Genomic DNA, 144,179 nt, shown 5'->3' on the forward strand with positions numbered 1-144,179 from the left:
GTATTAAGATGCCCATAAAAGGCAATGAATTATTGTACTCGACTTTGATGTATGCTATTGATCTTTCAAGCAATAATTTGTCTGGAACAGTGCCTTCAGAGATTTTCATGCTGACTAGATTGCAATCAATGAATTTGTCCCATAATCAATTAGTAGGGACGATACCAGATGAAATTGGAAACTTGAAACAGTTGGAGTCCATTGATCTCTCAAGCAATCGTCTCTCTGGACAAATTCCACAGTCCATGTCTGGTTTGTCTTTTCTTGGTGTCTTGAACCTGTCCTTCAACAATTTCATGGGCAAAATCCCATCGGGGACCCAACTTGAAGGTTTCACAAATCTTAGTTATATGGGTAATACTGAACTTTGTGGACCTCCACTTACCCAGATCTGCCCACAAGATGAAAAACCTCATAATACAAATCCGATGGGAAAAAATGATGATGATGATGATGATAAATCTGAAATATATTCATGGTTCTATATGGGCTTGGGAATCGGATTTGCATCGGGATTTTGGGGAATTTTTGGCCCCATATTATTCAACAGGAGATGGAGGCATGCTTATTTCAGATTTCTTCACCGTCTGTATACCATGGTGATTCAAAAGATGAATTCCCTTTATTAAAAATATAAGAGATTGCAATTGTGGTAAGTAAAGAAGCTATTTTTTTAAGCTCTAAACTGACTCTGATTTTACTGCATAGGTATTTATATTGTTTAAATCAAATATACTATATCTACTATCCAGAAATTGAGTGCCTTTTACTCTCCTTAGATTAAAAGTATATCGTCTTCCATTTACTTGCCTATATATTCCATTGTATGTGTGCGCGTTGTTTTGTAGGTATCTTTCATGCATACTCTTTTAGCATGCCAAAACTCCATGTTTTTGAGTCATCAATTATAGTGTAATGACTTAAATGAAGGCACAAATAACATTTCTTTTCGCATGCTCTAATTCCTGAAATCGACATTAGTATTGCACTTTTGATAGTAATATCTGAATTATTTTCAAACTAGAAATCATGTAACTTGTTATTTATCCTTGCAAATTCTGTACAAATTTTGCAGGTCCTTGATGTCCATGCTTCAACAAGTTACTTCACCCAGAGGTTTTGCAAGAGGCCACAAGGTTGCTTTTGTTATTGAAGATATACAAATAAGAAAAGTGGCTTGTGAGTTCTTGTTTTTATTAAGTTAGCTCACTGGAAACACCTCTATTTCCTCTGTAGAATTTGTGTTCTGTGTTAAGTCTACAATGTTTGTTTATACTAAATAATGATAATGAAGATGCTTTTATACTAGTTCAATTATTTAGCATATCATGTTGTACCTATGAATTTGTAATTACATCTAAAACATAAAAAATAAAACTTAAGCAAGAGAAGGAATTTAAAAAAATAAAATAAAATTTTGAAGGATATGAGTACCATTGAAGATCTCTCTAAAGAAGTTTCTGACAGTGAGATACAAATACAAGGACTGATATCACTCCTTGGATAGTTGGATTCTTCATATATATATATATATATATATATATATATATATATATATATATATAGAGAGAGAGAGAGAGAGAGAGAGAGAGAATCCAATGCTAAACTGATATACGATTTAAGATTAGATCCTTCCGTGTATACTTATTTGGGGTGCAAACAGCATAAAACTTGCTTCAATTTCTGCCGAGGTCAACAGTGTTAGAGAATGTTGTTTGAGTCCTTGGACCTCATTATGTCAAACTCCATAGCCACAATTATTTAACTAAGAAGTTTGTACCATTATCTTTCATTTATATGTAGTTCTCACACCTCAGCTTTTGATGTTTGCTTGCTATCACACTCTCTTTCTCTCACTTGAACATTTATAACTTTCTTCCCACTATTAACGTTACCTGAAATAATTTAGTGAAACTAAGGAATGCTAGTCTTTCTACCTACTCATCTTCATTCTCAACAACCTAATTGCAGTCTGAATTGGATATCATATGGCTTATCTTCTCATTATACTTGTGAATCCCCTGATTGGACTTTGGGGTGTCATAGCATTTAATTCAGAACCAGAGGCACATGATTTAAGAGTGTAATCTTTTCTGTATTGTGGAAACTTTTCTGTATCATCCAATCTTTTGTTAATCTCCATGCTCGCCAAATATAATGACCCTATATGATAAATCTTAATTAGAGATTTAATATAAGGATTTAAATGCCATAATTAGATTCAATGAGTGATTCCGAGTATTTTGATTGTAATCATGACTATGTTATGAACAGTGCGTTCTGCCGGAGAATTTACAGTTTGTGAATTAACCGGTAGAGCTTAAAAGAGCAAAATAATTTTAGAGACGTAATTTGATAATTCTGACGACAAATATGAGTTCAGAACGAAAAATTGTATAGTCTGCACTTTCCGTAAAAATCTCGTGAATAGTGTTTCTACCGGGTATTTTGTACTGCTGTTTAAGCAACCGGTAGAGTCCAGAAATAAATAATTGATAAAATAAGAATAAGAAAGTCCAATATATGCCAAGCAAGTCAATATAGGCCCAAGAAAATGATAAGTTTATAAGTTTTAAGTTTCATAAGTAAATGAAGTACAATTAGTGATTCACAGTGCATTTCGTCAAAAACGGTGCAAAAACCATACTGTGAATTATGAATATTGTTCCTTAGGAAATAAAAATTAATGTAAATGATATTAGAAAAAATAAAAATATATTTGTAGCCTTGAGTTAGTTCCGGGTTAGTTTAAGTGAAAATACGCGAAAGAAAAATACCCGGGTAAAAGCCACATGTGCTATAAAACATAAGTGACTTATGTGATCACTATTCACTCAAAGAAAAACACTTTTTTCTCTCTCCTTGGGGCCGATCAGCAGCTATGGAAGGGGGGTTAGGGTTTTGGTTTTTGCTTCTTTGATTTCTCCTCCAATATTCCACCAAATCTTTCACCCAATATACCAATCTCATAGGAAATCATCCAAGGAAGCTATTCCACCCCTCCATTTGAGCTGATTTCGTTTGTGGAGGGAGATATTCATCACTCCATTTTCGGATTACTATTCATCCAAGGTGAAAAAGGGAGTTTTTGGTGGAGTCTTGCTTGTTGGTCACCTTCTAGACCTTGTATAAGCTTTTGGAGGTAATGAACCTCTATTTTCATGCTATTATTTTGATGATTTGAGTTATAAAAGTTATGAGTATGTTTTGGTAGGAAAGCATTGTATATTAAACTTTGATTTAATGATGAATCTTTGATGTCGTGGATTTAAGAAATGAAAATAAGCATTTGTATGTATGTAAAAAAATTAGAAAAAAATCCTATGCTTTCCTCTACATGTTCGGCCATCATAGGTGAAGAGTAGGTTGTTGTGCAAAATTTTTATCTTAAGTATTAGGAAGGTTTAATGTGTAGGAATTAAGTGGAAATTTGATAAATTAGTGAGAATGCCAAAGTGGGAAAAATTATATGAAATATGCCCTTAGGTTTAGGCCTTGTGGGGCTTTGGAGGGACTTTATGCTCCAAAAATTAAGTTGGAACCTTATGAAAACATGTATTTGTATGTGTAAGTTACATGTAAGTGAAGAAAAAGAACCTTTGTCTATGTCCTTGTAGTGTTCGACCTAGAGGGCGGTATAGGGGTATATTTTGTTACATTTTATTGTAAATAAAATGTGTTGTAATTCATTGTATAAAATTGATGAGTTAAGAAGTGAAATGATTTGAAAAATGGTTGAAAAATACTTTGATTTCCTAAGGGTATGTCCGCGGCTTTTGAAGTAAAATGGCATGAATGATGTTGAAAATTCTCAAGTGAATACTTGATTAAAATTAAAGAATGCTAACGAGTATAAGGTGGTCTAGACTTGTGTATTGGCATAACATTGACAAAAGTATAAAGAAAGGAAGATAAGCGATAAAATGTATGCCTTATGGAAAGTCTAGGCATGATAGCATTTTATTGATTTGTATTTGTGGATTCTTGCTCTAGGTGTACCTAGGGACTAAAAAGGATCGGAATCTCTTGAAGACATATAAGTAACTTGTGCAACAAGTAAGCGTATTGGTAAAGCTTCAAGAGGTAAGCTCTATGTTTAAGGAGACTTTTCCTGCTTGAGTGCTCCACCATGGTTAGTGAACTATGGTTGGACTGTATGACTGTTATTTAGATGCTTTGTATAGATGCATTCATATAGAGTTATTCGATAACATGATATGTTTTGCTCTGATATGACTTCTGTAATATGATTTCTGTAACAATCTCTGGCCATTGATTGTATAGTACCCGGATGTCCGCTTTGGGGTCCTCCCTCGGGACTGATGGTGTACGCCTCTGATATGTCTGGTTCCGCTTTGGGGTCTCCCTCGGGAACACGTGCGTTGATTTCCGCTTGGGGTCCTCCCTTGGGAATGACGGCGCACACCTCTGATATGATATGGATAAATGCTCTGTTCTGTTATGATATTTGTTATATGTTGTATTCGTATACTCTGTATCTGACTTTCGTGCAGGAGTGAGCCAGGAGTATGGAGAATTCTCTATAAACTTGGAGCTTATTGAGATTTGTAATCTCGCCCCTTGTTGGGGACATATTTTCAAGTGCCCAGATTCCCGGTGAGTCCTCACTAGGCAGGGACGCGACACGTGGCTGAGGCAGTTGACGGATCGGATTTTGAGTGGCTATAGGCTACTACTTTTTGGAAGTATATTCATGTCATTTTGTATTTCCACCTTTGATGGATCATGACATTGATCCTTTATTTTGTATATGGCATGTATATGTTTTGTACATGTCTGTCAGTTTGATGCATGTACATTTGAGTATTCAGGCACGGTATATGATGATGTAATATTCAGATATGTTTACGTGTTGGATTGCATGCTGTTAGATATAGTGGCACTGAGCCAAGTTATGCATGCGCCCATGGATGGGCATTTGATTATATTTGTATAAACTGTTTATCAGGAAATGCTTCTGAGTGGGATTGAAAAATCCCCAATTGTCCGATTTATAGAGGAAACTCTGTCCGATTTTCGTTTACGACGAATGAGAATTTAAAAAGAAAAAGAAAAAGTTAGCTCGTATTTTCATAAGTTAAGTCTTCCGCTGTTTTCTGTTTTATCATATGTATGTTAATTGAACCGGCTCGAGACGAGGATGTTACACCACTCATAGTGATGATGCAGATGATGGTTCTCTAAAGATTGGATGAATCAAACTCGTTTCACACCAAGGAAAAGGAACTCTTACATAGATTTGTTGGCGAATGAAGCAATTATCTTAGGAGACAAGGTTATTATTTATCGCATAATGCTCACAGAATCGCTTCATCTGTTTACTTTAGATTCATCTCGTATTTTGTTTGTTTTTATTTAGCATTTTTATTTTAATTGGGCTACGCCCTCCTCTGTAAAAAAAATGTTGATTCACTTTTTGTGAATTTTAATTACTACCCTTTTTCCGGCGGCCGAATATATTAGTCTTTATTAGATTGATATAGCAATCAATATATGATCAGGTAACCATTGATTGTATACATGGAAATATAAAATGAAAAACTAACATGTGTCAGGGAGTGTTATCATCAACCGAAAAAGGCAAAAGATGCGGGTGAGGTGTCTCAAACCAAACTAAGGCGGACATCATCATCACGTGTAGGGTGCGAAGCTTGTCTCAAGGCTTTTAAAAATAAATAAAAAAATACCATGTGGAGAATTACATACTTCACTGACAAACATAACCATGAGATGGTCTCCAAAAAGTGTTTCATATTTGAGAACACATAAGAAGTTGTCCCATATCTACCGTGAGCACGCGTCATTTAAGAAGCTTTTCGATGAGCAAGGAAGCACGGACACTCCAAAAAATAGAGAGTGTCGTGTCCAACACGCTCCGACACGGTGTCCGACACGCGGTTAACATTCCCGACACGTTGACTATTTCGACACGCGAATTTGACTGTGTCCAACACGTTCCAACACGATCAAATGGCATTTTTGTAAAAAAAAAAAATTTAAAAAAAATATATTAATAAAGCTTCCACCTGATCATATCAATTTTATTTTTTTGTCTTTTTTTCCTTTAAGTAGATAAGAGATCATCTCAGCATCACTGTTGTCAATTCCTATTACGCTCTTGTTGTATCTCCTTCTCTCTAATCTGATTTGATCTCTCTATCTGATATTATATCTCTCTCATCCCAGTTCCTATTTTTTTTATTAAAGCTTCCACATTTATAACGTGTTGATGGGTATTATTAGTTTAGTTTCATTTTTTTGTTAAATTATTGAATATTAAATGAAATATACGCTATATAAATTAAAAATATTATTTAATATTAAAACGTGTCCCAACGTGTCGAAATCCATATTTTTTTAGGATTGACGTGTCGAAGTATCGTGTCGTGTCGTGTCACGTGTCGCATGTTGTATCGGTGTTACATAGTCGATGAGTGTATTTGGAGGTCCAAGAGCACTCAAGAGTTTGAAGACAAGTGGAAACATCTTCTTGTTCAATATGGTCTTGATGGAAATGAGTGGTTGCATGTACTTTATTCAAATAGATCATCTTGGATACCAATATTTAATAGTTCGACTTTCTTTGTTGGTAGGAACTCTACTCAGTGCAGCGAAAGTATAAGGTCATTCTTTGATAGTTTTGTTACATCTAGCGCAACCTTAAAGGAATTTGTGGAGAAATATAACCAAGCAGTAGATGTTCGCTATGAATCATTCAAAAAAGAAGAATTTGAATCTAAGCACAAAGAAAGGCTTTTGCTGTTTTATATGCCATTGGAGGAGCATGCAGCTAAAGTGTATACCCATGCAATATTTTGAAATTTAGTAGTGAGCTTTCTCTTGGTTTACAATTCTCTAAGGAGAAACTTGACAATAGTGGTGAATGGGTTACGTATAGAGTTTTTAATAAGAAAGACAAAAAAGATTCTGCAATAGCTGACATGAAATTGGAAAGTATAGAAGTTAGGTGTTCTTGTCATTATTTTGAATTCATGGGAATCCTATGTCGACATATTCTTGCTATATTTTTTTATCGAAAATGCTAAGCAGATCCCTGGACACTTTATCTTTCGTCAATGGAGCAAAGAAGGAGATGTTATACAAAGTACAAACAGGGACATATGTACCACTGATGGAGATAGACTACTTCAGAGCTTTCCCCTACACTATACATTCCAAGCTTAATGAGCTTGCATATAAGTCAGACGATGCATTTAGATTCATTTGTGTTTGTATTGTGTAACATCCCGAGCGCTGACGAGGGCGGGGAGTGATCGCCGATGCAAAGAGGCACGGACAAGGAGCGGCTCCTGACAGGCTTCCAGCGGGGGGTTACATGCATGAATAAATCGAATCGACACCCGAAAGAGAGGGATTCCAAAGACTGTGCAGGAATGTGACTGCACAGTTTGGGATAGCTTATAAGGATTAATTGGTACTACCTATACTAACAAGATGCATCCCTCCTGGGAAGTTTTCCCGGGAAGTGTGCGAGTGAAGAAAAAGCACACTGAAAAGTCTCGTGTTAGTATGTGGGGATAGTCGTTGATTCTTGAAGCGGCCGGGCGTTACAAGTGGTATCAGAGCAGGGCCTCTCTTCCAGTACGGTGTGGTTCGAGGACGAACCAAGCGGAAGCTGGTGGGCATCTAACATCCTGAGCGCTGACGAGGGCGGGGAGTGATCGCCGGTGCAAAGAGGCACGGACAAGGAGCGGCTCCTGACAGGTTTCCAGCGGGGGGTTACATGCATGAATAAATCGAATCGACACCCGAAAGAGAGAGATTCCAAAGACTGTGCAGGAATGTGACTGCACAGTTTGTGATAGCTTATAAGAATTAATTGGTACTACCTATACTAACAAGATGCATCTGCTTTTCGGTAGCCCGGATCGGAAGAACTCTACAGTTAAGCGTAAGCACTTGGAGCAATTCTAGGATGGGTGACCTCCTGGGAAGTTTTTCCGGGAAGTGTGCGAGTGAGGAAAAAGCACACTGAAAAGTCTCGTGTTAGTATGTTGGGATAGTCGTTGATTCTTGAAGCGGTCGGGCGTTACATATTGATTCTCTTTCTAAAGCTGCAGAAAAGTTTTCAACATCTAATGAGAGTATTGGTCTATGATGAACTTGAAGGATCCTAACATTATGCAAACGAAAAGGCGAAAAAGAGATTCCCAAAACACTTCACATGGACGCAGGATTCGTAGTGGGATTGAAGAAGCATCAAAGCATACTAATATTTGTGAAAATTGCAAGGAATGTGGACATAATAAGCGTACATGCAAAGAAATGAATCTATATTCACTTTAGTTTCGATCATGTTATTTATTTCAGAAATTAGGATGTTTATAGAATTGATTTTGTTAGCTTTAATCATGTTGGTTTCAATTTGGACAATAAGTATTTATTCATTATTTTAATGTCATTCTACACTTTTATATTGAGTTTTAGAATACTCTTCAACTGTGTTGTAGAGGAGAACATACTTCTCTACGCATATCTTGTGTTATTTTGTAAATCAGTTTTGCATTTTCATGTGTAGTTATAACTGGCTCCGTATCAATTTGATGCTTTCTATGATTAACACATTCCTCAGGTTGCCATGAATGCTGGGGCTTTTAAATCTTTGAATTGTTCCTCAATATAACATCTAAAGAATTGTTGGCTTCCTTGTAAAGTGAATGCTTTCTCTTTATTTTTCACATTGCTTCTTAATAGGAGGACAGGATGTATGTGTATAGGACAGGGTGCACTTTATAAAGTGAAATACAGAGTGCAGACTTTTACAAAGTACAAATGATCTTACAGCTATCTATGAATTTGTAAAAGTCAACTCCCGTGTTTTACTCATCAATAGTTAACCACTTGCACTTTACTTTAACATGCACCTTGCACATTAGAGGATCCAGTCCGTTGAAGTATGCTTAATTTGTTGTTTAACTTTGGATCTACTCTGAGTGCTCAACTTTAGTTTCTGGTATGTTGTGCCCAGTTTTTCTTTATTAACAACAAGTATGGTGTCTTCATCCAAGTGTTAATAAAATTAACTTTTCTACTACTCATTTATGTGCAATTGTTTTTACCAGGAAGCTTCTTTAAATGCCTTGAATGATGAGACTCCACGAACAACAAATAAATTCTAAACAGTGATGTATTAGCCAAGTTTCTATCAGAATCTGGTATACAACAGTATAATCCTAAGGTATAGCCGTATAATAATTTAATGTGCAAATTCTGGGAACTTGTATAATGGTGTGTTACTATACTATAATGCTCATTATTCTTAGCACCCGTGACTATTACTATTTTCTTTTTCCAATTTGTGATATTATGTACTCCTTTGTACACCGTTTTCGTTGACAATAAGTGATAATCAGTACAAGTTCTTATGCTCTGATTCCTTTTTTTCTTCCCTGACCTCCACACAAAACAAATTATTATATATAATTCGGCTTCTTCAGGAAACAAAATGTGAGAACCAGCACTTTAAGATTCAAATATCAAAGCACAGTGCAAAAAATTAATATGCAGAGAAGGCAGGGAGCAAAGTAAATACGAAAAGCAATTTCATTGCACCATCATGCATGACTATTTACATTATATTTATAGTGTGAATAAATAAAAATTATTCATTTCTCTTCTAATTTTCTCTTTAATATGTTCTTCAATTTAAAAAAAAAAATCTGAATTTTATACAATCAGTGAATTACACTAGCTTCAGTCATTCTATATGATCAATGAATTCATGCAGTTATTCCAAATGATTGGTTTCTCTAACAGACAGGAGAATCACAATTTGGTTTGTCAGCTTCAAGAAATTCTAAGCCAGTCCAATGTCAAACAGCTGCACAATATTCCTAATCGACGCTCCCACAAATCCAACATATTATGCCTAAAAGTCACACTGTAAAGGAAGTTCTTGTGCTGAACCCAATTCATATAACTTTCTCATCAATATGAAACAGATAAACATTAACTATTTGCATGCAATGTCTTCGATTGCATTTCCTATTAGTATAATTTCTTATAGATAATGGCAAGAGAAAAAATTTTATGTATAGCATCAAATAGTGCATCAAAAGGAATATATAGAGGATAAGATTAAACCAAATATAAGAAGAAATGTACCAGTAACAAGTACGAAAGTATTTGAGCAAGCCCATGCTAATACTGAAAGACTTCCACTCCTGTTCATAGAAGAATCAACCAACTAGAAACTATTTATAAACAAAGTGGGGCTTCACTTGAAACCAGAAAACAAAGCATACATGTACAAAGGAAAAAAGGTTTATTGCATGTTAATTTGAAAAACCATGACCACAATGTCAAAGAATATAAAGTAATTGGGTTGAAGGCAGGCATTTAGGTGTCCTTGACTTCAAAAACTATACTTTCGTAAATCCAGGACTTTCCAAAATGTCCCCATGGATTTTCAATATGCGTTGAAAGTTAAAACCCTGGGACTACTTGGTTACCATGATCTGTGATTTATCTATATTATTATAAACACAATCTTGGCAAGATGTCACATTGAGTTCCTAAAAATGGCCTTAGAGTCAATGTGATAGCCTTTAGTTGTAAACGCAAGAGAAAGAGACTTTGATGTATCTGCAATGCAAGGCACAAACTTTTCGAATATATCAGTCATGTCAAAGTATGAAGCCAAATATTGCTAACAAAAAGCATGTCCACAACTCCACATATGACACTGTCAAAATCTTAAGAGATAATTATATACAGTTAAGATCTATAATATAGTTCAAAACAACCGAGGTTAAGAGGAACTTATGCATCATAATGAGAAGAATAAGACCAAAAAGGCTGATGGATCCCACAATTAGATAGAAGACCAAGCTAACTGTTATTCATTACTACTTACAGCTCTGTTCCATAGTAGAAAAGTGTCAACATGCATGCGTGCATGACATATATTCAAGAAATTGAATGAGAGATACCAAATTCTAGTACAGACCAGAAGAAAATAATCTTGATTTAATCAGATACTCGTTGATTAGAATCATAGACATTGACATTAAATAGTTATAGTTATTTCAGCTTAATCTCATTCCACATCAGATACATGACAAAGTACATAATCCACTGACTCAATCAAGGAACCTAGAGGAACGATTGATTCATTGTCAAGCAAAGAGATAGCAAAGCAACAGTAACATGATAAACAGAAGAGCACAAAAAAGACTTGGACCATTATCCGATATGTTAACCAGACCTGTATCGGAGGAGGGCGCGGAGAATCAATTTCCGATTAGAATTTAAACCAAAGACGTGGAGCGGTGAGAGAAGGTTTTTGAACCCTAAAATTCTTTTAATCCATAGTATTGCTTTTAAGGTTAAAGGACTGTCGAATGAAGGGTATTACTATTAACTATTCATTTATTAAGTCAGTTAATTAGTTATTAGTTAGATAGTTGGTTAGTCAGTTAAACTGTTACAGTTTCTTGGCGCCACTTTGTAATCTTTCTTTTTCTTTTTCTTTCTTTAGATATCTGTTTACACAGATACAGTACTTCATATATAAGTACTCCTTGTATCTGATACCAATTCAGTTAATGAGAAATGATGTATTCTTCATCTTCTTCGTGCCACTGCTCTCTGTCTTCCCTAAACACTTTGATGGTATCAGAGCTATAGGGCTCTGGTATTGTCCACCTTTTTCTTTTTTGCTTCCGCACTATAATCTTTGTTACAGATATGGTTCAATCATCTTCCCATGTAACAGATGATCAAATTAGCCAGTCAAGTCCGTATTTTCTGCATTCCAATGAAAATCCATCGTTGGTATTGGTATCTCCAGTGTTTGATGGCAAGAACTATCACACTTGGGCAAGATCCATGAAGATGGCACTGAAATCCAAAAACAAGTTGGGATTTGTAGATGGCACAATCTCATCTCCAACTCAAGAATCTGATCCGCTGTTCTTGGCGTGGGATCGTTGCAACACAATGGTTCTGTCTTGGTTGCATCGTGCAATTGCAGAATCCATAGTCCATTCAATTGTGTGGATGGAGCTAGCTTCTGATGTCTGGCAAGATTTAAAGGAGCGTTTTTCACAAACTGATGTGTTTCGAATTGCTGATATTCAAGAAGATATGTATCGATTGAATCAAGGTGATAATTCAGTAACTCAATTTTTTACTCAGCTTAAAACATATTGGGACGAACTTGATACCTTGCAGCCATTACCAAGATGCAAATGCATACCAAACTGCACTTGTGGAGTAACAATGCAGACTCATGCAAAACAAAGCAGAGAGAAGGATCATGTCATTCGATTCCTGCGTGGACTCAATGATCAGTTTGCCCATGTTCGTTCCCAAGTCATGTTAATGGATCCACTTCCAAACATTAACCGAGTATTTTCCCTGGTAAGTCAACAAGAAAGGCAAATCAATGTTGAAACTTCTACTGATGTGAAAGCCTTCTTGAATACCAATGATCAGTCCTTTGCACGTGGTCGAGGAATTTACAGAGGCAGAGGCCGTATCACCTATGGAAGAGGGAGATCCAATCCTAATAAAGTTTGTACACACTGTGGACGCACGAATCACACCATAGAAACATGCTTTGAGAAGCATGGCTTTCCCCCAGGATACAGAAACAATCTGAATCGAAAAGCAAATCTAGTTACACATGACAATACTGCTGATGCATTTCAATTTGAAGATTCAAGAATTCAATTGCCAACTAGCTCAGATGAACAACTCCATTTCACAAAAGATCAATACCAAAGTCTACTTGGGCTGATTCAGAATCCACTTGAAAATATGAATCATTCTTCCAACATGGTTCAAACCAATGTTGTATCATCTAACCAAGGTAATGTTCAATTTCAATGGATTCTTGATACTGGAGCTACTGACCACATAACATACTCTCTTGATTTTCTTTCTTCACCTAGACAAATCAATCCTATACCTATCAAATTACCTGATGGTACCCAAGTCTTTGCCACTCACTCTGGAAATGTGATTTTGTCACCACTTCTTGTATTGTATAATGTTCTTTTTGTTTCAAAGTTCCATGTTAATCTCATTTCCATAACTAAACTAACCCGTGATTCAGATTGTTATGTCATTTTTCGTCAATTAACCTGCTCCATTTTGCAGAATACCAATGGGAGGATGATTGGAATTGCTAATCAGCATCATGGTCTGTTCACACTAATAGCACAACCTGGAAATCTTGTTAAAAACACAGCATACCAGTCAAATAAGAGCTACTGCAATAGCATAATAGTCGATTCCAAAACATGGCATCACAGATTAGGCCATTGTTCTTCATCAGTGTTAAAATCCATGTCTAAAGTCTTTCCTTTCATTTCTTGTAACAATAATGTTGATGTATGTGATGCATGTCATTATGCAAAACAGAAAAGAATTACATTTCCTTCTAGCACTTCTGAATCTCTACATTCATTTGATCTTGTACACGCAGATATTTGGGGTCCTAATGCTATTACTTCAATCCATGATCATCGTTATTTTTTAACCATAGTTGATGATTACTCGAAATTCACTTGGGTAATGCCAATGAAAACAAAGGCTGAAAGCAGACCCCACTTGCGTAACTTCTTCAGTTTTGTTGAAACTCAATTTCATACAATTGTCAAAATCATTCGTACTGATAATGGACCAGAATTCAACTTGAAGGAGTTTTATAACTCCAAAGGTATAATCCATCAGACTTCATGTGTTGAGTGTCCACAACAAAATGGTGTTGTGGAACGCAAACATCAACACTTATTAAATACTGCTCGGGCACTATTTTTCCAATCCAATGTTCCTAACCTATATATATATATATATATGGGAAAATGATTTCTGCAGCTGCTGCTGTAACTGCAGCAAGCAAGGATCCGAGTTCGAATACTAGGATACGGCAACACGGATCCTAAGTTTTTTTTTTTTTTTTTTTAAAGTCGTGGGGCCCACTTTTCTGTGTCAGCTGTAGATAACACTATCTACGGCTGCTGCAGAAATGTTAAGCCATATAGGTAAAATCATTTCTGCAGCCGCTTTACATACAGTAACCGCAGGTGTATGGTTATGATTCTCCACATTTAATGCTTTCATCCTTTGTATAGTTATGATTTTACGCATTTAATGCTTTCAACATAAGAAAATTATTTCTCATATATATATATATATATATATATATATAAACTACACCCTTTATCCCGGGAATACATAATTGAATTTATAAATGGATTCGCTTTTTCTGCAGTTACTGTAAATAAGTTATCTGCAGTAAGTCCGATACGACGTCGATTTGAGGCGAAAATCATGATATTTTGATAATTTTAATTTATTTCAAGGTTATAATAAATTAATAATTTTTTAAGATTTCAATACCAAAATGACGTCGTTTTGAGAATAAATGCAGATAACTGCAGAAACATTTTTTCCTTTATAAATATAATCTTTCCATATATAAGATTTTTCATGTACAAAATTATTTTCTTTTTGGATAAATCACACGTATCATCCACGGAAGGCAATCTTGTTCGGGGCGAGACCAGAATTAAAGCTTTAAACTCCTCTTAAAAATGGTACTGGAGAAGATCAAACATATGCTCTCACCCCCACTTACTCAGCTTTAATGCACTAACTGAGCTACCATTATTTGGTTAAAATTATTTTTTATACACACATACATTATGGGCTATATAAGGAGAGAGAAAAAATATGAAGCCCACAGAAAAAGAAAGTCACTAGGTTTGGTCTAGTGGTGGGATTTTTCTAATGTGCTCCCGGAGCACAACACTATTTCATGGTCCTTTCTTAAAAAAAAATATTTTCTTTCATTTATACCCCTTCCTTCTTTTAAAATTCCCTCTCAATCCTTTTTCCCCCATTTTTGTAAAGGGTGCACAAGCTCCCAGGGCATGACAAGTGGTGAGGGATTTGAGTAGTTTATATTAGGTTGTGTGTTTAATTTTCACTTGTATCAAACAAAATATATGAAGCTTAGATACTATGTGTATATAAGCAGTGTTATTAAACCCAACTTGGACATCGACTCAGTCGGGGTACTTGGTCACTGGTTGAATCGGTGTATCATTGGTCGGACCGGTTGACCGGGATATATATAAAAATATGAAAATATAAATTTAATTATATTCTCCATATCTAAAATAAGTTAAACAAGGTTCACTAAATAAGATCAAAAATTACCCAATCACACTTTTATATGTTTATAAAGCACAAATAAATGAAAATGCATGCTATTAGTATTTTCAATTTAAATTGTAACTCAGAATCCCCATAAACATACTTCTTAATGACATTCAAAAGGTCAGATATTGTGAATTTATATTTTTCAAATTCATCTACATTGAAATGACACGTTACATTCTCTTAATTTATTATTCCGCAAATTATTTCAGTATTGAAAGTTGAAATTTGAGGTCATTATAGAAGAATATGTTACTAGCAAATAAAATTATAAAAAAATTTAAAATGAGTTTTACATTTTTTCAATTTTTCTGACAATATAAAATAATTTTGGTTTTTTTTATTTATTAAAATGCATAACCCGACCGGGTCACTTGATTTCGCCGAATTTTGACTTGTCTAGTACTAACCAGTCCAGTACTTGATTCAAACCGATCCATAACACTATATATATAGGGAAATCATTATCTCCTTCTAGTACTCCTACACAAATTCGTTTTCCGTGCCAATTAATTTTTCTTTTCTTTTTTAATTTAAAATTCAAACACAGTACTTATCATATCACTATATATATAAAAGACCCATATATATAGAATTATCTCTATAGGTTGACTTTTCATGGCCTATACTGTGACCATGTCTTTCTAAGGGAGGGGGTGATGTTCACAATTTTTCACTAAGTAACGGGTTCTTTTGAGTTAATTGGTATGTGCTTGAGTTTTAAGAATTAACTTTCTAATATATTTTTTAGACTGAATTCTAGTCATGTTTTAAGGTGGCTTAATCTGATCCAATACCAGATACTCTTTTTTTATTTTGGATAAACTTTGGGGCCAAGGGCCCAAAACAAAATAAAACGAATAAAGAACAGGCTTCAGTGAAGATCGAAACCCTTATCCCAATTCCCCAAAGAGGTTCCCGAACTCTCAATTTCCGAAGCATAGCCAAGAGCCCAAGACTCATACTTTCCATGATATTTAAATAAAAAAAATTCAAAGGCTTCACATGATATTTAAAATATATTTTTTGACAACTGATAATAAATAATAAATAATAAATAACAATATTTACTTAAATTAGTAATTTTTACATAATTTTTAGATAATATGAAATAATATTTATGCTAATATATTTTTTTGAAACATATATTATAAAATATCTCTTAATTTCATTTTCTTAATTTTAAATTTTTATGAATTAATTGTATGTATAAAGTATAATACCTGAATTTTTCATTTATTTTTAATATATTTTCTATCTAATTGAACGACAAATGTTCAATCAATAGAGATTGGTTAAACTCACATATAAAACTCTAGTCTTTTCTATCTCTTACAGTAACAATTCTTTTCTTCTCTGATTTATTTTTCATTTTTAAGAAAAAAAAAAATCATGATTTTCAGTATTTCCTTGATAGTTTTAGACTTTGAATGAATAGGAATGCAACCACATTATTTTCTACTATGTACATCTATTTTTTAATGAAAAAATATCATACAAAAATTTCTTAGCTACTGACAACTTCCGTAAAAATAACTATACATAATATAAGGTTTTAATATTTCTACAGTGAATATAGATGAGTTATTTACTTTCGTTTTCAAAACGATTTTGTTTTGAGTTAAAAAATTAAAAAATTATAATGAAAAAGGTTATTATAACCTTGAAATAAATTATAATTACAAAAATACATTTATTTTTGCCTCAAAATAATATTATTTTGGACTCAATGTAAATAAGTTATTTAGATTAACCATAAAAAACGAAGTCATGATATAAAAAAAACACTTTTATATACCCTATAACTATTTTTATTTCACTAGCATCCCGCTCAGTGTTCCCACAATAGTGTTTTGTCCAACACTACTTGTCTATAAATTTGTATTAATAATAATAATAATAATAAATATCCATGTAAAATATAATTATTATATAAGTGTTGGGACATAATTAAAACTGGAGAGTGAGGATTGAGATCGTTTTATAATTTTATCTTGTTTATGTTTATTTATCAATATTCAAAAAATAATTAGAAATGAAATATTTTGAATAAAAAAACAAAAATTAAAGACTAAAGAAGATAATCTTCTATATGTTTGTTTGGTAGAAATTTTAAATATTACTTTTCGCTTTCTGTCCCTATCAGTTTCATGTTTTTATATTTAAAAAATAAAACTGTCATTTTTCTTTCATCCCAAGTTATATTCGTTGGCTGCACGCCGACCAAGAAAATGATCATGAGGTCCTTTTCGTGATCATAATATTCTTGGGATATTCTTCTGCTGAAGCATGTCCTACTGCAATTTCCATGCAACTTAAAATTAAATTACGAATGTACACAAAGCCTAGATTTTTATTCTGTCTTCATGTTGATAACATGTATCATGAGTCCTCGCATAGTTTATCATTTTAATAAAATAAACAAAGTTCATTAAATTAAAGTCTTACATATGGTTGAGAATCATGAACTCAATGGATTGGCCAATGCAACGCCATCGTTACAGCCGCCAATGTATGCTATCACCATGATTGTTAATACCGATCTTAAACCTATTTATAAAGGGACAGGAACTTTATTATATAACAGTCCAACAGCAGAATAACTCATGCAAATTGAATATATATATATATATATATATATATATATATATAGAAATAGGATCTTTTAACACTTCATCTTATAGCCCACTGGGGAACCGATGTTGACGCACATGTCCGCAAGTGCGGACATGAAAAATGGGATTTTAAATTTTTTTTTTTTGTGTTGCTGGTTCTTAATTATCTCTTTGTTCAATATTTATATTAGCAGTAAATACCATTTTAAGTACTTAACAAAAATACGATCCCCACTTTAGTCCTTATAAAAAAAATAGTCTTGAGGTTCTTAAGAAATTCAAAGTGGATCAATTTAGTTAAAATCGTGATTCCTCACAAATTCAAAAAAGACCTACATTAGTCGCTCAAAAGGACTAAAATATGTCCACTTTGAATTTCATAGGGACCAGGCCACTAAATTTTTTTTTGTAAGGGACTAAAGTGGGGACCGAATTTTTTGTTATGGACCAAAAAAAGTATTTACTCTTATATTAGTTAGCAACGTAGCAACCTATGTAGATGATTAAAACAACATAGCAACTCAAATTGATTAGAGAGAAAACTTATTCTTCCTCTCCTGTCTCGTACTCATTCTCATGCTCTCTTCATCCTTTGTTTCCTTTTTCATTTTTCTAAAAAGAGAGGATTGATTGCAGATCTGACATTCTCAAATAAGTTAATATCTAGAGACGAGGTCATAACCTTGTACATAAAGCGTTAATCTAAATTGTTTTTACAACAACAAAAATTCAGGGGCACTGCCCCCGAACCCCCACCACTAAAATGTGCGGACATAAAGAATTTTTTCTGGGTCCGCCACTGTTATAGCCGTTAGATCAAAAAAGATCAACAACTCTGATTTGTAAGTATATGACTCCATTGATCTTTTTTGATCTAACGGTTATAAGATGAGGTGTCAAAAGATCCTACCTCATATATATAGGCTGTTCCTTTGATCAGTGTTTAAAAACTCGGTCCGGTCATCGACTCAACCGAGGTCAGGAGTTAGGGGGTCACGGGTTCAATCGGAGGTCACGGGGTCATTTCGCTGATATGATTTTATACATTAAAAAAATATAAATATATATTCTATATGAAAATTTTAAAAAATTCAAACCATCAATCATTAAAGATTCAAAATATACATAATATAATTCAACCAATTACATCCACAAGTCAATATTCACAAGCTAATCAAAGTATAAAACACATATTCCAATGGAGATAATGAAAAGTTATATCATCAAACTCAGGCTCTTCTTGTCCTTCTCATGCACCTATAACAGTATGTGAAAAGAAATCCCTTACCCAATAGAGAATAGCGGAGGAGAGGCAGCGACACGACAAATTAACGGTCACGAAAAATTAACGGTAGGGAGAGAATAATTAGCATGGTGGAGGAGATCACTAGAACAGGGAGATTGAGTTTGGGTCTGGGAGAGAAGATCAGAAGAGAAGAAGAAAAACGATTTAGATTTTAGATCTAGTTCTAAATCTAGATAGTAACGAGTTTGTTTTTTTTTTTTTACACATCAAACACGTCATTTGCTGTATAATTTTTTTTTAAAAAAAAGAAAGAAATGCAGTGATTCCTTTGACCTCTCTGACCCGGGAGTCACGGGTTCAATCGGGGGGTTAGAGGGGTCAACGTGCAAGTAGGGTCTAATTACTAACCCGAACCCTCAGAAAGAAGGGGTCAGTGACCTGAAGGAATCGACCCCGGGGTGGGGCGGGGTTTTAAAACACTGTCTTTGATATCGGTGCTAAATTTAAATATTTGATACTAAATTTTAACTATTAATTTCTATCAATTGATGGTTATAATTTTTTGGATAAAATTTATTAATTAATTAGTAATTTTCAATAAATTATTATAGTCGATTGGCGAAAATCAACAGTTTAGATTTGATGTTAAATTTTTTAATTTGACATCGGCGATAAGGGATCCTATCCCATATATATACGAGAAACATATTTCTCAAACAGTTTGAGATATATTTATCTTCGTCCACCCAAAAATTACGTCATTTTATTTATTTATTTATTTTATATTAATTGATTCACTTTAAATGGTTATGATTCCCTTTTTATCTCTCTTCTTTTAGCACCATTGATTTATCTTCGTACGGTTATGATTTAATAATCGGAGGTAACGTTATCTCAAGCAACTTCAGAAACGATAAGCCGTATATATATATATATATATATCTATCTATGTGGAAAAAGGGGCAGTATATTCTTACACCGGTGTAAGAGTTAGAAGTCTTACACTCAATTCTGATCATTGATGCACTTGTATCCAATGACTTATATTACTAAAAAATTAGAGCCCTTAGATATAAGTGGGATCAATGGACAAGATTGAGAGTGTAACTTACACTGGTGTAAAATGATCCTGACCCATGAAAAAATATTTATCCTTTTAAATTATATGACTTTATGTTATTTTAGATCATAACCATTGATTTTCGTCAATCATTGGTTATAATTTATCAAATCTATTATATAATAAATTAGTAATTCACAATAAATTATAACCGATAATTGACAGAAATCAACGGTTAGGATCTAAAATGATACAAAATTATATCCTTTAAAAAAATAAATATTTTTTTCATATATATATTAGATACATGACGAACATAGTAGTAATTTCAATGCATTATCGAATTTGATGTTAAATAATTAATTTATGTTTGGGAACAAGAACAATATTTCTAAAATAAATTTAAATTTTAAAATAATTAATTTTATTTAAATGATAAAATAAAACCACTTTTAATTAAGATGTACATATAGGTATATATTTTTAGAAAAGTTATGAGTATTACATTTATAGTTAATCTTAATGGGATAAAATCATCTTATATTGATGAGGTAGGTAAGTATAATAAATCTAACCCCAAATTTAAGAGTTGGTTTATTTATATTTAATAACTCTAATTTATTTTTTTTCCTGATACGTTAAATATATAAGTGGGTTCTAAATTCTAATCACTTAAATGAATGATCCTGTCCCAATTTTAATTATTTAAAAATTTTAAAAAAAAATACTTATCTAAAATATGGAATAGATTATTCTACCTACCACTCTTCAATATCGTTAGATCTGAATATAAAAAAGAGAGATAAAGATAAATGTTAATTAAGATTCTGATTTAACGATCTTTTATAGTGGTAAGCAAAAATAGACAGAAAAAATAATATGTAGAATAACTTATCCCTAAAATATAAAGCAAACATGAATGACTAATCAGCAATTCATATTTTGACACGGAAACATAATTTCGGTGCAAAACAATCAGGTTCTTAATTAGTCAACCAATTGTTGATAAAGTCACATATTTCGTTTTTGTTTTTCTCTTTATTTTGTGTTGGGTTAATAAACCGATAAAAATGTGTTTTTTTTTAGTACACAAAATGTGTTTTACTTGAAATGAAAAAATGCAGTAATCTCAATCATGCAGTTATTGCATCCATTCACTATCATATCCTTTAATTTATTTATTTTTAAAGCAGCCTTTTAATATGTGGGAAATTACATTAATATATACGTATTTTGATTGACTAGTTGTACAATTGAAATTAACCAAATTTTAACATCTTTACTAGTTTCATATTTAACACATTATTATATGCCATGTAATAAGTGTTATAAAAAGCGATTTGATCCAATCGGTTCGATCGGTTGACTCCTAACTTGAACCTTCAATTGATTCGATTTAGATATTAGATTCGTTATGCATTTGATTTGGTATGAGACCGATGAACCACTTTTGAATTAGGTTCAACCGATATTAAATCAGGATCCATTTTTAAAAACAAATTAATTTTGTGAAATTTTTGACAAAATACTTGATAATATAACTAACGAGATTCAACCCTAAATCATATGGATTATATCTTATAACATTTACCACTAAATCAACTATAACTATCAGTTAAAATGCTTCTAATTTTATGTCTATTATATTTAATTTATACAGTTAAATTAATATTCCACTATTTGAACCGATTATCTGTTAATTCAATATCTCAATCGAGTCGATGAATTATTCGAATTTGATAAGCTGCATGTATGAGAGTGACCGATAACCTCCTACCACTAGTCGAGTACTGGTGTCTGGTAGGTTTACAATAAATAGTTCTATTCCTTTTTCGCAATTAGTGGAGTCGTCAATTTTTATTTTTATTTTTCTTGCGTGCCGCCCGATTAGTTGAAGGAGGTTAATATGCCGGAACAAGAATCAAAGTGTTACACTTTTTGCACCAAAAAAATAAAATAAAAATCCAAATGTTACAGCGTGGAAAGAATTTCTTAAAATGTCATTAATGGGATTTATTCCCTCGATTTAAATTATACTTTTACACTCATATCGTCATCTTAAAGTATGTTGGTTTTAATGTTTCTAAAACGAATATAAATAAATTATTTATATTTGATTTTAAAATGATACTGTTTTAAATTAAAAGATTAAAAAATTATAATAATAAAAAATATTATAATTAGAGATGGCAAAATAGATGGCTTATCCCGCTCTGCCTCCATCATCAACCCGTTAAAAAAATGAGTCAGTCTGTGTCACTTCATTTTTGGAAGTGGGCTGAAAAACTCAGTTCGTCCATCCCCGTTTGGCTAATTGGACAGGTTGGTCCGTCAGCCCAAGCCTATTTTACACTGACATGTCTCAGCCCCACTATGCTTGTCATCAATTTGCCAAAAAATGAGTCTGCCCTGCCCCGTCCCGCTTTTGAGATGGGTTGAAAAACTCAGTCCGCCAAGCTCAGCCCCTTTTGTTAACTCTAATTATAATTATAAAAATACTTGAATTTTAATCCCAAAATACGTTATTTTGAACTCAATATAAATAATTATATTTACATTTAGTGCTGAAAAAATGAATCCTTTAATAAAAATTCATTTAGCCCCAGAAAATAACATTGATTTAGTCATTTAATTTTTTGTGTATAGAAAGATAATTTTAATATCACTTTTCATGATTAAATTGATATTACTTATATAATGCCAACTTAATTTTTTAGAGATCAAAATAAATGTTCAGTGTTTTAACATGTGATGTGTTTGAGTGACATATAGACGTTTTGTTTATAGTATTTCGGGTTCCACTAAAGGGACATTTTTTATTTTTTTTGAAGGATTTCCAATTTGCAATTCAATTTGAATTTAGCTCTCAGCTTAGCCAAGAGATGAAGAGATAAGTGGACGCTGGCACTAGGGGTGTAAATGGGCTACGTCAGTTGATAAGGGCTTACAACTTAGTTTATATTAGATCAGATTTGGCTTATTATAAATAGTAAAATAGAATAGGCTTAGTCTTTTAAAAAAATTTATTTAGAAAATAGGTCATAATTTTTTTTTATACCTTTCAGGCCTATAAGCCTACAGACTGGCTTATATCATATTATTTATTTTAAATAAAATAATAAAAATATTGTTTGAGTAATTTTGAATAATAAAGTAATATTATTTTAATTATTCTTTTAATTGTTAAATGTTTAATAGGCTTAAACAGGCTAATAGACCTAGATTTAGGCTTTTATTTTTTAAATATAGATCAGACTAAATTTGTAATTTGAGATCTACACAGACTAACAAGCTAAACCAGACCTAATATTTTTTACACAAACCTGATCTATTTAAACCAAAATCTAACATATTTATACCTCTAACTGAAAGATCAAGGTAAGGTTGAATTTCGTGCGTCGCATTAATTGTGATTGAAAGGTAAGATTGCAACCAATTATTAATTCAAGTGTTAAGTCAAACGTCTCGAGTTTTTCTTCTTCTTATTTTTCCAAAATATCTTGCCGCCCACGCTCAAAGATTAATTTTTTTGAGATAGAAAATCACATTAAATAAGTAATAGTTTTGAAAGGTAGGATATTCTTACTACTTTTTTTTACTACCACTTCACTACCATTCTAATCACCATTGAATTAGAGGAAAAGTTGAATGAAGAGAAAAAAAAAAAAAACTTTTGAATCTAATAATGATTAAAGTGGTAGTGAAGTGGTGTAGTAGAAAAAATTAGTAGTTAGAATATCCTACCTCTAGTTTTGGAAGGTCTCTAGTTTTAAAAATGAAGAAAATAGTTTTCGACTTTTGGAGAGACGCTCTTTATAATAGATTTGGTAATATTTTTATCCGACTAATCAAATAATTCATGAATATATTTAAAAAAAAAGTAAGATTATAATATAATGCGAATGAGTATATGGTACAATGATATATATAGTATATCTAGAAAGAAAAAAATTCTGATAAAAATGTAGAAAAAAATATTTGAGATTATACGGGTTATTTATCTTATAATTTCAAAAATAAAATCCATTCCTCTAAATTTGAAAGTAATAATATCCACTCATTATGAAAGGAATATATATTCTGGGGGATTATAAACTCTCTATTTTATTTTTTGCCTGAGAAAATTATTAACTCCTTTTCGTAGTTGCACCCCAGACATTCTTTCTTTTATTCTTGCGAACGTAATGTTTTGTTTGGGAGTTAATTTTATGAGGGAAAGGAAAGGGAGAGAAGAATTTTATTAATCTTTTCTTTGTTTGTAAGTTTAAGAAAAATAAAGGAAGGCAATTCGGAATTTTTGTAAAATTCTCCAAAATCGTTCTCATCCTTAAAATTAAAGTTTTTCCAATTTTAGAAGTTTAAATGGAAAAGATTAAAAATTACTTATCTACCCTTAGCATTAAGATGTGAAAATTACATAAATATAAATCATTTTTAAATGTGACATTATTACAAAAGTTTCAAATACCGACAGAATTTATCGAAGAAAAATATGTTATCTAAAATAGTGGCAATTTTTTTGACAAAAATCATATTACGTCGAAAATAGAGACGAAAAAAATATTTTCATCAAAACTAAAAACGAAATTAGAGACAGAACAAGATTTAGTCATATTTACTGACATAAAAAAATTTCAAAAAAAAAATTTAATCAAAATTCTTGATAGAAACTAAATTCCGGCGAAACTTTCAACGAAAATATTCCCGTTAAACTTTTCAAGGAAAAATGTTTCCTTCAAAAATTTCGACGAAACACATTTTCATCGAAAATTTTCGACAAAAAACAATTCCGTCAAAATTTTTTGTCGGAAACATTTTGGTCAAATTTTTTTACAGATAACATTTTCATCAAAATTTTCAGCGAAGATTTTCGACGACAATTATTTCCATAAAAATTGGTGACGAAAAACATTTTGTAAAAAATTCTAACGGAAAATTTATTTTATCAAAGTTCTTTGTGGAATCTAAATTCCGTCAAAATATTTCGCTCAGAATATTTGACAAAAGAACATATTCAACGAAATTTTTGACAAAGAATATTTTCGTCAAAATTTTCAACGGAACACATTTTCATTGAAATTTTTTTGTAAAAAGTTTTGACGAAAAACATTTATGTAAAAACTTTTGATGGAAAAAAATTGTCAAAATTCTTTACAAAATTTAGATTCCGTCAAAAAATTTTGATGGAAATATTTTCGTCATACTTTTTGACGAAAAAAATTTCTATCAAAATTTTCATTGGAAAATATTTCCGTAAAAAATTTTGACGAAAATATTTCTGTAAAAAATTTCAACGGAACAAATATTCCGTCAAAATTCTTTACGGAATCTAAATTCCGTTGAAAGTTTTGTCAAAAGCATTTCCCTCAAAAATTTTGACAAAAATTTTCATCGGCACACATTTTCATAGAAAATTTTGGATGAAAAATATCTTGTCAAAATTTTTGACATAATTCTTTTTTTGGTCAAAACTTTTGATGGAATTTTTTCTTTCAAAAATATTTAAGAAATCATTTTCGTCAAAACTTTGGATGGAAACTAAATTTTGACAAAAAATTTAGTTTTGTAAAAAACTTCATCTGATAAAAATTTTGTCGCCTTTCGACGAAAAGTATTCCGATGGAAAAATATTATTTTGATGGAATCTTCATCGTTTGCAATGTAGAAACTCCGTCAAAAATATGATTTTTTTTAGTAGTGTGAAAAATACATAAATAATTTTGTTTAAAATTTTTAAATTTAATTTTATTTGTAAAATGTTAATTTTTAAAAAAGTGTAAAATTGTAAAAACATCTCATAAACCTTTCAATTTATCTCTTACCATTTTTTTAACTCTCAAACAAGGGAACTTATGGAAGGGAATACCCTTTGATTTCCTTCCCTTCCCCTTGTATACCCTTTCTTTCCTTTTTTTCTAAACTCCCAAACAAAGCCTAATTTTTCGGAGGGTTCGAAGGAGTTTGGGGATCAATAAGCTAAGTTATTCCAATTGTAATAAGTGGGTCCGACATCATATCTCAACTCAAAATCTTAAGTATTAGGTTTATAAATTCTTTCACTTATATACATTTGACTTAACCAATTACCAATTAATGCAAGACTCATGACCCAATATTGATATGCTCCTTCTTAACTGAGTACCCAAGCCCAAAATACACAACTCACCTCTAACCAAATATCATATTAGTTTGAGCTCAACTCGACTCTACCATTGTCAGACGGGTTCAGAAGGAGCTCATAACGGATGGACCATCACCAATAGGTTAAGACTACATCATCATATCAAGTGGCTCAAAATCTTAAAATTTTAGATTCATAGATCCTTTCAGTTATATCCCTTCGCTTAATTAATTACCAACAAATATTGAAGTTTGTTTTAAATAGGTCCAAAGCCCTGTATGGCTATATCTATGCACGTAACAAAGTGACAAATTCCTGAAAAAGAGTTTTAATTTCCACATCAATTATATTTCATTTCCAGTCAGCATTATTTAATAAGGGGTTTTATTATTCTCCTTCAACATAAGATAAGTATCTTATGTTGTAGAGATAAAATGGATGAGTTCCACTATTACAAGAAAAAAGAAAAAAATGAAGTGCGGAAATCGAAGTGAGAGAGTAAGAGAAAAGTAATCTTATGTAAAAGGAGAGTAATATTTCCTTTTAATAAGACAACATTTTCGTTTTTTTCTTTTTAGCAATTTGAGTTTGTATTATCTCTTTTCACGTTACGTTTGACAGACACTGAAATTTACTAATTTAGGTTTAATTCGTAGGTCACTCGGAAGACATGCCAAATCCTAGTGTTGACAAACTTCAAAACTCTAATGTTTTTAGCGAAAACAACAAAGACAAGTAACAAAATGTCAAAGTCACAAAAAAAAAAGTCTTCGTGTGACCATGAATAGTAGAAACCGCGTCTTGAGAATAACATTACATGAAACCAATTACTTTTCATCTCCTCATCTTTTCTCCCCTTACTTTTCATAAAAAAAAAATGCATTTCACAATTTCGTACGAAAGATTTATTTCAACAAAAAATTACATGAAACCAAAGAATAACATTAGACCACGTCTAGGAAACAGTGATCAAAGTGCCACTGTTAGCCAAAAAAATTACCACACTGTCACGTTAAATTTTGTCAAAATGTCACGTGGCATATTTCGCTACACTGTGTAGCGAAATATGTGTGCAAATAATTCACTACACAGTGTAGCAAAATATGCCACGTCAGACTGTTCAGAACTAAAGATGTCATGTGTCAAAATTGAAGAAATTTGCTACATAGGGTAGCAAATTTCTACAATTTTGACACGTGACATTTTTGGTTCTGACGTGGCATATTTCGCTACACTGTGTAGCGAATTATTTACACACATATTTCGCTACACAGTGTAGTGAAATATGCCACGTGACATTTTGACAAAATTTATTATTGACGTGACAGTCTGATACTTTTTTTTGGCCAACACTGACAAAATAGTCAGTGTTCCCCACATCTACGGTTATGTGCAACTAATAGGGTTGCTCTATTACTTCGAAACTTCGCGTGAAGTAGGCAAAGGGGACAAGGAGAGAAAAGAAGAATTTGACGGAGCATACCACGTACCGGGGTTTGTTTGTATAATTTCCAAGATTTTTTGTTAAACGCCAAAACCGATCACCGACACAGTTGAAATATGTAGTCTCAATACCAGTGTTTTAAAACTCGAACCGGTCATCGAACCGGTCGAGGTACTGGGTCACTGGTTCAACCGGGTTCAACCGATTTTACTGTTCACATATTAAAAATATAAAAATATTACTTATATTAATAAAAATTCATATAAGAAAACTATCAATGAGCTTCAAGAAATAAATTGGTTTTCAATGATAGCAAATATTATATACTTCTAAGCTTCTAGCTCTAGACTGTATCCTAATATTGGATTAAACCATGCAATATAAGTTAAATGCACTTTTTGTGCTTGACATGATACGGATAAATTAAATCATGATAACAAATAGTACGCATGAAATATACACTATAAGAAAAAAGTGTCCACCGTTGAGATGAGATCATGAGACCATCAGTGTTTATCACCACTTAATTTCATGAGATATTATAAGATGCAACTAAATTACATAAACGAACTACACTAATCTAAAATACCTTATTATTTTCACCTTACTTTTAATCATATTCATCATAAAATATGAATATGATTTAATTCAAGAGTTCTTATCAACAAAAAAAAAAAATTACCAAAAAAAAAATAAAATAAAAGGAAAAACCGGTTTAACCCGAGTCAACCGGGTCGCCGAGTCGCCGGGTTTCGGCCAGGTCAACCGGTCCAATCCGGGTTGACTGCATAACCGGTCCAACTACCCGCTCGGACCGGGGAACCCAGCGGGTCACCGAGTCCCGGGTCGACCCGGCCGGTCCGAGCCGGGTTTTAAAACACTGCTCAATACAGGTTAGTGGATCACTAGTTAATTCGTATAATATGGATAAATATATATAAATTTATATTTTATGTTTAATTATATAATAAATGTTTTAAATGATGTAATTTAACCAATAATCCAAAATAATCTAGTGGTAAGTACTATGATATATTGGCTCTTTGATTCATTGGGTTTTTTTTTTTAGGTTTTAATGTACCAATTTGCTATTTGATTCATAATATTTTTTTAGGTCGTTGAGTGACGCGAGGGGGACCCAGCGACACTGAGATTGCCCGAGTCAAAAGTTATTGCTTTCTGAAATTTTACGAAAACAAAACTAACGAGATTGTGTCACGTGGCACAATCCATGAGTTCCCCAAGGGAGGGGAGCCGACACTCATGATAAAAAAAAACAAATGTGTGAGTGACGCGGGGTTGTTCGTGGCACTCAGTGCCGCTAAGTCCTCTTGCGTCACTCAACTACCCATATTGGTAAATATTGTGAATCGAATATCAAATTAAAAAATTAAATGGGTAAAAACTCCATGTGGGTTAAAGAGCCATGATATATTATCCCTAAGGATAGCTCTGGCAACTGAGTTGCCAAGAATTTTTTAGGTCAGGAGTTTAAATCCTGACTTAAGCAAATTCTTGAAAAATGAAAAATCTTTGAGGGCTAAAGGTGATCGTAGGGTTTTGAAAAAATAAAAAAAAATTACACAATAATAAAAAGATAAATAGAAAAAAAAATCTATCTAACGTAGAATAGTTTTTCCATTAATTAGTTTGTTGGGTACGGATTGTTCGTCATTTTTGTGCTTTAAATATGATGTTTCAACAGTATTACTATTTAATTTAAATGAACGAAAGTGACTTTTTGTAAGTTAGTGTGATGTCATTTACTTAATTAGTTTGTGTCCTTGTATTTGTATGCTGCAGTGAAATTAGCTTAAGACAAGGTCACTCTTTTCTATTCATATAAGAGACCTTTTTACATAAACCCCTGCACGAAAAGGCTTCTTCCTTTTTCTTTTGTCCTGTGAACCTTTTCCTGATAAGGGACATGTTTTATATTTGTTTCTGTTGGGTGAGTTAGAGAGAGAGAGAGAGATTTGAGGAACCTATGTTGGGGTTGTGCAAATTCTAGATAGTTGAAAAGTTGAATCTTTTGTTCTTTGTTTTTATTTTTCTTTTTGGTTGAATGAGAATTCTCTTTCAGCAGGGAGCGATTTCGGTTATCAATTCTCTGGGAGAATAGAGTAGATTGGAATTTTTTGAGTTCCAGAGAAAGAATTATTTTGTGGGTTTGAGAGGTTTTTTTTTAATTTTTAATTTTTGGGTAATTTAGTTTTGAGAGATTTTGATGATTAAGTTTCTGGGTTGTTTGAAATGGGGGCTGTAGTGGAGAGAGAATTCCCAATAGTTGAGAAAGAAAGTTGACTTTTTTGGCTTGAAGAGAGAGAAAGTTGAATTGGGTAGTCTTGAGTTTCGGTTCCATGTGATTTTCTCCATAGAAAGGAACACTGCTTTAGTAGAGGAAAGAAAGAGTCTTTTAAGAGAGAAGCTGTAAGGTTACTTTTTAATTATTCAACCATTCTGCATCTATTAGCATGGCTGTGGTGTGTCCTATGTTTGCAAGTCCACACAGCTTCAGTTCTGTGAACTCGTTTAGGGATATTGGGGTCCCTGAAGTCATGACCACAGTGAGAGAAATTGTAGAGGAGCCCAATCCAATTGGGGTCCCTGAAATCATGACCACAGTGAGAGAAATTGTAGAGGAGCCCAATCCAATTGTGGTTAATGACACAATATATGTTGCTGTGGCAAAAAATTTGAAAGATAGCAAATCAACTCTGTTATGGGCTATACAGAACACTGGAGGAAAGAAGATTTGCATTCTTCATGTTCATGTGCCAGCATCTATGATCCCCTTGTGTAAGTTTGCAACATGTGTGTGCTTATGTGCTTCTGTATGTGGATTTATAGTTTGCAACATATGTTTGGTATATATTGCCTTAATGACCACTATTTTAGAAAATTACCCAGTGATTTGAATTAATACCCAAAAGGGCGCTTAAGATTATCAAGCCTTTTTTTAGAAAGCCTAGTCATAAGTTTCCCATGTTGGATTTTGTTTAAATTCTAAAACGGGGTAAAAAGGGCTAAATACCGGTGCACAAGACTCCTCGACTTATCAGGGTAGGCACTATTGTCAAAAATGACACTAAAAACGTAAAAGCGTACATTTTAAGGTTTTTGTTGAAGTCATACCTGTCAAAACGTAAGTAAAAATGTTTCTCACTGGAAAAGGGCAAAACAATGTGTAAAAGCAAAAAAAATGATAGAAATATGAGTTTTTCCATTTTTACTTAGACTCGGGCCAACTTTTAACGCATGACCCGATTTTATTTATAAAATTAAAAAATCCTGTTTTGAATTTGAATCAATTGATATAATTTAGGAGTTGTTAAACTTTATTCTTTTGATGTTTTGGAACTTGGTTGTAGAGTTGTTAAACTCTTTTTTTTTTTTTGGACTTATGTTTATATAGTTACATGACTTGCATATTTTAAATATAAAGTTGTTCATTGAATTTTGAGTAGTAACTTATGTGATTTCTTTTTTTAAATATATATATGTATATACTTTTGTATCTTAACATTAAGAAGTAAAAACTTTACGTTTTGTGTCGTTTTTTACAATTTACGTTTCTACCATCTCCTTCCATTTCTATGTTGAAACTCAATTTTGACAACTTTCAGGGTAGGTGAGGGTTGTAGCTTCCAAGTTTGAATCGGAATAATCTTATCATTGCTTCCAGACTCGTCCTCTAGTTTAGTTTTGTTTAAATTCTAGTGATTGAATATTTATATGACTTACGGTTTATCATTAGAGCAATTTATTTTTAGTACCAAATTTAGCTGTAATTTGTAATAGTTATAGACAATGGTTACTATGCTGTGCTGTATTTCTCATTGATACAAATTTCATTTTCTTATAAGGGTCTTTAACCTGTTTAATTTGGTTGTTTATATAGTGGGTGCTAAATTTCCAGTAAGTGCACTGAAAGAGCAGGAAGTTCTAGCATACAGGGAAATTGAAAGACAAGACATGCACAAGACTCTGGATGACTATGTTCTTACCTGTCAAAAAATGGGGGTAATTGTTCTTAATTGTAACTCTGTCCATTTCCATTGTATGTGCACAGTATTAATTTCAAAACTTATTTAATTTTTGAGTAATGGTTTATCTGATACAGGTGGTGGCAGAGAAACTGCACATTGAAATGGATTGCATTGAAAAAGGAATTCTAGAACTCATCTCCCAATATAACATACAGAATCTTGTAATGGGAGCAGCCACTGATAGGTACTATTCTAGGTAAGAAATCAGCTTCAATCCACCAAAAGCTCTTCAAGTCATGATCACCGAACAAATTAAGTTAACCAAAAACTCTTGTTGTGACTAGTTTAGATTTCACAATAACATGAAAATAAAATTATAAAACGCATACTTTAAAATTTACCAAAATTTCGACATAGTTTCTAATATCATAAAAATGATAAACATATACAATGTATACTTATCGGTCACTAATAACAATAAAGAAAATATATCTTTCAAACATAAAAAACTTAAAGGGGGATATATTTCTCATGTTGCATGAGATAATTTTGTTTAATTATTTCATACAATACAAAAAAGTAGATGAGACCCACTAAGGAGAAAAGAGAGAAATAAAAAAAGCGAGTCCCATCAACATTTTGTGTGTGCATAAGACAAAATTGTTTCATATAAAAAAAATATATTTTCGATAAATACAAGTCAACATAATTTGAATAGTGATCTCTTATTGATGCATAATACTGAGTTCCAAAATTAAATCAAGAGGGTATCTATCTATCTATCCTATGTAACGACCCAACTAATGGTAACATTTACACCAAAAACTATATAATTGAACTGAAATATACATAAGTATATACATGGACATGTCCTTACAATTGAAGTTCATAGACCAAATTCTCCATACGAAACAACAGTTGTCTCAACCATAGACATTACAAGGCTAACACCAGAATTTAAACCAACTATTCTAATCATGCTGTCAAAAGATCAGTGTATATCAACAAGCAAAACATCATCCAGGGTGAGTATTATCAAGAGTCATGTGGTTTGGCACTATCTTTCTTCTGACCTGAAATGGGTCCCATAAAATGGGTGAGATATAAATCTCAATAAATCATAAAACCATCTATATTGATCTATCATGATTCAAAAGTATGTCTCAACTAGTATTGTGCCGTGTTATATATATAGATCCCTGAATGCAGAATTCAAATACACTAAAAACATTTTAAAAGAGGGGAACATGTATTATTGGTGGCCCTCTCCTTCAATTGGTGGCCTTTTTCTTGAGGCTACTCCATATAATGAATGATTCTATTATGCTCGAATAAAGTATCTGTATACATAATTAGGTGTGGCCACATACATCTTTATCCCTACTAAACGAAATTTTAATATAGATCCCCAAAAGTATATATAAATATTAACAAATCAATCTTGATTCATTTCCAGCATTAAAAATTCTCGAATATTGTACTTTCAAATTCAACATTTCATGATTAAATTCTTTACGACATTTTCAAATAATTAATAATATTTAAAATTATAAATATGATAATCTTACTATATAAGAATCTATAACACATGAAATTATAATTAATCAATTATAATATAAAATATTTTTCTCATACATATATTATTAATCGACAATGATACAATAAAATTCGTAAAATAATAGTAATACTAACAATAAAATATGTCATTATCATCATCATTCCCTTAAAGCTAAATTATTTCCCTTAACTCTCCATACCAAAAAATATTATGACAAGACTTTATAAAATCATTTAAACATAAATTAATAATAAATAATAAAGGCTCTTTCTACCGAATTTTTAATAATAAATAATAAATTAATAATATTTTCCAATCTGTATATGAGTTATGGTGAAGTCAGTAGTATAATGTTTTCAATGAGCTTCATTTGCATGACATTGCAGGAAAATGACAGACATCAGATCTAAGAAAGCCATCTATGTATGTAAACAAGCTCCACCTTCTTGTAATATACAATATATCTGCAAAGGGAACCTTATACACACCAGGTATGTTACTTTATGAATACTTATGTTATGTACAAGGGATATAGATATAGTGTCTGTCACATTATGATAAATGCAACTTTGGATGAAGCTTCCTAGTTGCCTAGCTAGGAATACTGAGTTCTATACTTAATAATTTCTCAAACCTTGTTTCTTGTTTTTTTTTTTTCTTTGAACTTTGCCAATAATAATGTTATTGCACTTGGTTATGTTATCTCTGGTTCTGATATAAATACCACATCAATTCAGGGATTGCAGTTTGTATAGTGGTAATGTTGAGGTCATGTCTCCTTTGGTGCATCAAATGCCAAATTCGGAATCTCAATCTATTACATCAACACCAACATCACCAGTATCCCAAACTAGTCGGGGTCGGCGGTCTCAATCTATTGCGGTTGGGCAAAATCATTGGGTATTACTAGCTAGTCCAGCTCAAATGTTATTGCGTAGAGTAAGGTCTATCAATGATAGATATGGAAGAAGGAGCAATGCAGCTGTTTCTCCGGAAGGGTTAGCAACTCCAGAGAACAGGTTGAGTTATGATGAGTCAGATGAGTTATCAAGATGGAGTTCTTCAGTTTTCTCAGTGTGCTCTGATAGTGCTTCAGTTGAACCAGTAATGACCCCAAATTTGATTAGTGAAGGCAGTGAGAATGTGTTAGACTTGAGTTTGAGTGGTCTTTCTATGATTAAAGAGGATCTTCATCATTCATCTTCATCACCTCCTAGTGTACTGGTACACATACTTTTTCCTCTTTCATAATGTTTGTGTCTGATGTGGGGCATGTGTGCTTGTTTCTTGTTGAGTTTTTGCAATTGATGGAGAGGCTTTTTTACTTTCTAAATTTGCAATTTTATGATAATGTTCTGAACATTGTGATTGAACACTAGCAGGATGGGGGAATGGATGATACTCTCTATGATCAACTTGAACAGGCTATGGCTGAGGCTGAGATTGCTAGGCTGGACGCATATCAAGAAACTGTTAGGAGGGGGATAGCTCAAAAAGATGCCATTGATGCTATACGCAGGGTAACTGTTCTTTTGTTGAGTTCTTCTTGTTAATTCACATCACGTTTATGATGTGAATTGTTAATTCTAATTGTATTATCCAGTTTTCTAGCTTTTAAATTATTTTAAGTGGTAAAGCATTTGTTAAATAAGAAAGCGGAGGCTGTATGAGTTAACCTTAACCATGATGCAAATTTTAGTTGTCTTATAATGTGCTGAAATTGCAACTTTTGATGCAAATTCTAATCATGATGTTTGAACCACCTAATTGACAGGCTAAGGCCAGTGAAGTCTTGTATAAAGAAGAGCTGAAACTAAGGAAAGAGTTGGAGGAAGAATTAGAGAAAGCAAAAGAACAAATTGATAATATGAAGAGCATAAGAGACAAAGTTATTGAGGAACACCAACTTGCACTAGATCAGAAGTCATCACTAGAAAATCAAATTGCATCAACTGAACTTATGATAAAGGACTTGGAGGAGAAAATGACATCTGATGCAGACCTATTACAAAACTACAAGAATGAACTAGATGATTTGAAAATGCAGCGAGATAATGCTTTGAGAGAGGCTGAGGAGTTAAAGAGAAAACAAGGAGAGGCCTCGAGCACACATTTTCTTCAACTCTTCTCAGAATTCTCTTTTCCAGAGATCAAAGAAGCAACAAGTAACTTCGATCCATCCCTAAAGATTGGAGAAGGTGGATATGGAAGTATATTTAAAGGTATCCTGCGTCACACTGAGGTGGCTATAAAAGCGTTGAACCCCAAGAGCAAGCAAGGACCCTCGGAGTTTCAGCAGGAGGTAGGATGGTTTGAGCTTTGTTTAATATTTTCGACATCATTCAATTTTTGTTAGCAATAGTCAATTTTAGCTGGTAGCGTTTATAATCAGAAATATGGGGGCAATTATATTTACCACCATTTTAGGCTTATCATTCTTACTACCCATTTGGTTATCGTTGGATGACAACCAAACAGGTAATAAGAGTGGTAAGACTAAAATAGTGATAAGTAGAACATTCCCCTTGAAATATCTTAAGTTGGTTGTAGTGCGTAAGTTGTTATGCGTGCAGCTATGAAATGAATTTGACCTTAACTTATCCAGATTGTAGTGAAACAAGTATATATTTTGACCCAAATTTATGGTTTTATATCAGGTTGAGATATTGAGTAAGTTAAGGCATCCCAATATTATCACACTTATAGGAGCCTGCCCAGAATCATGGACTCTTGTCTACGAGTATCTACCCAATGGAAACCTTGAAGATCGTCTCAGCTGCAAGGATAATACACCTCCATTATCATGGCAAACTCGTATTCGCATTGCTGCAGAACTATGTTCTGCTCTCATTTTTCTCCATGCCAGTAAACCTCACAGCATAGTGCATGGTGACTTAAAACCCTCCAACATCCTCCTTGATGCAAACCTTGTTAGTAAGCTTAGCGATTTTGGAATCTGTCGTGTATTATCTTGTCAAGAGAGTGCTGCTAACAATACTACACAGTTTTGGATAACTGATCCAAAGGGATCTTTTGTCTACATGGATCCTGAATTCCTTTCTACATGTGAACTTACTCCAAAGTCAGATGTTTACTCTTTTGGAATCATACTATTAGAATTGTTGACTGGGAAACCAGGCTTGGGATTAAAAAAGGAAGTGCAGTGTGCATTCGATGCCGGAAAGTTGAAATCTCTCTTGGATCCTTTGGCTGGAGACTGGCCATTTGAGCAAGCTGAGCAGTTGACTCGCTTGGCTTTGAGGTGTTGTGAGATTGATAGAAAGAGCAGGCCAGAACTTCATTCAGATGTTTGGAGGATACTTGAACCAATAAGGGCTTCTTCTGGAGGCACAAACACCTTTGGACTAGGTTCTCAAGGGGTCTGCCAAATTCCTCCATATTTTATTTGTCCAATCTTACAGGTATATATCCTCATGATCTTTTATGATCTCTTGGAACAATGAACACTTCAAAAACTATGATCTTTTAGCATCCCAATGGTCAATTTTCATTGAAAATTTAATCAAAGTTTTGTTACATAGTTTTTGCTTCTTGTTATGTAATGTTAACACTGCATTTATGTGATACCCTTTCTGGTTTTGTTCATACTTACCTTATATTTTTTATATATCTTTTTTAGCTACATTTGTACAAAGATTTTTCCAAATTCATGGATCAGTGAATCATAGAGCTTTGAATAGAAAACAGTTATCTAATTTAGTTCTCCCCCCATTATGTTCCTACTTTGCAGGAAGTCATGAGAGATCCACATGTGGCTGCAGATGGTTTTTCTTATGAAGCTGAGGCTATACAAGAATGGCTGAACAATGGTAATGACACTTCACCAAGGACAAATGCTAAGCTTGAACATCAGAATGTTGTTCCCAACCATGCTATTCGCATTGCAATCCAGGATTGGCTTCAAAGTCTCTGATCAAGCATGTCATTTTGTTCTCTTCCCTTTTTGATCAAACTGTAGATTTGCTTGTTCATATTAAGTTTCTAGGAGAAATAGTTTTCTTCCATCAGTTTTTTTCTTTTACAGATCTTTAAAATATGGAACCACCCGTCCTGTTGTATAGGTTAGATACTTATGTGTTTGTGTATCTTCAGTCATTGTAAACAAGCAGCATATGATGTACATATGACAAAACTGTATCTTGTGTAGTTATCTTTGGCAGGGCAATGCTGTTGTCCATCCTGAGAAAAAGAACTATACCAAGTTGATGTGTAATTAAATGATATGTAAATTAAATCTTAAAAAAGCATTAATGTGCTTTTCCTTTACTGATGTCCTGCATCTGCTTGAATGAATTATAAAATGTAGAATACATAATGGGGAATATACACAATACGGATACGATATGAATTTAGTCTTTCGTATCAAAGGTTGCACCAAGTTTCACTTTTCACTTTTTTTTTTTCCCATTCGTTTTGCTTGTATAGACAACTTTGAAATTAAAAGATACATATCAAAATTGCCCCATCAAAGAAGGGTCCCAAGAAATTAAGAGCTCTATCTCTATTACCGAAGTTTTCCACAATTACCTTTGTCTTCTATAGACGACTTTAAATTGACGGATACGCATCAACATTACCACATCAATGAGGGGTTTGAGGAGAAAACAGCGCTCTATTTTTTATTTTTTATTTTTTATTAATGTACCCAAAACAAAAAGAAACCTACATTTTTTTATTTTAATTGTTATAATAGCATGATTAAATTAACTTTAAATTACAATAAAATATAAGTATCAAATTTAAAAATAAATACCACATGTAGAAACTAGATATTCTATTTTTAGTCTCTATACATGATACTCATTTTTAGTTTTATCCTTAAATTTTATTGTATTATAAATTTAACATACAATATTATAATTAAAAATAGATGAAAATGATTAAAATCAAAATATATATGGATCAAATTGCAAACTTTCTTTTATAACAATCAAATTAAAAATAAAAGGCACTTATAAAGATAAAATTATATTTAAACTTAACTTAGAGAGAGGATCCACTTATCATCAAAAAAGTTTACAACTCTTACAACTAATTTAATCACCGTTGATTTTCGTCAATCTAATGGTTATAATTTATTGGGAATTAATAAATGTGACACAATAAATGTTATTAATTTATAATCGTTAGATTGACGGAAATCAACGGTAATTAAATTGGTTGTAAGAGTTGTAAACTTTTTTGGTGGTAAGTGGATCCGTTCCCTTAAACTTAAGTTTTTTTTTTTTTTTTTTAGCGCTGTTGCTGTACATGGAAACGAAACGACATATGCAACTTGAAGAACTATTCTTTTTGTGTTTAAGAAGAAGAAAAAAAAACCACTTTTTTCCTCTCTCTTTTTATTTAACAAAACCCAAGTATTAATCATGGCCAGTTTTTCGGAGGTAATATTCATTTGAGGGAAATGAAATACTTTGACGAGTCCACAAAAGTTAAAAGTCAGCATGATAATTCCTAGAATAATATATAGGACTTGTAAAACGAGTTTCAAGTTATAATAATGAGAACTGGTGTCAGGAACTGATAGTGGCTATAAAAAGTGCGTACTGGAAAGGTGTTGCGAAAAATATAAGAAAAATATGATAATTCTTGTAAAATTTAGTAGGTTAAGAATCCTGAGTTTGGGACTAAAATGCTAAGCGTAGCAATTAATGTTAATACTGTGTGTTAAAGGCTTAAGTGGGCTATATATACTTATTCTTTGGGTACAAAACCCTAGAGATTCTGATCCTACGTGAGTTGTTGATGGCTGGTCAGCAGGTGCTTGGGTTCATGGCCTTTCTTCACCATTTTTGTGACCAAGTTGTCACCTTTGCTTCATCTCTTCATCTCTAAACACCATTGCCTTGTGTGGGTAGGTCTTGTGAGGTTGTGAGTGACTTCCTTACTGAGTTGTAGCCTCTGGTTGAGTGTGTGGAGGTGCTGACTTTGAGGGTTGGCTTGTGGGAGCTTGGGGTTGGCATTTTGAGCTTCAAAGTGTGATCCTTGTAGAGAAAGAACTCATCTTGTGTGGTATTTTTCGTGTGCCTTGTTAGTCAGAACTGTAGAGGCGGTATGGTGAGCTCCAAGAGCCTTTCTTGCTGAGTTTTGAGCTTTGGTAAGTGTCACCAACCTTGATCATGAGTTTAATGGGTTAAAGTTAATGTTTTGATATGTTTAATGAGTTAAACAAGTAACCCACTAGTATGTGAACTTAAAACAGAGTAAAGATGCATGCTTTAACGTTTGGAAGTGTTAAAAGTGGAACCTTTGAAGGATATCTTCACGAAATGCAGAACTGCATTCTGTCGTGAAATATCCGGATATGGATATCCGGATATTGGTATCCGAATATTGATATCCGGATATCGGGTCTTTTGATATCCGGGTATTGATATCCGGATATGTCCCCGACAAATATCCGGATATTCTGGGTTTGCGAGGAACAGTAGCTTACTGTTCATCCAGAACTGATGTTTGGGGGTTTGTGGACCCTAGATTGAGGAAGTTGAACTTCTGTAATAATTGAACTAAGTCAGAATCAAGTGATTAAGGGCTTGTGGCTTGTGTGAAGCCTTAAGACGTAAAACGTAAGGAAAGGCGTTGTCTTTATGTTGTATGCTTGTAGAGTATGATTGTTGATATATTATTGGTCCATAACAGATTGTGATTTTGCTGTGTTTGGACTTTGAGCTGTGAACTCTTGGATTGGATAGTTAGCTTAAGAGGTAAGCTTTCGTGTCATCGGTTTAGCCAAGTTGTGGTTCCACCATGTCCCATGGGAATATGGTTATATGCTTGTTGTGTTACATGCTTTGATATATATTGAAATGCTTTTGAGCTTATATTGTGCAATGGCTTATGATATGTATGTGGTGTTCACCCGATGGGATGGTATCCTAAAGGTAGGTACGGCAGGGCGCGTACTATGTGGGTAATAGACGTATTCCTACATTTCTCTGGCCAGTAGATTATTGTATTGACACACATGACATGATTATCTGCTGCATTGCACTATTTTGGAAATGATATTGTTAAACTGTTTTGGAACTTATATTGCACATGTAAGTGAGCTTGAGGTGGAAGATCCTTGACGATCCCTTGTCTTACTGAGATTTCTTGTTAGAGATCTCACCCCACGTTTGGGGCGCTTATTTCAGGTTCAGGTAGTATGGGGGCTGATGCCTCTAGCGGCAGGATGCCAGAGCTTAGTTGATAATATTACTGTTTATATGCTGGCATGACTGGATTTGGATGTTGTTTATGTTTTCCGCCTTTATATTATATTGTTGCTATAGTTGAGACTTGTTGGGCTTTGTTGCCTTATTCGGATGAGCATGTGGTTTGTCCATGCCACTTGGTTGTTAGTACTTTTTAGCTTGAGTTGTACAAACTATCAGGATTTGTCCGGTCTACGTGTTGTAGTTCCGTGTCTAGAGACATATTTATGTTGTTTAATTAATAAGGTATTTCAGTTAGCTGTCTTTTGCAATTTATGTACGAGCATGGTTTTATTTAAATGATTAATTAAGCAAGTTGGAAATGATAATGACGTAATAAATGAAAAGAAAAAGATATTTCGCATTTTTAATTAATCGCAGCTTAATACGATGATATGATAATATTACCGGATATATACGGGGTGTTACAGGGTACGACATGACACGACACTCCGACAAGTTAATTTTAAAAAATGTTAAATTTCGACACGTTAGGACATGTTTTGATATTATATAATATTTTTAATTTATATAGTGTATATTATATTTAATATTCAATAATTTAACAAAAAAATAAAGTTAAACTTATAATATCCATTAATTTTGCAAAGAAACATAAGATATCTCAAATGTTTATATTAAACTTAATAAAATAGTAATCGTAATCCAACGAATCTAATAGTTGGAACTCAAAATGCAACGCAACGTAACCTTTAAACCTTTTTTTGAGTCTTTGTAATGAGTATTGGAGTGTCGGGAAGTGTCAGTGAGTGTCAGTGAGTGTCGGACACGACACATTAGGGATTTTGAAGTGTCGGTGTTTCATAGATGTACACTATTAAATAAAAAAAAAACTATGATATAATAACTCAAAATTTAATATGGCATCTTTTATATTATATACTGTTATGCTCATGAATCATGATATATCCAATTAGCGTATGAATTTTTCGTCACTTTTGTGCTTTAAATATGATGTTTCAACAGTAATACTATTTAATTTAAGTGTTTTATTAATCTCATGTTAAAGTAAATAAGTTATCTCATATTATAGAGATAAATTTACGAGCTCTACCACTTAAAAAAAAAAAGAAAAAAAAATAGAATTATCAAAAAAATGTGTAGAAATATAAGATAAGAATAGTTTTTGGCGTGAAAGTGACATTTTGTAAGTTAGTGTAATGTCATTTACTTTATTAGTTTGGCGTCCTTGTATTTGTATGCTGCAGTGAATTTAGCTCAAGACAAGGTCACTCTTTTCTATTCGTCAAGAAGAAGATAAGAGAGACCTTTTTACATAAACACCTGCAGAAAAAGGCTTCTTCCTTTTTCTATTGTCCTATGAACCTTTTCATGATAATGGACATGTTTTATATTTGTTTCTATTGGGTGACTTAGAAAGAGAGATTTGAGGGACCTATGTTGGGGTTGCGCAAATTCTAGATAGTTGAAAAGTTGAATCTTTTGTTTTTTGTTCTTTGTTTTTCTTTTTGGTTGAGTGAGAATTCTTTTTCAGCAGGGAGAGATTTTGGTTATCAATTCTCTGGGAGAAGAATAGAGTAGATTGGATTTTTTGAATTCCAGAGAAAGAATTTTTTGTGGGTTTGAGAGTTTTTTTTTTTTTTTTTTTTTTTTGGATAAGAGAATTCCCAATAGTTGAGAAAGAAAGTTGTATTTTTTGGCTACAAGAGAGAGAGAGAGAGAGTTGAATTGGGTAGTCTTGAGATGTGATTTTCTCTATAAAAGGGAACACTGCTTCAGTAGAGGAAGTGTGTTCTTAGTGGAAGAGTCTTTTGAGAGAGAAGCTATAAGGTTACTTTTTAATTATTCAACCATCCTTGATCTATTGGCATGGCTGTGGTGTGTCCTATGTTTGCAATCCACACAGCTTCAGTTCTGTGAACTCAATTAGGGATATTGGGGTCCCTGGAATCATGACCACAGTGAGAGAAATTGTAGAGGAGCCCAATCCAATTGTGGTTAATGACATAATATATGTTGCTGTTGCAAAATATTTGAAAGATAGCAAATCAGCTCTGATATGGGCTATACAGAACTCTGGAGGAAAGAAGATTTGCGTTCTTCATGTTCATGTGCCAGCACCTATGATCCCCTTGCGTAAGTTTGCAACATGTGTGTGCTTATATGCTTCTCTATGTGTATTTATAGTTTGCAACATATGTTTGGTATATATTTCCTTAATGACCACTATTTTAGAAAATTACCAAGTGATTTGAATTAATACCCAAAAGGGCCCTTAAGATTATCAAGCCTTTTTTTAGAAAGCCTAGTTGTTGGAGATTATATGTAACAGTATATTGTTTGAATTCTTTGTAACGTATATTGTTTGAATTCTTTGTAACTGTAGGTTTGAATTCTTTGTAACGTATATTGTTTGAATTCAATTCTTTGTAACCGTAGGTTTGAATTCTTTGTAACGTATATTGTTTGAATTCTTTGTAACCGTAGGACTGTTTAGATAGAGTATTTATTTGTTTTAGTCTGTTACGTTGTTACCATTTATTGTATGTTCGCCTATTTAAAGGCTACAAATGAATGAGATAAACACACAATTGAAATATCAAGTTTATCTTGGTATCAGAGCAATCCTAGTATACACGTTTCCGCATTCTCTTTCAGTGCGAAAGCTGGTTCATTTAACATGGCACCAGGTGGTGGCAGCAAGTCCAAAACAACTGATCCTAGTTCGCCATTTTACTTGGCTGGATCCGACAGTCCAGGTCTCTTGTTAACGACTGTCATGTTGCGTGGTGAGGCTAACTATGACAACTGGGCCAAGCTCATGAAAAACGCATTGAAGGCGAAAAACAAATTGGGTTTTATGACCGGTTCAATCAAGAAACCAGGAGAGGATGATGCCGAAGAGTGGCGCGCCTGGGAGATGTGCAATTCGATGCTCAATGGTTGGATTCACAACACCTTTGATGCAAAACTTCAACCATTCATCAAGTGCTTTGATGACGACAAGGACTTATGGAATGACCTAGAGGAAAGGTATGCAGTGCAAAACTTTCCAAGACAGTATCAACTGAAATCCAGTTTAGCCAATATCAAGCAACATGGAGATAGCGTTGGTGATTATTACACCAAACTCAGGGCTGTATGGGACGATCTGGAAGGAAAAGTCTTGCGATTGTGGTGATAAGTGTGCCATTGCCAAAGCAATTGAGGAGGAGCAAGAGCATGCTCGCGTTTATCAATTTTTGATGGGGCTGGATGAATCTACATTTGGCAATCTGAGATCCCATATCCTCAACACTTCTCCTCTTCCTAGTGTCAACAAAGTGTACGCAATTGTCACTCAAGAGGAGACCCATCGTAGTATTTCTCGCGTTCAAGATGAGAGGAGTCAGGTAGTGGGATACCCAGCCCAAACCGATTCCATGAAGTAGTCAGACACGTCCATGCAGCAGCGGATGGTTCCTAACAAACCACAAGACAGAATACCTTGCCCTCATTGTGGCAGGACCAATCACGACCCTTCCAAATGCTGGAATGTTCATGGTTTTCCACCAAACAGGAGTGCTGGTCGCGGACGAGGAAGGGGAGGACGTTCGGCAGGACGCTATACGCATGCTCATGCGACGTTTGCAATGGATGCCTCACACCCAGTTGCTGCTAACTCTCTTCCTCCAGACGTCTCCCATTCTGCCTCTTCTCAAGTTGCTGCACACTCCGTTTTGACCCCAGAAATTGTGAACAAACTGTTAACATTGGTAGACCAGCCTCAGTCACATGAAAAATTATCTGGTAAGCGTATTCATTCTCAATGGCTCATTGATAGTGGGGCCTCATGTCATATGACAGGCACTTTGGCTTTATTAGCTGACATTACACTTATTCCCCCTCTATCTGTGACTCTACCAAATGGTTCTATTACTTATGCTGCAAAACAAGGCTCGATGGTGTTTAATACAAACTTCAGCTTGTCAAATGTTTTATATGTGCCTAACTTACGCTGCAATCTCATCTCTATTTCCCAATTGCTTCACTCCAAGAGCAGAAGCGTTACATTTACTGATAAAAAGTGCATTTTGCAGGACCAAGTGCTGAAGAGGGAGATTGGTTTGGGTGAACTTCATGAAGGAGTCTATGTGTTTCAGCCTTCATGTGCTTCAGCTTCGGCAGTTCAAGCAGGAGAGTCAATTGACTTGTGGCACAACAGGCTAGGCCATGCGTCCTATGATATCTTATCTCTGGTTCCAGAATTTAAAGCTTTGCAAAATAAAGTAGTATGTAAGGCATGTGAAGTTTGTCATCGTGCCAAGCAAACTAGATCAATATTTCCTATAAGTTTTTCTCGCAGCAAAGAATGTTTTGATTTAATCCATTGTGACACTTGAGGTCCTTATCAAAATTCTTCTTCTTCTGGTGCACGTTATTTCTTAACTGTGGTGGATGACTATAGTAGGCATGTATGGGTTTTTATGTTGGCCGATAAAAGTGAAACTTATGATCGGATGTGCAAGTTTCTTGCTATGGTTCTGAACCAATTTGGTAAAACCGTAAAAATAATAAGGTCTGATAATGGTACTGAGCTCAAATCTAATAACATGGTGAAACTCTTGAATGAAAAAGGTATTTTGCAACAAACAACTTGTGTTTATACGCCTGAACAGAATGGGAGAGTCGAAAGGAGGCATAGTCACATCCTTAATGTATCACGTGCCTTACTGTTTCATGCAAATCTCCCTGTTGATTTTTGGGAGGAGAGTATTCTTGCTGCTGTTCATATAATTAATAAAACACCTACAAGAGTTCTCCAAGGCAGGTCACCACATGAAGAATTGCATGGAGTTAAACCAGATTATACATACTTGCGCACGTTCGGTTGTCTGTCATTTGCTAATACAAGACCGAAACCAACTGACAAGTTTGCTCCACGTTCGCGACGATGTGTTTTCATCGGATATGGAATAGGGCAGAAAGGTTGGAGATTGTTTGATATAGAAGCGCAACAAAGCTTTGTGTCCAGGGATGTAAAATTTTTTGAAAATATTTTCCTTTTCGCGAAGCTCCAGTACAATCTGTTTCTGCACCAAATTCTCGTGTGCCTACAGAGCCAAATTACTTTGACGAAGGCCAAATTGTCCATGACGGTTCTGATGCATCAAATGACAGCCCAACACCTAGTGGATCATGTGTTCCTCTGGACGATAGGGGGAGTGTTTTGCTGGAAGCAACACCAACTAACGAAGTTGCCGCTAGGGAGTCATCCTTACTAGAAAGAAGTTCGAGTTCTAGTGATGCATCAACCCAACAGCAGTTGCTGGAAGCAAATCTGCGTCAAACAGTCACTCGCCAGCACCGTAACAGGAAGCAGCCATCTTATTTGCAGGACTATGCATGTCAAGTAGCTGAAACACATACTCCTTCATCTTTCCCTACTCAAACCAATGTCACCTCAGGTACTCGGTATCCTATGTGCAATTATCTTAGCCTCACTAACTTTTCTAAGCAACATCAAGATTTTGTTGCACCTATTGACACAGGTCATGAACCACGTACATTTCAAGATGCTATGAGAGACTCCCGATGGGTGGAAGCTATGAGGGTTGAAATCACAGCCTTAGAAGACAACCATACTTGGTGCCTCACGGATTTACCTCCAGGGAAGCGTGCTCTTCCAAGCAAGTGGGTGTTTAAAATAAAATATCGTTCTGATGGAACGGTGGAACGGTATAAGGCAAGATTGGTGATTGCAGGTAATTATCATATTGCCGGAGAAGATTACAGTGAGACTTATGCACCAGTGGCAAAGATGGTGAGTGTATGTACATTGCTTGCAGTGGCTGCAGCAAGAAACTGGGAGTTGCACCAGCTTGATGTTCATAACGCATTCTTGAATGGAGAAATAAGTGAGGAAGTTTACATGAGATTCCCCCTGGATTCAGTACTGGGTCTAAGCATAAAGTATGTCGTCTTACAAAGTCATTGTATGGTTTGCGCCAATCACCCCGAAACTGGTTTTCCAAACTCAGCAGTTCGTTGACGGCATATGGATTTGTTCAGTCAAAAGCTGATTACACGCTCTTTACTATGCAAAAAGGGGAGGTGTCTCTTGCACTTTTAGTTTATGTCGACGACATCATCTTAGCAGGTAATAATTCACATGCTTGTCTTGCAGTCAAGGAGTATCTGAATCAATGTTTTAAAATAAAAGACCTGGGTAGTCTGAAATATTTTTTGGGTATTGAAATTGCCCGCAGCAAGAAATGAATATTTTTTATGTCAGCGTAAGTATGCCCTGGATATTCTTTATGATTCCGGGCTCAGTGGATGTAAACCGACGATTTCCCCCATAGAACAAAATCATCGTCTTGCCTTGGATGACGGACCAGTATATGAGAACCATGAACGGTATAGAAGACTCATTGGTAAGTTGATTTACCTCACTATCACAAGACCCGACCTGAGCTATGTTGTTCATATCCTTTCTCAATTCATGCATTCACCGCGCCTAGCTCATTATGAGGTTGTTCTCCGGGTTATTCGATATGTAAAGAGAGATCCTGGTCAAGGACTTCTCCTCAAATCGGATTGTGACCTAAAAATTCATGCCTATTGTGATTCGAATTGGGCTTCATGTCCTCTTACCAGACGATCTCTCACTGGTTTCTTTATTATGTTAGGTTCTTCACCTGTATCCTGGAAGACCAAGAAACAAGTAACGGTGTCTCGCTCTTCTGCAGAAGCAGAGTATAAATCAATGGCTGCAGCTACAACAGAGATTGTGTGGCTCAAGTCGTTTCTCACCTCTCTTGGGGTCACTCACTCAAGTCCTATGGAATTGTTTTGTGATAACCAAGCTGCTTTACACATTGCAGCGAATCAGGTGTTTCACGAGCGTACCAAGCATATTGAGTTAGATTGCCACTTTGTACGTGACCATATTCTAGCCAAGCATATTACAACAGCTCATGTGCCTTCTCGTTCCCAACTTGCTGATTTGTTTACTAAAGCCTTGGGACAACGCGAGCTTCTTAGTTTTCTTCCCAAGTTGGGCATTTCATCCTTACATACTCCAACTTGAGGGGGAGTGTTGGAGATTATATGTAACAGTATATTGTTTTAATTCTTTGTAACGTATATTGTTTGAATTCAATTCTTTGTAACCGTAGGTTTGAATTCTTTGTAATGTATATTGTTTGAATTCTTTGTAACCGTAGGACTGTTTAGATAGAGTATTTATTTGTTTTAGTCTGTTACGTTGTTACCATTTATTGTATGTTCGCCTATTTAAAGGCTACCAATTAATGAGATAAACACACAGTTGAAATATCAAGTTTATCTCTAGTCATAAGTTTCCCATGTTGGATTTTGTTTAAATTCTAAAAGGGGGTAAAAAGGGGTACATCCTGGTGCACAAGACTCTTGGACTTGTCAGGGTAGGCACTATTGTCAAAAATGACACTAAATACGTATATTTTAAGGTTTTTGTTGTAGTCATAAGTGTCAAAACGAAAGTAAAAACCCTTCTTAGTAAAAAGGGATAATAACACCGCGTAAAAACGAAAAAACGGTAGAAACACAAGTTTTTATATTTTTACTTAGACCCAAAGACTGAACCGGGTCAACTTTTAACGCATGACCCGGTTTTGTTTTAAAACAAAAAAAAAACCTTGTTTTGAATTTGAATCAATTAATATAATTTAGGAGTTATTAAACTTTATTCTTTTGATGTTTTTGAACTTGGTTACAGTAGTTGTTAAACTCTTTTTGGATTTTTAGACTTATGTTTTATATAGTTATGTGACTTATATATTTTAAATATAAAGTTATTCATTAAATTTTGAATAGTAACTTATGTGATTTCTTTTTTTAAATGCATATGTGTATATAATTTTGTATCTTGACATTAAAAAATAAAAACTTTACATTTCGTGTCGTTTCTTCAATGTATACGTTTCTACTGTCCCTTTTCATTTTAATGTAAAAACTCAATTTTGACAACTTTGAAAGTAGGGGTGAGGGTTGTAGCTTCCAAGTTTGAATAGGAACAATCTTACCAGTGCTTCGAAACTCGTCCTCTAGTTTAGTTTTGTTTAAATTCTAGTGATTGAATATTTATATGACTTACGGTTTATCATTAGAGCAATTAATTTTTAGTACCAAATTTAGCTTTAATTTGTGTTAGTTATAGACAATGGTTACTATGCCATGCTGTATTTCTCATTGATACAAATTTCATTTTCTTATAAGGGTCTTTAACCTGTTTAATTTGGTTGTTTATATAGTGGGTGCTAAATTTCCAGTAAGTGCACAGAAAGAGCAGGAAGTTCTAGCATACAGGGAAGTTGAAAGACAAGACATGCACAAGACTCTGGATGACTATGTTCTTACCTGTCAAAAAATGGGGGTAATTGTTCTTAATTGTAACTCTGTCCATTTCCATTGTATGTGCAGAGTATTAATTTCAAAACTTATTTAATTTTTGAGTAATGGTTTATCTGATACAGGTGGTGGCAGAGAAACTGCACATTGAAATGGATTGCATTGAAAAAGGAATTCTAGAACTCATCTCCCAATATAACATACAGAATCTTGTAATGGGAGCAGCCACTGATAGGTACTATTCTAGGTAAGAAATCAGCTTTAATCCACCAAAAGCTCTTCAAGTCATGATCACCGAACAAATTAAGTTAACCAAAAACTCTTGTTGTGACTAGTTTAGACTTCACAATAACATGAAAATAAAATTATAAAACGCATACTTTAAAATTTATCAAGATTTCGACATAATTTCTAATATCATAAAAATGATAAACATGTACAATGTATACATTACCAGCCACTAATAACAATACAGAGAATATATCTTTCAAACGTAAAAAAAATTAATAGAAAATATGTGAAAATATGTTTCTCATGTTGTAGGAGACAATTAGAGATAATTGTCTCGTGCAAAACACAAAAAAAGGGTATGACTCGCTAAAAAGAAGAGAGAGAAATAAAAAGAATGGATCTCACCTATTTTTGTGTTCGCATGATACAAAATTGTCTTATACTACATGAAAGATATATTTCTCATAAGTACAAGTCAACATAATTTGAAGAGGTGATCTCTTATTGATGCATAATACTTTGAGTTCTGAAATTAAATCAATATCCTATGGAAGCTTATTGTAATGCCCCAACTAATGATAACATTTACACTAGAAACTATATAAATGGACTGAAATATACATAAGTATATACATGGACATGTCTCAACCATATACAATACATGGCTAACACCAAAAATTGAGAATTTAAACCAACTATTCTAATTAGGCTGTCAAAAGATTAGAGTATGTCAACAAGCAAAACATTATCCAGAGTGAGTATTGTCAAGAGTTATGTGGTTTGTCACTTTCTTTCTTCTCAACTGAAATGGGTCCCATAAAATGGGTGAGATATAAATCACAATAAATCATAAAACCATCTATCATGATCTATCATGATTCAAAAGCATGTCTCAGCTAGTATTGTGCCTTGTTATATATAGATCCCTGAATTCAAAATTCAAATACACTGCAAACCTTTTAAAATAGGAGAACATATATTATATACAAGCAACACTAGTAATCTAAAGCTAGTGTATGTTCTCATAGACCTTGAATATAGCTATTGTATGTGTCTTTCTATTATGAACCTATATGTGTATTGAGTTCAAACACAGCAAGGCGTCATTTATCAACTGATAACTATGGCACCTGATATCTCTTAAGTAACATACCAATAACTATGATGTATACTTGAATCTTCAAGGAAATGAATAATTACTAATGGTAGTTATTAAAGTTGAAGAAGAAAGAAAGGAGAAAGAAGAAGCAAGAGGAAGAAAGGAAATATGCAAACTGAATAGTATTTTCATTGATGGTAAAACGTATCAAATATCAGCTTATATACATCAACTAATAGCTGATACGTGTAAAGAAAGTAACTGCAAGAAAGAAATAACAGAATTAACCAACTAACAACTAACACCAAGTCTTAAAATTAAAAGGCCGTGGCTGCTTCCATTTCACTGGTAATAGCCCCCCTCAAGGTGGGAGATGAAGATCAAACATCCCCAGCTTGGAAATGACCTCTTTGAAAGGAGAAGGATGCAGTGATTTGGTAAACACATCAGCTAGTTGGTGATGAGTAGAAATGGGAAGCAATCGAATGAGACCTGAATTAATTTTCTCCCTAGTGATATGACAATCAATTTCAATATGCTTACTCCTTTCATGGAAGCAAGGATTATGAGCAAGATACATGGCAGCTTGATTGTCACAGTAGATCGAAACCGGATTGGTTAAAGGAAGATGCAGATCCTTGAGGAGATAAGCCATCCATTGAACTTCACAAGTTACAAAGGCAAGTGCTCGATATTCAGCTTCAGATGAGCTGCGAGAAACTGTGCTTTGTTTCTTAGATCTCCATGAGATCAATGAATTGCCTAAGAAAATACAAGAACCTATGACAGATTTGCGTGTATATGGGCAGCATGCCCAGTCACTGTCAGAAAAGGCAGAGAGTTGAAGAGAGTTAGAAACTGGAAATAGAAGACCCTTGCCAGGTGAGCCTTTTAAGTAACGCAGAATATGACAAGCAGCAGTGTGGTGCTCATCCATGGGATTAGAAACAAATTGACTCAGCTGATGAACAACATGAGTGATGTCAGGTCGAGTTGTTGTTAAGTAAAGGAGCCTACCAACAAGTCTTCTGTAGGCAGAAGGATCACAATAGGGAGTACCTTGATTCTGCTGTAGTTTAACAGAAGCATTGAGAGGAGTGGCAACTGGCTTAGCTCCTAGAAGACCAGAATCTGTTAATAACTCCAAGATATACTTCCTCTGATTAAGAACTAAGCCGTGAGAAGATCTTGCAACTTCCAAACCCAAAAAAAATCTGAGGGGACCAAGATCTTTAATTCGGAATTGATTGTGAAGAGCAGTCTTTACTCGTGTAATTTTTGTTGCATCATTACCAGCCAGAACTACATCATCAACATAAACAAGTAGTGCTGTAAAAGAATGAGAAGACTGTCGAACAAATAAGGAATGGTCTGCAATGGATTGACTGTATCCCAATAATTGAAGTGATTGAGTAAGTTTAACATTCCATTTCCTGCTTGCTTGCTTCAATCCATAGAGGGATTTTTGAAGTTTGCAAGTGGCATTAGGAACTATAGACTGGATACCAGGTGGAAGAGACATAAAAACCTCTTCATGAAGTTCACCATGTAGAAAAGCATTATCTACATCCAATTGTTCCAAGTGCCAATCCTTTGCTACAGCTATAGCCAGTAAAGTACGAACTGTGGTCATCTTTGCAACCGGTGAAAAGGTTTGAAAATAATCAATTCCTCCACATTGTGTGTAGCCTTTAGCAACAAGGCGTGCTTTATATCTATCAACAGATCCATCTGGCTTTCTTTTAATCTTGTAAATCCACTTGCAGCCTATAGGTTTCTTATGAGGAGGTAGCTCAACTATGGACCAGGTGTTATTCCTCTCCAATGCTCGTATTTCATTCTGCATAGCCTCTTGCCAATGAGGAAGAAGAGCTGCTTGTTTATAGGTGGCTGGTTCTGTTTCACTGATAATATTGCTACAGAAGCTTGTGTAAAAAGGTGAGCACTTAGCATAAGAAAGAACATTGGATAAAGGGTGAGGGGAACCAGAAATCAAACCTGAGGATGCATTGGCACTTGTTATACTTGACAAACCACAATGAAATTTTGTTAAGTAGTGAGGCTTGGACTTTGTTCTTGTGGATCTTCGAAGACTAGGTTCAACTGGGATACAATTTGTATGTGGAGTCTGATCATGTATAGTGTGATCAGCAGAGACTATGGAAGATGGGTGAAGTGGATGAGAAGAATCAATGGTCAGAGGAGTTGTGTCAAGAATACCATCATAATTAGTATCAGATGACTGAATGGAGAAGGGAACATAACTCTCAAAATTATTTGACTCTTTAAAAGGAAAATGAGACTCATAAAAAATAACATTTCGAGATGTGGAAATGAGATTTGACTCCATATCAAGAACAACATACCCTTTTGTACCTGGTTTGTAACCAAGGAAAGTACACTTCTTGGCACGAGCTGCAAACTTTGAACGGTTGTGAGTAAGAGTGGAAACAAAACATAGGGAACCAAATACTTTAAGATGAAGAAGTGAAGGTACAGTGCCATATAGACATTCATAAGGGGATTTATTGGTGAGGACATGAGTAACAAGCCGATTAATAAGATATGCAGCATGAGTTATGCAATAACACCAGTAGATTTTTGGTACATTAGATTCAAAGAATAATGCTCGAGCTGTGTTTAGCAAGTGCTGGTGTTTACGTTCTACAATACCATTTTGTTGAGGACACTCAACACATGATGTTTGATGAATTATGCCTTTTGAATTGTAAAAATCTTTCAAAAGAAATTCAGGACCATTATCTGTTCGAATTACTTTAATACTGGCATGAAATTGAGTCTCAACATAAGAAACAAAGTTGTGTATATGTGATCGAGTAGCAGCTTTATTTTTCATTGGCATTGCCCAAGTGAATCGAGAATGATCATCTACAATTGTCAAAAAGTATTTGTGATCATGAATTGAGGTAACAGCATGAGGACCCCATATATCCATGTGTATGATATCAAAAGATGACTTAGAAACAGAAGTACTTAAAGGAAAAGACAAACGTTTTTGTTTGGAGTAATGACAAATGTCACAAACATCAGGTTGAAAATTACAAGAAATGAAAGGAAAAATCTTTGACATGCTATGTAATGTTGAAGAAGAACAATGTCCAAAGCGTCTATGCCAGATAGTTGAATCAGTTGCTGTGTTATTGCAGCTTTTATTCTGGTTTTCTTTATCAGAATTGTCATTTGGTAGTGTAAGTATGAACAAGTTGTTACACTGACTAGCAATGCCAATCATCCTCCCAGTTGTATTCTGCACAATGGAACATGTTAGTGATCTGAAAATGACATGGCAGTTTGAATCATGAAGCAATTTGGTAATGGAAATAAGGTTAACAAAGAACTTTGGAACATACAGGACATTTGATAACACAAGTAAGGATGATAGGTATATGCTACCAGAATGTGTGGCAAAGACTTGGTCACCATTAGGTAGGCTAATTGGGATAGGATTGATTTGTTGGGGGCAAGAAAGCAACTCAAAACAGTGGGTTATGTGATCAGTAGCCCCTGTATTAAGGATCCATTGGAATTTATTTTTACCTGTGTTTGAAGATACTGCATTGGTTTGGACAGCATGAGCAGAATGAGTTCCACCTTCTTGTGGCAATTGAAGCAGACCTAGCAGACTGTGATATTGGTCTTTGGTAAAATGAAAAGATTCATTGGATTGCTTTCTGTCTTCATCCAAGTTTCCACGATTTTCAAAGAAATCATCAGAATCACAGACAGCCAAATTTGCTCTTCTGTTTATTCTATCTCTATAGCCTGGAGGGTAACCATGTTTTTCAAAACAGGTTTCAATTGTGTGGTTTGTCCTTCCACAATGGGTACACACCTTTCCCGGCACTGATCTTCCTCTCCCATAACTTGGGTAACCTCTTCCTCTATACGAGCCTTGACCACGAGTGGGTGGTCGCTCATTTCTATTCAAGAATCCTTGACCATGAGTTTGTGCTTGTTCATTTGTGTTCAAGAAGACTTTGACATCTTCTTTTGTTGCAACATTAATCTGTTTTTCCTGTTGAACAATTAGATAAAAAAACTCTATTTATATTTGGAAAAGGATCCATTAACATCACCTGAGATCGAACACCAGCAAACTGATCATTATCATTAAGACCACGTAGAAACCGAATGATGTGATCCTTTTCTCTGTTGTTTCTTGCATGCGTCTGCATCATCAAGCCACATGCACAATTGGGAATGCACTTGCACTTTGGTAACGGTTGTAATGTATCCAACTCGTCCCAAAATGTCTTGAGCTTGGTAAAAAATTGAGTAACTGTATCAGCTCCTTGATTCAGCTTATACATATCTTCTTGAATGTCTGCAATTCGAAATGCATCAGATTGGGAAAATCGTTCAGCAAGATCTTTCCACACATCTGACGCAACCTCCATCCATACAATCGAATGGATTATTGACTCTGCAATGGAACGATGCAACCAAGATAGCACCATGGTATTACATCTGTCCCATGCCAAGAACAGAGGATCAGATTCCTCTAATGGGGATGAAAAGGTTCCGTCTACAAACCTAATTTGTTCTTTGACTTCAAGGCCATCTTCATCGATCTTGCCCATGTATGATAGTTTCTGCCATCAAAAACTGGGGATACCAACACCAGTGATGGGTTTTCATTTGCATGCAAGAAATATGGGTTTATCTGGTTTGTTTGAAAGTCATAAAAAGGACTAGATGATCGAGAGGAAGGTGCGGTTTGTAAGGAAGAATCCATTTACAATAACAGAAATTTCTTGTGCGGAAGCTAGTGGTTACCAGAGCCCCAAAATGAGCTCTGATACCATATTAAAGTTGAAGAAGAAAGAAAGGAGAAAGAAGAAGCAAGAGGAAGAAAGGAAATATGCAAACTGAATAGTATTTTCATTGAAGGTAAAACGTATCAAATATCAGCTTATATACATCAACTAATAGCTGATACGTGTAAAGAAAGTAACTGCAAGAAAGAAATAACAAAATTAACCAACTAACAACTAACACCAAGTCTTAAAATTAAAAGGTTGTGGCTGCTTCCATTTCACTGGTAATAGTAGTTAAACAAGTAAAACAGATAAATATTGATCATATTGACAACTAAGATTACATGATAAGTTATATGATGCATATATACTCGCTGGAGCGAGCTGCATCAGCGAGGAAGACTCGAGAGGAAATGACCTTTATTCTTGGTGATTGTTGTCCACTACTAAAGAAGATGAGAGGAAGAGATAAGACTGATGTGGTGGTTTCCTTTTTGGTAGTCTATGGCCAAAGAGAAGGGTAGGGAATTGACATGCAAATTGGATTGAGGAAGTGGTTTCTTCTTGAGGTCAGAACCTTGAAAAGAAGAAGTGATGAACAAGTATGGTGTGTTAGGTAGTGTGATAGAGTTAGTAGGGAGCGAGAGACACCAATGGTTTATGGTGGTAGGGAAGGTCATGGGAGGGAAGTTATTTTTCACCCTTTATACTTATCTCTCTCTTTTTAAAAAAATAGAAATAAAAAAATTCGGTTCTTACTTACACCTATCAAAACAATGTTACAGATAATAATTGCAATTCCTAGCAGCAAGTTCATTAGCTACATAGTGATCTGAATAGAAAAGAGATGAGTCACACAAACTCGATGAGAAAATAGTAATCACAATGAATCAGAAGAGAAGCAAAGTATATACTAGTGAAGGGTTTTCACGAGTGAGGTGTTTCACCTCATTAAGGTTGACCTTTTCCCTAGGAGCGATTTTATTTAAGGGTTTTATAATTCTCATTTAACATGAGAATTTAAATTTTCTTACACACACTTCGATTTTCGTGCCAACATGGATCCTACACATAATTTTTTCTAACATACGGGTCTCACATACTTTTTGTCTCTACAACATGAGAATTCAATTCTCATGTTGAATGAGAAATATAAAACCCTTTATTTAATGAATAAATTTCTCCATTCTCAAATCAAGTAACATCATATTACCTCACGGGAAAGGGGGTTACAATTGTTTATATATAGTGACTCCATATAATGAATGATTTTATTATGCTCGAATAAAGTATCTATATACATAATTAGGTGTGGCTACTTACAGTGAAGCCTAGTTAGTTTTCAAGTTTTTTAGAATTTGGTAAGGGTAGAAGCTAAAATTTGATAGCTATGCAAAATAGAAAAAGTGATGGGCTAATATTTTTTGCTGGCTTCGCCGCTGGCCACATCTTTACTCCTACTAAACGAAATTTTAATATAGTATATATAAATAGGGATTACGAAATGTAATGCAACACGAATGAATTTCATTTTGCTGCAGAGACAACATTCGTGGGTCTCATTGCTTTTAAAAAAAATAAAAAATCAAAACATTTGAGACACGGTTTTCAATCTCTCTATAGCGTGATGCAATAAGTTTCCTGTAACATAACAATTACAAATCCCATATAAATATTAACAAATCAATCTTGATTCATATCGAATTCATTTCCAACATTAAAAATTCTCGTACTTTCAATTTCAACATTTCATGATTAAATTCTTAATGACATTTTCAAATAATTAATAATATTACCAATTATAAATATGATAATCTTACTATATAAAAATCTATAACACATGAAATTATAATTAATCAATTATAATATAAAATATTTATTTCTCATACATATATTATTAATCAACAATAAAATTCATAAAACAATAATAATAACAATAAAATATGTCATTATCATCATCATTCCCTTAAAGCTAAATTATTTCCCATAACTCTTCATACCAAAAAATATTTTGACAAGACTTTATAAAATTATTTAAAAATAAATTAATAATAAAAAATAAAGGCTCTTCCTATCAAATTTTTAACACAACTATATACTAATACTCTAATTTGAAATCACTGGTTAAGATGAAACAACTCATTCATATGATTTTGGGCTAAATTTCTCAAAGTTTTGGATCATGATTTAAGATAAATTTCTCATATAAGCATTTTTAAGGGGCAGGGAGCAACTCCTCATTGTAGCACCTTCCCTAACTATAGAAAATCACCTCTAAATCCACTTTTAAGGATATGCGTGGCGACGACCGCGGCGACAATGGCGGCGATTGTTAGGATGATGGTGGTGGTAAAAATTTTTATTCTTTTTTCTTCTTGGCCAACACAAAAATTAAACCGATTCATCTCGTGAACAATAAAGAAATAAACCAAATTTTGCCAACTTTTATCCGTTTTTGTACCCAGTAACAAAAATTTAAAAAAAAAAATCCGAAAAGGTTCTCATGCATATGGATATCCTAAGAAAAAAAGAGGAATGGATAGCCCATTAACGTTTAATCAAAGTTTTATAAAAGATCCTTGGAACTGAGAGAGAAGGAAGCAAATGAAAATAAAAAATAAAAAAATTGCATAACAGGATATGAAGAACAGAGAATGACAAGAGAGAGAGAAAAATAAATGAGCTTCTCTCTCGGGGAAGCTTTCGAAACAAATCTTCTTTTTTTCCTTAGTAATAAGGTGCGTTTCACCAACACATTAATTTACCATATTATCTGTTTGGGGTTTGGAGCTTTTCAAATGGACCATGGACCATAAATTCTGATGATAAAACTATGGGGTAAATGAATATCATGTTACAGCTCACAAAATCCCTATTACAGATATATTAAAAGTCATGTTGGCTAACCACTGGGGTTAGCCTAGTGACGTGGGATTTGGGTTAGGTGTATGTAGTGTAGTGTTCGATTACCATTGTAATCCAACAAAAAAAAATTAAGTTGGTGGGTCCCATCGTTTTATGTGATAGCTGTAGATATTTTGTCTCTATTAATGTCAACTTCACCTGCGTTGAATAGGTTGAATATTTTCCTGAGTTATGGTGAAGTAAGTAGTATAATGTTTTCAATGAGCTTCATTTGCATGACATTGCAGGAGAATGACAGACATCAGATCTAAGAAAGCCATCTATGTATGTAAACAAGCTCCACCTTCTTGTAATATACAATATATCTGCAAAGGGAACCTTATACACACAAGGTATGTTACTTTATGAATACTTATGTTATGTACAAGGGATATAGATATAGTGTCTGTCACATTATGATAAATGCAACTTTGGATGAAGCTTCCTAGTTGCCTAGCTAGGAATACTGAGTTCTATACTTAATAATTTCTCAAACCTTGTTTCTTGTTTTTTGTTTTTCTTTGAACTTGTATCATTTTCTGCACTTTGCCAATAATAATGTCATTGCACTTTGTTATGTTATCTCTGGTTCTGATATAAATACCACATCAACTCAGGGATTGCATTTTGTATAGAGGTAATGTTGAGGTCATGTCTACTTTGGTGCATCAAATGCCAAATTCGGGTTCTATTACATCAACATCAACATCAATATCGCCAGTATCCCAAACTAGTCAGGGTCGGCAATCTCAATCTATTACATTTGGGCAAAATCATTGGGTGAAACTAACTAGTCCAGCTCAAATGTTAATAAGTAGAGTAAGGTCTATCAATGATAGATATGGAAGGAGCATTGCAGCTGTTTCTCCGGAAGGGTTTGCAACTCTAGAGAACAGGTTGAGTAGAGAAGTATGTTCTGATGAGTCAGATGGGTTATCAAGATGGAGTTCTTCAGTTTTCTCAGTGTGCTCTGATAGTGCTTCAGTTGAATCAGCATTGACCACATATTTGATTAGTGAAGGCAGTGAGAATGTGTTAGACTTGAGTTTGAGTGGCCTTTCTCTGATTAAAGAGGATCTTCATCACTCATCACCTCCTAGTGTATTGGTACACATACTTTTTCCTCTTTCAGAATTTTTGTGTCTGCTGTGGGGCATGTGCTTGTTTCTTGTTGAGTTTTAGCAATTGATGGACTGGCATTTTTAATTTGTAAATTTGCAATGATTAATAGAGTCTGAATGCCATTGATGATACTCTAACAGGATGGGGGAATGGATGATACTCTCTATGATCAACTTGAACAAGCTATGGCTGAGGCTGAGAATGCTAGGCGGGACGCATATCAAGAAACTGTTACGAGTGGGATAGCTCAAAAAAATGCCATTGATGCTATACGCAGGGTAACTATTCTTTTGTTGAGTTCTTCTTGTTAATTCACATCACGTTTATGATGTGAATTGTTAATTCTAATTGTTTTATCCAGTTTTCTTGCTTTTAAATTATTGTAAGTGGTAAAGCATTTATTAAATCTGAAGTGTTAAATAAGAAAGTGGAGGCTGTATGAGTTAACCTTAACCATGATGTTTGAACCACCCAATTGACAGGCTAAAGCCAGTGAAGTCTTGTATAAAGAAGAGCTGAGACTAAGGAAAGAGTTGGAGGAAGAATTAGAGAAAGCAAAAGAACAACTTGATAATATGAGGAGCATAAGAGACAAAGTTAATGAGGAACTCCGACTTGCACTGGATCAGAAGTCATCACTGGAAAATCAAATTGAATCAACTGAACTTATGATAAAGGAGTTGGAGGAGAAAATGACATCTGATGCAGATCTATTACAAAACTACAAGAATGAACTAGATGATTTGAAAATGCAGCGAGATAATGCTTTGAGAGAGGCTGAGGAGTTAAAGAGTAAACAAGGAGAGGCCTCAAGCACACATTTTCTTCAACTCTTCTCAGAATTCTCTTTTCCAGAGATCAAAGAAGCAACAAGTAACTTCGATCCATCCCTAAAGATTGGAGAAGGTGGATATGGAAGTATATTTAAAGGTATCCTGTGTCGCACGGAGGTGGCTATAAAAACGTTGGACCCCAAGAGCAAGCAAGGACCCTCGGAGTTTCAACAGGAGGTAGGATGGTTTGAGTTTTGTTTGATATTTTCAACATCATCCAATTTTGGTCAACAATAGTCGATTTTAGCTGGTAGTGTTTACAATCAGAAATATGGGAGCAATTATACTTATCATCATTTTAGGCTTACCACTCTTACTACCCATTTGGTTATTGTTGGACGACAACCAAACAGGTAATAAGAGTGGTAAGCCTAAAATAGTGATAAGTATAACATTCCCCTTGAAATATCGTAAGTTGGTTGTAATGTGTAAGTTGTTACGCGTGCAGCTATGAAATGTAACTTGTCCAGATTTGTAGTGAAACAAGTATATATTTTGACCCAAATTTATGGTTTTGTATCAGGTTAAGATATTGAGCAAGTTAAGGCATCCCAATATTATCACACTTATAGGAGCCTGCCCAGAATCATGGACTCTTGTCTACGAGTATCTACCCAATGGAAACCTTGAAGATCGTCTCAGCTGCAAGGATAATACACCTCCATTATCATGGCAAACTCGTATTCGCATTGCTGCAGAACTATGTTCTGCTCTCATTTTTCTCCATGCCAGTAAACCTCACAGCATAGTGCATGGTGACTTAAAACCCTCCAACATCCTCCTTGATGCAAACCTTGTTAGTAAGCTTAGCGATTTTGGAATCTGTCGTGTATTATCTTGTCAAGAGAGTGCTGCTAACAATACTACACAGTTTTGGATAACTGATCCAAAGGGATCTTTTGTCTACATGGATCCTGAATTCCTTTCTACATGTGAACTTACTCCAAAGTCAGATGTTTACTCTTTTGGAATCATACTATTAGAATTGTTGACTGGGAAACCAGGCTTGGGATTAAAAAAGGAAGTGCAGTGTGCATTCGATGCCGGAAAGTTGAAATCTCTCTTGGATCCTTTGGCTGGAGACTGGCCATTTGAGCAAGCTGAGAAGTTGACTCGCTTGGCTTTGAGGTGTTGTGAGATTGATAGAAAGAGCAGGCCAGAACTTCATTCAGATGTTTGGAGGATACTTGAACCAATAAGGGCTTCTTCTGGAGGCACAAACACCTTTGGACTAGGTTCTCAAGGGGTCTGCCAAATTCCTCCATATTTTATTTGTCCAATCTTACAGGTATATATCCTCATGATCTTTTAGGATCTCTTGGAACAATGAACACTTCAAAAACTATGATCTTTTAGCATCCCAATGGTCAATTTTCAATGAAAATTTAATCAAAGTTTTGTTCCATAGGGTTTGCTTCTTGTTATGTAATGTCAACACTACATTTATGTGATACCCTTTTCTGCATTAGTTCATAGTTACCTATTCCCAATGTTGTATTTTTTATATATCTTTTTAGCTACATTTGTACAACGATTTTCCAAATTAATGGATCAGTGAATCATAGAGCTTTGAATAGAAAACAGTTATCTAATTTAGTTCTCCCCCCCATTATGTTTCCTACTTTGCAGGAAGTCATGAGAGATCCACATGTGGCTGCAGATGGTTTTTCTTATGAAGCTGAGGCTATACAAGAATGGCTAAACAATGGTAATGACACTTCACCAAGGACAAATTCTAAGCTTGCACATCACAATCTTGTTCCCAACCATGCTATTCGCATTGCAATCCAGGATTGGCTTCAAAGTCACTGATCAAGCTTGTCATTTTTAATCTTCCCTTTTTGATTAAACTGTAGGATTGCCTGTTTATAAGTTTCTAGGAGACGCAGTTTATAATCGTCATGTTGTATAGGTTAGATACTTATGTGTTTGTGTATCTTCAGTCATTGTAAACAAGCAGCATATGATGTACATATGACAAATATGTATTTTGTGTAGTTAGTTATATTTGGCAGGGCAATGGCGTTGCTAATCCTGAGAAAAAGGACTATACCAAGTTGATATGTAATTAATGATATGTAAATTCAGATCACCAAAAAAAAATGATATGTAAATTCAATAAGAATCTTTTAAATGTAGTAATGTGTTTCTCCTTTGCTGATGTCCTGCTTGAATGAATTATTAAAAGTAGAATACATAACGGGGATTTGCAAGAATCTGATCCAAATGGTACGGGTTTGTTTACAGTTAATTAGTGATCTTGAGTTCGAGTCTTGAGTACAGTTTGTTAAACAAAGAATGATTTAAATCCACAAAAGGGCGGTGAATTGTAATAAGTGTAATAGTCTTTTAACTTCATTTGAGACTTTTAGCATTGACTTCTTCATTTGCTTTGCATGTTGAACTCCAACTGGATAAGTTGAGTAATTATGAACCTGAGAAGAAATTTTTAAAAAATTAATAAAATAAAATTGAACAGGTTTCAAGTCTTTTTTTTTTTAATAAGCCAATTTTAGGGTGAAATCATTTGTGAAGGAAATAATAAATTCCACGATTAAGTGTGAATAATAAACCACATAAATAATCATTTGGGGAGAAAAAGAAAAGCACAAAATAAAGTACTTTTTTATTATTTTCTCTTTGGGTGAAACTCAAGAGCCCTAGTGGGCTGAGGCCTATCTTATGAACAATTGGGCTAAATTCCAATTGGGACCCACACACGTGCAACTGTACACGTGTGATTCCACAATCGTGGTGGTAGTGGTGCATGTGTCATTGGTTGGAATATTTTTTTTTATTTAAATATTTCACTATGTGCCTCAGTATTTTTTATTTAAATGTTTCTGCTACTTGCCAGCTAAATCATGTTAATTAGAAGTTTTAAACAATGTTTTAAAATCATATTAATAGATCAGTTAATTAAACTGACTGAAATATAAATTAATTATTTTTAATCCAAAAAATTTGGATTCGATTATGGTTGAGGATAAAATAATTTTATGATACAATTTTTTAATTTTTAGAAATTAACTTATAATAAATAATAAAATAAATTTTATATGTTTATTATTTAAATAATAATTATAAAATATAATAAACACATTTTTATTTCAAAACCCCACAAACAAACAGTTAATTGATTAAATTAATTAAATTGACCCAGTATGTATAATAAAAAATTAAATTGACCCAGATGTTTTCTCAATTCAAACTTTGAATTAGAATTTTAAAACATTAATTTGTAGTGTACGGTGTGGCAAGTGGAAGGACCACTGTACGGTGGCAGAATAATTAAACGTTGATACATTTGTTGTTTCCTGTCAAAGTTAGAAATAGAATATTATACATTCTATATGATGCATGCGTGTGAAGATGGTGACAGTGGTGTGTAAATAGGTTAGGGTAGATTAAGTTTTGATTTTAATACATTGAGTTTGTGGGCAAAAAAATTTAGGCATGATCTTGTCTATTAACTTGTAGCTTAAATTATTGATTATGAGATTATCTATATTCAAAAAATAAAAGTTATGGTTTAAGCTTGTTAGTTTGTTTAACCTTATTAAACATTCAATAATTAAAAAAATAATTAAATTAATATTATTTTATTATTTAAAATTATTAAATAAATTTATTTATTTTATTTGAAATAAATGATATGGTATTAGCCGGCTTTTAGATTTATAGGGATAACATGTATAATAAAATTTAGGCTTTAATGTTTCTATAGTGAATGTAGATAAATTGTCTATATTCACTCTCAAAACGACGTCATTTTTGGTTAAAAAATTAAAATATTATAATAAGAAAGACTATTATAACCCTGAAATAAATTATAATTACAAAAATATCTTGATTTTCGTCTCAAAACGATATCGTTTTGGGCTCAATGTAGATAACTTATCTACATTGACTATAAAAATAATGAACCCTAAAACTCTTGGCATGCTTTCTAAATAGGTTTTTTTAAAAGTTTGAGTCTATTCTATTTAACTATTTGTAATAGGGCTAAGTCTGATCTAATATAAGCTAGGCCGTAGATCTCTGTAGGCCGATCTAGCCCATTTATACCCTAATGGTTAGTGAAACATTTTTTTATTTATTCAATATTTTATCAATTAATTAATTAATTTGATCAAATCGAAATGGATATAAGGATAATAAAAAAAATTATCAATTTTTAATACAATAATATATATATATATATATATATATATATATCAGACTTGAACTTAAAAATATTAATTAAGCTGAAATAATCTCATACTTTTTCTATTCACCAACAACAATATCAAATTTTTCACTTAAAAATATTAATTAAGTGAAAAAGTATGTATTCTATTGTGAGTTATGTCTTTATTATTCAAGTTTTCTAAAAAGAAACAACTACAACTGATTTATGCTGATAATTGAATAAACTACGCCATAGTTTACATTAATTATATTTATTTATTTTATGGATTTTTTTTTCTTATGTTGTTAGAAAAAATTATCGCATCTATTATAATTATGAGAAAAATATTTTTGTACTGCAGATAAATTATCTGCATTTACTTCCAAAACGATGTCATTTTTGAATTGAAATATTAAAAAATTATAATTATAAAGATTATAATAACCCTGAAATAAATTAAAATTATAAAAACACCATGATTTCCGCCTCAAAACGATGTCGTATTAGGCTTATTGTAGATAACTTATCTGCAATAACTACAGAAAAAGCGAACCCTATAAATATATACTCCAAGTCAGCCAATAAATTTTGAAGAGAAAAAGAAGTACCTTTAATAACTATGTACTTCTAATAATCGTAGCTCAGTTGGCATCAGAAATTTGAGACGTGGAGGGTGAGAGTGTTCGATTTTTCTCAATATTGTATTTAAAATGGATTTAGAATCTTAATTTCGAAACTCGTCCTGAATTAAATTAGTTTCAAAGCGATGAATTGATTAAAAATATCTTAAAAAAATAATTTTAATATTATAATTATATAATTCTCAAAATATATAATTATAATGGGTGATATAAAATAATTTTTTCCAACCTTTATTTATCACATTACGAAAATAGTTTATGAGATATTAGCTTCTCTTTCCACTTCAGGAGGAGTTATTTCCTTTCCGGTAGATACATCAAAAATTTCATTGTTTTTAATATTGTTTTATTTAATTTTTTAGTGGACCCCTCCATGATCTCTGTCTACAATATTATTGACTACAATAAAACCGTAGGAGAAATACGTTTATTGACTACAATAATAATTAATTAAAATCATTTTACACCGTGCATTAAAAAGTAACGCAGCAATTAACTTTAGCCATGTGCCAATTGCAAAGTGTGAATCACAGTACAGAAAAAAAAAAAAAAAAAAAAAAACACGTGGCTGTCACACCAAACTGTGAACTATCAACATAACACCGTAAATTCTGGTTCAATAGTTACCGTGAACTGTTTTTCTCAGTTCTACAAACGACAAAACAAAAACTAAGAAAACAAAATAACAATAATAATTTTATTAAATATGTTCCCCTCTCTCTCTCTCTCTCTCTGTCCACCGCCACTTGCTCCTACACAATTCCTCCGTACCCTCCTTGTTTTCTCTCCAAATAAATTTTCTTTTATGCTTTTTCTAATAACCCTTTTGTTTCTCTCTCAATTTTCCATCAAGAATCTCAGTTCTTAACATGGCTTTACTTGGAGCTATATATACTGTTATGTCCTATGTGTTCCTTCTTGCTGTCACTTTGGTTTTGGCTGGGGATATAGTTCATCATGATGATGTTGCCCCCACAAGGCCTGGTTGTGAAAACAACTTTGTTCTGGTACCAGATTTTTTTCATTATTCACATGAATTGCAAAACTAGTTTAGAAATGGTATTCTTACTGGTTTTGATCTTGGCCTTGATGCTTAGCTTGTAGTGAAGCTGCTTGATTTGGAGAGTTGGGTGGGTTTTTTTTTTTTTTAAAATAATATTTTTGGTATTTGATTTGAGCTTTCAGTTTTCAAAGATGAGTGGTATATGTTCAATTAAAATTGTCTTTTTTTCTGCTTTTTTTTTTTAACAAAATGGAGTTATAAGGAGAGAAAACTGTGGTGATATTGAAGTGATTCTGTTAAGGTTGCATGTTAAATTGTTAATAGACTTGTTTTTTTAGATACCATACTTCCATGCTTAATAGTATGCTGTTGTTATTATTTTTTGCCTCGTTATCATCACATAGGTGGTGTGTTTCTAGCTTTTGCAATAGAGTGATCTACGTTTGTTATGCTTTTTTAGCATGCTAGCTTTGTAAAATATATTTTATATGATATATTTGATTTCATTATCACTTTTATTTTTCTTCTGCCTATGATTGTTATCATGGAAACTTGCATCTTTGGCACTTGAGGTCGATGTAGGTGGATTTGTTTTCTAGATTCTACTCAAAGACCTGAATTTGTTTATATTTTTCTCCAAATGCTTTCTCCCTTTATATGTCCCTGTAAAAATTTTGTAATTCTGTGCCTCTTTTTTGTTGATTAACCTTCTTAGATGGTCTACTTAGTAGTGAAAAGATTATTTATTTTTTTCCAAAATTTGAGTAAGAACAAGGTGATGGTAGCCAGCTGATTGGGAACATTATATTTTATGAATTGACTCTCAAAAACGAAATTTGCAAATCTTTTAGCTTCTGTCTTCATGGTTTTCAGAAAACTCCTTTGTGACCTATTGTTATTTTCTTAAATTGTGTATAGGCAGATATATATATGTATTGGTGTTTCTTTAACAGCTTTGACCAATTTTTTCTCTTTTGTTAGGTCAAAGTCCCCACTTGGATTGATGGTGTGGAAAACAGTGAATATGTTGGTGTTGGTGCAAGATTTGGTCCTACATTGGAATCGAAAGAAAAACATGCCAATCTTTCTAGAGTTGTCATGGCTGATCCTCCTGATTGTTGTAGCACGCCTAAGAATAAGGTATTTGAATTAATATTTAAGCTATAGGACTTACCAAATGCAACTTTACCTGGATGTGGAACACAATTGTCCAGATTGAAAGCTCTAGTTTTTTTAAAATATTTATTAATTTGTAATTTCTATTGCTTTTCACTATTGTTAGCTCACCAGTGAGATCATTTTGGTTCACCGAGGAAACTGTAGTTTCACCGACAAGGCAAATATAGCTGATGATGCCGGTGCTTCAGCCATCCTCATTATAAATTACCGAACAGGTGTTTGAATGTTTTTTGTCTGTTTTTTTCAAAGAAAAAATGCTTTTTGATATCTCGTAGTCTATTTTGTTTTTCATTTGTCCATTAGTGATTTTACAGTTAGAGGTGATCTTTGGGATGATAGTTGCTGAGAATGCTAAAAAATTTGGTTCATTATTTGTTAGTAGAGTAAACAAAGAAATTTGCAATATGCAGCTACTGAATGTCCTTACTGTGCAGAACTTTTCAAGATGGTTTGCGAAGAAAATGAAACTGATGTTGATATTAGAATACCTGTTGTCATGCTTCCACAAGATGCTGGATTAAACTTGGAAAAGCATATAAAAAACAACTCCATTGGTACGATTGACTTTCTCCGCGCGCTCTCTCTTATTGTGTAATTAGATATGGCTTTTCTTTGGCACGGGACAATTTGATTTTATAAAATGAATACTTTATGTTTTGAGATCTGATTTGGTCTTGTGTCTTACTTGATATCCTTGGCACTTTTGCATGTACAATTCCTGCTCTTAAGTGTCCATGCAATTATACTCTCCACTGCGTCCCTTGGTTGATGTTGCGGAAGTGTTTTTGTGGCTTATGGCTGTTGGTACCATTTTATGTGCTTCTTATTGGTCTGCCTGGACAGCCAGAGAAGCAGCGATTGAGCAAGAGAAGCTTTTAAAGGTTACCTTGTTCCTTTTCGTGCCAATTTCTCTCTCTCTGATAAAAGGAGTAATACTAATATAGTGACGAAAGAAAGAATACAAAAATAAGGAAGTTAAGGTATCCTCCTTAACTTAGAAGGAACAAACAAAAAACGCTGAAAAGACAAACTCATTAAAACAATAAGGCTTTTGCGTCCTTTGCTATCTGTCATGGGGCTCTTTAAAACAGGAGTCTATTCTCTTTTAATGTCAGCAAATTTTATAAAGGAATAACATGAAAGGAAAAAAACTATATAATATTGTTGATTCTTAAAAAAACATGTACAAAGGAATACGATATATATATAGAGAGAGACTAACGGCCTAAAGGAATAAACCCACATCCTAAAAAATAAGAAAACATAATCTGGCTACTAAAAGAAACAAATAATGACAGATATCTTCCATATTTACAACAGAATATTTTCCCTCATACTTAAAAATTAATTAATCTAGTTACTAATATGTGGAAAACTTTTACACTTGCAGGATGCTTCAGATGAATATGTTAATACAGAAAATGTTGGATCCAGTGGTTATGTGGAAATCAGTACTGCATCAGCAATTTTATTTGTTGTGATTGCTTCTTGTTTCTTGGTTATGCTGTACAAACTAATGTCATACTGGTTCGTTGAAGTTCTGGTGGTTCTATTTTGTGTTGGTGGGGTAGAGGTTAGTTATTCTTGATTATAGTTTATCCCTTCCTCTAATCTAGATTATAATCAATTTACTGATTAACCAGATTACCATTCTTTTCTCATCAATCATCATTATTTTGAATCTTCTTTAAGACACGCACAATATCTTGGGTTGTAAGGGGTGTCCCATGTGGTTAATTTTTAACGACAAATTTCTCCTCTCTTTTTAGTCGTAATGAAAGCAAAATAGGGATTTTAGGGGGGAAAAGAAAGAAAGATGGTAGTTGAAGTTTGTTACAACAGAATTTATACAAGACTGAAGCTAAGCACAGAAATAATAATATACCCACATATGACATTCTATAACACCAGTACATATAATTATGAATTCTCTTAGGTTGATTGACATTATTATTTTTGTTATGTAGATCAGCACTTTAAATTTTTCACTCACGATCATGATTCGTTTAGTAATCTTTGCATCAGTATTTACTTGGAACATAGGAGTGCAGCATGATTTTGTTGTCATATAGCAGCTAATCCTTTATATTCTTTATGTGCTTTCAGGGACTGCAAACTTGTTTGGTGGCTCTATTATCATGGTAAGTCTTTTATCCACGAAGGAAGGTGAGTGAGTGAGTGTAGGATTTGATTAATAATCTGCTGACTTTTCTTTGGTTATGATTGTGGTTGACACGTTGAGTTATATATCTTGTGCTTTTAATAATTAACAATTCCAATGTAACTAAAAGAGAAGTAAGGCTACATTAGTTATGACCCAAAGATCGTTTGGTGGTGCATACATTATTTATGTTCTTAAATTGTTATTTACTGATTTGATTATTGTGGATATAAATGGTGGCAAATTAGGGTGAGAATAAATTGACTTAGCTGTCAATTTTATTTTATTTTTTTATATACCTATTTCCTGAAAAATATAGCATTGAAGAGGTAAAGAGACCAAATGTAGCAAGACACACATATAGCTCACAGTAAATATCGCTCAAACATGTATTTTACATAATTTTTACTTAAGCAAAGGTTTTTCCTGCTTTCTTTTAATGTCAACATTACAATAAATCAATATTATTTGAAAAAAGAAATGACTTCAGCTTGAAGTTTTGGGCTGTAATGTACATGGTTTATTTTATTATATTCCTTTGTTTCAATATGGAATTGACAGCAAAATGCTTATAGTTTCAGATGGTTTCAACATCCTGCACAAACATTTGTGAAGATACCCTTCTTTGGAGCTGTTTCATATCTAACACTTGCCCTCACTCCCTTCTGCATTGTGTTTGCCGTGGTTTGGGCAGTTTATCGCCGTGCATCGTGTGCTTGGATTGGTCAAGATATTCTCGTAAGAATAGTTCTATTACTTTCACTTTATGTTTTGGTTAAAAAATTTCCGTAATTTTTCTTCTATTTTTTTTTTCTATGGTCTGGATCGCCTGGCATTCCTGGTTACAATATAGAAAATTGTGATACATTCATAAGAAACATGCTTGCTACATATCATAGATTTTGCTTTTCGATCTTTGGAACGTCACTAGTATAAAACTGAAAATGTTCTTAAACTAACTTGGAATCTGATACTCTTCCTATGACTGTAACTAAAACAATGATTTATAGGATACTACATTCTTGTCTTGTAATGTATTACTGTGGTTTGAGAACCAATAAGTAATTACTTATTGCATTTGTTTTATCCGTTAGATGAGGTGTCACAATCTAAGAATCAAAGAGTGCATTATTTTGCTATTGGTCAACTGAAAAACTGTTAAGAACAAGATCAAATTCCTAATCTCTGCTTTGTATATAACAAATTAGGCTGTTAGTGAAGACCAAAATTTACATTGCACATGAATTGTAAGCGCAACATGGTTGGAGATTGTTCTTGGCCCTTGTTATAGCCACTGTTAGTTTTAATTTCCATGTTTGTTATTATTTCTCTGTTTCACGTCCATCATGTTTTCCTCTCTTATCACTTAATAATATATTTTTCTTGATAATGTGTTCCCTTCTAATATAGTTTAGAATAGAAATTGAAGTTCTTCAATTTATGATTTCTTTTAAGTTATTATTGACACTCCTCCTTTAAGCCTGTAAGCTTTTGTAGTATAAAACTTGATTTGCTGAATGGCAACCTTGTAAACTTCCAAGAAATTAAGAGACTAACTAATATTCAGTATCATAATTACTTTTCCTTTTCTACCTCATGTCATTCAGGGTATCACATTGATAATTACAGTTCTTCAGATTGTTCGCATACCAAATCTCAAGGTAATGATTCATAGTTAATTTTTTGTTCCAGTGTCTTTGATTTTTAAAAAACTTTCTTTGGCACTATCTCCTCATTTACTTTGTTTGTGATACTCTTGAATTTAAGGGTAGGAGGCATACATGGGGCATTTATATACAGCCAAACCGACAAACCGTTGAAGAGATAGCTTTGCTGGATACTGGTGAACTTTTATTATGAACAAAGACACTAAAATACTTTTTCCTCTGTATCAGGTTGGAACTGTTCTTCTCAGTTGTGCCTTCCTATATGACATCTTCTGGGTGTTCGTCTCTAAATGGTGGTTCCATGAGAGTGTGATGATAGTGGTAAGTGTTTTATAGAAAGCTCTCCCTCCTCTGCTGTTCTTTACAAAGATTGTTTTTCGCCTCATAAACATGATGTTATTTCCCCCCTTGAATTAATGTAACACTTTCTCTATACAGGTAGCTCGAGGTGACAAGAGTGGAGAAGATGGTATCCCCATGTTACTCAAGATACCGCGTTTGTTTGATCCTTGGGGTGGTTACAGCATTATTGGTTTTGGGGACATAATCTTACCAGGGCTTCTAGTAGCATTTTCACTAAGGTTGAACTGGAAGTCATATATGGATCAGACAATATATCCCTCCCCTATTTATGTTCTCTGTATTACTAATGTTCACTTTGTGATAAAATACAACAACACCTTATCTCCTTGTAAAAATGTTTTAGGCAGAGGAGAGAATGGCTTGTATCATGTTAACAGCTCATGAACTTGATTATCCCATTGATAACTTTACAGGTATGATTGGTTGGCAAAGAAGAATCTTCGGGCTGGATACTTCTTGTGGGCAATGGCTGCTTATGGTTTAGGTATGATATGTTTGATCTGGTGTTAGTTTTCAATTGATAAAATGTGAAAATCTTTGCACCTGTTAGCTGGTATGCCTGAAATATTATATACTATGTACCAAAAAAATGGAAAGAAATATTATATACTAGGCTACTCAGCAATAATTTTCTAATAATCTAAAAAAAAACACTCCCAATTAAAATTTGACTAATGAGGGTAGGGGTAATTTTCTAATAATCTAACTATGGAAAATCGAAGGTTGTGGTTTTATCTCTCCTGGAGAAGAAATAACATGTCATTGCAAACTTGTCAAGTTAGTGGACTTTGGATCGTACCGGAATGGGGGAAGGGTTTAAAGTAGACGTTTATCTCTATTATAGTAAATTTGAAGGGTTTAGTGTTTCTCATGTCATAGGAAATATAGTTATTTTCTTTAACCCCAAAACGATGCCATTTTGGGGTTTAGGAAAAAAAAATACACTGCATTTTAGGAAAATTCATGCTGTAAGAGAAAAGCAAAACTCCCTAAATGCACTTTATTTTTTTCCTCAAAGTCATTTTTGGATTGCACGAGAGATAATTTTATCTATTGTGATATGAGAAACATTTTTTCCAAATTTTTATAATGCATTAGGCCTATGCGTGCACTATGCAATTTAATAAGTATACAATATATTGTCTAGCATTAATAAAAAAGCAATTGATTTAATGACTTCCAAGAACTATACTGTAATCTGCTGCTTCTTACTTATATTCCGATCTTCACATATGGAGATAACTATTGGATTGCTCTTTTCTGCAGGTCTCCTCGTTACATATGTGGCTTTGAATTTGATGGATGGACATGGCCAACCAGCTTTGCTTTATATAGTCCCATTTACACTTGGTAAGTACAAATGCCTATGATGGAAAGCTAGTATTGATAAAACTATTGTTATCACAACCCAAGTGACATAACACACATTTGGTTACTGCATGACATGAAAACTGGTCCAGTTTCTGAAACCTTAATCTATAATCATAAATGCAGGCACCTTTTTGTCACTGGGGAAAAAGAGAGGAGAGCTCAAGATTTTATGGACAAGAGGGGAACCAGAAAGGCCTTGCCCTCATATCCAAGAGGATAACCAATCAATTAACCACCATTGATCACCAGCATACTTTGTATTATAGGTATTAGTTTATAGGAGAGTGATAGCAACTCTTAGGAGATTATGTAACATCTGTGTATTTGTTGTAACAAAATTTCAGCCAAATGATATGATAACATGGACTTAAATCAGCATCTTGAGAGTTGAGAGAGATTCTCAAGAGAATCCATATCCTGGTTGATGACTTTGCTTCCATGAGGGGTCTACCCAAAACCATATATTTGCCAAGCAAATGTCAAGAAGCAAAGACATGCATGGAAGACTCCAACCAAAGAGGGAATACTGGTAAAAGTCTGCTAACTCTGAGAAGTTGCTGTTTACTATAAGCTTGTGTTGTAATATTATTATTGCTCCCTGCTGATTGAGGAACGCAATGAGCTCGAGTATAGAAAATAGTCTCTTTTGCATAAATGTAAGGGTAAGGCTGTGTACATCAATTCTTGTTTCTATTCTCGTAAAATTGGCAAGCTTTTGTGTATTATTATTATTATTATTATTATTATTATTATTGTATAACAGAGATCTGAACTCATAGTTAGGTAAATTTTAATTTCTAAAGATTTTTCATGTTTGACCTAATTGTAACCTGATTGCTAATGGGAAAGTTCTCCAGTTGAAAATATTGATTTAAATTTAGGATAATATAAACTTACCACACATTTGTAGGGAAAAAAAAATAAAATATTACACTTTTAATAATTAATTACGAATTGTTAGCAGTTTGGAAATTATTTTCGAATTTATTGTAGTCATTCACGCCCAAATTAGGCGTGACTTTCAAGGCATTCACGCCTAAATTAGGCATGACTCGTCTAGTGTTGACACGTGGCACAAAAAAATTAAAAGTTTAATCGTAAAACTTTATAAGACCATAACTTTTGACTCGGGTATTCAAATGAGGTAATTCTTTTTTTGATTCCACATAACTTTTCGAGATTTACGCAATGACATCTGATTTGATATATTTTATCTCTCACAAACACAATTCAAATTTACAACAATGATACTATAAAGATGGCACCAAAATGGATTAACTCATCTATAAATAAGATGGCACCAAATTTCATATTAAATACAAAACGCAATCAGTTCCTATTAAATACAAAACGCAATTAACTCCTTTAATATTAAATTCAAAATTCAAATAACCACCAACAAATTTATTTGAATTGGCGACAATCTGTAACCAACCCTTAAAATTACAACGCAATCAGCTCCTATTAAATATAAAACACAATGAACTCCTATTAAATACAAAATGCAATTAACTTATTGGAGGTTATTTGAATTTTGAATTTAACGTTATAGTACCATTATTGGACGTGAATGAGTGCGATATATTCGTAATTAGGTTCAAGACGGCAACTTATTCGTAATTATTTATTAAAAAAGCAATATTTTAAATTTTTTTGCCTCTACCAAGTGTTTCAAAAAAAATAGTGTACAAGGTTATTTATTTAATTATTAAAATATATACAAATTTATATAATATTCTACCAAGTGTTTAGAATATTTATTTAATTATTTTCTTTATTAATACAGATTTTTTAAATTTATTTTTGAGTTTAAATCACAAATTAAATTTTTATTTTGTTTTTCTTTTTAATAATAATTTTTAATTTTTTTTGGTAGTACACTATATAATACAATTATTGCAAATTTGAATTGTGTTTGTGAGAGATAAAATATATCAAATGAGATGTCATTGCGTAGATCACAAAAAGTTATGTGGATCAAAAAAAGAATTACCTCATTCGGATACCCGAGTCAAAAGTTATGGCTTTTCAAAGTTTTACAGTTCATAAATTGATTTTTTTGCCATGTGTCAACACCAGATGATTCACACCTAAATTAGGCGTGAATGTCTTGGGAGTCACGCTTAATTCGTAATTAATTATTAAAAGTATAATATTTTAATTTTTTTACCGACATTTGTAATTTCTTAATCATTTTCATCCGCAACTTTCACTAGTTAGCGACGTATAAATGCACCTTACAAATGATATTATGACACAATAAGGAAGAGCCTATCTAATGGCTTGATTGGCCGAAGGGACTTCGAGGGAATAGAAAGTATCAATATCTCTTTTTTAAAATAACCATTTCAATACCCAAAACAAAAATTTAAACTATTAAAAAAATTACATTAACAACTTTATATTGGGACAGGATATTTTTACACCGGTGTAAGAGTTAAAAATCTTACACTCAATCTTGACAATTGATTCACTTAAATTCAATGACTCACATTACTAAAAAATTTGAGTCCTTGAATATAAGTGAGATCAGTGGACAAGATTGAGAGTGTAACTTACACAGATGTAAAATGATCCTGAACCTTTTATATTTCATATTATATTATTCCTTCGTACAAAAGTTCATTGAACTAAAGGATGAAGCATTCCCAAATTCACCTATTCAGTATAAGAAACTCAATATTTAATTATTTATTAATAAACTATATAATCATAGAGATTGTTATCATAAAAAAAAATTATTCCAACATAAAAACTTAAATTGTTAAGTAAAAATGCATTAATAATTTTATATTTAATGTTATATTTCCCTCTATCAATATTTTTTTTTTTAATATTCTTTCTACCTAAACAGTAAACAGTGCATGATTGTGATTGGGATGGTATCAAAAACCACAAGGTATAACTTGATAAACCGAATTCAATGTAAGCGAACTTTATCAGTTGCGAAAATAATCACATTAGCTGAACCGAATTATGAGCTACACTGAACCAAACCATAAACAATCACATTTTTCTTAATCAGTTAGGAACTAAACCATTTTTTTAAACCAATATGAAAACCGAACCATATTTTAAACCAAAACAAAACCGATTTATTCCAAACAAGTAAATGCAAATACACCAAAAAAAAAATGTATTAAATCGAAGCTAGGAGATTTCTTTTTTTTGTTTTTTAATCTGACCTAAAAAGTACAAGAGAGTGAGCCCTGAGTTAAAAAGAGCCTGGGCCAAGCACCAAAAATGAACTCAAAAGAATAGTAAGAAAACAAAACAAACTAAAAAGAAAAACAACTGACATGCAACACTTTTCTTGCACTAGTCAGCATCTCTCAAAATTGTTCAAGCCATTGGCCTTCTTGTAATGATTCATTTCCATTCCGAATCCAGTCCTGAGCATGGAAACAAATATTTGCTGAGTTTGTGACGAAACACTAAAATAATTGGAATGATTACGAATTTTAGAGCATATTTTCTCCACACAAAAAAATTATGTGCTTCATTACTAAATCACATCACAGACTGAAAGAATTCAAGCCATATTTCAAGTATATACAAACCAATCAAAAACTACCAAATTCACAAAAATTAGGTAAGAATAAAAGTCTGTGGCAATAATAGCACATCATGGTCTATGAGTTGATAGGGTATGGTATGATGCAATTGTGACCCTGCACAACAGGATTACCTAACAGACTAACATGCATCAAGTATACCCCGAAAGAGTATAAACATAAAACAAATTTTTTAAAGGGTTTAACATTTTTTCTACAAATAGGAGATAATTTTTATTTTTCTCTTTCTCTTTCTTCTTCTCATAGGGTTCCACCCACTCTCATATGTATGCAGGAGATAAGCTTGCGAGAGAAACATTAATCCCTATTAGAAAACATCATCATCAACAATACTTTTTATCTTAAACTAGTTGTGGTATGAATGAACCATGTCATCAACACTAGTAGACCAAAATGCAAAAGGTGCAAAAAGAAACAAGAATGAGATTCAAAAGGAAGGGGAAATAGGAAAATGGAGACCCAAAATATATATTATGCAACTAAGTTTTCAAGTTATACTAAATAAAAATGGGAACAGGAAAAAGAAAAAAAAAATGTTTTAGCACAAATCATTTTTAAAGTTCAGCTAGAAAGCATATGATGGGTAAAGGAAAATACTGAAAAACATGGAAAAAGCATACAAGAATGTCGCCTTAGAAAACCATTCCCCTCTGTACTAAAAAGCATTGTCTTCCTCTCTTGCCCAGATGATAAAAATTCTTGCATTCTCTCAGGCCAGTCAGCATTTAATCTGCGGGCAAAATCTTCAACTTCCCTGCATCGAAAGGTAACACACAAATAAAATTTTAGTGAGCATCATCTTTAAACCATTTTAGTGTAACCACCATGCAAACATCTCCTTATATCAAAGATATAGCTTTGTTTTCCTAAAATTAACTGGTACAAAAACATGCAAGGTAAATAAAGAGTGTCGTGAACATTGCCAGTAGGGCTTAGCTCAAGTGTACAGAAAACATAGGTTCAATTCCTTGAAAACCAAAAAATATAAGCATAGAGCTCAATCATTCTAGTAGTGCCTTGTCCTCTGCATATACTATATAGTCCATATAAAATCAATTTGAAGATGCTGCTGACTAAGCAGAATAAAAGCTAGCTAAGACTATGATAAAGATGATAGCCAGCCACCAAACAAAAATACAGTGTAAAGCATTGAGTTAGAAAATACTAATAGCCCCACCTGTCAATTTTTGCCTTTAACGCAGGATCGATCTCATCATCTATATCACCATCATCGAACTCAACCGGAGGAGTAGAAGTTTCATCTTCTGTATAGTGTGAATTTGAGGTCTCGCCTATCCTATCAGCTTCAGAACTTTGTTGTGTGATATTATGACCATTTACATCCTATTATAAGAAAAAAAGGCAATAAACACTTATAACATTTTGGTGATATGACCACAAACTATGTCCATTCAAAAAGAAATAATACCAAATTTAGTAGTGAATAGATTAAACAGCAGAACATTTACAACCACCTTATTCAGTTCAGATGCTTCCTTCAAAGAAGAGTTCTTCTGTTGCTCTTTTTTCCTCCGGTTCTTCTTTTTATTCTTGGAAGTTTTAATCCCCTTTGGATCTGTGATAAAATTATTCACACCTCCAGTTAGGAATTCAAAAGGGAAACTGAAGAATATATAACAAGGCTATAGCTCTCAGCCCATTCCCTCCCCAAAAGAATCTCAAACTAATTTCAAGAATGCAATTAGTAATGCTACACGACCCAAAAATCATACCAAAATTCTTATCTCAAATTATGCGGCAATAAGTGCAGTCACATCATTAATGAAATATGGCACCAAGAAAAAAAAAATATACCTATAAATAAATAAGTTAATCATGTTTGTGAATATTTTTCTTTTATTTGTTTTCTAATTATAATGATCTGAAAAAATTAAATAAATAATTCACAAATATGTTTCATATCAATTTCATGATCTTATAAAGTTAAATTTTGTGGGCATGTTTAAATTTAGTCAAAGGATAAAATGCTTGTCATATAGAAAAGGGGACAGATGTTAGCACCATCCTCCCCAATGCTACTCCGGCTAGTCTGTCATAAACTTGTTGGAGACTAGTGATAATTTATCATCTAAAAATGCTGCCACTGGTTCTCTCAATTACAGAATGTCATCATCTTTACCTATAGACCATCCATACAGGACAGTTGTCTGTGCATTCTGAGTGATACTGACTGAAAGTTTGATCGTTCCCTCAAGTCAACTTGTAAGCTCATCTTTTGAGTTAAGAAGGGATTTCTTTAGGCCAAAGGTAACATTAAATAGAAAGTCTTCTAAAATTATGAATGAAACGATACACATTTCATCAACCTATAGACAGAAAAACATGACGGAAACAAAAAGAAAAGGACGACTAAAAAGCTTAATTTACCTCCATCATTTCCATTAATAAAAGACAAAAGATCATCAACCGAACGTTCATCTACATGCTCTTCTTCAACTTCGACATTCTGAAACGTACAAGGAATTGATTGTTATTTAACTCAAAACTTATCTACACTTTAGGACAAATAACATGACACAGGAATAAATATGCAACAGTGTTGTCAATGGTTGGTGAAGCACCTTTGAAATAGCAACAATAGATGAGAAATTACTCATCTTTCCTGATTTTGAACCAATGAGCTTGAAATTTTTAGGGTGATGAGATCTTTTGAGCTTGAACATCAATTAGATCAGAAAATCCTATCACATTTTGTCTAGTTTCTCACGCATAGAGGCTGTGATGTTAAATACGTTTCAGAGCTTCAGCTCCATGGAGTTTCAACATCTGAAAATCTTCTAAAACCTACAAAATTCTGTTTTAGGTAACATCCACCTCAACTTTTCCAATTATCTTCGTCCAGTGTCAGATTTTTGTTTTGTGCTCTGCAATACTCTGTGTTACAATCCTACTCCAAGGTAAAGGACTTGGAGTCCCACATTGGTTATATGGGTGACTAATATAGGATTTATATGGACTTTAGGCTCTCCTACCTCTTGAGCTATTTATGGGGTGAGGTTCTCCTAAGATTCGTATGTATCAGAGCCTTCCACTGGCTCTCAATTGCAATCGAGCGGCGCGGGTGGTGACGCTGGCATTGTAGTGCTCATCCCGGGTAGTAAAGGACTAGCGCAATGCCAGGGCTGCGAAGTGTGATGAAATGTTACGATCCTACTCCAAGGTATGGGACTTGGAGTCCCACATTGGTTATATGGGTGACTGATGTGGGGTTTATATGGACTTTGGGCTCTCCTCCCTTTTGAGCTAGCTTTGGAGTGAGGTTCTCTTAAGGTTCGTATTACTCTGTTTCAAACCCTCTCTCTTCCTATTCTTTTTTTAAAATGAACAATAAAAATTGTTTCTGATTCCTCTCTTTTTATTATTTTTATGACACAAAAGCGATATTTTGTCCTATTACTTTCTTCAATTCAATTTCAGTTTCACAATGAAAATATTCCAGGGTTTTTTCAATCTCAGTTTCACATTGAAAAGCTTCCAGACATTGTCGTTCATGCTGTTAGAATATATTAAATATATTAGATATGATTAGGCTGATTAGGCTAATTAGATATGATTAGAGTCTGTAATTATTCTGATTGTATTAGGTCTGGGCCTTTCATATAAGCCCATTAGAGTCTCTATATATTGTAACCCTCTGAATTAGATCAATACACAACATATTCTTTTATAATTAAGTTGGTACCAGAGCTTGTTCGTTCTGGGGACCCTCGCTTCCGCTTAGAAACTTTGATTTTGCTTTAAAACCTAAGCCCACTGCTTAGGAGTCATCTTTCTTGCCGTGCGTCCTTCCGGCAAGCCATCTAAGGCTGTAAACAGCTTCTGAGTATTTTTTTTCCAACCGCGTCAGCACCTCCGACGGCCACCGGAACCACCCGCTGCCACCGGAATCACTGTTCAAGCCACCGGAGACTTTTTCCGGCGACTTTTCCGACCAAACTTCACGCGATCAGGACCGTCTCTTCCCGGCGACCAGGTCTGTGGAGGTCCGGCCACCATCGGAGCTCCCACGCGCTCTCACGCGCCACCTGTCTTCCCTGCGCGTGGGCTTCACGCGCCACCGCGCCACCTTTTTCCGGCGTGTGAGCCATTTTCCGGCGGCTTTTTCCGGCCGGTCTTGGACAGAGAAGCTCGCCTTCTCTTGCTCTTTCTGGATCTGTGGTTGTTTTGGTGTGGGTCTGACTTTTTGCGCGCACCCCTTCTTGATCAGTGATCAGGTTCATTCCTATTTACTCGGTTAATATCTTTCTGATTTCTTATTATGGTAGCATATGGTTCTGTTCATTCGGAGGTCAATTCTCCACCTCTTCCTGTCAAAAATTCTCCCAATATCATCTCTACCAATGTTGGGTTCATTACCTCTTCAAAATTGAAGGGTTCTGTTAATTACAAGAACTGGGCCACCTCTGTTCGGGTTTGGTTCTTTGGCCAAGGACATGGGAGCCACCTCACGACTAAGTCTACTGATGTCCCTAAGGAGAAAAAGTCTGATTGGGAAAAGATCGACAACCAGCTTCTGAGCATCCTCTAGCAATCTATTGATCCAGTTGTCTTAGACATCTTCTATTCGTTTCAAACTTGTACTGAAGTGTGGCAGGAAGCAAAAAACCTCTACACTAATGATGTTCAGCAGCTCTATTTCATCATCTCTCAGTTTATAGAACTGAGCAAATCATCCGACATTCAGATGGAAACATATGTTGGCAAGAGTCGATCTTTGATGCAAGCATATTTGGATATGTTGCCTTACCCTACTGATGCTACTGCATATCGGAAACAGGTGGAACGCCTCTTTATGGTTGCCACACTGTCTGGCCTCCCTGAAGAATATGATATATGATAATGTCCGGGATACTATCTGGACTAGTGGGGAGCCTGATCTTTCAATGACGTATCAGAGTCTTCTGAATCTGAATAAGAAATCTGCTCTTGCATCGTCTTCTGCTGTTGATTCTACTGCTCTAGTTTCCCGTACTGACTTTCGCGGGAACATTGGAGGTGGACGTGGTCGTGGTAGAGGTCCGGGGGGACGTGGTCCAAGAGCCCCAGGAGGACGTGGTCCAAGAGCCCCAGGAGGCCCAGTCGGACGTGGTCAGTGACCTCGTTGTAATTACTGTCAGCAACTTGGTCATTATGAGGAACGTTGCTACACAAAGTACCCTCACCTGCGACCTTCTTATGCTGCTAATATAGCTCAATCGGATTCTGCTTCAAATGGTACAGTCTCTCTCTCTTCTGAAGACTATGCAGCATTCCAGACTCTTCTCAGAAAGGTCTCTCCTTAGTCTCAGGCCTCTGCTTCAGAAACTGGTAATCCCGTTGCTTGTGTTTCTCATTCTGCATCACTTGGCCCTTGGATATTTGACTCAGGTGCTACTGATCACCTATGTGGTAATAAGGAACTCTTTTCATCCCTTACATATTCTGATAACTTACCCTCTTTTACCCTTGCTGATGGCACTAAGGCTCCTGTTCATGGAATTGGACAAATCTGTCCAACCTCCTCATTGACCTTAACATCTGTCTATTATATTCCTCACATCCCTTACAATTTAATATCTGTTAGTAAATTGATCAACTCTCTTAACTGTATTGTCACTTTCTCAAATCATTCTGTTTCTGTGCAGGACCCAGGTACGGGGAAGAAGATTGGAGTGGGCCGTGAGTCACGGGGTCTGTTCTACCTGGTTGTGCCGAGTCCTTCCGTTGCTTGTTCTCTCACAGAATCTCCACATCTCATCCACAGTCGCCTCGGGCATCCTAGTCTTTCCAAGTTACAGAAGATGGTTCCTCTTTTGTCCGGTCTTCAGATTTTAGATTGTCAGTCACGTCAGCAAGGAAAGCATATACGCTCTTCCTTCGCTAATCGAGTCAATAAACGAGCTGATGCTCCTTTTTCAATTATTCATTCAGATATTTGGGGTCCTAGTCGTAGTGTGCTGTTTTAGGTTTTCGGTATTTTGTTATCTTTATTGATGATTTTTCTCGTTGTACTTGGATCTATTTAATGAAAAACCGTTCTGAGTTGTTTTCTATTTATCAAAAAATTTCTGCTGAAATTTTTACTCAATTTGGTGCCTCTATTCGTATTTTATGTAGATAATGCTAAGGAATATGTTTCTGTGGACTTTTTTAATTTCTTAGCCAAATAGGGTACTTTACACCAAACTACTTGTCCTCACACTCCACAACAAAATGGAGTAGCTGAACGTAAGAATAGACACCTCATTGAGATTGCACGGACTCTTCTTATTCACATACATGTTCCTCTTCACTTCTGGGCCGATGCAGTCCTTGCCTCTTCTTTTCTCATCAACCGTATGCCTTCATCTGTGCTTAATAATGACATTCCTTATCACTTATTGCTTCCAGATGCTCCTCTCTATCCTCTATCCCTACATGTCTTTGGTTGTACCTGTTTTGTTCATGATCTCACCCCTGGTAAGGACAAGTTAACATCTAAAGCTTTTAAATGTATTTTTCTTGGTTATTCTCGTCTTCAAAAGCGTTATCATTGTTATTCTCCAGATCTTAAGCGTTACTTAGTTTCTGCTGATGTCACTTTTCTTGATCAACAACCCTTTCATTCTATCCCATCTCAGTTGTCACAGGTTGATCATGTTCTTCTTGTCCCTTTTCTTGACTTGTCTTTGTCAGCTGCAGGTACTTCTATGCAATTCCAGATAAGCAACCTCCTGCTTCAATACCTGTTGACCGTCCACTTCTCACTTATCAGCGTCGTAAAACTGTGCCTCTTGTCGACTCGACTCCTGCTGACTCATTGCCCCCTGCAGTTGATTCTTCCCCTCCGGATCCTTCACCAGAGGCTCTTCCTATTGCTCAAAGAAAATGTACACGTACTACTCGTAACCCTTATCCTCTTTATACCTTTTTGAGTTATGACCGTCTTTCTTCACCTCATTTCACCTTTGTTTCTAGTCTTTCTTCTATTTCTATTCCTAAAACCACAGGTGAAGCACTATCTCATCCAGGGTGGCGCCAAGCGATGCTTGATGAGATGACTGCCCTTCATTCCAATGGCACTTGGGACCTTGTTTCTGCTCCTCCAGAGAAGTCTATAGTTGGTTGTCGCTGGGTGTTTACTGTGAAAGTTGGACCGGATGGTCATGTTGATCGACTCAAGGCAAGCCTAGTTGCCAAGGGTTTTACTCAAATCTTTGGCCTTGATTATGGCGATACATTCTCTCCGGTCGCTAAGATGGCGTCAGTCCGCCTATTTCTTGCCCTTGCTGCTATTCATCACTGGCCACTCCTTCACTTGACATCAAAAATGCCTTTCTTCATGGTGATTTGCAAGAGGAAGTTTACATGGAGCAACCACCTGGTTTTGTTGCTCAGGGGGAGTCTGGAAAAGTGTGTCGTCTTCGAAAATCCTTATATAGTCTCAAGCAGTCTCCTCGCGCATGGTTCAGTCGCTTCAGCTCTGCCGTTCAGGCGTTTGGCTTAATCCGCAGTAAAGTTGATCATTCTGTATTTTATAGGATTACATCTCCTGACAAATGCATCTATTTGTTAGTCTATGTTGACGACATCATTCTCACCGGAAGTGATCAAGACGGAATTCGTCAGTTAAAACAGCATTTATTCAGTGCATTTCAAACAAAGGACCTTGGGAAGTTGCGTTACTTCTTGGGAATTGAGGTGGCGCAATCTAGACAGGGAATCTCTATTTGTCAAAGGAAGTATGCCTTGGATATCCTCGAAGAAACTGGTATGTTGGGGAGTAAACCAGTTGATACACCCATGGATCCTAATGTCAAGTTATTGTCCGGACAGGGGGAGCCGTTATCTGATCCTGGACGTTATCAGAGGCTAATTGGGAAGCTCAATTATCTTACTGTGACTAGGCCAGATATTTCTTTCGCTGTTAGTACGGCTAGTCAGTTGCTTGATTCCCCTTGTGATTCACATTGGGATGCTGCTGTGAGGATCCTCCGATACATCAAAGGAGCGCTGTTAGTACGGCTAGTCAGTTGCTTGATTCCCCTTGTGATTCACATTGGGATGCTGCTGTGAGGATCCTCCGATACATCAAAGGAGCACCAGGAAAAGGTTTGTTGTATTCAGACCAGGGAAATACAGAAATTCGTGGTTATTCAGATGCTGATTGGGCAGGATCACCCTCGGACAGGCGCTCTACTTCCGGCTATTGTGTCTTCTTTGGAGGAAACTTAATTTCGTGCAAGAGCAAGAAACAACCTGTAGTTGCTCGGTCTAGTGCAGAAGCTGAGTATCGTGCAATGGCAAATACTACCTGTGAGTTAATCTGGTTAAAGCAGTTGATTCAGGAGCTTCATCTTTGTGAACAGAAACAACCCATGACACTCATCTGTGATAATCAAGCTGCGCTACATATATCCTCTAATCCTGTCTTTCATGAGAGGACCAAACATATAGAGATTGATTGTCACTTTATTCGAGAAAAGATTCAATCAGGAGAAATCAAGATTGCTTTCGTCAACTCCTCTGATCAACTTGCGGATGTCTTCACTAAAGCTCTTAGAGGTCCTCGAGTTCAATACATTTGTAACAAGCTTGGTGCTCACAATATATACGCACCAGCTTGAGAGGGAGTGTTAGAATATATTAAATATATTAGATATGATTAGATATGATTAGTCTGATTAGATATGATTAGATATGACTAGAGTCTGTAATTATTCTGATTGTATTAGGTCTGGGCCTTTCATATAAGTCCATTAGAGTCTCTATATATTGTATCCCTCTGAATTAAATCAATACACAACATATTCTTTTATAATTAAGTCCTGCATTGAAAAGCTAATAACTCTTCACTTTCTATTTATTGTATGCTTTTTTCCATGTTTGGTCTGTGTTTCCCGACAGAGTATGTCCTATATTACTGTTCACTTCATTTTTCTGTTTCACATCTCTCAATTTTTCCTGCTCCTACCCACTCTGTTTTTTTTTCTAAATTAGTATTCTCTGTTTTTTCAGATTTGATTCCTTTTTCTCAATCAGGGGATATAGCAAGTGGAGGATCCTCAGCTTCATGAAGAACAAATAAGACTGATAGCGGACCGAAGTACAACCATTGCTCTGGAAAGTGATACGAATGCTGCTGTAGCAAAATACTTTATTAAATTTGTATGAAATTTTACACTTTTGCAATTCCTCAGTCATTTTTTTATTAGGGCTACTTTTCTTCTTGATAAACCCCTTATCAAGTCCAAAGCAACCTCTAAGATCAAGTCTTTTATTAGGACTGCAATGCTTAATAGAATTAACCCTAATGACATGTTGCCAGTTCGTAGGCCGAATAAGGCTTTTTCCCACTGATATGTGTGTAATGTGCAGTGCTTGCTCAGAATCAATTCCAAGTTATGCTTCTGTTTCTTACACTGTTATGCTGCTGTTTCTTTAAGGAATTCTATTTTGTGGCAAATTTTGTGAATGTTGGGTGTGTCCTTGGTCACTAGACCAATTTTGATGATTAGCTTTCACAGATTTGGTGGAAGTAAAAAGGCAAAAATTTGTGCAGTACTGGGCAACCTATGCTACACTGTTGTGGATTTGGTTTAAGTTTAAGAAGGTTTAATGGCACAACACTTGATTTGGTATAAGATGAAGACACTGGCCTCTATTTGGTTCAAAACACATGTCCTCATTAAAGGGGTTTTCCTAACGCATGTTGAAGCATTGGGCAGCTTTGCTCCATCGGTTTTCTCTTTTTTCTTTCTTGTATTATGTTTTGTTCTTTTGTTAAGGAGGACATGTTTATGAATTTTTTCTTTTATTTTATTTAAAAAAAAAAAAGTTACATGCTCTCCAACATTGTTGCCTTGCTTTAATATGGGGAAACCATGCAATCTGCCATAAAACTATAGAAGTTTCTGCATACACCATTGACAACACTGATCTGCATCGTCTCATCAACAAAAGTTCAATGAGAAATACCTAATTATGGAACTACATATGACAGTGTGACATATAAAATGTGCTAAAAATAAAGTAAGAAACAATTCGGTGGCACCTTTAACCTTTCACGCTCTTTTAGCTCTTTCCTCTTTTTGGCATACAAACGATTCAAAAGCCTGATCCTTGGGTCATCAGTTATGTTTTTCAAGGGCTCCAACTTCTCTTCCTGGATCAAAAGTATGTGTGAGAAATGAAAATTGAAAATCCAAGAAGACATAATCGGCATACAGAGTTCTCACAAGCACCAGACACCTCTGTAAGATCATCAGGTAAATGAAATATCTCACGTATCTCCTCCGGTGTTCTTCCTTCAATTATTCGAGCAAGTGCACGACTAGTAAGATCAACCAAGGGCTTTAACCGAAGGCTGTCCGCAGCAGAGGTTAACTCACAGAGCCTCTCCGTGTCCATCTTAATGAATTTCTCATCATAAGACTTCCGTTCCTATAAAAAAAAAAAAAAAGAATAACCGCCAAGTCAAATAACCTTCGGCATTCATTGTTCAGACTTGGATCGTCTTCTCTAGTACAAAGATAATAAGGATAAAGCATTGCAGAAACCAGTAGAACCTTGTTTGAGCGGCCTGGTAATTGATGAAATCGACAATAATCAAGAATTAAGCTCAACATGGCAGGACTGACTTGTTGAGGAAGACATATTGCACAATTCTTAGAAGATCCCATTCCTTTTTGTATTATTTCTTGACATAGCAGTGGACAAATCATAGCAATTTCTTGTTCCACTTGTTGGATTGAATCATCGGAAGTCTGAAGCCACACATAAGGCTTCATCATCTAAAAAATGCAAACAAGTACCAGTATGATTTCAGTTTCAATGTAAAAAAGTAAGCAAAGCAAGGTCTTCATTCTCTGGGAGGGAAGTTTTCTTGGGTTAAAGTATAGCAATTTTGACATCCCAAACAAGACAAGTACACATAAAACAACCAAAGAGAAATTCGAACATGAAAGTTATTACCGAGTCTACAGTAACTCTATTCGAGGATTCAAGGAGTAGATAATGCGAAGACTTGTGTGAGCCACAAGGCAAGTTGACTTGCATGTCTAATGTTTTCTAAAGTTGGAATATGTGTGTGTGTAAGAGAGAGAGAGCGATAGAAAGAGAAAGATCACTGAGTTTCCCTGTAATTTAATTGATAGGTCATGCATGCACATATTGTCAATTTTATATCCGTGATCCCTCCCTACAATCTCTATCCTAAGAGATTAAGGGGGTGTATTGGATTGGGATTTCAAAGGATTTTAATGGATTATTTTTGGACAAAAAAATCCATGGGTATTCAATTAAGATTTTAATGGATTGAAAAAAAGTCATGTGGTATTCGATTAGGATTTTAAAAGATTATTTTAAAATCCGTCCAAATCCGTTGGTATTCAATCAAGATTTTAAACAATGGAAAAACAATCTTGTGGTATTCAAAAATCTAATGATTTTAATGGAATTTCTATTGGTGCTGATTTTGTGAGACTTTTTAGTAAGAAATATAAATAGGATGCCTCTTTCACAATCTCACCCTAACTCCTAGGATTTTTTGAGATTTCTCTCTTGCAGTGCTTTCTTCTTCCTTTAGGAGGTTGACCCACTCGAAATCGAATTCCGCCATAGGAGCTTCGTCAAAACTCAAAAAATAGCATATTTTTGAGCGATTTTCATCACAAAACAACCCAGAAACAACAAACAAACAAGATTTTAATATAATCTATCTCAAAAACAGCATATTTTGTAATCATTTTTGAGAAATTTTGGAAGTTTAAAAAATAATTTTTCAAGTTATGGGTCACGGTTTTTTTTGGAACAAAAAGTATGATTTTTGTATTAAAAATGGGATAGCATATTTATTGCGAATTAATAATTAATTAATGAGTTTGATTTGAAAAATGATAACCGTTGATTGGCGGAAATCAACGGTTAAGATGTGGTCGTAACATTGTGCGTAACATTATTTGTGTGTCACAATATCCTATCCCATTAAAAATAACATAAAATAGTGGAAAAATAACAAGAAAATTAAAATCGTCAAACCTAATGCCGGAGCAGTAACCAATTGGCTAAACAGAAGTAAAAACAAATACAAGGATTGCGAGAAAATATTATTCTCTTTTCTTAATTTTCTTTAACCAAAAACAACCAAATAACAATAGGGTTCTTCAAGCCTTAAATAGGCAAAAACAAAGTAACAAAAAAAGGAAATAACTATAATTATGCACAATCAAAGAAGATAACGCACAATCAACGCACACTCAAACATAATCTAAAATAACAAAAGGAAATAACTAGTAATTATTAAAATTCCCTAAATAAAGATATAAATTATGGAAATGCCCAATCCAAGCAAGTCAGCTCGGGTGCATCATTCTCTCCCACTTGAAAAAGATTCGCCCTCGAATCTGCTTCGTCTTCATTGATATGAACTTCTTCAGGTGGTAACCCAGGTGGCAATTCTTCTGGTACAATATCACCAAATTTCCTAATTAAGATTAGGACTTGTGAATGCAATTCTTTCTTGATACGCTCGTCTACATTCGTATTGAACTGCGTGGGAACTAGAAATATTGCGAGTTCTTCTAAGGGAGTAACTGGACAAAACCCATAAACTATTCCAAAAGGACTATTGCCCATAATTTGGTTCAATGATCACATCTGTGATCCGTCTTTGGAAATTTTTGTCTGATGTAACAGTAATTCCCATTGCCCCTTACGATCTCCAATTAAACTTTTATCAAAAGTTAAATCTTTATCTCCATGGAGCATGAGGTTGTTATGCTCGTTGTCCCCAAATTCATAATACTGGAGTAGAACTTCATCTTTGTCGTCAGAGATATTAGAATTTCTAATAACTGATTTTCCACCGAAATCAATATAAGAGATTTCTTCTACCTCTGGATTCTCATCGTCTTGCTCCCAATCATACTTATCCTAGATAGGGAACTCGTCATAAATTGGAGCATCCATAACAAGATTCTCATCATCTTGCTCTTCATCATATTCATCATAGATCGGGACCTTCTGGTCTTCTGTCAAGTCTATGATGTCAAAGACCTTTTCGACGGTGTGTGACCCGTCGGTAAACTCATTTGTATGAGTGGTACCCTCGAATTCCGGATCTCAATCTTCACCCCAATATTAGCAAAAAAGGATTGATTTCGAGATTGACTTCGTCCTCGTCCCTCCTCATTCCAATTCCAGAATGAGTTTTTGCTCCTTTCCTCCTCATGAGATGATCTTTCAGATTCCCTTCCTTCATCTGACTCGTCCAACTGTGTTTGGGCAAATACTTGTTCGAGCTCCTGAATTCGCCTACCATGTTCTGCCAATGTAGCAGCCATTGCTACAATTATGGTGTGTCGCACGTCAATGTGTGGTTGTTTGCCGTCGACGTTTAGGGTGTTAACATGCCTTCTATCACCGCCGTCGCCTCGACCCCGTCGTCCACGACCTTGACCTCAACCGCCATTGTTCTGTTCAGCCATTTATGTGACAACCAGAGCTCTGATTACCAAATAATGCCGGAGCAGTAACCAATTGGCTAAACAGAAGTAAAAACAAATACAAGGATTGCGATAAAATATTATTCTCTTTTCTTAATTTTCTTTAACCAAAAACAACCAAATAACAATAGGGTTCTCCCAGCCTTAAATATTATTCTCCTATTGGAAATTGAGATACACGATTTAAGGATCAAAGATTAAATTAAGGAAAAATTCCCAAGAGCAAAATGTATCTTTTACTCGTCGCGATCATTAAATGTGCATTATTTTATTTTAATTATATCGACCACCTATGTGTCCCACTAAAAGTGTTTCGAAATTCTATTTTAAAAAAAAAGTCTCTCTAAATTAAAACTCAACTATTGATAGACAAATTGCATTTTACGTAAACACACCAATAAGCGCGAATGTAGGTAAAGGTATTTATTTGGAAAGACTCCGACGTCATTACTACTTAACTCAAAATTAAGTTAAAGCAAGAAAAATGTACATATTTGTTTTTAGTAAATAAAGGAAAATAATTTAATGAAGTCATGCTAGACACTTATTGGATTAGGTACATCTTAATTTTCTTTAACTAAAAATATTTTGATAAATGATCAATCAATTAATAATTCAAACAATCACAATTTATCATCTAATACTAAATATATATATATATATATATATATATACACACACATTATTTTTATTACTACTAATTTATAATTTATTACTATTATTAATTTATTGTATTATAAATTACTATTATTTTCCTGGGATATTACAAAAACTAAACCTATTGAGATTATTGAATATAGAGTAAAGCCAATAGTGTATCAAATATTACTGGAAATGGATTAATGAACCATATAGAAGAGAATACAGTGTGTATAAATGAAGATCAAAGGAAGAAGTTAAGCATTACTACCAAAAGCAAAAAGTAAGCAGTACTTTTCAAAACGAAATGTAACCATTGAACTAGATGGTTTTCACCAAAAAAAAAAAAACACTATGAATCATACCTCGGGTTTAATAACTGCCATGTCAATTTCTGACATCTGAAAACAATCTGAAAAGTGAAATATGTGGATATTGGAAGTTCCTTTATGGTTCAAGCAATGAGATTAATATTTAGACTTCAAGTCCAAGCAACCACTTAATATGTCCACCTGCCAAAGGACTTCTGTAATCAGGATTATGTTCCTCAAGCAACGTTACTCAAATGCACAAGGTCCATGAGAGAATTTGGACTGCTACACAAATCTCTCTATCACAATATTTCAACTAGTAAGTGAGACATGTGTGAACTTGCCAAAGGGTAGAATGAAGAATGAAGAATGATTTGGCATCTATCAAATTCAAAATGAAAGCTGCAAAGTTAAGGATAAGATTTCAATAAGCACAGCAGACAACAATACAGAAATGAAAAGCAGGTAAATACACACTACTCCAAAATTAAGGATGATCAAAACATAAGCATATTGTACACACTAAAAATACTGACCACAACAAAATCGTACAAATAGTGAATAGTCTCAAACTTGATTTACTAGATTTTGGGATCAAAGCTTGTCAACACCATGGCTGTGTATGGATGCACTGATACATTCAAAAAAATATTTGTCCAATATACCTTATAAACTTGAAATAATGCAGCATTACATGATTCTTCCTATCAAGTAAAGTGTACATTGCCTTTTTCAGTCACTTATATTTATTTCAATAGACATTAGAAACTATCACCACAGCTCCATCCAACATTTAAAGTTTCACCCCAAACACTAGGATACATTAGTTGTTTTCATTCTTGCAGGGGGCAGGGCTACATTTTGATAAGAGATTAAAAATGGTATAACTTCTTATCTATCTTACATTTACATGAATTATTTTTTTATAATTTGATAAATCATGCTGAGCACACAGTTTCTAAACCTACAATATTTCTCTGTCGTTGGGTGGATAACATTCTAACATTCAAATAGCTATCGTGATTCTGGCAATGACAGCACAGCGCTATTTTTATTAGTATAGTTTTAAACAACCAACCAAATATTATAGTAATAGCTATTTATATCTATTTTCACCCGAACTATTGTTGGAAATTTCATAGTTTTGCGACAAATAAAAGTTCATAAACAGCACTTCGACACTTTGAACAGCATTATCTAATATACAGTTACCAGACACTAGCAAGGCTCAATGCAGCATCTTGGACCAATATCCCAAAAGTAGCCTCTCAAGTAAGTTTTTCAGTTTTAAAAACAGCTCTAGCTAACTGCTTAAAATCAAATTGCTATTACTTGCTTTAAAGAATTCTACAAATATTAGATTAAAAATACAAGCTTTGTTTATAGCTTGTCAATAACCTTAACTTCGCTGATACTCACGAGTAACAAAGTAGCTTTAATTCTTACTAGGTTGGCATTATCCAATTATATTACTTTAAATTCACACCCCGGAAATGGAAAAGTTAACAATCAACTAGTACTTCTACTGAGCTAAAAATTGAGTATTTTTTATCATTATTTTTAAAAAGAAATAAGAAAATAAAAATTCGAAAAATGGGTTTTTTTTTTTGGTGAAAGACATCCCATCACACAATAGTACTACAATCACCCATTCGTATCACCATGCTCATTTCTGAAGTGAAAAAGAATTCATCTTTATCATTCCTATCGTAACTATTACACAGATTTCCAGCCAGCTAAACTAAACAAATTTTATAAAAAAAAAAAAAAAAACATCAAAACAACAATAGAGAGAGTGTGCTACCATTTATTTGAAACAAAAAAAAAACACACATTTTGAAAACAACCCACAATTCTTCATCAAGAACTTAAGGGGATGAACAAAAGAAAGTAACAAATGAACCATTCAAATCAATTGTAACAAAGAATCCGTGAGTTCCATGAACATTTGTACCTGTAAAAGCAGCTAAATGGATTTGCAGAGTGCCAAAACGAAAGGAAATGGCGAGACAAAAAGAGAAAATGGGAGTTAGAAATTTTTTTGTGACTGAGAAATTTTCACTTTAGTGGTTTGTAGTTGAATCGTTGTCAACGTCAAAGACAAGAGTGAAATGGGAATGAAGAAAAAGGGTGAGGTTTTGGTAATTTAGGTTAAGGCCCAACCTTAATTACAAGTTGGAAACTTTGGGCTTTGGGTTGGGTTTTGGGCTCTGAATTCTGAAAATTTGAGCAAAGAGATAACTTAAAAAAAAAAAAAAAAAAACTACATTGTTAGAAGGAAAAGTTATTAGAAGATATTTAATTTAGAAGTTGCTTTCTTAATTTGAATGCCATTTTTAAGTTATAATAATCATCATTACGCTAAAAAATATACCTCAAAGTTGTTGCTCCATTATAAGTATATAAAAATATGTAATTAATAAAGGATTACATTTAAAAAAAATTAAAAAATAGCTGCTAAAGTTTCCGTGGAAGGTAATTGTTACAGTACTAGCCAAGGAGAATGATCAGGAGGCTGAAGCTATTGGGCTAGAGCAACAGCAAATATGTCATCACATTAGCCCAAAGTCTAGGTGGTCCAAAAAGAAGCAAAATACCAGCCTAAGTGGATGAATGATTTTTTGATATGAGCAATAGGTATGAGCTGTGAGTAGGGATGTAAATCCTGGCCTGGCCAACAACTCGGCCTATGTTAAGCCTTGCCTAGCCTAGCCCGGCCTTTCTGAAAGGTAGAGTAGGCTTAGGCTTACAAGAAAGCCTTTTAACAAGTAGGCCTATAGGCTAACTTTGTCAAGCCTGGCCTAAAGCTTTGTAGGCTAACCTATTTAATTTTTTTAAAATAAAATAATATATTTATTTTAGGTGGCAAAGTACCAACCCTAATTTCTTTTGTGCACAGCCGCTTTTAAGTGACTTCTCACTCTCGTCTCTAAGTTTCGTCTTTGGTTGACCCAGTAATTGTATTTCTTTCTTATTTTCCCCATTTCTTTGACTCTAATTCCCCTCAGATATACATTATAGAGCTGGGGTATTATGTTGACTCTTGTTTGTCATTTTTTATTTCTTATGAGAAGTATTAGTGCATGCATGAGTGAAACTTTCTTTGCACTTTACAATTATTTTCTTTACTTAGTATCTACAGTGGGAGGCCTACAAGGCCTGTAGGTCATATCAGACTTTCTAATTTTTAAAAATAGGCCAGGTCTGGCCTATAAACAAAGTCTTTAATAGGCCAATAGACCAGATAGGTTGAATCTTTTTTTACGTAAGCTTAGGCTAGAAAGGCCAAAACCCGGCCTAGCCTGGCCCATTTACACCCTTAGCTGTGAGTAGGTGGTTTGCATTTATGTTAGGAGGCTATGCTTTTGGTTATTAAATTCTGTTAGTAGATTCTATGAGTGTTGCTTGTATGCATTTTTTTTCATTTTTTGTTATTGGTAGGAGCTTGGGTGTATAAAGACTCTAATCGAATTGTTAATGAATAGGGAATATTTTGGCTAACTTTTGAAGTTAGAAGAGGATCATCTCCCTCGAAGAGAGGAACATCAGAAAACATATCAATTGGTGCTTTCATTGCCGATCTCACTCTCCACGATGACTCCTTCCATCAATGCCACTCACCAGCAATCACTGGAGACGAAATTTGGTTTTGCAGTGATGAACACCACATGCAAGACCATAACGCACTTGCTCCGGAAATTGATCCATGAGCAGCACAAAGCAAAAGCAGCTATCAAAATTCAAAAGGCTTTTCGCAAGTTTTCGTTGAAGTTAATTATTCGCCGATCCGAAGCGATAGACCAAAATGAGGTGCCTCAGACAGAGATGGAACAACCGATTGATGAAACGTTCAACAATCGAGAGATGTTTCATGAATTTGGGGATGCATCTCCTTTGGATCAAGTTGCTTGTGTTGATGCCGGTGCAGATCCAGAGATCGAAGCCTCGTTGCTCTATGCGGCAGCGCTATCTTCGTTGACCTCTCCAGTCATTAACGATGTCATCAAGAAGCTTGCATCTGGAGAAGCTATCCCTCTACCATAAACAATGGCGTTTCGTAAATCAAGTGACTCCATAGTCGTTAATTTTTCATGTGCTATTCTCTTTTGGGTGGGGTTTGACACTGACTCCACTAACCTTCCGTGTCTCGGGGGTTATCCTCCAGGGTTCAATATTCTTCACTTGCATGCACAGCCTCATGCCCTCGCATTGTTGATTGGTTCATTCTTCCCTGAGTTGTGAGGCATTAGTGTTAGGATCAATATGGATGTGAATATCTATGGATTTTTTAATTTTGTTTGAATGATATTCAATGTAAGGCATGAATGGGGTGTGGTCCCTTTGGAAATGGGGATATTTTGGATTAACTTGCTAGGCAACTTGAGTCAACTAATGGGACACATTTGTCGCATTTTTTACTTTTTTTTTGGGCATTCCTTCATATCTCTGTGGTTTTGGGAATAGTTAGAAATTGAACATATTGTTAATTTTTTTCATTGAGGTTTTGATGTAAGGACTACTGTGTTTCTTTAGCTTTGCAAACCAAAAGATTTAGGGCAAAGTACTAGCCAAGGAGAATGATCAGGAGGCTAAAGCTATTGGGCTGGAGCAACAGCAAATGGGTCATCACATTAGCCGAAAGTCTAGGTGGTCCAAAAGAAGCAAAATACCAGCCTAAGTGGATGACTGATTTTCTTATATGAGCAATAGGCATGACCTGTGAGTAGGTGGTTTGCATTTATGTTAGGAGGTTATGCTTTTGGTTATTAAATTCGGTTAGTAGATTTTGTGAGTGTTGCTTGTATGCTTCTTCTTTTTTTCATTTTTTGTCACTGGTAGGAGTTTGGGCGTATAAAGATTCTGATCGTATTGTTAATGAATAAGGAATATTTTGGCTAACTTTTGAAGTTAGAGGAAGACCCTACCCCTCAAAGAGAGGAACATCAGAAAACATATCAATTTAACACCAAAAAATATAGGATTTGTTTTTTCTGCAGTTACTGTAGATAAGTTATCTGCAGTAAGCCTAATACGACGTCGTTTTGGGGTGGAAATCATGGTATTTTTGTAATTTTAATTTATTTCAGGGTTATAATAGTCTTTCTATTTATATTTTTTTAAGATTTCAATATCAAAACGACGTCGTTTTGGAAAAAAATGCAGATAACTTATGTGCCTGCAGAAATATTTTTCCCAAAAATATATCTATAATAGGAAGTCACTTTGGTGGCAGCTAATAATGGCTAATTTTAAAGAAGAAAAAAAAATAGTGTTTTAGATGCATAATTGATAATTCACAAATGTTATAATAAATATTATTTAAGAATAAGAATGAAATTTAATTTTTTTTTACAATTATAGAACCTTAATATGTGTGAAGATTTTTCAATTTCTTAACTCTTAAATTAAATATCTAACATTCTTAGATTTATATTCTTTTAGTTTGAAATTTAAATTTTCCATACAAAAAAATATAATAAAATAGTTAAGTGTTTAATGGTCAAATGTTATTTGTGACTAGTTGCACCAGCTTGGGTAAAGCTAGACCTAGCTGTGACTCTTGCTTGAAAAAGAATTTATTATTTCATTATGTTATATATTTTTACAGCTTCAAAAGAATTCTTTTAAGTTCCCTCAAAACATCAATTTACAAATAATTGTACCATTATTACATTTGGACCCGAGGCTGAGAACACAAGTTACTTATAGTCATTTTAAAAATGTACATATAATAAAATTAAAAAAATTAAAATTAAAATTTCTGAAAAGAAAACAAGAGTTTAGTGTTTTTCATGCAACATGAAATAAATCATCTTTAGAAACCTCAAATGATGTGATTTTAGAATTTGAAAAAAATATAAACAAAATATAAATTCATGTTACAAGAAAAAAATATCAAAGAATATTTTTTTATTTTTCTAAATTCCGAAACAATGTCATTTTAATATTGTAAAGAAGAAATATTTTTTCTTTAATAAATAATATAGCCTATAATTTTATTTTATTTTTTGGAGATGCAGGAAATTAGAAACAACATAACAACTAGCTAGTAGCTATATTTTTAAGACAAGTAATGCCCTTAAGTGGGTGTTTAGTATAAGAGAAATATTTTGTATCAGTACTCTCTCTTTTTGGGGAAATGGTTACGAAAAAGTGTTTGATAGGCCAAAATTCTTTCGGAAAAGTTGAGTTATTTTACTGATGCTATGTTTGGTTGATCATAAAATATTGAAGAGAATCTGAATTAAAATTATCAAAGTACCCATTATTTTGAAATAAGATTCTGAGTTCATATAAAACAACAGAGCATTTTTGTCTAAAAAAGTTAAAATGAGATTATGAGTTCATGGGGAAAAACATTACCATTGGTGGGGACGTGGGGTGTATTTTTTTTATTTTTTTTTTGAAGTGTGTAGTTACAAGTGGGAATAATGGGAAAATAATTTTGCTAGAATTTTTTTTAAATTTCCTGGTACCTAACATGGTCAAAAAATATTCTTCACCCCGCTTTCTCATCATTTCAAACAACATACTCATACCAAACACCCACTAAAATCATTCTTCAACCTTGCAAGTATGTATGAAGAGGTTCACTGAAAAGTGAAAATTACAGTGTCCCAATAGAGATGAGCTTGGATAGCAAAACCAATCAAGTCACATTATTGCCTTCTCTATATGTGTTAGTAAACTTCACTTCCCAATTCCTACAAAAGAGAGACATAATTTGGAGCACCAGGTTGGAAAGTGAAACTTCTTACAAGGGAGGTAAGAAAACTCATGTTTAATTATGTTATACTTTTTTGGTCTTTTATAGAATAGTTAATGAAACGAATATTTTATGTATGTTTTTTTTGTTATGAAAGTTAAAAATCAATAAAATTGAAATTACTGAAATATGTTTTCTAAATTTGATTTTAAAAACTTAAGAATAGTTATAACTTTTAAAATGATTTTTACAAAACTAACATTATCAAACATTTTTTTTTATTCTGAAAATTAGAAAACTGTTTTTAAAACAGAATTGAAACTGGACCTTTGTTTTTTTACAGGGTGGCTCTTGTGAAGACATTCCTAGTATTATAAGGAACATTTATTGGACCTAATGCAGAATGGAACAAACTTTGTTGGGTTAGCTGCTAAAAACCTTTGTGCTTGCTTGCCTAACCATAATGGTGAAACTTTAATTATAGTCGTGTTGGGTAAACAACTTCCAACTTCTTGTTCTTTCTTGACTTTCAAATGCAATGAATTTAATAGTATTGATGTTAAAAAATTAATTTATTAATTATTAACTAGTTTGATATTAAAAGTATAAACACTTTTCAAATGTGATAGCAATCCAAAAATAAAATAAAATAAAATTTAGCACAAAAGTTACTCTTGAACCTCTTTCATTGGAATTGATTCTTACAATGAATCAATTTTGAAAATCTTAACCATATGATTACAATAATTGCCCAATTTTTTTTATACCTTTCATAATTATTTTTTTGAGACGATTCGATTCGATTCTCAAGTATTCCTACCAGCTTCAATATTTTGAGCCAAGTATAAAATTATTTCCAGCAGGAGTTTAGTCACCATTAATGCTTCTCTCCCAATTCAGATTCTCTCTCTATTTACTCAGTCTATATTATCAACTAAGTTGCAATTATTGGGAATTGTGCAAATTTTTAAAAAAAATTGAAACAAAGAATTTTCCGTTCCAACAATTTATTTCTTCAGCACAAACCACTTTACCAGTTGTATCACCGGGATTTGGTAACTACATTTCTCACCGATAAATATATAAAACAATTAAAAAGGAAATATCCTTATAACTATAGTTATATGGATATGTTATTTTATTTACTTTTTTTCTGTCTACCTTTATATATTATTTTTCAACATTTTTAAATTAAAATTTTAATTATCTTTATCATTTTTCTTTTTTATTGAAATCCTGTTCTAATAATGTTGGAGAATAATAAATAATGACGAAAAAAATAGAATAACATATATCATTATTATAAGTAAATACTCACTCAATTTATTTTCATGTGACATGTGAAAGATTAACCAGCATCGAGACCAACATTGAATTTAGCGTGTAAAGTCTATTACTCTATCCTTTTATTCGGCCATTAATTAGTCGGTTACTACATGCAGTCATGCAGCTATAAGGGAAGACAGGGAATTGACAAGCAGAAATTGCTCCTGCTATGTTAGATTTTCTTGTTTTACATCATTAAATGTATACTATATTAAATATATATAATATCAATTATAAGATTAATAAATATAATATCAATTATAAGATTAATAATTTACTTATTATATATTGTACGTAATTAAAGTAGTTGTTACGTTTACCAAAAAAGAAAGTAACTGTTACTATTAAATTTTAACTTATTTTTTTAAAAATTTTAAAAATAATATAAAATGAGAGTATAATATAATTAAATAAATTCATATTTTTCATAAAATGTATACATTTTTAATCTTTGTACAAATCTTATACGGTAATCATTTTAAAATAAATAAAATATATATTTAATAATTAAAAAAAAAAAACTTTTTCCTTATAATTTGTCAAAGTAATTGGTGCTGTTGGGTGCTGCATCCACCAACCGGAAATGTAGGGGTACGCGTCAATCTGAACTACCCTTATCAATCTTTGAATGCGCCGAGACACGAAATGATATACTATAAGAATAATATATCGATAATAATTTCTTGAAATATGTATCCTTTTAAAGTATTAGTTAAAATTAATATTTTTTATTTAATATTTAAATTATTTATTTCATTTTCTCTAATCATAATTTCTGTTTTTCTACCGTAAAACATAATAATTTTAACTAAAATAATAAAATTTTATGTCATTTAACCTTAATTTTTTTATTTTTTAAATATTATTATTAAATAAAATCTGATTTTGACTTTTTTTTGGTAACAATCTGATTTTGACTTTATTAATAAAAAATAGAGATAAATTAATTCAGTAAAGTCTATATAAAATTTTATTTAATAATAATAAAAAAATTGTATGTAATAATAAAAATATATTAACACCCTTACTAATATGAAAAAGCAAGTACACTTGTCAACTTGCATCATGTCGTGTGCAATCCGGAGAGACGTAATCTTTTGTCGTAGTTATTTGGTCACAGGTTGCCCATCAAAAAATATTTATTTTATATATTATATTATTATATAACTTTTTTTTTTAAAACAAAAATGACACTATCATTCCTAAATTTTCAAAATAATTTAAATTTAAATTCCTTAATTTCTTAAATTTTATAATATTAAATATTTTTTTCTTTTTAAACTTTAAATTTTGGGATTTTACTTAAATTAACTATATGTTTTTTGATATATATCAGTTACGCTTATCCCTTTTATATATTCTTTAAAATTTTAAACTTTTTAAATAGTTTTTCTTTTAACATATATTTTTAATATTTTATCCAAATTTATAAGTACTTGTGAATTTAACGGAATACTTGGTAGTTATACATATATTCTTTTTGGCAAAAATGTCTGTTATTTGAAAGGATGTAACTTTGTAACATTTTATATTCTGATCGTTGATTTTCGTCAATCAATGATTAAGATTTATTGAGTTTTATTGCGAATTATTAATTAATTAATAAGCTTGATATAATAAATTCTAACCATTAATTTGTAAAAATTAACAGTTAAGATCTAAAATGATGGCAAAAAAATTAATTTATTACTTTTTTAATAAAAATTACGAATAAGTAGTTTTTGAAATTAATTACGAAAATATAACAGTCAAACACGCCCCATAGGAGCGTGACCGGTTGGAGAGAGACACTCCCTATCTGGGCGTGACCGAGGAGAGAGACACTCCATATTTGAGCGTGTTTCACCATGTGCTGCCACGTGGCACAAAAGTCAACAGTTTGACCGTAAACTTATATCGAATAATTTATATTAAAAAATTAAGTGAGTGCTTTTCGTTTTATTTTGATTTCTAAGTTTTTGTTCATGATTATAAAAATATTAGATTATTTTTAGTAATAATTATAAGGTAACAAAGTTATGTCATTTTTAATAATTATGGTATCATTGTTGTAAATTAATTTTTTTTTGTGAGAGACAAAATATGTCAAATGAGGTGTCATTACGTAGATCTCGAAAAGTTATGTGGAATAAACAAAATTACTTAATTCGGATACCCGAGTCAAAAGTTATGGACTTCTAAAGTTTTACGGTCAAACTATTGACTTTTGTGCCACGTGGCAGCACCTGGTGAAACACACCCACATGGGGAGTATGTCTCTACTCGGTCACACCCAGATGAGGAGTGTGTCTCTCCTCGGTCACGCCCCCATTGAGAGTGTCTCTCTCCAACCTGGTCACGCTCCATGTTGGCGTGACTCACGCTTAGGTCACGCCCCACATGGGCGTGTTTCTCTTTATCGGAACATGTCCCATGTGGGCGTGTTTGACTGCTATATTTTCGTATTTAATTTCAAAACGACTACATTTTCATAATCTTTTATTAAAAAAGAAATAAAATAATTTTTTCCCCTAAAATGACATAGAATTATATCCCTTAAAAGGACAAACGTTTTTTATTCTTTTATAATAAGGTATCTCATTACAAATGTAAACACTTGCGAATGTTTTTTTTTTTAATATTCCAATCGATTCATTGCTTTGCAACTAATCGGATTAAGAGCGAGTCAAGGATTAAGGCTTTAAACCCCTTCCAAAGATGATACTAGAGAAATTCGAACACATGCTCTCAATCTCATCCCCACATACTTAACTCTCATGCGTCAACTGAACTACCACCATTTAATCGCTTTTTTTTTATCCAGAAGTGATATCGCAAAAAGGAATTATATCGTAGAAAGCATATATTTAGACAACTGTAATGAACAATTAGAGCACTAGCCAGCAGTAGGGGTGTTCATCAACCGATCCAAACCGATTCAAATCGCGGTAACCGAACCGAAAAATCGATAACCGAATAAACCGAAAACCGAAAAATCGAAAACCGAAAAAAAACCGCAAATTTTAATTGGATTGGATCGGTTTTTGGATTTGATGATGAAAACCGATCCAATCCAAACCGATCCAATATATTAATTTCCCTCTACCTAATTGGGTCTTTTTCCAATCATAGTTCAAAAATTTCTAAATCAAAGACTCGTTAACTCATCAACTAAACCCAAAAAAAATCTAGTCACATCTCATCAACAAAATTTTATCTTTGTAGAGCTTCATTTCATTGCCCAAAAAAAACCTATATTATAGTTTACTAATGCTTTTGTATTTCAATTTTTTTTTACAAAATCAATATATATAAAAGATGTGATTTCCATAATAATCATGAACTAAATTTTAGGATTTTCAAAAAACCGAAAACCGATTCAATCCAAACCAAAAAAAATTGGATCGGATCTGAAAAAAAATTCAAACCGAATGAATGATTATATGATCAAACCGAAGGATTTGGATCAAAAAAATTTTACTTTCAAAACCGATCCAATCCAAACCGCGAACATCCCTAGCCAGCAGCAAAGTACAGAATAAATTAATTCACATATCATATATAATCTAAAAAATGAAAATAGTCGCTTGTACTCTTCTTTCTTTTCATTTTTTTTAATCTAATCATTATTCTTTTCAGTTTGATGGGACTTGATCATGTGCGAGGCATTTATGATACAAAACTGAATATCAAATCAAACAGTGGGTCTGATCATAAACGAGAATCGTGTACCTTTTGTCAAGTTTATACTCCTCGTTAACCGTTTAAATTTAGGGAAATATATTTTTCTTGTTATATAAAATAGTTTATTTTAAGATTTTATTAGTGTTATGTTACATAATTTAAATGTTGTTTCTAATACACACAAAAAAGTGAAGAGAGAAAGTGAAATGATGAAAGAGAAAGAAAAATATGTGGACCTCACATCTTTAATATGTGTGTAGAAAAGTGATGTTATATCATGTTACATGATAAACATAAAATTCTTTATTTTATACAACATACAAAAAATAAAAGTATGATTTATTATGAAAAAAGAGAGAGAAATAAAAAAATAAGTCTTACTTGCGTGTATTGTATGTAATTTGGGAAACATTTTTTTCTTTAGGAGGTGTTTGGTATGCGGCATTTTTTTAGATTGAGAAATTGAATTTTTTAAAATTTTTAATTTTTGGATATTATCATAAACTGAATGTAAAAATTATATTTTTAAAAATTGAGATTTCTAGACAAAAAAAAAAAATTCTCCTGTACCAAACGCCTCCGTAAATCTATGCATGACAACGTCAAGTCAAGTGAATAATTCATTTGCAGATATTAATGAACATAACGATTGAAAAAGGCATGCAAATAATGCATTGAATCGTATTAGCTGCAACGGGAGTCATGGGAAACAAACAAACTAAAAACTTCTAAAGCCTAAAATACATATATATAGTTCTAAAGACACAAACAGGAGTACCAAACGAATTATGAGTCTTTAAGTTAGTTCGTGAACATCTGAATTTAAATGTCTAAAATTGATTGTTGGCATCAGATTTGAACTCGTATAAAAGCTCGTTTGATAAAAAGGCCTCAGGCTCCAATTCAAAAGATTGACCCTACGGCCTCTCAAGCTTGCCTAGTATGTTATTAGTATTTTTTATTTTTTATCTATTTGTAATAACGCTCTCTTTCTCCTCAATCCATTTCACCCAATTTTATTGGTTAAATAGAGTTTTTGAATGATTTTGTTCTATATTATACTGTTTGAATATGCGTTGATATTTATGAAATTACTAGTGTTGTTGATTGTATATTATGTTGGATAAATTTTTGTTGTCTTATTTTTTTTAAACAGACTAAATCAGACTTTTATTTTTTGTAAATAAGTCAGGCCACAGGCCGATAGTTATATTTATAACAGACAGGCTTGGTCAGACTGATATATTTATATACATGCTTAACCTTCTAAAATTAAAGCTTGGCTCGGCTCGACCCGTAAACACCTAGACACAAACATAAATTACAGAAGGTGGAAGCAAGTACTTCAAGCTCCGTTGTATGAACCTTGTCCGGTAATAGGTCAGTACAGACATTTCATTTTTATAGGATTATGTGATAAATATAAGAACTTTTTTTAAGGGAATTTGTTATTTTCTTTGTTTTTTTGGAGGTTACAGGATTGGAATTTGTTCGTATTGTGCACGAGTAACATGTAAAATCGATAAAGGAATAAATTTTCTTATGTCTTGTTTTAATATGAATATATGATTACATTATGGGATAAGATATTATGTTTATATTTTTTTTTTATGTCTATTTTATTTATTTCTCTCCAATATCATTAGATCACAATCTCAAGAGGAGAGAAAAGTGATAAAGCTCAGTTGAGATTATAATCTAACGGTATTGGAAAGAAGTATGTCGAGTAGGCATGAAAAAATATAGACATAATATTATATCCCTTATATTTATATAAAAAAATCCATTCATTTAATATATTGACAATTATAATTTTAATGAATGACTAAGATTTTTCTCATCGTATGATTATGTCGAAACAAATATACTAGTTGAAATTATTTCACAAACCATATAAATTTCAGAACACCAATGAATATGATCACAGGTACATGCCTGTTTAGCTATGGGTGGATGAATAAAGAAGTGCGGGAAGCATTGGCCACTGGTGATTTGTAAAATTGCACCAAGCAACGTCTTGTCCCATTACTTTTTAGGATGGAGCAAGCTCGGGATGAAAAAACTTTAAAAAGGTGTATTAAATTTAATAAGGCATCCTTAGATATTTATATTAAAATAGTAGTAAAAGACCTAGTCGTAAATTTAATTATTTACATAATAATCCTCTCATTAGGACTTATTAAGTAATGACACACTTTATATAAAAAATAACTAATACGCACATCTCAAATAAATAATTTGATCACATACAATAATATGGGACAAACTGTGATTGTCTCTTAGAAATTAACTAACCATACTATCAGCCTATTTTTTTAATTTTTTTAACAATTAAAGATAATCCACAAAAGATACATACATTTTGTTGAAATCATTGATCACCACTTGTTGAAATTATTATATGAATTTGATAACACCAATAATTAAAGGTAAAGTAGATGAACAAGGAAGCACCAAAGGCACTATACATACTGGAGATCAATAATTGCGCTAAGTAATGTTTTCCCGCACAACTTCTCACTTCAGATAAATAACTATCAATGACGCAAACTCACAATAAGAAAACTTAAAAAGTGTGTTAAACCTATCATAGAATATTTATATAAATAATCCATTTTTATATTTTTCTTTTATTTAATTTAAGATGCATTGTGATATTAATTTACTAATTTTTTTTTTATTTCAACACTTTTTTTTTCTTTTTTTTTTTGGTACATTGCCAGAAGGTATCCCCATTCAACCTTCTCCGGGCACCATGCCTTCGGGGTACGGTCCGTTTGGGCTAGCTCCTCATTGTAACAGTGAGTGCATTAAGCTATTTCAACACTTTATCAATCATTAATGATGCACCTAATTTTTTTTTTTATGAAGAAGAACCAAAAAAAGGGCAATTAGTGGCTAAAAATAAAAAAGAGCGAATAGCATCTAAAATGTTTTTTTAAACGCGGCAAATTGTTAAGGTAACTCCATCAACACCTTTTTGTTGCTATTTAACGACAACACATGTTGCAAAAGTCATGCTCTGATACTTACACCTGCCCTGATTACGACCTAGCTTTTGGGAAAGATTATTCCACAAACCACTTCTCTCGATCACACGATAAAAAATTCACCCAATTTGAAAGGGATGCTAAGTGAAACAATTAAGCCTGTGATGCACATTGACAGAGATGTCTGTCTCTTCATGGTATAGTTGGACGTTGGTAATGAAAGCATCATTGGTTACTAGCCATACAAGAGGGACTCACTTCACTTGCTTCAGGTCATGCAAAAACCAAACCTAGACTGCATAGGGCGCCATAATCTTGTTCGTCATTGTTTTCAGTCTAATTGTGACTTCCTTGGTAATTGTCGAGAAAATTCACGTATCGATATATTAGTTACGAATTGACTAAGGTGATGTTTGGTTGAGAACTTTTCAGCGGATATCTATCTTTTTCAAGTATAGCTTTTAGAAACACCATGTTTGTTTCAACGTTTTTCACCAAAAACTCATCTATCCAATTTGTCTGGATTTATGAGAAACATAGATATCGGCACTGTTTAGAAACCCAATTTGAAGGTGATATTTTTCGGAAAACCGTTATCTGGCTTTTAATGCACTGTTGATTTCATAAAGCTACCTAATTTTCTCAGCAAAGTTTTTCCCCACCAAATAACTTTTTTTTTACATTTTTCTACCTATCTCACTTTATCTATCTTTCCAATCATTTCTCTATCTATCTCATTTCCCTACTATTCCAAAAAAATTTCCTGAACCAAACGCCCCTAAATGAATATTATACAAGTACGAGAACCAATAAATTTAATATCTTAATATTTTGAATTCAGATGTGATGTGAAATTTATTCATTATAATTGATTATCGTTTAGCCTATTGAACTATTGACAATAATGTAATTTCATATCAAACAAATTTTCTTACTTCTTCGTGTAATTTTATTTTTTATATTAATCCTAATTATTTTTTGAAACGAATGACTCTCTGACATTTTCATTAAAGATTTAACACAATAATTGAGTCAGAGTTTAATCAGAGTTAAAAAAATTTGTCCTTTCAAAAATATATTTGATAAGAATTGAAGCTAAATTCTCTCCCGAACTACTCTCTCTTATCAATTGAGCCACACCCAAGCTCTCATGTTATCGATAGTATTGTAATGCATGTGTACGTATCTCCATCTCCGTTATTGAATTCCTCCCCAAAATATTGCATCTTACAATTATGTGGCTGTTATGTCTATTAATCTAAAAGATCTGGATCTCGTGGAAAATCATGCAGGCACCATTTATGATACCAACTCATTAAAATTGAGCTATATGTATTTAAAAAAAAGAAAAAAGAGCTATTGGTGAGGGCTTAACTAATTTTCATATGATCCTATATTCGAACTTGTTACCACCATTGAACCAAAATAATAATAATAATAATAAAGGATGTATAATATCATTTGAACACGGTTCAAGTGAGGCTTTAAACAAGTCAAACTTATAAAATTTGATAATGCATATTAAAGTCGGTTGAGTAGATGGTGATTGGTGAACAGGGATAAATTGTTCTCTCACTCTGCATCCACCGCATCAACTAGTTTACTGTATGCATAAATAAAGAAAAGGGGAACAGTAAAAGTTGTTTAAAGCACTAGTGTGGCCACCTGTAATGCCAGTGACTAATGTGACCTTGAAGAGTTCTTCAAGTCTTCAACTACTCCAACTAACAATTTTCAATTATATTCACTACTAGCATTATCCATCTCCCCATACTCCAAAACCTCTCATTCATACCCCATTTTTAAGACTTGTCTAATATTTTTTAATTTTACTTCTCAATGTCTTTCTATACGAGGTTTTGCCTTTGAATACATATATAGTTCATTTTTATATCTTAATTCTTAAACCAGGTATCATACTCATGCATATATTTTACAAATTGTTTAAAACAAATACATATAATTATGCATTTAATTTTCGTTTAAGTTTAAATTAATTTATTTTAATTGAAGAAATTTTTATGGTTAAAATATTTTAAAATAATTATTATTTAAAAATATTTTTTGAAATAATTAATATAAGCATACATATAATAATCATGTGGCTTAATTTTATTTCATTTGTTTGTAACACTATTTATATGTTTGTTTAATAAGTAGAAGTATCATGAGCCACATGTTTATACTATTTCATTTAAAAGAAGTATAAGTATGTTTATATATATATATTTTGGTAAATTAAGTATGTTCATATTTAAATAATCATGTGGCTCAAGGAGAATGTCCAAGAGTAACAAAATAACCAGTGACTGATTTTCGAGTCAAGGGACAACTAGCCCAATCCGAATCACAATAGGCACGAAGAAGAAGATCACTGTCAGATCGAAGAAGGAGTCCTTGGCCAGGATTGGACTTAATGTACCGAAGAACACGAATAGCCGCATCGTAATGTATCTGCATAGGATGTGCAAAAACTGAGAAAGTGTGTGAACTGCATAACTAAGTTCTGGTCGTGTAATCGTGAGATATACAAGACGGCCAACAATACGTCTATAACGTTTAGGATCATCAAACGGAGGTCCTTCAGCAAGAGCAAGCTTGTGATTGGGATCCATAGGATAAGCAACCGGTTTACAACTTTGAAGTCCACATTCCTTAAGAATATCCAAAGCAAATTTGCGTTGAGTAAGAAACAAACCGGTCTTGCTTCGAGCAAATTCAATGCCAAGAAAATACTTGAGGGGACCAAGATCTTTGATTTTAAACCAGGTTTGTAAATGAGCTTTGACACGGTCACAGAGAGAAGGATCACTACCTGCCAACAAAATATCATCTACATAGACAAGTATAGCAACATAATGGGAACCAGTCGAGTAAGTGAACAACGTATAATCAGCACGAGACTGAACAAAGCCGAAACTGAGGAGAGAACTACGAAGCTTAGCAAACCAATTTCGTAGGGATTGCTTGAGACCATAAAGTGAACGTTGAAGCTTACAGGCGTGACCAGACTTGGTTTGGGAGAAACCGGGAGGAAAACGCATAAAGACTTCTTCATCCAAATCGCCATGGAGAAAGGCATTTTGAACATCCAGCTGAAAAATGCTCCATTTTCGAGCTACAGCTACAGATAAAAATGTACGCACACTTGTCATTTTAGCCACCGGTGCAAAAGTCTCAGTGTAATCTTCTCCTTCGATCTGATTGTTCCCAGCAATAACCAGACGCGCTTTATAGCGTTCAATGGTTCCATCAGAATTGTACTTGATGCGGTACACCCACTTACATGGAATAGCTTTCTTACCAGAAGGGAGAGGTTGAATTTGCCAAGTATGATTGGCTTCCAATGCATCAATTTCGGCTTGCATGGCTTTCTGCCAATGAGGATATTGCATAGCCTCTTTAAATGATTTGGGTTCCAGGTTACTATCCACGGCGGCAAGAAAAATCTGATGGTGCGAAGAAAATAATGCATTAGAAACATAATGATCAATGGAATATTGAATACCTGAGTCGATTGGAGAAGTGGAGAGACGAGGAAAGGGTGTAGTCATTGTGTTGCATACATAATCCTTTAAATGAGATGGGGGACGTCTGGCACGCTGTTCACGAATATCTGCCACAGATGCAGTGTTGGGTTCTGTCAACGGAACCGGTGAACCAGGGACATCCGTGGATGAAGTAATAGAACCCGGAACTGGGGAGGACGAACTCCCCCTGTCATCAAGCTCCGCTGTGGGAGTATCAATAGCAGTAACAGGTGCCACATCATAATCGGTGAAGACAGCTTGTGGTGACGGTACATGGACAGAAGGTGCAGATGAAGTTGCAGCCAATGGAAAAATAGTTTCATGAAATAAAACATCACGAGAAACAAATATTTCATGAGTGGAGATATCCATGACCTTCCATCCTTTTTTGTTGAAAGGGTAGCCAACAAACACACACTTACGGGAGCGAGGAGCGAACTTGTCATGTGGTTTGGGTAAAACAGTAGTGTAACATAAACTCCCAAAGACCCGTAAGTGATCATACTTTGGTGGAGTGCCATGCAAAACTTCATAGGGACACTGACCACCAAGGAGTGGAGTCGGTGTCCTGTTGATGAGGTGAGCAGCGGTCAAGATGCATTCTCCCCAAAGAGATATAGGTAAGTGACCATCAAAACGCAAAGCACGAGCCACGTTGAGGATGTGACGATGACGACGTTCAACGCGTCCATTTTGCTGTGGGGTGTAAGTGCATGATAATTGATGATGAATACCGTAGGATGAGAGAGCCTCTTGGACTACAGATGACAAAAATTCAGTCCCATTATCACTCTGAATTCGCTTAACAGATGCATCATATTGGGTGCGAACCAAGTGGAGAAACCGAAGTAAACATGTGGAAGTTTCAGTTTTATTGCGCATCAAAAAAATCCAAACATGTCTACTAAAATCATCGACTACAGTTAAAAAATAGCGGGCACCAGTTGTAGATGCCATATGATATGGCCCCCATATATCACAGTGAAGTAAATCAAAAGGATGTAAACAACGTTTATTATTAATAGGAAAAGGACTTCGTGGTTGTTTGGCTTTACAACAAACGTCACAAGGAGCCAAATTATTTGCATTGGAAATAAAAGGTAACAAAGATAAATAACGGGAAGATGGATGTCCTAGACGACGATGCCATAGTGCTGCAGAATCTGACGTACTGGCAACATGAGCAGAAGCTGATGATGCACACAATATATACACCCCTTCTCGTTCAACACCCGTTCCAATCGTCCTCTTCTGCTTTAGGTCCTGTATCAAACAAACAGAATTAACAAACAATGCCAAGCAAGACTGGCGCAGAAGCTGAGATACAGAAATCAAATTACAAGCCAACGAAGGGACATAAAGAACATTGGAGAGATGAAGAGAAGAGCCCAAAGTAATGCTGCCACATTGCGTAGCAATATCATGAACTCCATTTAGGCAGTCCCACAGAACAAGGAGAAATAGAATGCACATTGGATAGATAGGAGAGTGTGCCCGTCATGTGTTGGGATGCACCACTGTCGATGATCCAAGATGGGTGCAGGTAAAAGGGTGACTTAGAATCAGAAACCTTGAAGGTTTTAGGTGCGGAAGTCATGATGAAAAAAAAAAAAAAAAAAAAAAAAAAATGAAGGCTTGTTGATCGTCAAGCTCTTGATACCATAACAGAAGTTGCTGTCATTCGCAGCTTAATGATATATTAAATTGGGTCTATTATATAGACCAAGATTTACAATTGATCAGGAAATCAGCTAAACCTAAGGAACAGAAAGCATAAATCAAGCTAATCTATTTACATCAGGAAATCAGCTAAACTTAAGGAACAGAAAGCATAAATCAAGCTAATCTATTTACATCAGGAAATCAGCTAAAACTAAGGAACAGAAAGCATAAATCAAGCTAATCTATTTTAATATACAAGGTAACAAACCGTGATAGTTACAATCAGGATCCTAACAAATTAATGCTACTCTAATAGTATAAGTATGTTTATATATGTTTTAATAATATTTAAATAATCGTGTGGCTCAATGTTATTTGAATACTTGTAACAATATTTAAATACGTTTTTTTAAAGTTATATACATAATTTAAATAAAAAGTCGCATTATGTTTGTTTCACATGTTAATTGAATATTTTTAGTTCACGAAAAATATTTACAAATATTACTCTTTATTTTTTAATTTACAAAATAATTTTTTCTAGCCAGTCTTGATTACATTTTGATGAATTATTTTAAAGATATCATATACTAAGCAAATATTCTGTTTATTATCTTACATTTTATATATATTTCTAAAAATTTCGATGTGTCTTATACAATATTATCAGTATCAATAAAATAGAAATATACTATATTGGATGTTTTACTAAGATATATTTGTATCGTAAAGTATTTTTTTTCTAATTTATTAAGAATAAATACACTATGGTTGTTATTTCTAAAATAAAATAAAAATTGAAAGGAGATGAAAAGTCAGGAAAAATATATAAAAAGATTAAAAAAATCTCTTGACAAAAAAAAAAATAGTAAAAGAACTTTTAGTCACTTAAAAGTACATAGGTAGATCAGTTAGTAGAGGGTTGTTCTAATTTAATCAGTGATTTTGAATTCAAAACCCTGGAAACACAGTTATATTAAAAACTTAAATTGAAGAGTTTTGTTACTTATGTGGTTTTATCTGACTAATGATAAACTAATGAATAATAAAAAAAAAATAAGTAATAGAAATATAGATAATATATAGGTTGTCCCACTGTTTTAAATGTAATTTTTTTTTATACGGTGGTGAATGGTGTTCATGCCCCGACGAAAAGCTAGAAGAAAATTCAGCAGACCTATAGCTAGAAGAAGAAAACAGTAAACTGAAAAATGGGAAGGTCGTTTTCGTTTAAGATATGCGACAAGCTTGTGCTAGTGTGTTAAGCAAGAATAAGATTTGCCACAACACTTGGTAGGGGCAAAAACTTATTCTAGAAAACACGCAATCTTTAGAGGCATGTTTGGTACACAGTATAGAATAAGGCATGATAGTATAAGACCTGATATATAATATAAGGCTATATTATATAAGACCTGATTAAACTTTAATACTATCTAGCGTTTGACATGATATTGTATAAAATAATATATTGTATAAGATAATATCATTCAATGTTTGGTAATGCACTGTATAATACTAGATAGGATAAAAATAAATATTTTTGACAAGAATACCTTTTAATAATGAATTTATATAATTCTTCCTAATATATCAGATGATCTTAATTTTTATAGATATGTTGATCAGTGTGTCCAAAAAATATATTAATTTTATAAAAATAAAAATCTCCAATATTTTTTATTTTTTATTTTAATATATTAATATTAAAATAATATATTAATTCTTGAGAATTACATTTGTTAATACATCAACCCCGCCTAATTTTATCCTCTTATGCCTGATTAAGTTATACTTCATTTTGATGTATAAAGAGATCCTGATGTATAAGCTTATAATATACGATGATCACACCAAACAGCTAAAAATTTCATAACGTATAGTATAAGCTTATATTATCAGGTCTTATACATCACGCCAAAGAGACTTTAGTTTCAAATATTTCTCTTTATGTAGGCATGATATTTAAACATAACTTAAAAATAAATACAATTTTATTATGTTTCTATAATTTTATACATAGAAAGTAATAATTAAAATATTTGTAATAAGTTATCATTAACTAAGATACCATAATTAAATTAAAATTGTCAAATAATCAATAGTTGTGAGGATGGGTAGTCCACTATTGACTTGATAAAATAAAAGACAACACCCCCTGTTTTCTGTTGAAACCGACCAACCAACAAAAAGTACATTTAAGAAGGGCAGGTCATCGAACTTAAACCAATTTATGCATGGACTTCGCTCAACCACCACCATATTTGACAAACAACATTAACTGATGTGTGCCCCATTTATACACTTGTGAAGTTGTGACTTGTCCACTGTTTGATAAAGTTTATCATCAACACTTAGTAGTCTTGAGTTAGACGTTCTTCTAGATACACAATTATGTTAAATTGGCAGGAGAGCTTTGCCGTGGTTGTGATATTTTCCGACTCGACTGTGTTAGTAAATTAATCGATGAATTCAGTATTCTTCAACTCGATCGGATTAGTAGATTAATAGATGAATCCAATGTTATTAAACTTGGATCAATCATAGATTTGATTGAGATACTGAGTCATCAAATTGAGGTACACAATCAATTGATGACTGATTGAACCGTTTGAATTTAATTTATATAAAGATATATAATAAATGGATAATTATATTCTTATGTCACATGAACATATTTTTGTCTCATGCACACTCAACTTAAGGTGAGGCCCATCAAAGGAAAGAATAAAAAAAAAAAAGAACAACACAACTACCATGTGTATATAGGAGACAACAAAATTTTTCTGTCGCAGAAGACTAATATTGCCCATATTAAATATATAAATTGAAATAATATGCAATTAAAATAACATAGTTTCATGGTTAACATTTCACTTCCTTTTTCTTAGAAGCTAAGTTTAAACTTCATGAGTGTAATTGTGGTGAAATATTTTGTTTCAATTTTTAAGAACCAGTTCTAAAATAGTTAAAAATGAAATTTTATGTAAAAATGAAAAGGCATAAAAATTGTGAAATGTAAAATTTTAATATGATTTTTTTAATAAAAAATCATAAAAATGTAAAAGCGCTTGAAATATTAATAATTTTTTTGATAAAAAATAATAAAAACATAAAAAAAAATTATAATAATAAATTGAGATTTTAACTATATAATTAGCACCAGTTTGATTTTTCGATACAACTGGTCGAATCTACTTAAACCAGGATAAATCGATGGAAAATTTAAAAAATAAAATTATCATGAACCTCAAAATATACATCATTAGCTTAAACTTATACTGATTTTAAATTCATAGCAATTTCAAACTAAGACTATGGTATGCGTAAAAATGTAAATGTATCTAAGGTAAATGGTTAAAATTTAGGACTGATAAATATGTTGAGAGTATTCAAAAAAAAAAAAACTTCCTACCTTGTTTTCATGTTTATTAATTCTTTATTACAATGATATAGCTTAAAATACCAAAAAGATATTAATTGAAATTTGGTATTTATTATCACATATGGAGTTGACTTGAGAGAAAATTAATTAAATAAATATGGTTTAGTTTTCCAAAGACCAAGACGGCAATGTTATTTATGTGTCTCAGTTTTTCACTCAACGCTCAACAACTTTTGCATGATGAAGGCCAATAATATAACCGCCAGAACTTTGGCAGGGGTAAATTCGTAATTTGAAGTTGCAAAAATTACATTTAAAACCCAACGTTCCCTCTTCCTCCTCTCTCACACTCTCTCTCTGTCTGCAAAACGAGCTGCACAGCTGTCACACCGTAACAGAAAATGGCAGCGGCGAAACCGAAACGTAACTTCCCGCCGATAACCGAATGTAACGGAGCGACGTCGTCGTCGCAGCCGGAGTCCATCGCCGCAGACCTCGACGGCACGCTCCTCATCTCACGGAGCTCATTTCCGTACTTCATGCTCGTCGCCGTCGAAGCCGGAAGCCTCCTCCGCGGCCTCATCCTCCTCCTCTCCATCCCCTTCGTCATTGTCGCTTACCTTTTTATCTCAGAAGCTATCGGAATCCAGATCCTCATCTTTATCTCCTTCGCCGGTCTCAAAATCCGTGACATCGAACTCGCTTCACGCGCGGTGCTTCCAAGGTACTCACTCACTCGCTTACTCTCGACTAGATAATTCGGATTCTGGATTTGAATCGTTAGGTTTTTTTTCTGTTCTGAACTGCGAGTTTGTGTGTGCGTGCGTGTAGGTTTTATGCTGCGGACGTGAGGAGAGAGAGCTTCGAGGTGTTCGACCGGTGCAAGAGGAAGGTGGTGGTGACGGCGAACCCGACGGTGATGGTGGAACCGTTCGTGAGGGACTTTCTTGGCGGTGACAAGGTGCTGGGAACGGAGATCGAGGTGAACCCTAAGACCAAGAAGGCTACGGGATTCGTGAAGAAGCCTGGTGTTCTTGTGGGGAAGCTGAAGCGCTTGGCGATTTTGAAAGAGTTCGGTGAGGATTTGCCTGAAATTGGAATCGGAGATCGTAAAACTGACCACGATTTCATGTCTATTTGCAAGGTTTGGCTTCTCATAATTACTTATTTTCAAGTTTTATATATAGGATTTTGGTGATTTTGGTTATTGTTGAATCAGTTTGATATTAGTGATAAGTCATTTCCCTTATTGATTAGTAAGCATCATTATTACTATTTTAAACTATTAAGGAATGAAGAATTTGTTTCTGATAATATGTTATCAGTCCCTAATTAATGTAAATATTTTATAAATTACTAATCAAGTCATCATTAAGATGTTAAAATGTTGCAAAAATGTTAATATACAAATAAATTCACCAATTATTAAGAAAAAAATTCATAATATGTTTTTTAAGCCTTATTATTTTTAATGTAAAACTAACTCACATAATAGGTAATTTTCTTGAATATCTGTATGGAACAGTTGAAAAGCACATTGTACTGTTTTTTACTCGATTGAATTAGAATAAAAGTGGATTGGAAAATCGATCATAGAAGAATGATATGCGTAGGGTCATTCCTTAGAAACATTTCTTTATTTTTTTTAATTGCGCGCGAATTGTATGCTTTGATTGCGTGCCTGTTGTGTAATGCATGGTATAGTTGCACAAGTTAATTACAATATGTATATATATGATCATGCATTATGTATACTATTAATCCATTAATTAATTAATTTGGTTTCCGTCTTAGACAACATAATCAAATTAATGACAGTACGTAGTTGTGACATTTTCTTCCAAACTTTGCGTTGAAAAGCGTAATGACCTGTTTTGCTTCAGAGCAATTAATATATTCATATATTAGATTAGATTAGATAACTTAAGAAGTAATTGACTAATTAAAAAAAAAAGATGTGGGACTTGGCATGTGGAGTCCTTCATTTTTTTTTTTTTTGGACTTATGTGAATAATCAACGTATCATGCAAATCAACAATTTTCTGGGTTAAAGTGTGGGGCTGCTGAACCGTGGGCGCGCTTGATAGCCAAGGTAACGCAATGGTGTAGGATCAATAATTTAATAGCGTGTCTTTGGGGCATGAAAGCAGCAGCATTAACTTCTGCGGTTGAGTCGTGAATGCAATTTTTTTTTTCAACCAGGAATTGTAGTCCAAAACCCAACGGGACCCACCGTATTAACCATCCCCAACTAACTGCTTGCATATACTTTTTTTGTGGTCCATTCATACTTCATACTGTAAAGCAGGGTTTATTACGGTCGTGGTCCTTTCGTGTTTCATACTGTTTAGGTAGGAAGTTGCTACCTACAATTTTTTTTTTAATTAATGCAGTCATGGTTTGTGAACTCACATTCACGCACCCACCCACAAGCAAGTGCTTAGCGTACATGCAATTGACCCAAGAACTTAATCTCCAATGTGAGTTTGTACTAATGTGAAAGTAAGAACTTAATCTCCAAAGAAAAGGTAGATGTGACTATAAGTGATGCAATCTTTAACTTGCTTCGCCCTTCTTTAATTCATCAAACGAGTTCACAGCATCATATTACTATCATAATTGTTTTGGTTTATTCAATTTTCATTTATCATGGAGCTAATTTGTTTAAGGATAATACTTTTCTTATGTTGCGTAAGAAAAATACTATCTCACGTACTCACATTTTTTAAATGGGTTTTACAAAAAAAAAATTCCCTCCCACCTTCAATTTTTTTTCTCTATTATTGTTTGGATAGGAAATAATATTTTTCTTATTTAAAAAGTATTACCCTATGTTTATTGGATACAAACACTATTGTCTTTGGGTGAACGTTGATTCTTTTTAATCACAATGTTACTTTTACTTTTATTATATTTATCATGATACGCAATTGACGAGATAGTCTTATATATGATATGATGCAAAAAGTCCTATACTTCTAAATTATTATCTAATAATTAATAATAATGGTGATGAATAACAGGAAGGGTACATGGTGCCCCCCAGCCAATCAGCAAAACCAGTTCCACAAGACCGTCTCAAGAGCCGGCTCATCTTCCACGACGGCCGCTTCGTGCAGCGCCCAGACCCACTGAACGCCATAATCACCTTCACGTGGCTCCCCTTCGGCTTCATCCTCTCCATCATCAGGGTCTACTTCAACCTCCCTCTACCAGAACGCATTGTGCGCTACACCTACGAAATGCTGGGCATCAAGCTCGTCATCCGCGGCCACCGTCCACCGCCTCCGTCCCCGGGAACCCCCGGCAACCTATACGTCTGCAACCACCGCACCGCCCTCGACCCCATCATCATCGCCATTGCTCTAGGCCGCAAGGTCTCCTGCGTCACCTACAGCGTCAGCAAGCTCTCCCGCTTCCTCTCGCCGATCCCCGCCGTGGCCCTCACCCGCGACCGTGCGGCCGACGCAGCCCGCATCAAGGAGCTCCTCCAGAAGGGTGACCTCGTGGTGTGCCCGGAGGGCACCACGTGTCGTGAGCCATTCTTGCTGCGGTTCAGTGCTCTGTTCGCTGAACTAAGCGATAGGATCGTGCCCGTGGCTGTTGACTGCAAGCAGAACATGTTTTATGGGACCACCGTGCGTGGGGTCAAGTTCTGGGACCCTTACTTCTTCTTCATGAATCCTAGACCTGTTTACGAGGCTACCTTCCTTGACCGATTGCCGGAGACGATGTCGTGTAAGGCTGGGGGGAAGTCGTCCATTGAGGTGGCGAATCACGTGCAGAAGGTGTTGGGGGATGTGCTTGGGTTTGAATGCACCGGGTTGACTAGGAAAGATAAGTACATGTTGCTGGGAGGGAATGATGGGAAGGTGGAGTCCATGTACAGTGCCAAGAAATGAAATAATAAACATATGGAAGGAGATTCCACTCTCTTGTGGTTTGGAAGAATCTAGTGAGGGGTATTGTTGTGGTTGGATTGTTTGAGAGTTGGTTGATATAGAAAAAGGTTAGTATAAAATACCAATTGGTGTTTTAGGTGAACCCTCTGAGATTGGATTTTTATTATGAATTACTAATGATTTAAGTGTTTACAATGTTAATGCAAACTTTCTTTATGTGACTTTTTATTTTTTTGGGTTACTCATTCATTTAATGTCATTGGGATTAGTTAGCACTTAGCACCTTTAACCCTTGATTCGTCAATTCACTTTCAGCTTTTTTTGCCATGAATCCCATGATGGATGTCATACGTATCTGATTAGTTGTATTCACGCGCATCTCGTTTTGAAACCCTAAATTGGCCGATGAAAATAGAGGAAAAAACAAGCACTACAACAACAATGTACATATGGGGAGCCATTTCTTTAGAACTTTGCAATCACTGAGTCTTTTTTTATCATTTGGTAAAATTAATTCAATTTATTTTAGATAAAAAATGACGCTTTCAAAATTTTAATTTTTTTCAAATCAAGGGAACTGAATAAGTGGAAAGGAAAGGGCCTTGATTTGATCCCTACATGCTACTTTTACGAGGGATTTAAAAATCTCCATCCCTAATCTGTCCCGCACTCCGGATTAGTCTCATAATCGACTCAAAAAGTCAAAACTTGTAGGGATATTAAGGGGAGCCAACTCGCCTCAAAAAGGTAATTAGGGTTGGGTCAACTAAAAAAAAATAGTGCTTTCAAAGTTTTAATATCATTTAATATAAATATTTTATTTTTATTTCATATAATTTTCAAATAATAAACTATTAGGACCGATGAACATAATAATAATTGCGAATATAATTAAACTAAATACCTTAAAATAATAATTACGATGGATAGTTATTTTGTTGTGTGCAAATAACAACAAAATCTACTCATGCAAGTGCATATATTATCAATAAGTAATATAGGATGAGTAAATAGTATAAATAAATAGAGTAAATAGCCACACCAAAAAAATTTAGAGTAAATAGTATTATTAAAAGGGAAAAGTGTTTATCCTTTTAAATGACACAACTTATATATTTTCATTCTCTCAAATAGATGGGACCCACATCTTTTTTTTTCAACTCTCTCTCCTTATTTATCTATCTCTTTCTCTATTTTAAAATGACACAATTTTACATCCTTTAAAATGACACAACTTTACATCCTTTAAAATGACACACATTTTTTCCTTATTAAAATTGGCCTAACTCGATCCTTTAGACTGTTTGAATCGGGAATCGAACCATTAATTGGTTCAATTCAATCAATTAACTGATTATGCATACAACCCGGTCAAAAACTGTGCTAACCCGATACCGGTTTGTTAATTGAACCAAATTTTAAAAATTGTGACAAAATATTTTATTACAATTGTACTTATGTGACTTGTAAGAACCCGTACCGTTAATTTAGGAATTTAAATTAATTAAATGTAAAATTAGGAAATAATTTCATGATTTACCCTAATAATTATGGTAAGTGATTAATAATGTTGAAATTCGCTTTTCTGACGAAAAGTGCAGATATCGGTTCTGCCTCACGGTATAAATGCGTATCGATGAAGTATCCCGAAAAGTTATGAAAAGTGTGTATTGTAACACCCCGTATATATATCAGGTAATGTTATCATAATATCGTATTAAGTTGCGCTTAATTAAAATGCGGAATTACTTTTTCTTTTCAATTATGATGCCATTAACATTACCAATTTGCTTAATAATCAATTAAAAAAACATCGCCTGTATGTAATTGCAATAAAACAGCTAACTGAAATACCTCATAACATAGATAATATAAGTGTGGCTCTAGTCACGAAACTACAACAACGTAGACCGGACCATCTAACAGTTTATACAACTCCAAACTACAAGTATTAACAGAAAGTGTCATGGACAATCCCCATGCTCACTCAAATAAGGCAACATGCCCAACATCAGTCTCAACAACAACATATCATAAATAGCGGAAAACATAAACAGCATCAATATCCAGTCATGCTAACATAAGCAGTAAAACATAATCAGCTAAGCTCCGGCCTCCTGCCGCCTGAGGCATCAGTACCCATACTACCTGATCCTGAAATAAGCATTCCCCAAACGTGGGGTAAGATCTCTAATCTAGAAATCTCAGTAAGTCAGTGAGTCCTCAAGGATCTTCCACCCCAAGCTCACTTACATGTGCAATGTAAGTTCGAAAACAGTTTATCATTTATCATTTCTAAAACAATGCAATGCAGCAGATAATCATGCCATGTGTGTCAATACTAATCTACTGGCCAGAGACAGTGCATGTATACGTCTATCACCTACACACTGTGCAAGTACCACTTGCATTCATCCCGGTACACCGTCTTGTATGGCGCTACATACTCAGGCTTCCCGTCAAGATGAAACAACACATGCATATTAAAAGCCATTACATGTAAAGTTCAATCAACATATCAAATATCCAAAAGCATGTACACAACATGCATAAACCATACCCCCATGGGACATGGTGGAACCACAACATGGCTAAACCGAGGACACGAAAGCTTACCTTGCAAGCTAACTCCAAAAGCCAAGAGTCCACAGCTCAAAGTACAATCACAGCAGATTCGAAATCTGTTATGGACCAACAATACATCAACATCATGCACCACAAGCATACAATATTAAGACAACGCCTTTTCGTTACGTTTTACGTCTTAAGGCTCCATACCAAGCCATAAGTCCTTAATCACAACGATTCTGACTTAGTTCATTAATTACAGAAGTTCAACTTCATCAATCTAGGGTCCACAAACCCCCAATAGCCTACTGTACACACAACACAGCTACTGTTCTACGAAATCCCAGAATATCCGGATATTCCTCGGGACCATATCTGGATATGCAATATCCGGATATCTCACTGGACATATCCGGATATGCAATATCCGGATATCCTGAATCCCATATCCGGACATCTATTATCCGGATACTCAAAACCCATATCCGGATATCACATATCCGGATACTCATCGGGCACATATCCGGATATTTCACGACAGAATGCAGAAAATGCATTTCGTGAAGATATACTTCAAAGGTTGGGTTTTTACCGATTTAAAGCACCTAAACATGCATTTCTAGGTGTGTTCAACATTCCTCAACAACAAGTTATCATCTTTAAGCCTTAACATGCATCAAGATTTCATTTTTAAGCATTAAACTCATGATCAAAGGTTGGTATACATACCAAAGGCTTAAAACAGAGAAAGGAGATGCTCTTGGAGCTCAACACAGCCCCTCAAGTCTGACTCAAGGAAGATGCACGAAAATGGCTTCACAAAGGTTGGTTTTTCTCAACAAAGGTCACCACTTGGACCTCAAAATGTCATGACTATGGCTTTCAGCACCCAAACCACCCAAAACCATCACCCTCACCCCCACACAAAGGATGGAAACTCAGAATACACCCTCACACTTCCTCACTATGCATGTTTTTAAGTGTATACAAGCTCAAAGAGGGAAGAAATCAAGTAAAGGTGACAACTTGAGTTCAAAAATGGTGAAAGGAGGCAATGGAACAGTAAACCACTCTCAGCCCACCAAGTGCTTCACGTAGAAATTCTGGTATGCCTAGGGTTATGTGCTAAAATGCATATATATAGCCACTTAGCCATAAAACACACAATATTAACTTTAATTGCTACGCTTAGCATTTTCATCCCAAACTTTGGATTATGAAACTACATAATTTTCTAAGAATTATCATATCTTTTCCGTAATTTTCTGAGCATCTTTCCGGTACGCGCTTTTCCAAGCCAGTACCGGTTTCTAGCACCAGTTCTCATTATTTGGACTTGAAACTCGTTTTACAAGTCTTACATATTATTCTAGTAATTATGAGAACCCGATACCGGTTTTTTGATTGAACCAATTTTTAAAAATTGTGACAAAATATTTTATTACAATTGTACTTATGTGACTTGTAAGAACCTGTACCGTTAATTTAGGAATTTAAATTAATTAAATGTAAAATTAGGAAATAATTTCATAATTTACCCTAATAATTATGAGAAGGCTTAAATAATTATGGTAAGTGATTAATAATGTTGAAATTCGCTTTTCTGACGAAAAGTGCAGATATCGGTTCTGCCTCACAGTATAAATGCGTATCGATGAAGTATCCCGAAAAATTATGAAAAGTGTGTATATATTACTAGAATAATATATAGGACTTGTATGACAAGTTTGGAGTCAAAATAATGAGAACTGATGCCAGAACTGATACTGGCTACGTAAAAGCGCGTACCGGAAAAATACTGCGAAAAATAAAATAAAAATATCACAAATCTTAGAAAAATGATTAGGTTCAGAATCCTAAGTTTGGGATTAAAATGCTAAGCGTAGCTATTAGTGCTAATACAATGTGCTTAAAACTTAAATAACTATAAATGCTAAGTGGCACATGATCCTAGGTCATTTGTGAGCCCCTTCTACGTGAGAATTCTGGACTCTTAGCTGCTGAGTCTCTTCTTCACCATTTCTTGACCTCCATCTCCTTAGAAACTCTAAAGTGATCACCTTTGATCATTGTTTCTTCACAAAACACCATATATTGGGGTGTGTTAGCTTTGGGTGGTTTAAATGTGTGTCATTTCTGAGTCATAACCTCTGTTTGAGAGAGTGTGGGTGCTGACTTCGTAGGCTTGTGAGGAGGGAGTCTTTTTCTTGCATTTATGACCTCAAGAAGCCATCTTTGAGTGTGGAAGACCATTCTTGTGAGCTCATTTTCGTGGCTCTGTGTTGGCTGAACTTTTGCGTATCATAAGAAGCTCCAAGCCATTGCCTTTCTTCTGTTTTGGAAGCTTGGTATGCATTCTTTAACTTTGTTCATGAGTTTCTTGGTTAAAGATCAAGTCTTAGCATGTTTAGTGAGTTGTTTAAGTAGTTAACAACATCACTGACCTAAAGGGGTTTAAAGATGCTTTAACGTTTTAATGTGTTAAAAATAGAACCTTGGGAGTGATATATCGCGAAATGCAGAAACTGCATTCTGTCGCAAAATATTCGGATATGATATCCGGATATTGATATCCGGATATGGGGTTGGAGATATCCGGATATGGATATCCGGATATGATATTCGAATATGATATCCGGATATGGATATCCGGATATGATATTCGAATATGATATCCGGATATGCCCCCGACAAATATCCGGATATTCTGAGAATTCTGAGACAGTGACGTTTCTGTGCAGACAAAACTGTATTATGGGTTTGTGGACCCTTGATTGATTAAGTTGAACCTGTGTAATAATTAACGAAGTCAGAATCTAAGTGATTAAAGGCTTATGGCTTGGTGAGAAGCCTAAAGACATTAAACGGAGAAGAAAATGATGTCTTTATATTATATGCTAGTAGAGTATGGTTATTGTTGACATTGCTGGTCTAAAATAGATTGTGATTCTGTTGTTTGTGGACTTTGAGCTTGGTTGGGATCTTGGTTAGATAGTTAGCTTGAGAGGTAAGCTTTCGTGTCCTCGGTTTAGCCATTGTTGGTTCCACCATACCCCATGGGGGATGGTTTATATGCATGATGAGTTTTCATGAATTGATTTTGAAATGCTGTTGAGCTGTTATGTGCAAGTGCTTATAATATGCATGTGTTGTTCCACCTAGACGGTAAGCCTGTGTATGTATGAGACACGCCATAGTGTGATTCTGTGGGTGGGTGTAAGTAGTGACTTGCACTAAATGTAGGTAATAGACGTATGTAAATTCTGCATTTCTCTGGCCAGTAGAATAGTTGACACACATGACGATTATTCTGCTGCATTGCACTGATTTTGGAACTTATACTGATTTACTGCTTTTAGAACTTATATTGCAGATGTAAGTGAGCTTGGGGTGGAGAAATCCTTGAGGACCCCTTGTCTTACTAAAATTTCTGTTTAGAGATCTCACCCCACGTTTGGGGCACATATTTCAGGTTCAGGTAACTCGGGGGTTGAGACCTCGGGCGGCAGGAGGTCGGAGCTGAGTTAGACATTGCTGCTTATACTGTTATGATTGGATGCTGACATGCTTTATGTTATTATTATGGCTTATTGAACTGAGACTATGTTGGGCCTTGTTGCCTTATTTGGTGAGCATGGGGATTGTCCATGCCATATTGATTGACTATGCTTTATTTTAGTATTGAGTTGTATAATTGTATCAGGATTATGGTCCAGACTACGTGTTGTAGTTTCGTGACTTAGATACTCACATATTTATATTATGAGGTTATTCAATGTAGATAGCTGTTTATTTGCAATTACATACATGCAATGTTTTTAAACAGATTAAGTAATCAACTTGGTAATTGATAATGACGTCATAATTGAAAAGAAAAAATTTATTCCGCATTTTCAATTAAGCAAGTTTAATACGATGACATGATAACAAACCGGGTATACACGAGGTGTTACATGACTCAAACTTGTCACCTAAAGAAATGGGAGTGACATGTTATCCATTAAACAAAATTACTTTGATTGTCATACTGCTTCTATCTATATATTTATTATATATTTTTACATAATACAAATTATGTGGTCCAATTAATAACTAGTTGAATTAGTGACCTATTGACCTGGTACCATAACCAAGTCGATAACTGTTCGGGTTTAATAACATTGGTGTCAACAAATACTCCATATCAAATCAATTAACCAAAGCACAAACATTTCTACAAATGTCATAGTATGTTGAAATTAGTAAGAGATTATTCCAGTTTAACCAATAAATTTTGAGTTCAAGTCTTTCGTAATGTAATTACATTAAAATTTGATATGGAAATCTTTGCCACCGATAGATAATAAATCATCCAATTTTAGAACCAAATGTTTTCATACGTATCGATTATAATAATATAATAAGAATATGCATGGTTAATTGAAATTGTGGTTGTTATAAACACATCAATTTTTTTATCTAATCCCTGTAAAATAAATTATATTTAATCCCTATATATACCAAAAATAATAATAATTCGATCTAGGTCCACATCGGTACGAATCATTGTGGCAATATTTGACTAGCTGTATTGAATTAAATTTTTGTCCATATACGTGACGGTAATTTTTAATTTGGTCCCTATTGAAAAAGAAAGTTTTTAAATTAGTCCTTATAAATGAAATCTTTATCAATCCACTCCCTACTATTTATAATCGATTGAAACGGTTTACAGAAGGTTCAAATTACATGCAAACAAAAATGGAAAGAATTGCATAATGAAATTTCCATTTGCATAATAAAATTTCCATAAAACTATTCCACCATATATAGTATATTGCTTTCTTTTTATTCAACCAATCCCTTAAAAATAATTTCACAATTCTAATAAACTTATCAACTGCAAGGTGAGCAACAAGGTTAAAAGGAATTACCATAGTCACACTAGTAATGATGGAGTTTGAAAATTTTGTGTGAGAAGACGAAACAAGTAAAATTTAAATTAATTTAGGCAAAATAACATGGTAATAGGCTAATACATAACCAGATATGAAAACTCAATAAGTTTTATCCATACATAAGGAATAATAAGAATAAAATCTTAAAAGTCGAGCTTGAGGGAGCGAGTTTATGCTACGTTACTTTTCTTCTAAGTTTGAATATGGTATATGACAGAGTTTTGTATGAACTTGGGGTGAATGCCCCTCCCAACCCCTCTTTAACACCAGCAATATATATATATATACTACAAGAAATATGATTATTTGTGACAAAATTTAGTGATGAATATACAATTGGCCACTAATAATATATTAGCTGTGACCAAATTTTATTTTATCACTATAATTATTTTTAATTATGACAAAATGATAAATTATCATTAGAATTTCATTAATAGTGACAAATATATTTATAACAAATAATTCGTCACTAATAATATATTATTTGTGGCCAAATTTTATTTTTTCACTATAATTTTTTTTAATTGTGACAAAATGATAATTTGTAACTAAAATTTCATTAATAGTGACAAATATATATTTATCACAAATAATTCGTCACTAATAATATATTATTTGTGGCCAAATTTTATTTTGTCACTAATTTTTTTTAATTGTGACAAAATGATAATTCAAGCGAAGGTCAATGGAGAGCATGCTCTCCGTCAGCTGGTCCAAGCGCTAATTCAACTCCGAATGCGTGGAATGCAGCTCCTCGACAAGCTCCTCGACCCTCATGTTTACCGGTGGGTTTTCGGGCGAGTCGAGGATGAAAGATCCAAGATATTAGGAACGTGGTTCTTAAGGAAAAGAAGATAAAAAATAGAAATGCAATTCTCAATATTTTGGTATGAAAAACTACAAGACTCCTCATGCCGCTATATCAGCAAGCACTTAACCAACCCAACTTAATCCCCTAAAAATGTGCAGCGTATGCCACGTCACTTATTACAAAAGCACTACCTTGCATTACTACAAGCCTAAGCTAAACAAAGTCCTTGCTTCACACTGGTGCCCTCTTCTCACGATGGGCCTTATGTTTTCGTCCCTAGGCTTTGCTGCAACATCGTTACCGAGTTGGTTTGCATCACTAACATTGGGTTGGCGCAAGCCCGTATCACTTAGCCTGGACGATTGGTCATGTTGGTCCGATTTGCATGATCGATCATGCAAACTCAGCTTGCAAGACTTTCTCCCATTCGGCCAAGTGGCAAAATCGTGGCCATCCATTCTACCTAATACTCAAATCTTCAAATTCCACTACTTAATCCAGGATAACTCACAAGATGCAGCTGCGTGGCATAATCATGTCCATCCGTCTCACCTAACCCCTTCCACCTTATCCTACAATTTACCTAAATCATAACATTTAAAAGGCATTATTTTCAGTTATAAATTATGGGGAAATATTTGTCATTAATCAACAATTAGTGGTCATGCATTATTTGAACCTACCTCGACTACAATTGAAGTACAAGATTCATACAACCACCGGACCCATAAAGATGGTCAAACAATGATAGTTGATTTAGCGTAATGCACTTGTCAATATGGGACTTTCACCGTATTCAAGTATCCATATTCTATGAGATTTATAGATTTGACATATATTACAACTTATCATATTCAAGCACATTCGTATGAATGGTATTCTATTGGAATTGAGTTATATATTCCACCTCGTGGTGAATCAATTATCATTCATGACGTCAAGCTCAAACATGCTTAGGGTACGCTCAAAGCTTCTTATATACATAATGAAATAAACTCACGTGAAGGATATGCAACTTCAAGTAGATGTGATTTTTGTAAAGTTGTGGGTCATATTAAGCACTTATATACTCATAGATGTGGCCAACAATAAATGTAAGTGTTTACAAGTTGTGTTATTGTAATGGCTTGAAGCTCTTCAATTATTATTGTAATTGTGTTTATATAAACTAAGGTGTTGATCCAATAACATCTTGTCACATGCCTATTGGGGACAAATCTTGCTAGTTGAGTGTGCATGACCCGGTCATACAGATGTGACCAATGGGGTCAATTATATAGATTGAGCCAATGAGATTACCTCACTTATCCACGTGGCAAAAAAGCGAGTTTGTTAATGACGTCAACAGAATTTAAACATGGTAGAATTTTTTTTTGAAAGTATGACATATTGGCATATATTTCACCAAAATGTAGGGGTGGGAATGGTCGACCTGAACCAGTCTGGGTATGCAAACCCGTTATGAAGTAGTTTTGAATTGGTTGTGAATCAATTCTTTTAGTTCGGTTTAATTTTCAAATTGGTTTATAGAATCAGTTAAATTCTCAAAACGTATTAAAAAAAATGTAGTTACGTTCAGTTAGCTTATTTTATACACCGCTACCGAACAATTTGGTATTTATACCTATGTTATAACCTATCTTGAAATATTGCATGAGGTGAACAAACAATAGTTGCAAAATGGATAACATTTACTACCAAGTACCAACCCTATAAACGAGAATACAAAATGGGTCGAGAACCATTTCATTTGTAAGGACAGATTTAATATCGTTTTTATTTAAAGACCAAATTAAAAATATCAAAAGTTTTAAAGACCATGTCATTAGTGTTTAATGAACATTATCTTTAAACACCAAGATTATAATTGAATGCAAGAATATCAAGAGTTTCTAATTTTTTTTTTTAAGTTGATAGTTTTTTTCCCATTCGAATTAAATCTCTCTCAATCGTCCATCTCCAAAAACAAAATGACAAAATGTTTTGACGGTGGACAATAGCCAATGTGTCAGGAGCAGAATATTCCAGGTATGAAGATAAAAAATACCATCAATTTCAAAAGATCTTTCTAGAATGAAAATCACTAATATAGTAATAATAATAATAATTCCAATATTTGCACTTTTATGGAGTCAAGAGATGAAAGAAAAACACTTTTTCAATCACTTCCTACCGTACAAAGCAGCACGTTCACAGTGTTGAAGATGATGTACCACGTGTCACACTCTCAACCCCCCTTTCTATTGGTTACAACGCCACTCGTGTTTTTTATTTTACATTTTGTTCCTCAAATATAAAAATATTTAAAATAAAATAAAAATAAAACATTATGTGAAAATAGTTTTTTAACATTGGAAAACAAAAGAACCTCTCTGTCTCTGTTCTTTGCTTATCCTCTTCTTCTCTGAGACAGAGGGAGCATAGCAGAGCAGAGCATAGCTACAGTTTTAGCTATAAACGACGTCGTCTTCTTCTCAACTTTGAACTTTCAACTCTGAGATGGTGTGAGACCCTTCTCTCTACACTATCAGAAACATCAACATAGCATCAATGGCTATGAGTAATTTGATTTCCAACCGCAACTTCGGTTCTTTCATTGCCTCAGGTTTACAACACTCAATTTTTTTATTTTTATAAATGTTCTTATTTTCAATTTTTGGTTGGAAGCATGCATTTTATGAATTATCTACTTGAAACATGTACTAACTAGTTATAGGAATTTATAAATACACATCCTCTTTGTGAATTATCTACTTGTAATGCTTATTTTATTTTATTTACATTGACCATAGTTTATTGAGAAATACTAGATGTTTTTTTTGGTCCTCTAAGCTTTGGATTATGATGATAACTGTTGTAAAATATGAGAAAAATTTTAGCCGTTGTTTGATATTATTGGCAGGAAATGTATATAGATCAGGAAAGGATCTATCACTTCAAAGAAAGGGAGTTTCTTTTTCTGGTGTATCTGTTTCCCTGTATGGAATGTATTGTCAAACTAATTCCCCTTTGGAAGAGAGAGTTTCAAAACCAATTACAACATTTCACATGAACTTAAAACTAAAGGGCAGCATAAGAAGAAGTTATTCCTATGGTAGTGGCAATGTTGAACAAAGGGAAGTGTATTATAGACTAGGTTTGAGCAGAAGGAAGCATCCACAACCTGTGGTTGGTAAAGCGAATAGGTTTCGTGTTTGTTACAAGTCTGAGGAGTGTGACATTGCGGAAACAAAGATGGATCCTATGCAATCAACTGAAGGGACAGGTGAAGCTGTTCTTCTTGATGGAAATCTGACACAAGTATCTCCTTGGTGGCAGCAGTTTCCTAAGCGCTGGGTTATTGTACTGCTATGTTTTACAGCATTTCTGCTGTGTAACATGGATCGCGTGAGTGACTTTTTCTGGTATTTATGGTTTCAAGTATCATGTTATGTGTATATTTCATGTTTTCATTTGGGTTCATATGTCGCGGACCACAACTAGTTTGGGATAAAGCTGTTGTTGATGTTGTGTATTCATGTTTTCTATGTCTTATATTATAATAGGTGTATTCCTTTCCTCATATTCAATTCATTGTCACTGCAGGGTGCTCAATTTATCATTTTTCCTAGTAGCTTAATCCGTTTCTCTTTTCTATGAGCAAACTAAATATAGAAACGATCACATTACCTTTTGTAACTGTAGATGTTGATTGTTGAAAAGAAATATTCCTGCAGAGATTGAGTTTCTGTTTTCAAAATTCTACCTTTGAAGTAATTATTAAGATTTTTCGTCCAATTATATCAATCATTTCTTTAGTATCTAATTAATTGTTTCTAAATTTCAATATTCTCACTAAGCTAGTGTTAATTACTAATGCTCCTCGCTGATATACTTTACATTTCATTATATTTTATAGGTAAATATGAGCATAGCGATACTTCCAATGTCACAGGAGTTCAACTGGAACAGTGCAACAGTTGGCCTAATTCAGTCATCTTTTTTCTGGGGTTATCTGCTTACTCAGGTGTTTCTGATATACACAAAACTTAGTAGCTTAACCAGAAATTTGTTTGATATATTAATCTTCTAGTAAGCATTCAAGTACCACTGCTGTTTAAGCCTGCCATGACATATGCTGTTCTTAATAGTATATGCTAGTAATCTAGCACTTTCTGATCTTCAAACTGTTTTTTGATTTCATCCAGTGCACATAAGAAGTTATAATTACATTTCTTTTAAACTGACTGAATGCTTTTTCGGTTTAGATCGTTGGTGGCATATGGGCAGACAAAATTGGTGGGAAGCTAGTACTAGGTTTTGGAGTTGTCTGGTGGTCAATTGCAACAGTTTTAACACCTATTGCTGCAAGACTTGGGCTGCCATGTCTGCTTATTGTGCGTGCCTTTATGGGAATTGGCGAGGTTTGTCCATTCTATAGCTATACTACCTTTTATGACTTCATTTATCTCGTGTCTGTAATTAAATTCATATGGTCATTTGTCCATTTTTCTTTGCTACAAAATGAAATATGTAGTTGGAATTGCCAGTTTTACCTGGAATTTCAGGTAGAAATGATTGCTTCTATTCATCTAGCCAATAAGCCAGAAGAACTTGGAATATAACTTGAGAGCATAGTTAGTTGTTTTGTTTTTCTACCTTTAAACAGGTAGTGAAAGTGATTTAGAACGATATATAGTTGATATAAGATAGATGAAAATTATGGTCTATATAATTTCTCCCTCATTTCATTAGTTGTGACAAATAATACAATCAAATGAAAGATATTTTCACATTTTGATTGGTTTATTATTCAAATTCTGTGCCGAACGTAGAAATGATTTTTTCTCCAATAATTTTACAATAAATCATGCGAATTCTTTGTTTTCAGGGTGTTGCCATGCCTGCGATGAATAATATACTTTCCAAGTGGATTCCAGTATCAGAGAGAAGCAGATCACTTGCTCTAGTATATAGTGGCATGTACCTTGGTTCCGTCACAGGCTTGGCGGTCTCACCTATGCTAATCCACAAATTTGGGTGGCCATCTGTGTTTTACTCATTTGGTTCCCTTGGAAGTATCTGGTTTGCCTTATGGTTGAGAAAAGTAAGTCAGCTTTAACATAAATTTCAATGAAATTTACTTTATGTATCGGCTCCTGATTGGAAAAAATGTTGAGAGGAAATCAAGCATTTGTCCTCTGCCAACCCTATGAAATATATTTTCACGTTTTCTGCTGATTTGTTAAGGGACTGTCTCATGAAGTGTTGCATAACATATGACTTCAATATTATATTTATGCAAGTAAGGATCAATGAATGTACCATTGACTGGATATATATGAGTAAATCAGTTATCTTGCACAATACCTTATGGAATTTTATTCTGTAGCAACAACCATGACAATTATAAATGTGAGGGGACCTAGTAGTTCCTTCTGAGCAGGTTGATTCTCATATCCTATACCTTCTTTTTGACCCTTTCAGGCATACAGCTCCCCAAAAGATGACCCAGATCTTGGGGAAGAAGAGAAAAGGCTCATATTTGGAGGCAGCGTATCAAGAGAACCTGTGTCAACTATTCCTTGGAAATTAATTTTATCAAAAGCACCTGTCTGGGCTTTAATAATCTCTCACTTCTGCCACAATTGGGGAACATTTATTCTATTAACCTGGATGCCTACATACTACAATCAGGTACTTACCTGTTTAATTATTTTTAATTTTTTTTTTTGTTGGTATTCAGCATTTATGAATATACATATCCTTGATGATACTTTCTATAATAGCTGAAATCTTTACAAGCAGGAGTGGAGCCACAGTGCTTATATACATAATTTATAGCTTAGATATTTTTTAGAGTAAATACCCTCTTGGCTCCCTAACAAAAAATATGATCCCCACTTTAGTCCCTTACAAAAAAAAATTAGTCTCGAGGTCCCTAAGAAATTCAAAGTGGACCCATTTTAGTCCTTTTGAAGGACTAATGTGGGTTTTTTTTGAATTTGTGAGGGACCATGATTTCAACTAAATGGGTCCACTTTGAATCTCTTAGGGATCTCGAAACTAATTTTTTTTTGTAAAGGACTAAAGTGGGAACCGTGACTTTTGTTAGGGACGCAAAATGGTATTTACTCTATTTTTTAATCTATATATAAGAGGGTGAGTCTCGAACAGTGATAAAGTTGTTCCTTTGTGACTCAAAGGTCTCGGGTTCGAATCCGGGAAATAACCTTTTGCAATTATGCAAGAGTAAGGCTGCGTACAAGTATTATCATCACTCCACCATCGCTAGTTGGGGTTTAACGGGGAGTGATTATATTTTTTATCTGTAGATCAACTAAAATGGAGAATTTTTCCACCCGTGGAGGTGGAGGATACTCATCCAACTGTCCTCATAATTCTGCTTCTATATGCATGAAACTTGAAGGATTTTGTACTTTACATTCCCCATTGTTTTCAATCAAGTTACACTTTAATTGGCTGCATAATTTTGTCCAAAGATTTTGTTGTTTGTTATTTGGAACTCTTTGATGTTGAAGTACATCTTACCTTTTGTTCTCTATTGTGTCAAACTTGAGCATACTGCTATTTGTATTTCTTGGTAATTACTCTAAACATGAGTGAAGTAAATTTTGCTTCACTTAACTGCTGATATTATAAAATTAGGTAGACATAGAGACACTAGAATGTGATATTTGTCTTGATACAACTTGAATGGTGAGGTGATTAATCAAATATAGATAAACAGAAAGAAAGAGTTGCGTGAAATATTTAGTCCATTTAATGAATAAACTAATGGGTTATTTTCTCAGGTTCTGAAGTTCAACCTCACTGAATCTGGGCTCTTATGTGTCCTGCCATGGTTAACCATGGCTATTTTTGCAAATATAGGAGGCTGGATTGCAGATACACTTGTGAGCAAAGGTCTTTCCATAACAGCTGTTCGAAAGGCAAGAAAATCACTACCTTTAAAACTAAAATTGTCAATTCCTGTACAATTATAATAATTTTTACGCACAATAGTTTTTTTTTTTTTTTTTTTTTTCACCTAGATTGCAATTAACTGCCTAAAGTGGAAGCTGATCTTGATTAATAAAAAAATTGCTCTTAATGGATTTTTTATTTCAATCAATAAATCATTGAGTAAAGGCAGTAGAGACATGGACTGATTCATTTTCCTTTTTGCATCCTTTCAAATGATTTTGCTTTAAATATTTCCTATTTTGGCAGATCATGCAATCAATTGGGTTTCTGGGTCCTGCATTTTTTCTTACACAGCTTAGCCATGTGAGAACACCGGCCATGGCAGTACTGTGCATGGCTTGCAGTCAGGTTTGAGCTAGACTTCCTGAATTCTAGATTCCTCAATCTTTGATTTACTTTTTATACTCTAATTAAGTTTCATACTGATTATAAAGCATAGATGCCTATTAAAACCTGTTTGTGTAGGTTTTAAATGTATGAAAAGTTACCTAATATAAACCTTAATCTATTATTTCCTTCACAGGGATCTGATGCATTCTCACAATCTGGTCTATATTCCAATCACCAAGACATTGGTCCACGCTATGCTGTGAGTTATTGTGATTTTAATTTTCATGTACCATTATCAATAAACTGTGAAAAATACACTAAAGAGTATTTCAAACATTTTTTTAATAAAATAAAAGATGCCAACAAACCAGAAACAAAGTGGCTGATCATGCTAAACACTAAAGACTGAAATAGTCTCCTTGCTTGAGTTGTATTTGGTTACACTTGTGAGCTGAACCTTAGAGGATTTTGGTGACACTCTAATCTGTAGCACTGATGCCAAAATCGTTCCACTTTAAAATTTCCAGGAAAAAGTGTCAATAAGGCTATTATCACTTCAAAATCTATTCCACCTCTAATTTGTTTCATGATTGGTGAAGTCATTCACTGAGTTCTGTTAACTTCTTGATCATCAGTATCTTATACAAGTTACTTTTGTCGATTTATTTATTCATTCAAGATGTCTCTATCTGAGTGCATGAAATCCTGAGACGAATGTTTTCCATTATACAAGTTTGTTCTAGTTTTATTTTTTCATTCAGTATGTATCCATAAGAATATTAACTATTTTAAATTTTAGGGAGTATTGCTGGGACTGTCAAATACTGCAGGAGTGCTTGCTGGGGTCTTTGGTACAGCTGCAACTGGATACATACTCCAACGAGGTGAGAATGCTCCACTTGCATTCTAAACCCTTTTTTTTCTTTTTGGTCGTGGCCATTCACTTAAAAGTGATATGTTGTTGCAGGTTCTTGGGATGATGTATTTAAGGTTGCTGTTGCATTGTACATTATAGGCACATTAGTCTGGAATATCTTTTCAACTGGAGAGAAGATTCTTGACTGAAGAATGTAATGATGTCAAGGTGTAGGCTATATAAGCTATAGAGATTTAGAAAAAGAAAAAAAAAATGGATGGAACAAAAATCAGATGTCCAAAATGTCAAAGCACTTGGAAACCTAAAAGCACCATTCCGAAATGGTAGAGAGCCACCATCGAAGTTTTTGCCTTTGTATTATCTCCAGCAATCTTGGATTAACTCGGCACATTTTGCAAATGCCTTGTAACATGATATAAATGCTTTCTGTATAGATAATTGATGGGTAGTTTCCACCTATATAACTTCATTTTAGCATACTTATGCTTAAAATACATGTTATTTGACTAACTCTGCCTCATCATACCTGGCCGAAAAAATAGATAGCATAGTTTCTTTCTGATTCAATGTCCCTTACCAAAGGCTTTCATATATCTACTTTTACCATTTATTTAATTTGTGCATTTCATATATCTAACATATGCGAAGCATGAGCTATACAGTTGGATTTTGCAGATTTTGTGAGTTCACCACTAAAGCATCATACAGGACAGTCAAATCCGATCATTAAACATTCATAAAACGCAAGGCATTCTTTGATGAACATCAACATTCAACACACTTCAACGTGAGTTTAGCTCTTTCACAATGTCTTGAAACCAGTAAAATCAAATAGAACAGAACTATCAAATCATACAAGAAATAAAGAATACAATTGAATATTTGCGAGGATTCTTCTACAAGGAAGAGATGGATTGATAAAGCATTCATCCACCCCACGATCATAAAATGAAAATAAAAAAATAAAAAAAGAAATCCATACACAATTCTCATATGAATTATAAATTTATAACATACCATGAATATACCCTATTTTCTTATATAAAGGAAATTATGTTCTCTCTTGTTCTTTAAGTTAAATCACCATTGGCCTAATTATCCTCCTTTGAACTTGAATCCACATGCTAAAATCTCTAATAGCCTCTGCTCCATCCAGTGAACTCAATTTCCATTGCAAATCAAACCTATAGACTCTCCCTTTTCTTTTTGTATACTTTTCAAAATCCCCCTCAAATCCCTTTCATGCACATTTACCTTCAGCCCATTTTTCATGAACAATGTGAGTGACATCTTTTGCTCTACCAAATGGCCAGGCACCACCACAAGCCGGTGGCGGAGCAGGACCGCAGCGGCGATGGACTTCATCTGTAGGTATGCCAAATCCTTCCCCAAACATATCCTTGGACCAGCATTGAATGCAACAAATTTGAAAGAATCATGCATCATGAATTTTTTCCCATCCAATGACAACCACCTTTCAGGCCTAAACTCCATGCAATCCTCACCCCATGTTGATCTCAACCTCCCCGCCGAATATATCGAATACGTCACCGATGATCCGGCCGGCACGAACGTGCCGTCCGGCAAAATATCGTCGGCAACAACATGCTTTGAATCCTCCGGCACCGAAGGGTACAACCTTAGTGTCTCAGACAATGCAGCCTTTAGATAAACCAAACGGTCAACTTCCTCAAACACCAATGGCTCAACCAACCACTTAGCCATGTCATCGCCACGTGTTTCCATCAAGACCGTGCAAATCTCACGTAGGATCTTCTCCTCCACCCTTGGATTCTGAATCACCAACCAGAAAAACCAGCTCAACGCCACTGATGACGTGTCACGTCCAGCTAGGATGAAATTTAATGCCACATGTTGAAGAAACTTATCAGAATAAGATTCCTTTTTCTTCATAAACCTAGTCAACAAGTCATCGTGTAATGTTGTCCCATCGTTTTGCTGACTCAGCAATTCCACCTTGCGTTTCTCAATAACACTTGAGAGATGATTGTCCACGTGGACAAGGCTTCGGCTCAAGCTGACTTCAAGCCCAAGCCCAAGCCATTTCTTCATTTTCCATAACACCTCCGGCAATATGAACCGTTGGAGCGAGGCTTCAGTAGCTCGGTCGAATGCGATGGCAAAGCCATTCTCCGGCAACCCCGATGCACAGGTTTGTGGGTCCCTCCCAAAAGCCAAGCCACAAATGTTGTCAAATGTGAGCCGAAGCATCAAGTCTTGTAAATCAACCGGCTCGGCTTCGAGTTCGGCTTTCTTGAGGATAAGGCAAAGCCGGTCCTTGATGGCTCGAGTCACCCAGCGAGCCATGGCTTGCCGCAGTGTCCGGGTGGTGAATTCCAGTGCGGCAGTCTTACGCTGAAACAGCCACGTGTCACCATCAGAGTTAAAGATCCCATCACCCAACAGATCATGAAAAACAGCATGCCAAGTGGGACCCTTGGGGTAATTGTCGAACCGGGTTTTGAGTATATGCTCCAAGTTCCTCGGGTCACACGTGACAGTCACGAGACCCTGCTTCTTAGCTAGGAAAGGGATTGCACAGATGCAGGTCTGGTACGTGCCGCCACACGCGCGGAGGTTGTCGCAGATCCAGTCATGCATGCGTTCACAATTCTCGATTAAGCCCGGGAGACTGCCCAATAAGGGCCAGACACGTGGACCTCTCAGAGACCGTGAGATGAACGTAAACCATAGTAAGTATGCTGTGATCGCCGTTAAAAGCAATAGAGCCGTACAAGTTTCCATTTTTTGATTTGCACAGACGTTGTCAAACGAAGAATCAAATACTCAAAGCTACAAGAAACAAAAAAATAAAAATAAATTTCCTGTCTCCTTTTTTTCTCGGAAAATTATCTTGTTTTCCCGAGAAAAAAAATAAAATGGTGGGCACTGGGAAAATGAGAAAAGAACGTACCTTTAAGAATAAATCAGACTGAGAAGCATTTTCATGAAAAGGGTTTTGTGTGTATGAGTTTGAGAAAATGGAGAATCCTTGGAGGGAAGAAAAAAGTGAAGAAAGAAGAGGTTATGTTAGGAAAAAGAGTTGAGTAATACTAGTGAGTGTAGTGTAGTATCAATGATAATGTTTTATGGGAGAAGAGATAGATTTATAGGTGAAGCAGTTATTATGGCCAGACTGGTTTCATAGACATGTTTCTCACTCTTACTAAACACCATTATAAATGTTTCGGAAAGGGTTGTTGAGACCTTTTAAGGTGAAGAACATACTCACCTCTCTCTCTCTCTCTCTCTCTCTCTCTCTCTCTCTCTCTTTGTTTCTTACACCAAAATATACAGGAGTCGCAACAGGGTGTTCAAGTCTGGCAGATAATCAATGAAGAGAAATAAATGAGAGTGGTTGAGGAACATGGAGAGGGGAAACCCCCAAGGAAAATGACCAAACAGAAAAACCACAAAGTTTTTTGGGGTCACGCACACTGCTTTTTTAACCAAATGGCTCTTTTTATGAACCAATGTGTTCATCTATTTATAAAAGGAGTTTATATATTATTATATAAATTTATATCTTATATATATATATATATATATAAATACGTGTGACTCATATTTTCTTTTTATCTTTCTTCTTTTCACATAAACCCCATATATTGTTATTACGCTTTATTAATCTCATGCAACATAAGAGAAGCTCTTTCATATCATAAAGATAGTTATGTGTGGGACTCACTCACTTATAAAAAAACAAATAACACAACACGAAAATCGATGTATGTTTAGGAGAGAAAAATACTCTTCAACAACAACATAAGAGTATATTTTCCCATATTTATTTCTACGTAACAAGGGAAACGTTAATCTCTTATCAAAATTATATACTTTCGTGAAAAAAAAAAAAAAGATTGGGTGTTGCCAAGTGGGGTTTGGATATGGTTCTGGTGAGCAACTAACCAACAATTTATAGCATTTACGTGGGTGAACTGTCTTCTTATTTATCTCTCTGAATTTCCACTCCCTGCAAAACTTAGTGGAAAATTATAAAATTATAAAAAAATAACAAAAGCAACAACAATTCTAGGATTCATCACAGTTTCAGAGTTGACCTACCCCTTCTCATTTATGGCGGAATTTGAATAATTATTTATGCCTTGGGTGTTGGTTTGAGCTAAAGTCAAAGTTACGTTGGCAAAATAGGAATAGCTTCACCACTGCTCAAACCTCAACTCATTGCAACGTGTTCTTCAGTAAGTGTAGAATGGTTTTTATTCTTTTGGCTTATTTTCACCCACCGAAAGAGAATAAACCTTGGTAGATTCAAACACTATAGAGGGTAGATAGACCTGTAACTTCAGAAAGATTGGTGAAAAGAACACGTAAAAGAAAAAAAAATGTAGCCTAACTTGGATATTTTTTAGTTCTTTGTAGATTAAGATTCGTTCGTAAGCTATGTTTGTTTTTAGTTACTATTCCCATTTATTATACTATTATTACTATTTGAGAAATTATTGAAGCATCCGGAATATTCCTTCTTGATTGTGTGCACTTAGAACCTGTTTAACACAATTTTTAAGTTATAAATTGTTTTTAAGCAAAAGATAAATAGATAAATAAACACTTAAAAAATAAAGCTAAAAGTGATTTGGTGATTATATAAAGTTGTTTTGAGGATTTTGAAGGAGGAAAGATGAAATGATTTGTTATTAGGATTAATTATTAGAGTATAGAGTTAAATTGATAAATACAAATTTGGAATAAAGATGAAACTAGAAAATAAATATAAGAGGTCTAAAGAGTTATATAATATATATCTTAGAAAAAGCTTCTCTTAGAAATTTTTAGCTTTTGCTTTTTTTATTCATTATAATAAAAAAGCTCTTTTTATAATAATAAGAGTTTATGGCAAAATATATTTAGCTAAACTTTTACTTACAAGAATAAATAAGCTAAAAATAAGACTTCGCAAACAGACATTGAATACTTAAAGTAGTTTTTCTCATTCCATATGTACGTAAGTTATATATGGGTGAGTTTAGGAGGAGTTGAAATTCTAAAAGTGTATCACCAAACAAGTGGATTAATTGGTATGAGTTTATTCTAGTTTGATAAGTAGTTTTGAGTTTTGTGTATGTAACTATATTAAAAATTTGATAAACAGAGTTTTGTCGTCTCTATAATTGTACCCGACTCAAATGAATTAGTTGAATAACCAATAAACTGAGGGAGAAATTAAAAAAAAAAAAAAAAAGTTTAGCTTTTCTTATGTGTTGAAAATAAAGTAATTAAAAATACATAAAAAAGCTTCTTATGAGCCAAACTCTGATTATAATATGTTATTCATTGTCTAATGCATGGTTTCAAGAGTGCAAATTAATGGTCAGCCTAAGTTGTAGAGTGTCTATTCACCAAAAAAAAAAAAAACTGTAGTGTCCCCCTTTAGCTACGAAACAGATAATGTTGCCATGAAATTAAACTTTCTCTGGCAAATGAGTATTTTGAAACCAAGAATGAACGGTCTAGAAATTAAAATTGATGGGTTGAGTAAAAGTTTAAGAGATTTGAACTTTGAAGGGATCACTCTATGAGTGGAAGAAAGTCAATGGAGTAATGAGGAACATGATAGAGACATCTCTGCTATGAAATTATACATTTTAAGTCAGTGACAATGAAGATGCTACCCTGGTCCAGTCAAGAGATAAGGTAATCAATCAATATACAAGTATCGGAGGCTAGAATTTGTAAAAAAATAAGCAAAAAAAAGGAAAAAGAATTGTCTCAATTTGAAAATGGATTTTTTTATGTTAATTAATAGTATTTGGTTTAGAAAAATGAGATATGACTAAAAATTACTCTCTTTTTTCATACAATTTCCAATTGGCATGAGTGACATTAAAGAAAAATTACACACACACATATATGTATGTATGTGTGTGTATTGATTTTCACTTTTTTAGCATTAGATTTTATAACAAAACCTTTGTAAGATCAGATGAACCTTTTTTTCATATATAAATTAATATATTAAATTGACATATTAATTAATTTTGTTTTTTTTAAACGAGAATAAGATAAGAAATGAAGATATTCGATGTAAGATAGGAGTACTGTGAGTGGCTGATAAAAGAACATAGATTGATGTAATTTATTAAGCACATAATGAGAAAGGCAAATAAAACTTAATGGAGTAAGATATTAAAGTTGAAATTTGTATAATGATCACCCTATTAAGCATATTATCATTCTTTAACTTTTTATTTTCAAGTGTCGCTCTTTCACTCCTCTATTTTTCATCAATACCCAAAATTTTAGGCACATACAATTTTTAAGCCTTTGATAAGCAATTAATATGTTTAATATTAAATACTCTTTTTGATCCATATTATGTCACTAAAATTTCGCATCTTACAGTTGGATTTTTTCAGACAGGGAGGTTGGAAATTTTTTTTAATTTGAGCGAAAATTGTGATTTATGTAAAAAATACATTTTAGAATTTCCAATGAATCAACTCACCGAAAATGACATAGAAAATTGTTCATATTAGTGTAAAAATATAGGAAAAAGATTAGTCATATTAAATGACACATCTTGTGTTATTTCGCACTCACAAAAAAGTGGAATTCACATCTTTAAAAAATTTTCCACCCACTCTCTCATGATCTATCTCTTTCTCTCACTTAAAATTATATAACTTTATTTATATCTTTTAAAATAATACACATTTTTTCCAAACACAAAAGACAATTTTTTGTCAAAAAATAATTGAAAACATTGATCTTGTAAAATATAGAATCTAATTATCGGTGGAAAATCCGCCAAAAAATTATATGTACTTTTCTTACATATTTTTCTGCCAAAAGTTTCCATCAATTAAGGTGTACGGTTAATTCAGATTTCAAAGGTTTTTCAATTAAAATAAATAAATAGATTCAAATCCGCTAGAAATATTTCTGGCCAAATTATTGGTCGAAAACTTTCAACAATTACTGATCGAGGTCAAGGAAAAAGTATTTTCCATCAAATACTTTGCAGATTTCTATTAAAAAAAAATACTTCGCTGAAGACCGAGAAAAAATCTGCTAGAAATGTTTCCTTCCATTAGATATTTGTGAATATTACCACATGCACATCTTCTCATAGTATATAATAGGAAAGATCACAAGGTATCCCCACTTCCATTAAATATGAGATTTTTTTTGGTAGACATTAAATATGAGATTAATCTGTTCATGCTTTTGCCTTGTTCGAAAATTATATATATATATATATATAGTGGAATGTTATACTTACAACCTATTTTCTTTACAACCTCTTACAAGCATATATCTTAACCGTTGATTTCCGCCAATCAACGGTTATCATTTATTGTGATTTAATAATTAATTAATAAATTTAAGTTGCAAAAATCTTAACCGTTGATTGACGGAAATCAACGGTTAAGATATATGCTTGTAAGAGGTTGTAAAGAAAATAGGTTCTAAGTATTACCTTCCCCATATATATATGGACAGGATATTCTTACACCAGCACTATAAGAGTTATAAGTCTTACACTTAATCTTGATCATTGATCCACTTGTATCCAATGGCTCACATTACTAAAAAATTAGAGCCCTTAGATATAAGTGAGATCAATGGTCAAGATTGGGAGTGTAACTTATACTGGTGTAAAATGATCTGACCATATATATATATATATATAAAGAGTTTTTCCACTAGAATATATTACATTTGTTTCTAAATCTTTATTTTTCCAAATTTTTATTTATTATTTTATGTATATTTATTTTATTAAATTTACATTTCTCTCACTTATATATTTCTTGATTTTTATTTTAAAATTCTAAAAAAAAATTATAGGTAGTTTTCTAAAATTTTTAGACAAATGGAAACCAAAAGTGCATTAATTTTTAATAAATTATAAAAATGTATATTTTATTATATTTATCAATATTAAATAGAGAAAAATAAAAATACATTAATATAATACCCATTAATTATTTTTTACTTATTTATTATTTTTATTATTTTTTATCCCTATTTTTGCATGTTCTAATGCAAAGAATATTTAAAAAATATTAATTTAACCTTTTTTGTATATTTAAATATATTTAATATTACTGTTAATTATTAAATTAATTATGAAATAATGTTGAGTGAAAATTACTTAATGATTAATGAACTATTAATAATTAATCTTATATATTTTTTCCTAACATAATTCTTACATGATGACAATATTTACAAGATATGACGTCGACACCAAATGAAGGTAGTTCAGTTGGCGTCAAGGACTAAGCAGGTGGGATTGAGAGTATGTGTTCGATCCTCCCAACGCCATTTTTGGGAGGGGTTAAAGCATTAATCCCGGGACTCATAATCGGACTAGTCACAAAGCGATAAACTGATTAAAATATCTAAAAAAATAAAAAAAAATATGACGTCTATTGCAAGCAATTAAGTAATTAATTAGTGGTATATAGTTTAAGAATACAATGAAGTGAATAAACTAAATAAAGAGATAATAAAATCCTATTATACAAATACTTTATGATTTTACCCATTGATGAAAGCAGAGAGACTATATACAAATTAAGCATTAAATACTTGGCTGACATATTCTAAGAGGCAACTTAAAAGATGGGCCACTTATTAGGTTAAAACTTCACGAATAGTAGTTGGGACAGTTGCTAAAAGGTTTTTCTGGGGACGATATGCTTCCTTGAGTTCATCATGTTCAAGTCAAGATCTGCATATATACGTGCACCTTAACCTCATTATAATAACAAAATAATAATAAACATTATATTTGAATGGTTACGAAAAAATTCAAAGTGGTCTTACAGACTTACATTTTATATATGCTTGGTGTTGGTTTGAGTTAAATTAAAAAAAAAAAAAAAAAGTTATAACATTAACTATTATGCATGCAACAAATACGTTTTACGTTAGGTGTGACAACCGATATTCATGAATGGTTATAATTCTGTTCATGTGGCTTCAATATCAATCACACCCATTTAAATATTGCAATATATAAATGTATGGATTTTATTAGGTTAGCGGTTACATACCTATAATATTTGTTTCATGCATTTATGTCAATTGCGGGATTCACAAGAGCAACCGTAGACATTGTGAATGGTTCATATCTTCTAAGCCTCAAGCCCTCGAACCTAAAACCCGTGATAGTATTCAAAATCTCAAGTAGGCATTTCTCTTTTCAATAATGTGTATACTTAGTCAGAGATTCAACACATACATGATATTTTTGAGTTATAATTCTATAATTTTAATATATAGAAGAATAAAAGAAGAGAGGGAGAATAAAGGAATTCCGTCAAGCTGACGACATTGTGAGGGTGGTTCATGAAGAAAATTATGGCAAAGAAAAGAGAAATGGTTGGAGTTAAAGCAAAGAAAGTTGTCTTCAGTTGATCAGCAATCGCGCTTGTACTTGATGTCAAACTCCAACAATATCATTTGCTATTTAGACACTCTTGCGGAGATATGAGGACTTTCAAATATATCGAGAAATTAATGTGACATTTAATCCTTTTTTTTTCGGTGATAATTTCATCTAACATAGTGAATTTGTTGGATTTTTTTTATTTTTTATTTTTTATTTTTGGTTAAAAGCATGAGGTATCCCCTTCCACGAGAAAATTTTTAGGCCATGATATATAGGCATAATATTAAAATTTTTTTTTTTCCTCTTTTCAGAAAATATATCAGCACAAATATTCTACTCCTATTGATGGAATATAGATACTACTGTAGTATATTATATTTTTCCGTTGCAAGAGTTTGTTGAAATTTTAGTTTGAGCTGAACGCACAACATTCCAAGCAATGTTAATAAATCGGATCGGTCCCGTCGGGTCGATCCGAAAATCGGTAAACTGATTATATAATCGGTCCGAGCGAAGCAACGAACCGACCATGCATCGAAATCGGTGCGACTCAGCCGATTTTCGTGAAAATCGGTGACCCGTATTGTTCCAAAAAACAATCCAATTTTTTAAAAAAAAATAAGTAAATCATAATAGACATAATTGAGTATTTTTTTTCTTATTGAATTACATAGTTTATATACCTAGCTACAACACTAACATTATCTTAATTATGCAAGAAATTTTGATTTGATTTATAATTAGAGATATCGTCTGAACCTAAAATCTCGTAGCACGATAATTAT

The 144,179-nt window shown here is 33.8% G+C and overlaps 7 protein-coding genes and 1 long non-coding RNA gene across 13 annotated transcripts in view; 6 read left to right on the top strand and 2 right to left on the bottom strand.

Moving 5' to 3' along the window:
* Positions 1 to 5,023, top strand: part of LOC133287672 (uncharacterized) — a 7,116-nt gene extending 2,093 nt beyond the window's left edge. The window contains exons 2-3 of one of the 2 annotated variants that reach the window (XR_009748275.1): positions 1,076 to 1,179; positions 3,994 to 5,023. This is a non-coding gene — a long non-coding RNA (uncharacterized LOC133287672). The remainder of the gene's footprint in view (positions 1 to 1,075; positions 1,180 to 3,993) is intronic. The other variant, XR_009748276.1, reaches the window with a different exon arrangement.
* Positions 5,024 to 29,658: 24,635 nt separating this feature from the next.
* On the top strand, positions 29,659 to 37,471 carry LOC133287662 (U-box domain-containing protein 33-like). Of its 3 annotated transcripts, XM_061485317.1 has the most exons (10): positions 29,659 to 30,246; positions 30,328 to 30,498; positions 31,601 to 31,722; positions 31,823 to 31,944; positions 33,633 to 33,737; positions 33,984 to 34,470; positions 34,629 to 34,766; positions 35,021 to 35,548; positions 35,904 to 36,668; positions 36,998 to 37,471. In XM_061485317.1, exons 1-10 carry the CDS (start codon positions 30,174 to 30,176, stop codon positions 37,178 to 37,180), a joined length of 2,694 nt encoding a protein of 897 aa, XP_061341301.1. In that variant the 5' UTR covers positions 29,659 to 30,173; the 3' UTR covers positions 37,181 to 37,471. The 3 variants fall into 3 exon arrangements, with proteins under 3 accessions (XP_061341301.1, XP_061341299.1, XP_061341300.1); XM_061485315.1 differs by having other exon boundaries at positions 29,659 to 30,498; positions 34,626 to 34,766; XM_061485316.1 differs by having other exon boundaries at positions 29,659 to 30,498.
* Positions 37,472 to 41,748: 4,277 nt separating this feature from the next.
* LOC133287633 (U-box domain-containing protein 33-like) lies at positions 41,749 to 61,876 on the top strand. Of its 2 annotated transcripts, XM_061485279.1 has the most exons (10): positions 41,749 to 42,584; positions 48,725 to 48,846; positions 48,947 to 49,068; positions 58,082 to 58,186; positions 58,451 to 58,518; positions 58,555 to 58,940; positions 59,096 to 59,233; positions 59,438 to 59,965; positions 60,312 to 61,076; positions 61,418 to 61,876. In XM_061485279.1, exons 1-10 carry the CDS (start codon positions 42,401 to 42,403, stop codon positions 61,598 to 61,600), a joined length of 2,601 nt encoding a protein of 866 aa, XP_061341263.1. In that variant the 5' UTR covers positions 41,749 to 42,400; the 3' UTR covers positions 61,601 to 61,876. The 2 variants fall into 2 exon arrangements, with proteins under 2 accessions (XP_061341263.1, XP_061341262.1); XM_061485278.1 differs by having other exon boundaries at positions 41,749 to 42,599; positions 58,451 to 58,940.
* Positions 61,877 to 65,357: 3,481 nt separating this feature from the next.
* LOC133287631 (signal peptide peptidase-like 4) lies at positions 65,358 to 73,052 on the top strand. Its single transcript, XM_061485277.1, has 14 exons — positions 65,358 to 65,607; positions 66,585 to 66,743; positions 66,886 to 66,997; positions 67,217 to 67,336; positions 67,512 to 67,663; positions 68,173 to 68,355; positions 68,889 to 68,923; positions 69,519 to 69,681; positions 70,551 to 70,604; positions 70,839 to 70,931; positions 71,049 to 71,191; positions 71,387 to 71,457; positions 72,240 to 72,323; positions 72,468 to 73,052. Exons 1-14 carry the CDS (start codon positions 65,470 to 65,472, stop codon positions 72,584 to 72,586), a joined length of 1,626 nt encoding a protein of 541 aa, XP_061341261.1. The 5' UTR covers positions 65,358 to 65,469; the 3' UTR covers positions 72,587 to 73,052.
* A 2,388-nt stretch (positions 73,053 to 75,440) lies between these two features.
* LOC133287661 (SKP1-like protein 21) lies at positions 75,441 to 92,440 on the bottom strand. 2 transcript variants are annotated; one of them, XM_061485314.1, is made up of 10 exons: positions 92,308 to 92,440; positions 90,408 to 90,755; positions 86,467 to 86,691; positions 86,150 to 86,341; positions 85,953 to 86,063; positions 78,308 to 78,386; positions 77,395 to 77,495; positions 77,097 to 77,263; positions 76,540 to 76,673; positions 75,441 to 75,736 (listed from the first exon to the last, which is right to left on the bottom strand). In XM_061485314.1, coding segments are annotated over exons 2-10 (1,047 nt in total). In that variant the 5' UTR covers positions 90,444 to 90,755; positions 92,308 to 92,440; the 3' UTR covers positions 75,441 to 75,734. The 2 variants fall into 2 exon arrangements, with proteins under 2 accessions (XP_061341298.1, XP_061341297.1); XM_061485313.1 differs by having other exon boundaries at positions 77,392 to 77,495.
* A 21,542-nt stretch (positions 92,441 to 113,982) lies between these two features.
* On the top strand, positions 113,983 to 117,750 carry LOC133287640 (probable glycerol-3-phosphate acyltransferase 8). Its single transcript, XM_061485291.1, has 3 exons — positions 113,983 to 114,339; positions 114,447 to 114,759; positions 116,639 to 117,750. The coding sequence occupies exons 1-3, from the start codon at positions 114,017 to 114,019 to the stop codon at positions 117,515 to 117,517; spliced, it is 1,515 nt and encodes a 504-aa protein (XP_061341275.1). The 5' UTR covers positions 113,983 to 114,016; the 3' UTR covers positions 117,518 to 117,750.
* A 10,431-nt stretch (positions 117,751 to 128,181) lies between these two features.
* On the top strand, positions 128,182 to 134,550 carry LOC133287630 (ascorbate transporter, chloroplastic). The gene is made up of 11 exons (XM_061485276.1): positions 128,182 to 128,441; positions 128,739 to 129,223; positions 129,735 to 129,842; positions 130,084 to 130,239; positions 130,707 to 130,922; positions 131,303 to 131,512; positions 132,631 to 132,768; positions 133,049 to 133,150; positions 133,326 to 133,391; positions 133,932 to 134,016; positions 134,100 to 134,550. Exons 1-11 carry the CDS (start codon positions 128,387 to 128,389, stop codon positions 134,195 to 134,197), a joined length of 1,719 nt encoding a protein of 572 aa, XP_061341260.1. The 5' UTR covers positions 128,182 to 128,386; the 3' UTR covers positions 134,198 to 134,550.
* Positions 134,551 to 134,899: 349 nt separating this feature from the next.
* Positions 134,900 to 137,371, bottom strand: LOC133287656 (cytochrome P450 86A8-like). Its single transcript, XM_061485309.1, has 2 exons — positions 136,945 to 137,371; positions 134,900 to 136,823 (listed from the first exon to the last, which is right to left on the bottom strand). Exon 2 carries the CDS (start codon positions 136,773 to 136,775, stop codon positions 135,171 to 135,173), a length of 1,605 nt encoding a protein of 534 aa, XP_061341293.1. The 5' UTR covers positions 136,776 to 136,823; positions 136,945 to 137,371; the 3' UTR covers positions 134,900 to 135,170.
* Positions 137,372 to 144,179: the final 6,808 nt, after the last annotated feature.

This window comes from Gastrolobium bilobum, unplaced genomic scaffold, assembly GCF_033153095.1.
Source record: "Gastrolobium bilobum isolate Gb01-03AN ecotype WA unplaced genomic scaffold, APGP_CSIRO_Gbil_v1 utg6021, whole genome shotgun sequence".
In the NCBI taxonomy this organism is placed as follows: domain Eukaryota; kingdom Viridiplantae; phylum Streptophyta; class Magnoliopsida; order Fabales; family Fabaceae; genus Gastrolobium; species Gastrolobium bilobum.

Bases quoted from the DNA above. Each gene is read 5' to 3' on its own strand.
- LOC133287662 (XM_061485315.1), top strand. From the start codon at position 30,174: ATGGCTGTGGTGTGTCCTATGTTTGCAAGTCCACACAGCTTCAGTTCT. The intron at 33,738-33,983 runs GTATGTTACTTT...ACATCAATTCAG, and splicing joins GGGAACCTTATACACACCAG to GGATTGCAGTTTGTATAGTG. The intron at 34,767-35,020 runs GTAACTGTTCTT...CCTAATTGACAG, and splicing joins CCATTGATGCTATACGCAGG to GCTAAGGCCAGTGAAGTCTT.
- LOC133287633 (XM_061485278.1), top strand. From the start codon at position 42,401: ATGACCACAGTGAGAGAAATTGTAGAGGAGCCCAATCCAATTGTGGTT. The intron at 48,847-48,946 runs GTAATTGTTCTT...TATCTGATACAG, and splicing joins TTACCTGTCAAAAAATGGGG to GTGGTGGCAGAGAAACTGCA. The intron at 58,941-59,095 runs GTACACATACTT...ATACTCTAACAG, and splicing joins CATCACCTCCTAGTGTATTG to GATGGGGGAATGGATGATAC.
- LOC133287631 (XM_061485277.1), top strand. From the start codon at position 65,470: ATGGCTTTACTTGGAGCTATATATACTGTTATGTCCTATGTGTTCCTT. The intron at 69,682-70,550 runs GTAAGAATAGTT...CATGTCATTCAG, and splicing joins GGATTGGTCAAGATATTCTC to GGTATCACATTGATAATTAC. The intron at 71,192-71,386 runs GTTGAACTGGAA...ATAACTTTACAG, and splicing joins CTAGTAGCATTTTCACTAAG to GTATGATTGGTTGGCAAAGA.
- LOC133287661 (XM_061485313.1), bottom strand. From the start codon at position 90,443: ATGTCAGAAATTGACATGGCAGTTATTAAACCCGAG. The intron at 86,692-90,407 runs GTATGATTCATA...TGCATTTTTTAG, and splicing joins TGGCAGTTATTAAACCCGAG to ATGATGAAGCCTTATGTGTG. The intron at 77,496-78,307 runs GTAAATTAAGCT...ATTTTATCACAG, and splicing joins TATTAATGGAAATGATGGAG to ATCCAAAGGGGATTAAAACT.
- LOC133287640 (XM_061485291.1), top strand. From the start codon at position 114,017: ATGGCAGCGGCGAAACCGAAACGTAACTTCCCGCCGATAACCGAATGT. The intron at 114,340-114,446 runs GTACTCACTCAC...GCGTGCGTGTAG, and splicing joins TCACGCGCGGTGCTTCCAAG to GTTTTATGCTGCGGACGTGA. The intron at 114,760-116,638 runs GTTTGGCTTCTC...GATGAATAACAG, and splicing joins ATTTCATGTCTATTTGCAAG to GAAGGGTACATGGTGCCCCC.
- LOC133287630 (XM_061485276.1), top strand. From the start codon at position 128,387: ATGGCTATGAGTAATTTGATTTCCAACCGCAACTTCGGTTCTTTCATT. The intron at 129,224-129,734 runs GTGAGTGACTTT...TATATTTTATAG, and splicing joins TGCTGTGTAACATGGATCGC to GTAAATATGAGCATAGCGAT. The intron at 132,769-133,048 runs GCAAGAAAATCA...CTATTTTGGCAG, and splicing joins CCATAACAGCTGTTCGAAAG to ATCATGCAATCAATTGGGTT.
- LOC133287656 (XM_061485309.1), bottom strand. From the start codon at position 136,775: ATGGAAACTTGTACGGCTCTATTGCTTTTAACGGCGATCACAGCATAC.